Genomic DNA, 144,179 nt, shown 5'->3' with positions numbered 1-144,179 from the left:
GTAAAAAACAGTAGTTCCCCTTTAATGGTGAGAGCCAAATAATGTTTGATCTCGTTTGTCATGAAATACACATTCAGAATAAAGTTTGTTAATTTAAAAGATCATTTTGAAAGTCAAGAAAGTTGTAGGAGGCATAAGCCTGTTGAAGCATACGACTGAAAATATTTACGTAATTAGACCACACATCAAAACCTTCTCATTCCACAAGCTACCCAGAGCCACTGAAGATTCACAACAGAAAAATACAGATTAATAGTAGATAGATAATAGTGATTTTTACCTGTTCCAATACTCCCCCCGAGTTCTTGATAAACTAGATGAAATGTGTCCAGGAGATGGCCCTGTGGATGGCACATATTGCCCTAGATAGTTTTACTTCACTGTGTATCTTTACAACAAACTGCTGCTTTATTACGTTGGGAAATCTTTAAAGGTGACATTTATCATATGGTTGCATTTCGGCACAATTTAAACCTAATCAAAAAAATTATTTGACTACCGTACAGATCTCTTCTTTCCAAAATAAGGTTCCCACAGTATCCACTGAAAGGGCCAGGACTTTGCTGCTCTATAATATTGAGTATCACTGATTCCACATTCATTGCATAAATCACATGATGTCCTCAAAAGTACTCAGATAACATCTGTAAATCTATAATAGTGAAATGAGGCTATTATTTTATCTCAACCAACAGGAAGTCAGCGAAGAGAGCCTCTGAGGTGCATTCAGTCAAGTGGTCCAGGGTAAACAAGCTCCATGGCCCCAAAATCATAAAAACAGTGGTGACGCATGTGCAGGCTTTTTTAATGTTTGCGCTCCGAGAGCAAGGCTGTTTGGTCACGAGTCTTGTACATTGCACTGGAACAGAAGGACTGAGGCTTGCTCACTTGTTTCATGCTTGTTGAAAAATCTCCTGAGTCAATGTTTGTAGCGTGTACAATATGACACGTCCCAGTCATAAAGCTCCCCACTGATGTTCACAGTTTGTCTCTTAGCAGCGTAGGCTTTCAAACGTCAGTCAAAGCCTGCCATGGGAGAGAAGAAAGAGAAGCCTTTCACAAAAGTCCAAAAAGGTTTGTCGTGCAGCTGTAGTATTATTACTTCAACACTATGAGCAATGCTTTGTATTCATACACGGCTGCCTCAGAAACTCTGTAACTGACGGTGGGCGGCACAGTGGTGTAGTGTGGTTAGTACTGATGCCTCAGAGGAAGAACTTTCTTGGTTCAGGCACATCTTTCTGTGGCCTTTCTGTTCCAAGTTTGCATGTTCTCTCTGTGCCGGATTTTCTCTGGGTGCTTCGGCTTTCTCCCACAGTCCAAGGTTAACTAGTGAATGGTCCTGTAAACGTTTTTTTGCCTTTCTGTGATACACTGTTGACCTATCCAGGGTGTAGCTCGCCTCACACCCAACGATAACTGGGATATACTACTACCACCACACAACCTTCTAGTCTAGATGATAAGCCGATCTGTATGACACTAAAAAGTCCTAGTGTCCAAAGCATGAGGAAATCAGAGGCAGAAGGAAAGTTGCAAGAAAGTGACAGGACTGGTTTTCAGTGGAGATGGATTGTCTTCTGACAGACAGAGGCCGGCCCTCCACCTCTCTCTTCACAGATTAATAATAGGACAGAGCAACAAGCAAAGACAGCCAGGAGGGATTGAGTTTCTGCGAGCCCGCTGCTCAAAGACCAACGCCATTTATCAGTGTCACAGAAGACAATTTGTGTCAGCCAAACACACAAAAGGTGCACACGGACACATAATAACTGAATACAACAAGGCAAGGACATGCAGAAAACGATCAAAATGCTTTTTGCCACGATTATTTATAAAACCGTGATTGACTTGCGAGAAGTACACCTCAGACAAAACTTCTGGCACAAGAGAGGGAGAAGAAAAGTGTGAAGAAAATATAAATGAGATGCTGATTTGCAGCCCTGGAGTTAAAAAAAAAAAAAAAAAAAAAAGTAAAACTTTAAATCATTGATTAAAAAAAACTAAAAAACATTAGCACTGTCCACAAAACTGCACATAAATATCGAACAAACTGAAACACAATTCAGATATGAGACAGCAAACACAAACAACATCCCACGCATGCAAACTCATAGCAATAGAACAGAATATCACTCATGCTTATAATGGAATACTTCGCTCTGTTCACCGGGTATGACCTCTTGTATATTATGCACAGCCTGATGACGGAAGTCTTTCCTCAATGTGTGTGACAGCTCAATTCTGTGTGACACTCCTGTCTCGTTGTCTTTGTGCGTCTACCTCCCCAGGCGACCGGCTGACAGCTTCGCAGCAGCTACAAGAAAAAAAAATAAAAAAAAGCACAGCAACCCCACCACTCTGTCACGCCAATACAGCAGCCACTCCTTCCTATGACAGCCAAAACAGAGGGGAGGACTGAGAGACAGTGAGCAGAGATGGGAGGGAAGGAATATAGAGACGTGGTGTGCAGGGAGCGGGAAAGAAAAAAATATATAGAAGATTTTCAAGTAAGGGTCACCATTTGTTTTTACAACAGTCCCTTTGCTTCCTCAGCAGTGTGTGGCGGCTATTGGACATTACTTCAAGCCTCCAGCTCTTAGAGGTGTAAAGAATGTAGAAATCTCAGTTGCAATCAAGGGATTGCTGACAGCGGATTTTATGTAGAGGGCTGGAAAACAGCACTTGGAATGTAGGAGCACCATGGGAGAGCTGTTTGCACTTTAGGGTGTCAGCGCTTGAGTGAAGTTGCTCTCAGTATGTTTACATGCACGCTAACGTTCCACTGCTATTAGATTTTAATCACATAAAGAGCATATTCCAAGTAGATATTCTGAACGAACTTTGGTATCGACTTCTGCAAAAGATCTAAGGCCTAAGCTGCTGTGAGCATTAATATAATTTTTGCTAGTGTGTCAGCATCACTCTGTAATTATGATATTAAAACACTAGTAGTGAACTGTGATAAAAATGTTACTAATATCAATGCAACACAGGAAAAGAACACAAAAAACAGAAAAGACTTCTGAGTAGACCACTTGTGGGAGGCAGAAGGAGGATGAAAGAGGTTGTCAGGCCCCTGAGAGACGTGGAAAGACAAGGAAATACATTTTGGACAAATAGCAACTGTTGCGGCCTGCACCGCATAGTATCGTTTACTAAAACGAAACTTATCTAAAAAAATTGACACTTGAACATGCATCAACATTATATTAACCACCTAGAATTATAGGAACCATCCTTGAAAAAAAAATTATTTGACGTGTATTTTAGTGTTTTAGTTTGGCCAAAGTCCCATCCACTAACATGGAGGAGGTGGAGCTTATGACCTATACTGCAGCCAGACACCAGGGGGAGCTCTACTTGCTTTCGCTTCACTTTTGAGGAGTCGTTCCACGCTTATGCCTTGATCTAATGCAGGAGTATAAATCTAGCTTTGGCTTTTATTCCAAATTTATGAGTTTCCTTTTAAGACTTGAGTTATTCTCATATTATATTTTCATAGCATTCTTTGGACATGCACAGAATCCTGGACATTCAAGATATGCATACGCAGTTGGTGTTCTTACTGCAGTTCTCAGCCTCCTGCTGTTTACTGTTAGCTCTGTCCATAGCACACCTACACAACATTTTGCTCGCATTTATGTTCAAAGGGAGGAAAACAGTTATCTGTGAGTATCATGAAAGGCTTTGCCATCAACAGGTTTTTTTTTAGACCTGTGCAAATATGAGCAACCTCTTCCAGGAGGTGGCTGACAGAATAAAAGAAGAAGAAGAAGAGGGCAGGGCTGAAAAAGATTGAAAGTATTTCAAAGTTCAAAGTATCCAAAAGTATCCACAGAATGTCAGTTGGAGTTTTAATTGAATATTATTTTCCATCCCTTATTAGGAATACCATCTACAAACAGGCCAGGTTTTGAATCTCATGGTGAATAGCAAAGCTCTGCCGGCCTTCGACCTGAAGTCCAATTAGACAGAATGCCAGAGAGTGTCCATGTGGATGTGCCCAGCCTAAAAACTGAAATTAAAGGAATCAATATCCTCTTCGTTTGTTCTGACTTGGGTATTTATTTACTCAACATTCTAATTACCACAAACAAGAAATTACAGTTTAATTAATTTTTTTTTGGTAAGAGTTCCCCAGTAATGGTATTCTTCACGGGACATTAATTTCTAAAGCGCCATTTGACTGTCGCTGTGTCTTTTGGGATGGAATATAATTTCGGCTCCAATTGCTCCGTCCCTGCATTACCGCCTGACTAAATACATTGCATCATGATTCGGATAATTGTGAAACAAATGTGGTACAGGAGTAAATTTTGCTGTGAGCTGAAAGGCCAATCTTCCATAACTACAACTGGATTCATAAAAGAATGGAGGATAACTCTTCAGATAATCTTTTAATGCTGTAAATCAAACACAGATGTTGAAATAATGGGAATCAGTGGATTACACCCTCTGATGGAATGTGAGGGAAATGTGTCATTGATCATAGCCTATAATTACTACAGTTACTCAAATCAGAAGCACACCACCTAAACTGGCAGCAGAAACCCGATTCTTAGCTTCTGCCTCAACTTGTGCGTCCAAAATTGCTTTTATCCTCTCCCCCAAAAGGGAAAAATATTGCCCTTCAAATTAGGTTGCTTTCGTGCAAACAGAATGCTTGGCGCTCAATTGGTGCCATCAGTTGTGATGGTGACATGACAACACTGCTGTTTGGCAAATCTGTGGCTTCTAAAAGCCTCAGAGTTAAACAGTTAAACAAGACAACGGGTGGCGAAGACATAATGAGTAAATGAGGCTGTTGGAATACAGTGTAAAATGAAGAAAATGCATCTATCAACTACAATCGACAGAAAAATAATCTTCCATTTTTGAGCCAGCTCCGTGCTTTCAGAAAGTTTTCCATTACCCAGTGTTCAGGGTTCATTAACGGTGGCTGTGTTCTAGTCAATTGTCCCACTAGTTAAACAACTTGAGCTTTTCCTGCAGTCACATGTCAAAATGTGTTTGTTTTTTGTGTAAAACAGCTCTGACTGAAGCACTGAGTTCATATTTTAAACTCTATTTTACAACTGGTGCACATTGATTTCCTGTGAAATTGCTGTGCTTGAATCGCACAGTTTAAATTAAATGCTCTATATATCTACTGGACATAACTAAAACAAAATGTCACTCTAATCATGTGTAGTATGTGGCAAATGTTCTTGTCCCTGTTATAAGATTAACCTTTAAACGTGCTGTGTTTTATAACTTCAATGATCATCATTTCTGCAGAATTCCTTGGATGGAAAATGGCTTCTGTGAATCAAAAGTGAACTAGATTCCCCCGCCAGCAGCACCAGCATGTAGTGGCTTTGATTGACCAGCAAGGGAGAACAAAGGTTCGCTGACACTTCTGTATGAGACTAATAGGAACCCAAGGTTCAGAGGGGCATCGTAGGGATCGTCTCCCCTTCAAACACTAAATGGGTTTTATTGGCAGGTTGCTGTCGTTTAGCAGCAGGGAGAGCGGTTTAGACACACTGCTGGAGGGACACTGGAGTGTCACAGTCATTCACAATCTGATTTCAGGGTCCCAGTTCAGGAAAGCGGCCAATTGGGAATCACTTATGAAGTGTCTGGTGATAACAAGCGAGGCTGAAGCTTCTATCAGGAGTAGACACTTGGAGCTGCAGTCCAAATGCGGACTCTTTTCTGCTCAGAGGAAAGACTGAATCCAAGCCACTAGGAGTATAAAAGAGCTGGCCTGGGGTTTTTACAACACACTTGTGGGTGGCCTTAAATAAAAGGGTAAAGCCAAAGGAAAGAAGAAGGGAGAGAGAATGCAAATCTCACTAATAAAGCTAGGATTGTCTGTATGCGAGGGCTGACTATCCTTCGCTTTTCTCGAAAACCATTCATCTGATCTATTTCACCCTTGGTGGGTGTATTGCTGGGAGGACAAGTTGGAAGTTGTCATGTAAAGTTTTGTCTCCCTCCTATACACACTATCCTTATCCCTAACAATCAGTGTACTAATGGTCATCAGGGGTCATTAGAAAAAGAAGAATCTTAGAAGAAGAAGAATCTTTATTGTCCTTGTTTGTGCAGTCGGAAATTTGACCTCTGCGAAATACCCATCCATTTGTACACAAACACACACACACACAGTGGTATGGAGCACTTTAGGGGCTTAAGTGTCTTGATAAAGGCCACTTCACCTTTCCACACTAACCTAAGCCCTTGACACTAATGGCACACCTCAGCAGATGCCAGAAAATCTCATCAGTAGTTGATGTTGGTGTTTGAAGGAGCAGATGGACATCATGTTCATAATGGCTTTCTAATACTGCACTAAAAAAAAAAAAAAAACAAACAAACAAAAAAGCTATAATCAGCCCATCCCAAACAAGCTCGGTATGAATGGGTACTGCACCATTTGTTAGCCCTGTGATGAACTGTACCCCGTTCTCGCCCTATGACAGAGGACAAGCGGTTACAGAAAATGAATGAATGAATGAAACCCAAATTAAGGTCCACTGAGTAGCTTCTCTTGGGACCATCAATCGTGCCTCATGGTCTGGTTTGATGTTTAAGTGATGTTTCAAGTTGAGCTTTGAAACAGATCAAATACTTTTCTTCTCCTACAACTACTTGCACCAGCAGGATTCATGAATGCGTTGACTGAAATGAGACTGAGATTTGTCGACTTCCAAGATGACTAGTTGAAACATCAGTTGTTCATTGACACCAGTAAAGTTCTGGTAACTGCCAGTTCCAGTTCGAAGCAACAGACTTCTGCTGTCACCGTTTCACATTAAAAGCTAGGTTCTGGCAAATCACAAGGATGCTTCTTGTTCCGTCCATCCATCCATTTTCATTCATTTATCTGAGATCAGGTCCAGGTGGCAACAGGTTAAGCAAGGAATTACAGTTCCTGTTGAGGTACTGCAAGGTGTTCCAAGTCCAGACGAGATATATAATCCCTCCAGCGAATCCCCGGCTGGCCTTGCCAGGTTAACCTCAGCAGATGCCCAAATTACCTCAACTGGCACCTTTCCATGCGAAGGAGCGGTGGCTCTACTCTGAGCTCACTCCGGAAGCTTCTTTATGAATCCATAAATGCATTGTATTTACACCTGAGGCTGTGATTAGTACATCCTTGAGCTTCCCTTCTGTGTAATAAGTCAAGTAAAAGAAGAAGCGAGTACTGCAAATTCACAAAATCTGACTATAGTTGCTCATGGCATGGCACAAGTGCCCTATTACTATTTTATGCTATTTGATCCGATAGAATAAATTGCTTTCTAGTTAGATGCATTGCACAAATCAAACTGAATTAGTACTGAACACGCATAAGTCACAACATTTAAAAATCTGCTCTAACCAGCAACAGTTCAAGTGTAGTAGTCAAAGTAATCATTAGCAGCAGATCTATCATAGACATGCCATATTACAGACACACTCCTTTCATTCACAGCTCTCATAAAAGCCATGTTTGATGGCCGCCCGCCTGCGTGCCAGCCTGCCTGCCTGCCTGACCTGAATTTGCCATTTGGGGGCCCCAGCTGAGCCTTAGGAGAAACAAGACAAAGAATTGTGAATAAAGTGATGGCTAGGAGACAGAAAGCGAGGGGTAGATGTGACTGAATTGTTGATTTGTGCACATCACGAGGCGTTTGGGTGGACCGAGATGCGAATGCGGGAGAGGGAGGGGCGATGCAAAAAAAACATGCCAGGGTTGGAAACTCTTGCATCACATCTGGATGTCCATCAGAGCGAAAGAGATGGAAAGGCATTTTTGAAACGAACTCGGGGGAATCGGAAAGGGGAGAAAGTCAAAGGAGCAAGAACAGCTGGAAGATGAGGCGAGGTCAAGGAGATGAGCATCCCTGGAATGCATAACTACAAAAGGCAGTTTCAAAAAAGCAGCTTTCACTGAGACGTTTATGCCACTCAGGTGAAGATGCTTAAAGAAGAACAACAACACCTTTTTCCAAAGTGAAGGTGAAGTGCAAAATTTTGAGTCCTTCACCTCACCCTGAAAAGAAATCCAAGCAGCAACGTGTTCTCGTCCTTACTGAACATTCCTTATCCTGACTTAACGCAATGTTGAGCCTTGTCAAGCACCTCTAGTCCTCGTCTGAGTGTCTTTGTGACTGGAGCGTCAGGCCGTAGCACAGCGCAGCACTCTCTAAGTGGCTACTATCTGGTGCTCCATTTGGGAACACTTAAGAATCTCCCTCTGCTAATTACGTAGCTCTAATTAGCTTGCGGGTGGAATCCAGTAAATGCCTAATTGTCTATTGACATTATGCAATGAGCTGCAACAGAACCCTCTATCTCTGTTACCGGATCGCCTCGGCAGCAAAAAAAACATAGGCCGCTGCATGTGTCAGCCTTTGGGGTTTGAAGTGGATTCGCAAACACGGGCGCAGAATGGAAAGTGAATACGAATATTTATATTCAGTATTCCAGTCGTGGCTTTTCAAAGCTGACAGAGATGTGAAGGACTTGTGTCTGTCAGCGCTGGGCATGAATATTGTCCCTGTCCCTTTTTCCCCCCCCCCGATTCTGTCTGTTGGTCTTTCTTTCTGTCTTTCGCTTGTTTATCTAATCCAAATTAAATGAGCAATATAAAGTTAATGAACAAGACTATATTCTGTTGTAGCAGATCCCACGAGCATTACCAAGATCCTCAAATACATAAAATATATTATATGCTGTAGATGTATGCATATGAAGAGTCTGCTTTCCTGGGTTTGCAAGGACACATTCAGTACCTGTGAGCGGATTTATTCTCAAGTCTTTAAGGTATAAAAATAATTAGTTATTTATGCTTTCACGGTGGAACATTTGAAGCATCATCATCAGCGCAATGAATGGTCAGCCTTTCAAGGTAAACATCCACCAGTCCTCTTTTGATGTCGCATGCGAGGCGAGGATCCAGCAGATGCATCAAGGTGGCTTAATGCGCAGCACTCGAAGTGTTTAGTGCGTTTACGGGAAACAACAACCGGCACATTTAAGAGACTTTCCCGGTTGTCTTGTTTTGGTTCCGTATAGGATGGTATAATTGGCGTTTGTTCAAAGTTTGTTCAGAATCATTGAGGGAATACAATCTGTTCAGACGGGCTCCCACGAGATTACATCCTCAGAACAATAAGCCAAGAGCACTCAATCATAACTCGAGACATTTCTGCTCAAGATAAATCTTTTATATTTCCTCTACTTATGACAGACATGTGAATATTGCATGTTCATGTCTGGCTTAAGCGTACCTTAGCTGGTGAAAAAAGAAAAACATGCTCTGTCGTGTTAAAACTTAATGCTTCCTGTAGGCTCTCGTGATGATGAAATGTTACTGAAATATTTAAGCGCATCAAGCTAACTAGCCGGTGATTAGCATTCATACAGGACATTGGGGGCAATATGTTATTTATGGGGATTTTTCTTCTTCTTCTTTTCAAAATGAGGATAGCAGCTCGAAATCAAATTCAGCGAGAGCAACACTGGAGCCGATTCCGGCGATAATGCGCTGAGTGTTAGCTGACAGGGGCTAACATTGGCTCACATGCTTGTATTTCCTCCCACTTGGTGTATTCTGTCAGACAGGATGAAGCGTGTTGCCGTCGCTCATGACACACATGAAGACTGTCTGAAAGATCTGCAGCGTACTGAGCAAACTAGATGAAGCGCTGCTTTCAAAAGAGATCACGATAACTGTGTTCATGAGAAAAGTGATGTACTCACAGCCTTGTACGTGGTCCAACTTGTTAACATTCTCAAAAATGGCGAAGTTCAATGGTTAGTTAATATTTTGTAATTTAGTCATATAGTATTATCTTGGGGTTAGCATTGATTCCTCACAGCAAGAAGGTTCCAGGTTTGAATCCAGGCCGACTGGAGCCTTTCTGTGTGGAGTTTGGTTCTCTCCAGGTTCTCCAGCTTCCTCCCACCATCCAAAGACATGCTCATTAGGTTAACTGGTGATTCTAAATTGGTCGTAGGTGTGAGTGTGAGTGTGAATGGTTGTCTGTCTCTCTGTGTTAGCCCTGCGATAGACTGGTGACCTGTCCAGGTTGTACCCCGCCTCTCGCCTGATGACGGCTGGGATAGGCTCCAGCCCTGCAGCAACCCTTCACCGGACAAGCGGATACAGAAGATGAATGAATGAATGAATGAGCATTATCTTGATCCTTTCATTGCATTTCCTAGATAAAGTTACTCTGTCATTAGCTTGCTAACTGTTAGCTTCTGTAGCTTAAAGACGGCAACAATTGCGTATGCTGCTCACCATTTAAGGCTGTTACACAACTTCCCATGTTAAAACAAGTTCCATTTAAGGCAGCAAAAGTCAAGACCACTGCTGTACTTTGTGCCTGAAGCTTATCTGCAGAAGTTAGTGTGCTAACACAAAGCGCAGATAAACAGATAAACTGTGCTATCATGGAAACCAAGAACATACACATTTTTAAGTAGTTTGTCCATAAATGTCGTAAAGATGATATTTGTTAAATAATCCCTTTAGTTGTAACTTGCTAAAAACCTTTACTCTGACCCCACTCTATGGTCCATAACAGTGGATATTAAAAGTCTACACAGCCCATATGTAATATATAAGACTTATTGCACCATTAATTTAAAAATTACGATCTATACAATGGTGCTGAAAAACAATGCGACACATTTCCATAAATTAAATAAAATTGTTATAACCGGCTACGTGACTGTTTTCAGTATCGACCACTCATAAAGCTCTTGTGAAATAGTACACAGCTGTCTTTACCTGAAGTGACTCTGGTTAACTTTAAATAAATCTCATCTGCTGTTGTAGTTTTTTTTTTTCCTCTTCTTGGTTGCGTAATGTAACAACAGCCACGGGTCACAAAGGACTCAAAAAGCTATAAACAGGATCTCATTGTTTAAAGGTATGGCTCAGGTGAGGGCGACAACAATTTCCAAAGCACAACTATACCATGGAACACAGTTGAACAAGTTTGGATTTTAACTTTTCCCGATCAAACTGCTTTCATTATAATGAGCAGTGCAGCCTCATATAGCCTCTGGAGTGTCTGTAGACTCCCACATTTGCATGTCAAAGCCAGCTATCCACCATAAAAGCAGCTCTATGTCACAAACAAGCATTTTTTTCCCCCCCCACTTGTGAAATCTCTGATGTTTAAAATAATTTCTTGAAAATCATAAATCTGTTTTGCATCTTCCATCAGAGATCATTTATACTGTAAGAGAAGATGTAAATCTATAAGTTCAGACGCACCAACACGTATATTTGTCACCTAATGTGACAAAGAATCATCCGTAATTTGTACCACGTAAATACTCTCCACACCTGTTCATGTTACCGTCCTGTCCAACCCTAAGAATAATTGAGTGTTTTAATGGTGTGCACACGGCAAACAGACAATTCTCATTCATTCTGCTCTCAGTGGAGTTTCAGGACTTAGATCATTCACGATAAAAAACGATACTGACAGGAATTATTGATGTCACCTGGTTTGCTGGAGGGCATTTAAAAGATTTAAAGAAAAAAAAAAGAACTTGTTACTTTGCGTGTCCACCTGCATCCCAAACCCCTGCGTGACGAGAGTGAGTGACAAGACGGTTTCACGAGAGGAGAGATTTGCACAGATACAGCTGCATGAGCGGAGAGAGCGGCATTATTAATTCATTGATGTTTATGAATGTTATTGCAGCTTTTTTTTTTTTTATTCCAATGCTCAAAAGTATCCTTTTAGGTTAGCATGTGTGTGAACAGGCGAATATATGTGTGTGTGTGTGTGTGTGTTGCTGGTATCTCTTGGGGTCAAAACAACACTTCTACTAAAATACAAACACAGCAGCTCTGTAAAACCCAAAGGAGAGTTACATTGCTGCAGGTGTTTTTGCAAAGGTGTTGAGGGCCCGGCGAGAGCGCTCCTGTCTGTCTCTCTGTGCGCGTGTGCGTCAGCGGGCACGCGCGCGTATTGATGTGTGCAGGTAGAAGCTGTGCGCGCGATACATCTCTATCACGGCAAAGTTGGCTGCTTAACATGCAGCGCTGTGTGTGCAGTGGTGTCCGAAGCCGCAGGTGTTTTGTCACAGTTTGTTCGGCGGTACGGATGTCACCCACCCTCGGGCAGTTGCCACTGGTCATTCTGCAACGGCTCAGAACTGACAGCCCCCTCTTTGATAGCAAGCATTAACTCCTCAGCGCAGGGCGCCGCCACACAGAGAGAATTTCTGGTGAAACGAGAACTGTATTAAGTTCAGGCGATCTGCCCCGAAGCCTTGGCTTTTCATTGTACAACAAAAACTTCACAAGCCCTCGTAGGAGCACACGTACAGTAGGCGTCCTTCAGTGTAAAGTGTGATAATAATTTAAAGTAATTACCCAAGGAGAGGTGCCTAAAAAAGTCCCTTTTAAGCAGCTTTTGCCGCCAAACATCAGCTCTCAGACATAATTACTACAAGCACTCAAGGTACATTAACACTGACAGGATAAGTGGGGGGGAAAACTCACACATACAGTATATGAACAGTATATAAATAACATCACCATACTCATCCCATCACATATGTATACGTGATGGGGTGTGTACAAGCAAATGGGTTCAGTAAAGCTCTGATATTGGCAGCAGGTATGGCAGCTGCATGTCAAAGGGGTTGCCATGGTGACTGGGCACAGTCGGCTCAGCCATTGCCTCCCTCCCTCCCTCCCTCCGTCGCTCACTTCGCCTCTTTCACTCACTTTTTTTTTCGCTCCTAGTTGTTTCGTCGCATACCAGTGGGCAGCTTTATATCGCTGTGGTGGGCTTGTGGTTGTAACAGACAAAAGCATCGCTGCAGATCATCCTTAGACCTTTAAGGAGCATCAGGACGCTCATCATTAGCGCGTGACGACAGAAGCCCTCTCCCCCATTCCCACAGAGGGGACACATCTACAGGAAAGCCACGCTGGCTCTGGTATCATGCCTTCATATCCTGATAGCACTTTTCCCCTCAGAGCACCATAATTGGTCGAGGGAAAAAAAAAAAATAGACTGAGCGGCCCAGAGATGATAATAACATCCTGACAAGAGAAATTATTGTGTTCAGTAGCAGAGCAGGGCAGTTACGTCTCAGACACAAATGTCACACTCCTTTATGCTTCCTTGGGTTACATGCTGGGGCCATCGTGTGTCTCTGTGTTAATTGCTTTGCCATGGACTTTGCGAATCTTACAGGGTGCAGCAGCCCTTTAAGACCTTCGGAGATCATGGCCAGCACAGCTCTATATTTTCTCAATTCTTACAAAGCCCCCGGTTTCCTGGCTAGGACCCTGAGTCTGAGCCTGCCTTGCACCTCACATAGTAGACAAACGCGCCCTTCGCTGTATTCACTGGCTGGTCATTAATGCAGTTCATCATGGCCTTTAACGCGCTCATTAACATAGTCGATACATGTAAACGAGCTAAGACAAGATAGGGCAGAGGCAGAGCATAATTGTTAATAGTCACCGATATTCTGTCTGCAGCGTGAGCCCGTAATGAGAGCGAGGCAGCTCTGAAAATAGGAGCTATTGCTTGTGATGGGAGTCTCTTGCAATGACTCAATGGGTTCTTTGTCTTTCTGCGCTCGCATACAGGAGGACGGTGTCACGAACGCGCGCGCACACACACAGACACACACTCACGGTGCAACACTGACACACACGCACGATTATGTGCTTTCATTTCTGAGTGGTGGGGAGCGCACACAGTGGCTCAGAAAGTCGCACACAAAAAGAAAATGACACACACTTTCATGTAGTGAGCACACTCAGAAATGCTATAATGCGCAACGCACGTGCACAGGACACAATAAGAACCATAACATGTACAGCTTCCTCTCAATGTCAAATTACCCAGCTCACATAATCTCTCCATTTTCTTTCCTTTCGTAAGAAAAAAAAAGGGGGGCACAGTGTGCTAAGAGAGATCTTTCTTCTCTTACAAATGAGGCTGTGGCTTGCAGAAGACAGTGAGGAAGAAGAGAAAGGTACGGCGGACCGCCACAGAGAGTCATTTGGAGCGGGATTTGCGGTACAGGCGGTCGCCGTTCGCTGTCACTCCCATGTTGGTAGTGTTTACAGACAGCTCAGTGTGTGCCGAAACAGTCCTCCGTGCCTCCGAGACATAATTTGTGCCTTGAGGACCCACTACATGTAATGTTTGGAAATCAGATGTGATGTTTAAGAGCACCACCAAAAATCAGCGCTTTGAAAGGACGCCCAGGGGATTAGCGTCAGATGTATCGTCAGAGTATGGTCTCATGGTGGGTGACTTTATCGAAATAACACCCCACAGTATTTTTAGCATTGGTGGCCCCAGTGAGACTGAAAACCCCCAACTGGATTACGGACACAGTGTAGAATGGTTGCACAAATTTCTATCCGCCCTGCTTGTATCTGCTTGTATCTGCAAGCGTTTTCTCACCTTCATACTAACTGGCAGAAGAGTTGCTGTGCAGATAGACAACCTAGCATTGAACTTCATTGTTGATGGTTTCTTTGGTTGTCTGTGAAGACAATAAAGCCAATAATAGGCTGGACTGACTCATGTAAATAGATTAAATAGGTAGGTAGGTAAATAAGTTCTGTTTTATCCGTACAGCCAAACATTTCTCAGTCAAAAGGGAAGGTTAAAGACTTGCAAGAATTCCACTGTTTTGTCTAAAACCTGAAATAGTTTACATATAATGAACAATGGTCATACTGTGCAATGAAGCCCTTCTCCAAAGATGCATTTTACATGCATTGCTATTGGCTGAATTGCCAGGAATTATGAAGGGAGCAACCTAGTAATGGAGTAGCCGACAGTGAGTAGTTACGGATATAACCTGGGTTCAATGTAGATGAGTTTCTGATGCTACCAATGTAAAAGAAATACGGCATTCAGAGGAAGGATTACTGTCTTTAAAAGAAACCGATTGACCATTACTACACCCATTACTCTTTGTAGTAGCGTTTAACATTTTGTATATCGCTCATGAACTGACAGAAATCCCTGCTGCCAGAAATAAATGTCCTGTACCATGCTGTGTAAGATGAGGGCACCACTGGGGACTGTGTTGCACCCGCTACTTGGCTGTAACTCTTCAGTCGACAGAGCACACCTTAAAACCCTTCCTGCCGCCGTCTGGAAAATCACCAGCCCTGGATGCTTGTCCAGGAAAACCATCCACACAAAAGGACGAGCTTGCCAAATCCCCCCCCCCCCCCCCCCCCCCCCGCTCGGCCGTGGACAGCGATGGCAGGTAGGGCGGACAACGGGGAAATTGGGAGGACGAAGGAGAAAAGAGGAGTTGCAGCAACTCTAACGTCAACCGATTAATTTGTAAATGAATTAATAGAGATGATTTCCGGGGTTGTGATCAGATTTCTTGGCCACAACCTCTTTGCTCAGCCCCATTTATACTCAGTGGGGCATCATTTCAAGGTGCAGCTAACCATATACTTGGACAGATGCCATGCTGGGAAAATATGAGGCAGGTTTTTCTGTCTTGATGGCCTCCACATTAGTCAAGGACCCATACTGAGACTCCATGGGTTGTCCTCTTCCATCTCTGAGCCACTTGGACATAATTCACACAACACTGCATCCATCAAGTTGGTCACATGCCACTCATAGTGTGTGCAAGCATTCGTGAGCATCCTTCGGTTAAAAAGGGGTTAAAGTCGCCCATTAAACTCCACGATATCTTTCCCTTCCAGGTTCGGGGCCTATTTCCTGTGCAAGGCGGGTGTTGCTACTTTAAGCAGGCTTTGATTGTCAGATGGGCTGATAACCTTTCTGCCTCCCTTCACGGCATCTGTCAATCACCACGGAGCCTGGGCGCCACAAGGAGCATAAGAAGCTACACAGCCAGAAGGGAACAGAGCGACACGCACACAAAGAATTGGAAAACGCACCAACACACACACACACATACATACATACACAGAGTAGAGAAAGAGTAGTGCAAATCTACTCCGCACCCATTAGAGGTCCAGCATGCAAGGCACTGGCTAAACTAAATCAAAGCCTGTTTCAGCATTTTTGATCATTAAACTAATGCCCAGAATTAGGGATGCGCCCCTCCTCCCCCGTTGTCTCCATTAATCTATTAGTGTTTATTGACTGGTCTAGTTTCTAGCTTGGAGATAATCATGTTTCCACAGTATACCCCATTTGCTTTGCATCCTTTGCTGATCTGACAGAGCCGCTAGTTGCTGAGAAAGGCTAACATCCACAAACTGTCACATACTGTGTGTTCATGCTCCGCTGGGGCCAGTGCTGCGTCCTCTACACATCAGGCTCCTAATAATGTTGATGAGCCCTGTCTGAGTTGCTTAGCGAAGAGGATTTAACCAGTTCAGCAATTCATAATGGGGTGTTATCAACAGATTTGATCAAACAAAGCAGCAAATATTTCTTTTAATTGCTTCTTCTAGGAAAATGCAGTTTATTTCATCGACCTGTCTCATTTGAAGTGTTTGATTTATATTATATTTATACCCTTTAAGCCGCGGTGCTAATGTGAAACGAAGATTTGACTAATTTCAACACTTTCAATTATATTAACTGGGTAGAGTTTTGCTTCAATTTAAGCAATGCTGAAGGAAATGAATTTTTAAATACACACCCTAAAGGCTCAGCCACACTGGCATAAGTGAAAGTTTCAATTTCAGACCGAAATAAGTGAAAGCCACGCCGTTTTATTAGCATTTCAGCATATTTTAGCTCCACGGCCGATGAATTTACTGTTTTGCTTCACTCTCGCTGCTCATCAGTGTCGGTTCCCAGCAGGCAGCTGTTTTTCCAGCAAGAAGCTCTAATAAACCCACTACCTGCCCCAGCGCCGAGCAGCAGACAGACAACGTTAGTGTCTAGCTGGTAAACACGGGGAGAGCATTTAGCAGCTAAATGAGCAGAAAGTGGAAAGGAAAGCCAAGCTAAAAGGCGCTTAAATATTTCATTTACATTTGTCTGGTGGCCTGAATCATTGCTGCAGGTGAATGCTAATGTTGCTGCATGTCTTTTTATATATGTAAATGGCCAGCAGACGTCATAAAAATTAAAATGATTACACATCACTGTTTTTCTTTGTGTGCATAAAGTAAAAGTTGCAAGCTGAGTGGTAAGTTTATAAATTAAGATCTTGTTGTTATGAGAATGCTGATATTTCCAGCCGCATCCTCTTTTCATTGCACCTTTGCATTTCTTACATGATGTTACCTGCTTCTGTTTACCTCTGTGTCTACTTGAGCCCGGCAGTAACACTCATATAAGTTAATCTTAACCATGTTGCCTAGCAGCGGAGTTCTCACGACGTACACTCGATGTCACCACCTTTCATATACACATCAGGCATAACATTATGACCACCTTCCCAATATTGTGTACGTCTCCCTTGCGCCTCCAAAACAGTTGGGACTCATCAGAGAATGGACATGGGTCTTCTGAGGGTGTCCCGTGGTGTCTGGCAACAGAATGTTGTTAGTGGGGGGCCTTTGGGTCCTATGGCTGTTAGGCTGCATCCTGCTGGGGATGGCTGCTGCCATCAAGGAGTGTCATTGCTATGGGGTGGGGGTGTCTGGTCTGGTCTAGGTGGGTGGTACATGTCTAAGTTACATCCACATGAATGAATGCCAGGTCCAAAAGTTTCCCAGCAGAACACTGTATTGTCACAAGATGGTCAATGTTATTCACTTCTCCTGTCAGTGGTTTTAATGTTATGCCTGATCGGTGTATATCCCATCCGTTATATACTGTAATTAACTCTTGTGAAACCACAACTTTTAGTGGATCTTAATTATTAACCTTATTGGTGGCGCAGGTACGGAGAGTTTATTTAACTATGTTTCCTCTAACAGAACCTGGCTTGCTGTTTTCTAGATTTTATGGTAAGCCATTGACATTAATACATTTTGTAATTTAGTCATATTGAGTTTTCTTTGTACATCTTGGATATCTTATGTATGTCTGAGGAAAACATTAAAGATATCCCCATCCTTTCAGTATGCCTTTGCATAACCAGTCGTTAGCTTGCCACAGTGTTAGCATTCAACAGTTGCCAAGCAGCGCTGCTCTCACCACATACAGCCTGCGTTACCACTTCAACTGCAGGGATTGCACATCCACGACTAAACACGTCGGAGTCGTGGGCTCACATATTTCACTAAAAGCCCAGAGTTCAGGTACTGCCGTGGAAAACCCATCTTTTGGCGAATGGTAAAGCAAAACCATGCAACACTACGCACGGTGCATTTGTTAGAATGGTGGACCTTTCAGTGCGTCAAACTGTCTCACCTCCGCTCACCTCACATGGAACAAAGAGTCAATCAGGGAGGGTGCGGCCGCATTACTCAGAGCAACAGGCAATGCCAAAATAGCTTTCCATTCATACTGATTTAGCTATTCACGAAACAAGCAGAAATGGCAGCCACCGGAAAATAAAAAGCATGATTCAACAATCTCCTTAAAACAGGCTACATGGTAAGATAATTTGATAAAAGTCTAGGGCTGAAATCTTTTTTGTACTCGTATTGATTGCAGTCGCCAACTTTCTTGAGAACAGAGTAATGAAAACCTTCAGCGTGCACAGGCATGATATTTTTTTTCTCCACCTCCCATTAGCAGCAGAAGGTGATTTCAAATTAATGGTTTCATGCTGCCTTCATGACGCCTGCCCCTTCATCAAACCCCAGCGACGGCACTGTGAAAAATTCAAACAGCGGAGGTGTGATGAGATGCCGGAGCGAAAAAGAAATAATTGTCAACATGTGTCAGACGCCCACCAGTAATTATGCTACAGTACGCGTGTGCGCCTATAAACTGAAGTAGATTAAACTCGTGTATGTGCTTACTTATGCATGCATTTGTGTTTTATTGATGTGTTGCGTCTGTTTTGAAGAGCAAGCGAGGGCATCTGTAAGCGTGTGTGTGACAGTAATAAATGTGGCGAGAGGGAGGTGGCAGAGGAGAGTGATGGATCGTCTCTGTGCTGCAGGCTGAGTCTCCGGGGAGGGACGCTGCTACATCCTACCAGGGAGGGATAACTTAGAGTAATTGGGTCACTGGTACTGGGAGGAGAGTTTCCGCCCAGCCACGTTTTTAAGTGAAAGAGTGGCACGGGAAGGTATAGGAGACACAAGAAGAGAGCAGGGATAAGCAGCAGAGGTAGAGAGAGTGCTAAATAATGAGAATGTAGTCTGTGTGAAGACAAGCAGAAGCAGGAAAAAAAAAAAAAAAACAAGGAGCTGCAGTGATTACAGGAAGTTGCTGCTTCTAGTTGTTTTTTTTCTTCCCAGTACGGACTGGAGTGTGAATAAATTTAAGCGTACGTGGTGTTCTATCAAGAGGCAAGCAGTATGCAAATAAAAAAAAAAAAAAAACGACTAAGCACCCTTGTCTTCTGTTCTTCCTCCAGTGGAGCTCAGCGGTTAAATCAGATCAAACTCTTCTTTAATGAACACAAAGAGGTGCAAAAGACCCGCCTGGGAGTCTTCGGCCGGCTCCCGAGTTCTGAAAAGGGAGACTGAAGAGGATGAGAAGAGAGAGGCTGAGATGGAAGGTGGGAGACAGAGAAAGATGTGGGCGTCCTCTGCTTCTTTGGCACGAATGAAAGGTCAGAGATTGAGTATTGTGTAAATCTATCACTACAACGCCAGAAGGCTAATACGTACACCAGAGCTGGCTGCGTCCCTGCTGTTTCTGGTCTCAGTCGACCGTCTCCTCCTCTTTAAATTTATTAAGATTTGCAGCATATGTAAATTACTCGTTTCGTTGAATTTGCATCTTTTTTTTTTTGTCGTGTCAGCCCCCTCCCACAGGACTGAAACATGCAGGACAGGTGAGTCCTCACTGAACTTTCAATAACAGATGTGGATCCCCCTTTCCAGTTAAATGCTGCTGACTGTCTGCCATGGGCTGGTACTGAGAATTTTCTGCTGATCACGCAGATATATTCTTATTCGAACAACGGATTTACGTTAGATAACAAAAACCAACACTCACTTCAGGGTTTATAATTGATTTTCTGCATTAAAATTCACATTCATGGACATGAGCCATTGTTGCTTTAAAAAATGTCTCTTTTCTGCCAGACAAAAAACAAAGTATTTCCACCAGGCACATCATGTAAACGTAATAGCCACACACAGACAAACAGAAGTGGTTTCTGTTAAAGGAGAATTACCGTTTTTTACAACCTGGACCTTATTTCTGGCATAAAACAACATTGTTTACTCACCCATATAACTTTGGTGTCATTTGGAGTCGGTTGGATGATATTTAGAACCGTGTATATCCATATAGTGGGAGTGACTGGGGCACCGAAACGCAGCCTCTAAATAACACATTATCTGCCGCGAAACTCGTTCATTTCACCAATATTTTGTTATGATACGCTGGTGCTATTCCCTGTTGAATCCAGAGTTACCTGGTATCATCATTCAGGGGCTGTAGATTGACCTACTAACCTCTGACCTGGATGATGTCATCTCTAAGCGCCACGTGCACCCGCAACGGTCGGCTTGTTTACCTGTAATTTGCTACTGCTATTTTTTTGCAACATGGCTGAATATTTTTCCGATAATGAGGTTATGGACGACAACTTTGTTTATGATGGACGTCCTTACCGTTTTGAGCCAGAGTATACAGATGAGGAGCTCGTTGAAAGGAGGATGCAGAGGAAGAGAGAGGAACAGCTGGTCAAGAACAACAAACTGCTGCACGTCCGTGAACAGATAACAGGTGACTCTGGACTCAACGGAGAATAGCACTAGCGTATCATAAAAATGAAAAAATTAAATGAGTTTCGCAGCAGATAATGCGTTATTTAGAGGCTGCGTTTCGGTGCCCCAGTCACTCCCACTATATGGATACACGCTGATCTAAATATCTGACAAACGACTCCAAATAACACCAAAGTTATATGGGTGAGTAAACGATCGTATTTTATGACAGAAATAAGGTCCAGGTTGTAAAAAACGGTAATTCCCCTTTAAGTGGAAAAAATATCTGTGCAGCAAATATGGGACCGAATGACAAAGAATAATCAGACATTAATTCAACGTCGCATTACAAACGGTGAATCTATAATTTTGGAACACAAAGTTTTGTTTTCATTTTATGTGTTTTTACACCAGAAGACTATATGGTGAAAAAAGGGAAAGAGAGTACAGACGTGACATAAAGGTCAAAACCTTGATTCAAACCGCTGCTGAAGCAAATGTGACAAGGAATCCCCGACAAAAGAAAAGCACTGCTTTACTCCCACACTGATGTTCTCTATCTCCCCCTTGTTCCTTTTTGTGTCTTATCTTTCTCTTCTGTCCTTTCCCTCCTCTTCTGACTTTATCTACCCCTCACATCTTTGCTCCCATTCTTACCATCTTCTAATTATCTCATTGCCTCGTCCTCCTACGCCACCATCCATCATCTGTTCAAGCAGCCCTACAACCTTATGAACTTTTTAACAGCTTCCCCCGCTTTTGCAAGTCTGCATACAGACGTTCATTTACTGAACCCTTTTTTTTTTTTTGGAATCTGTTCCAGTTATTGAATTTGCAAAAAAAACATAATGCTCCGATTAGCCGTTGTGGTTGAAACATGCGAGTAAGCGAATTTTAAACCACAAATTAGACTGAGCACAACCAAAAAGCATTCATGTTCCAGGTTTTAATTGGGCTGTGGACCAGGGTTTCTAAACATTTAGTTATTTCAAATTGACCTCATTACCATGATGTCTTGAAAACACAATTCTAACGCAACAACAAGCTTTATTTTATTCAACTTCTATTTATGTTTTTCCTGCTAGGGAACAGATTTATGATCAGCCAAGCAAAAGTAAGTAATGGAGTCAATAACATTCATTAACTCACGACTTCTGGACATGAATTGACTTTCTGTCAAAAAGTCAAAACAGGCCATCAAACGTAAAAATGCCTAGAGTTTAGAAAATTCACAAATTAAGAGAGAGATTCAATAAAATATACCTTTATTGGGTTGTAATACTTCCAGAGAAGACAGTTAGTCAGTCAGTGCTGATCTGTGAGGCTAATTCAGGAGTCAGAAGCATCCTAAGTGGATGTCAATTCGGATGTAATTCCTCACAGAAAGCGTTCATTATTTAAGAATCAGCTGTACGGCTTCTCTTAGTGATTAATATGTAAGTTTTAAACGGGAATAATAAATAATAAACTCGCTTCACTTTAATTCAATTGAGCTCCAGGAAGCAATGCAGTGATGCAAATGAGGGTCGGCGTGTCACCTAAGAATCATTCTGAGGGAACAGTTCACCTTAAAATAATCATTTGCGGCAAAATGGCTGCACTGTGAATAGCTGTTTGCATCGCTCCCTGTTGTGCTGTACTTGCCGACAGCTTTTCTGCAAAGTGCTCAACTTATCAAAGCCTTCGGGGAAGTTTTAACCTTACTCTAAGACAGATAGACAGACAGATAGATAGACAGATAGATAGATAGATAGATAGATAGATACCACCAGCATCACTCCAAAAAACAACTACATCACCCATGTGAACCATTTTGTTCTGACATAAATATCTTGAATACACTGATGTCTGTGGTGCTGCACCACTGGATGGATGATTATACACCGATCAGCCACAATATTAAAACCACTACCAGGAGACGTAAACAACATTGACCATCTTGTGACAATTAACTGTTCTGTTGGGAAACTTTTGGACCTGGCATTCATTCATGTGGATGTTACTTAGACATGTAGCACCCACCTAGACCAGACCAGGCACCCCCACCCCATAGCAATGACACTCCTTGATGGCAGCAGCCATCCACAGCAGGATGCAGACAGACACAGGCACACACACACAAACGGTTTAGGAACAACTCAAAAAACATGAAGAACAGCACAAGGTGTTGACCTGGCCTCCAAATTCACTAGATCCCAAACTGATCAAGTATATGTGGGATGATCCACAGAGGCCCCTCTCCTCAACCCATAGGATTGCCCCCACTAAAAACATCCTGTTGCCAGACACCACAGGACACCCTCAGAAGGACCATGTCCATTCTCTGATGAGTCACAACTGTTTTGGCGGTGCAAGGTAGACCTATACGGTATTAGGAAGGTGGTCAAAATGTTATGCTTGATTGGTGTATACTTTAAGTTTGACATGCATTATGATGATTCCATCAGCCTTTAGCTCACAGCACCACTTCTCAGCTGTAACACAAAGGGTGACGAACGAAACGCTCTATACGTGGATGGGGCTTTCATCTCGTAGGTCACCTGTTATGCACTTGTTGAACAACTTGCACTGTGCTCAAGAGCCCTACAGCAGTCATGGCAGACACCTCGCTAATTACATCCAGACCAGAGTTATTAATCAGCCTTCCAACCTCCGAGCAAACCTGCGACCCAAGAGTGTCAATCTAAAGAAACAGCATCAATCCAGGTGGAATGAAAGCCCGGTGGAAAAGCTAATTAGTATTAGTAATGGTGAGGGAACTGTGCATTTGAGCCCTCTTACACAACATTTCATCACGGTCTGCTCGGGAAGGGAGAGTCATACCAGGTCTCTGCCCGCCCTCTGCTCAGTCTGGCCTCAGTTGGCTGCACCTTCACGCCACTGGAGGCTGATCAAACAGGTGGCCTGGGAACTGTGTGTGAAGCTCCAGAGAATATAAAGTAAAGCAATCCTATTAGAGACCGGCCAAAACGTCTGGACAGACCTCGCCGTGCGGCTACGATTAATGTTGTTCTGTTTCTGCCGCTACGTCATCCCATTTCTAACTAGAGAATTCAATTAAATTCTGAGCCTTTGAGATGCTCTCATCGGGTGTCAATAAGTGCTCAATTCAGACGAGGCGAAAATTGATCTCTCTTGCTCACAATATGTGTGTACTCATGTAGGAAAATACTCATTGCATGGACAGTATTCTGCCAGAGGGCGGCACAGTGGTGGTTAGCACTGATTGGATTGATTCGGGCATTTACATGTTCTCCCTGTGTCTGCGTGGGTTCTCTCCAGGTACTCCAGCTTCCTCCCACCATCCAAAGACATGCTCATTAGGTTCATTGGTGATTCTAAATTGGCCGTAGGTGTGAGTGTGAATGGTTGTCCGTCTCTCTGTGTTAGCCCTCCAATAGACTAGCGACCTCTAGCGCAATGAAGGCTGGGAAAGGCTCCAGCTCCCCCCGTGACCCACCAGAGGACAAGCGGTTACAGAAAATGAATGAATGAAAGGATACCTGCCAGTCAGCTGAATTTGCACGAGTCCAACAACAAGGTCCTACCGACATGCTAAGAACATGCACCTTCTAGCTACACTGATGGCTTGCTAGCTTTCAAAAGCTCCCCAGTCTGGTAGTTCATCCAATCTCCTGCCAAATCTCTTGAAAGTGCCTAGGTTCAGGATTCTGTTCTACAATAATAATAAAAAAAATGTATTTTCAAAGCAGCATACAAGAGGTAAAATATCTGTGACAGATTGCAGGTGCATTGCTAAAACTGATTAATCATTTAGCATCCAAGGCCAACCAAAGACAAATGAAGTGCACTTAGAAAGAGGAACAATGACTGCAGGTTCAAACAAACCTGAGTGATTGAAAGTTGAGGTATGTACTGCAGCTGTGTTCGCAGTAGGGATTTAATTCCTTCAAAGCTCAAAGGACGAGCTAGTCCTGTTGTTGTTGCAAAAGACAGCAACAATTACTATCAAGTGCAGGTCAGCCTACAGTATATCGACAACAAGCTCTATCCAACACCGACATCAGACACACTAGTTGCAGTTTTTATTTTTCCTCAATACACCTTCCTGCTGCTGTAAATATCCCCCTCCAACTATCTCATTTACGGTTATTTCCTAATGTTTTTTTTATTAAAATAAAGCATATCTGTGTCACTCAACAATATGTTTTGCTCGTTGGTGTATGACCTTCAAACTAGATGCACATTAATCTCCTGAAGGGGGAAAACGTTTCTCTGGGTTCATCTTAAATCCTGTGTAAACACAGTACAGCACAAGTTTAGATGCTAATGGTTTTCCTCAGATGCCGCTAACACAAGCGTGATGTGTCCCTGGAGGGGGCGGGGTTTAAAGATTTACTACTCAGGCAATAGACTTGGGGCTAATATTAAGAGATGGGCTGATGCAGTGAGTTTCTGTTGTGGGGTTTATTGACAAAAGTCAGTTTTTAGAAGTTTGGCTTTGTTCAGTTTCTGTGCATAATGTTGCTGCTATATTAAAATAGCTTAGATTTACTTGATAACATATTAGAGGCTTTGACTGAAAACAAAGCGGGAGGGTTGTGAGTGCTCCTTTCAGCTTGAAAGGTTTTTGCAACCTCACATTTTTAGACTAGAATTACACCTGACCTCCATCTTTTATGCTTGTACAGCTGCACAAGATTTTTATTTATTTTTTTTACCAAGCTCAACCTCTCTCTCTTTTCATCTGCCCTTCTTCTCTCAATCAGACCTCCCCGTCCGGCTCCTCGGCCCTTCCGTCAACATCCATCAACGTCTCTTCAATCAGCCCGCTGCCCTCTCTCCTCAGCAACTTGTTTCAGAACACGCTGATCCGAGAACAGGTAATGAGGCGCAAACGAACACTGGGTCACTGTGGCGATCGAGCTGCGGGAGGTGGAAAAAGTCTCCCGTTTTCCAGCAGCGCGTCCCCCTGATTGACCCGCGGCCAGCCTGTTATAATCTCTGAAAGCTTTCGCTCACCTCGCCACTCACCTGGCAGAGCAATACGCTTTCTCTTTCACTCCCTCTCTCCTCCACTAATCCCTCTCTCTCCCACCCCTGCATTCACTTGTTCTAATCTCAGCCCCTCACAGCCCCTCGCCCCGTGTTTCTCACTCTCGACCGAAAAGTCCATTCAATTCATCCCCGCAACTCAATTTCATTTTGCTATATTAGCCCAAGACAAGAAATGCTTATCTTGCCAAAACATGTATAGAAGAAATAAATGGAAAAAACATAAAACAACAGGTCATAAATATGAATAAGGATTAAAGTTGGTAAGCCGTCAAATTTACCCGCAGCCAAAGTTAGTTTTGAAACAAAGGATTCATATTAATGAAGCCATATGTGCAGTCGGAGCTAAATATTAGTGCCTTGACAGTGATGAACAGCGTTACTTTTTATATTCAGCTTTATCAGAGGCACAATCAATATGCAAATGATTATTATTTTTTTTTTCGGAAGCTAATTCTGCCAGAAACTCAACATGCTGATCTAAGTCTAGTTTTTTTTTTTTTATCTTGGAACGGGGCCCCCCCTGTCTCTCCTCGGAGGGTGCCAGGCAGGCTTTTAATGCACCTCCACTCACATATCAGTGCACACACTCAGAATGATGCACACAATATGCTTCAAAGCCCCCTAGCCGGCTTCCAAATGCCAAATGCTCGCCTAGTAAACACACACAGAAACGCACTAACACACACATAATGACATGCAGTCACTTCTTTCACGCATTTCACTTAAATTCTGCCACGTTTACGCATTTGTGGACTATAAACGAGGCGAGGCTACATGTGTCAGACCTCATTGTTAACCAGCTGTGCTATACGGCGTGTAATGCTTTCTACCCGACATGCAATTCCTCTTACTTTTCAGCCTGCCTCTGCGCTCTACCCTGACTCACACACACGCTTTCACACCCCTGGCCAAATCGCGCCACCTGTGCACCCGGTCCGATCAGGCCCGTACGTGCAGTGTGCGCCACTGCCCTTGTCCCTCCCAGCGCTGCCTGGCCCGACACCGCCGCAGATGGGAGGCAACAGAGAGGAGGCATTTGTGAAGTACGACCTTTGAAATGGTAAGAAGATCTGTTTATAGTGCAGCGCAGATGAAAGCGAGCCGCGAGGAGATGCACAAGGCCAAAGGGGTGAGGGGGAAGCGGGTGGCGGTGGCGGTGGTGGTGGCGTCAGGATGAGGTATGTATGGAAGGGGGGAAGCGAGGACACCAGCGATTTTGTTTCAGCTGCACGCACCTAACCTGTTGTCACTGGTACCTGGAGGGATTTACTCTCTTCCTCTGTTTGTCTTCTTATCTCTTGTCCTTGAGTCACTCCTTTGATACTGCAAAGGATAAAAAAAACAAAACATGAAACGGGTTCGGTTAGTGGTGAAAATGAGAAGCACAAAATGCACGGACATCAGAAATGTCTATGTTCTGCACAAACCTCATATTCTAAATGTTTTACACCTTCATTATTATGCGTATATGCGACCGTGAGAAGTACAAAGCAGCACACTGAGGCCTCCTTCTCTTTACTCACACTGCATTGCTACATTTTGTCAGACCGCATTGCCCGTTCTCCCCCTGGGGATCATTAAAGTTTCATCTTTCGGTACCTTATTAGATCGCCTCAGTCACATGGGTTCTGTTGTGGAATTGTTCCGCTGTAATGTTTGGCGTGCATGTTGATTTTAATGAGCCAGAAGGTAAAGGACGGGTACACTTGAAAAGTTTTAAAGGAGGGTTTCAAGGTTTGTCTGCTCTGCATTTGGTCTTTTATGCATTTGTTTTATGAAATACTTCACTACATTAAATAGCGTTTAAGCCGAAATGAGTTTAAACTACTTAAAAGAGTCAGCTCAGAATAAATCCCAACTCACCTGGTCCAGACAGCTGTGCTGGGCCGGCACCGTGACATCAAAGCAGCGCTCAGAGCAAACACAGGAGGGAAGCTGGGGGGGAAAGAACAACTTATCATGAGAAAAAGCCTCAAAGCGCGAGAAAAAAAAGGAAAAAAAAGCAAGCTGTGTGTGGAGAAAACATGAATAATGGATAGCAAGCAGAAGTCATGCAGATGAGAACAAATAGCAGAGCTCCAATAAGTGTGGCATTAAAATAGACAATGCGGGAAAAGATTATTTTTTTTGTCGATGTGGTGGCGCGCGCACACGCACGCCAGCGCCACCGCTCTGAACAGAGGAACCATCTCCTGATGTGTTTGACTGTAATGAGGCAGAGGCAGAGTGCCGGATTTGAGGAGGAGAGCCTGCAAGCAACAGACAGGCAAGCGGAGCATGTCAAATCACCCTTATGTGGGACAAAATCATTATGTCACCACAGTCTAATCTGGCAGCCACAATTGGTCTTTTGGCAAAACAAGGGTCAGTGGCAGATGGGGGAGAGGCTGGAACCGTGGGACTAGCTGCTGGCCACACAGCAGCACAAAACACAGTGACTGAAACTATAACCTCATTTACACCAGCGTCTGCCTGGCTCCTGGGGGCTCAACCTCGGCTCTAAGACCAAGCGATTTTAGGCCAGGCCAGAGGAGACCGTGGCTTCACTGGACGGCTGTTTGCAGCTGTCTCGGTACGCACATCGAGCGCCGTAAAGCTCAAGAAGGGAAATAACATAACCTGAGGGGATGAGACTCTTTTATTTTGTCCCTCTAGTGAAGCTGTCATAATCGCGCCTTTGTTCAGAGTGAATTTAACGATTCTTCAAAGACTAAAATACTTTACTGGCTTCTTTCTAACTGTGAATTGAAGATGACAAGTACATTGTCACAACAATAAAAGAAACAAAAATAACAAATTATTAGGAGACTTCTCAAGTTCTGCGATGAAGTTTAGTTAGAAGAAAACTTAAAGCTCAATTAGCCTAAAAGAACCATTCAGTTTAATGTAATAATAATGTAATTGTATGTGCATTTGAATTATTAAACATCTAATTTGGCAGCAAAATAAATGGATGACTTAAATGGATGGATGTGTTGAGAACTGGGTCTTCATGACTGGGCTCCATTCGCTGTCTTAAAGAAAGAAATTTGGATTCAAAGTTATTTCCAGGTGCAAAACACGAAGCATGTTTAAAGAAACTTATGATACAGATACTTTGTCATGCGGTACGTGCACAGCCCGAGTACGGGCAACAGAAACTACATTAAACGATAAATCATTGAGGCTGAGGTCAAACTTACGCTACGCTGGAATACAAAGGTGTTTTTTTAATTTACATTCAGTCCAGCAATGGCAATTTTTTTTAAAAGATTAATGGCAAAGACTTTTTATTAATATCTTAACTCCCCATTGTATGATCTTGATTATGCTGACGACCTTGCTGTTCTTTCCACCAATCACACCCACCTTCGAGAGAAGACTGACAGGACTGACAGATTTGCAGATTTGGTCTGAACATGAACGTCTCCGAAACCCAAGTGGTGTGAATAAACTCAACACCGCATGCTACGATCACTGTGGATGGTATAATCCTCTCGATTATGTCGAGGAGTTTACAGACCTGGGAAGTCTCCTCAGCAAGGATAATTCATGCAGCAGGGACATCAGTATGACGCACATTTGAAAGCCTTCAGACCATCTGGAAATCCAACCAGTACAGCCTCAAACCCAAGATCCAGCTGTATAACGGCAATGTTAAGTCAGTCCTGCTGCGGTATGTGCGCCGGCGAGTGCTTGAGAGCGACATGAGAAAGATCAACGCATTCCACAATGGGTGTCTCTGGAAAATATGTCGCATACTTCGGCCAGAAAAAATATCTCCAATGAAGCCCTGAGATAGACTGGTGACCTGTCCAGGGTGTACCCCGCCTCTCGCCCGATGACAGCTGGGATGGACTCCAGCCCAGGACGAGCGGTTACCGAAGAAGAGTGAATGAATGAAGATCTCCAATGAAGATAAATTAAACGTCGACGGCCCAGATGGCTCGGACATGTCCCCCGAATGGACCAAGACTGCATTCCCAAACTAGCCCTGAGATGGACCCCACCTGGAAAGAGGAAACGAGTGAGGCCAAAAACCAGCTGGCGGAGAACTGTGACCTCAGAACTGAAGACGGCAAACCTATTGTTGGGCGAGGCACGGCATGCTGCACACGATAGTCACAGCCTTATGTTCCACGGGAACAAAGAGGATTAACTAACTTAACTAACGTATGATAATATGGACAAACCCGCTTGTGGTTTTAAAGCTCAGTGTGGCTTAGACAACCTGTAACTCAAAGTCAAAATGTATGCACAGCTTTACGCCTTTATTTAATTTAAGCAAATGTCATCAACGGCAAAATTAGCTGTGAAGTTTGACAATAAAATGTGGAGGTCAGTGGGGATTGACTCGGTTTTGTAGCTAGCCTCAAGTGGCCATTTGAGGAACTGCGGTTTCCGATTATATCAAATCGAATACTTCGGATACTAGTTACTTCTACAGTTTTTAAATTGACTATATAAGACATAACATGTTTATTTGTATGGCATTCATAACCAAAGCTACGACACAACACTCTAAGAGCATTATGATTCCTTTACAGTTCATAATGATGCCCGCATGGATTATTCTAAAGTATTTTGCACAACGGTTTGTAAAGCCGTTAAATTATCTCTTTCTACCAATGTAATATGTTTTTTTTTCTCCACAGGTTACAATTTTCTGAATTTGATACATTATTATTTCATTTTTTCCTTCAGGAGATAATTTTCTGCATCGGACCAGGTAATTGTACGCTATCCTTGTCGTCGTAAATATACAGATTTTGAAGATTCACTTGTAATGGAGTGTTTTTTTTTTTTTAATAAATACATCTTCCCCCCATTAGTCAGAGGTTCTGTGCTGCATTTGGCTGCATTAATAGGAAGAATTATCAGGGTCAATGCCTTTCTTTTTAGATTTATGTAATCTAATCACTGGCTTAAGTGATTTAATCTCAGCAACTAACGCACCATTATCTGCTTTAACTCATATCAAGCATAAGGAGATATAATCTGTGCTGACCTTTTACACCCACTGGTGCATTTTGATTTTGTTAATGCCCATCACCTTAGCAGCACACTGTATGCCCATTAAGCTTGGCTCTCTACAGTCTTTATATCCATCATTAACCTCCCATGTATCGCGCATCATGTACTCTTGTTTGCATCAAGTATATTTGCTGCACGCATTATCCACATGTGCAGTATGTGTGCATTTACTTGCCTCCTTCTGTTTCTTGCTTTTCTAACTGATCTCTGCTCAAGGTTTCTTCCTGCTGAAAGGGTTTTTTTTTTTCTCCCTTGTTACTGATGCTATATAAATACATTTGTATTGAATCTGAAGGTGGTATAAGTACGTAGATGTGGTAATCTCGTTGGCGCTACCGTGAAGCTGGAGCGTATAACGTAACGTACGTACAACGCCACGCTTCTTTGCAGTTTTGTGTCTTTAAATAAAAATGTTTCAGATTTTCTGTTAAATCGTTCTCCAGGATGGCCCAGTATCAGTCCATGCTGACTAATTGATACCAATTGATACCACAGATAAGCTCCCTAATAGGATCTTCCAGTATATGACTCAGCTGATCTGCATATCAGAGTGAATAGAAAATGTATTTGTGAAGCAGAACCTGTACCGAAATACAACTAAGAGCAGACATTTTGTATCCAGTGGTTTTCCGGGGCTCTTAAAATTCTGCTGGAGTCACACAGGTAGCTACAGCGGGCTGTAATGCCTCACCCCTGTATGATGAAAGCACACATCACACACTCGACTTCCCCTCCTCGGCATCCCGAGGACAATCTTTCCCACTCCCCTAAAAACATGACAAAAAGTGTTACATAACGCTGGAGCCGGCGATCGACCGGGAAAGGAGGGGCGAATCCTCAATATCTAACACCTCTCATCCCACATTCGCTTTGACACGGAGCGAGGAATAACCTTTCTGATCTGCCCTATCAAAGCTCGCTCAGCCAGTCACCTCACATCTCCATCTATACCCGAGTCTAATCGGCGCTGATTGGCTTATGAAAACCCTAATCACTGAAAATGACTTTTAATGTGATGCCAGTATGTGTGGGTTCTGAATGACCTTAAACAGACGAGCCAGTGCAGGAGGGGGGGTTTCTGTGTCTGTGCTTGATTTTGAGCGTCCGCGTGCAGTCACTCAGTGTGGATGTGGTTTTAAAAGCTGATAAGACACAGCTCTACACTACGGAGACGGTCGAAACCCCGGACAAGAAAACACTGTGGTGTTCCTGTTATAACCCTACAGGGATAGAGTTTGCATATAGACTGTGTATAGTCCTTCTACCTTGACTTTATACTGAGCTTTTTTCATCAATATGTAATATGCCCATATACTGACACATACTGTGACCGTGTTAGCTGATACAGACTCAGTGACCTTATCTTTTTTCTTTTTACAGTTGTACCTTCAAGTCCTACTTCAGTATTACTATTATCTATAGGACTGCTGCTTATAGTGCATTCAAGGCTCTCAGCTCTTAGCTTGTGACCTTATCATACAAGAATGTATTTTAATATTTATGCCATAATGTAATATAGATAATATCTGTCCTGACTCTTCCCCCTGCTATTCAAAGGTAAAGATTTCACTGCTAAACTGCCTTTTTTTTTTTTTTTTTGGAATAACTGTGTTCCACAATGAGATTTAGATTAGATTCAAGGTCTACTATTAGATTCATGGTCTCCAGAGGATATATCCACATGATGTTCTATGTAGTACCACCCTGAGGTTGACATTTGTGGTTGTGAGTTAATTTTCCATTCAACTTTGGGTGGAATACCATGATTCTTTTGTAGAGATGTCCAAGGCTCGGTTGTTGGTGAATATGGCAATTTTCCTCTGGTAAATCCAAAAAGAAAAGATAATGCAAGGGCAACTGGACATTTTGCCACTCATCCAAGTAGCTTCATTAGTTCAGACCTGTCCCTAAAAGCCCTCCATACTGGCAGAAGAGGTGAATGTCAAAAGTTCACCTCCAACTTGCGCATTGTTTGTCACTTCAGAGGAGAAATGAAGCATCTGCATTCTGCAGGGCCATGACACAACAACCCGCTTGCCAGTGTCGGGCTGGCAGTGAGCGCCTGTGACCCTAATGCGTCGCTGGCACTAGTCGGCAGCTGTTCAGACAATTCAGGATTTTGAATGAGCGTCAGCGAGAGAGATCGATCTGAATGGGTGATGAGCTTAGAGAACCAGAAAACAACAAAGTTCATAGGGCACACGCAGAAGGCTCCTCTTGTCTCCACGTCTCCGTCTCGTCTGAACATTCAGATACATGAATGTTTTTACAATGGGATGGTCAGCGAGACCAACAGGAAAGCAGGATTCAAGGGAGGCCAGCATTTGAACGACGGTGTGTAGCTCTTCCTAGCTTCTTAGCCTCTTGGCTAATAGTAGCTGGTCCAATTTCCATTTTTGAATGACGAATACTGATTGCAGGTGGCACAGTGGTGTGGTGGTTAGCACTGATGCCTCACAGCAAGAAGGTTCTGGGTTCACATCCATCGATCGGGCCTTTCTGTGCGGAGTTTTCATGTTCTCCCAGTGTCTGCGTGGGTTCTCTCCGGTTACTCCGGCTTCCTCCCACCATCCAAGGTTAGGTTAATTGGTGATTCTAAATTGGTCTTAGGTGTAAGTGTGGTTGTCTGTCTCTCTGTGTTAGCCTTGCGATGGACTGGCGACCTGTCCTGCATCTCGCCCAATGACAGCTGGGATACGCTCCAGCCACCCCGCGACCCTCCAGAGGACAAGCAGTTACAGAAAATGAATAAACGAATGAAGACTGATACTTAGTTTAACAAAGGTGTAGGTAGTATGTGCCACCTGCCACCTGCCCTTTTAAATTCTTGGCCCAGACACAAGTAATGTTAGGAGACGTCACAGTCGGACTTCGTTGCCAGTAGTTCTTTGACATCGGTTCGGTGTGTCCAGGAAGTACGGAGATAGGAAGTGGAATATTTGACAACATTCATAATATCAGTTAGAGCCTGAGGCGGCTGTTGTTAACTGGTGTGTGGTTAACCACTGTCGACCCGTCAACCATTGATGGAGGGAAACAAGCCCAGTGATATTGTTGTGTTGTAATATGTTTATATGTTCATTAAAATGTGTGCCGTGTATATATCAAAATAAAGTAGTTTGGGCCTCATACTCTGCATATGTATGGTTATTATTTACCTCATCCTGCATGAATACAAATTATATTCTCGATCTTCAACAGTGGGTTTTATCATCATGCGTTATACCGCATTTAATAAACCAGTGACTTGATGAGTATCTCTGAGACAGCGGCGTCTGTGCTTTTTTTTTTTTGGTGTTATCATAAATAGACTGGGTAAGTTTACAGTGACTCAGCCTCTCTTTATACTACTTTGATCACAATTATTCATTATAATACTGCACCACGCAGGTCCTGTTGTGTGATATTTGAATGGCACCCAACCAAATTAATTATCAGATTAGTCCTTTTGTTTTTGAGAATAATCCCTCCTCCATTATCGCTGTCATTTGCCACAGTAATATTCTGCAGGAAAACTGTTGTTGTGGTGGTTAAAAAAAAAAAAGAAAAAAAAGAAAAAGAAAGACATATTAAATGATGGAGGGGGCCGGAGGAGCGGGGGGGGCTGAAACAGATGGCTGTTCCCGCTACATAAGTAAATTGACCATAAATTTAATTCATTTCTCCCTTGGGTGTGTGTATGTGTGTGTACATTAAAGAGAGCTTCATATAGCAGGGAGGGGAGGACATTTTTCTTTTTTCTTTTCTTTTTTTTTTTTGCACAATCGTATTGAATTAAATCAAATTGAATGTTTCTTTATCACGTCATTGCCAATAAGGCTAATGCCAAATGATTTCTGTTTAAGTACTGACAGTAATAGAAGGCTATAGGCTGCTGGCTTGCTTCTTGTCGCTACTACACTCCTACACATTTGAATTGAACAGTGATTGATAGAGCGAGGAGGGGAGAGAGAGAGAGAGAGAGAGAGAGAGAGAGAGAGAGAGAGAGAGAGAGAGAGAGAGAGAGAGAGAGAGAGAGATTTTTTTTTTTTGATTTTTTAAAAAACCTTTATTAAAATCTTATTTACAGACAATCATTGTGCAACAATAAGTAACAACGTTCATCATTTCATGAGCAGAATCTACGTGAACACAGTATTAAAGATCAGAACGTCTCCAGACACAGAGCAGATCACATCATTATAGCACCACCTCTGGATAAAATCAGTCATGTTATTTGCTGCTTTAAAGAACCTAAAATCAATCCATACTCTGGTTTTCACTAATGACATAAAAATAGGAAGTATTTCCTGCCCAGTTCTGTCCTCCACTTTATTTCTCCTGCTACAATAAATAGACATTTTTGCCACTCCTATCAAAAAGTTTAACAGTTCCCACTTCGAGGCATCAGACTTTTTAAAACCAGCTCCTATAATGAAAGCAGTTTTTGACCATGGCACATTAAAACAGTTAAAAACCATTTCTAAAGTGTTAAAAATGTCTTTGAGTCTGTTGCAGTCATAAAAACAGTGAATCACAGTCTCTGTTTGTCCACAGAAAGGACATTCGCTGGACACTGATGGGTTGATCTTGGAGATAAAAGCATTGACTGCAACAGCTCCATGTAAAATCCGCCACTGTAAATCTGCAGATCTCTTGTTTAGAGGTGGTTTATATAAAACTTTCCATGCTGGTTTCACTCCTCTGTCCATTTCCAGTTTCTTCCTCCACACTGTGTCGTCTCGACCGGACAATTTACATCCATTTAATACTTTTACAAAGCAGTTGTACACTGCCTTCCCTTTAGCAGTGTACAACTCTAATGCACATGAGACTGAAGCGTCGTCCTCCTTCTGTGTGAAGCCCAGCTCAGGAAATGGGTCGTCCTCGTCAGGAGTTTCACCCCCATCCTTATACTCCTCTAGCATCCCCAGTTCTTCCTCTGTTAGCCTTCTTCTCCATATTTTTAAGAAGTTGCTGGTCTGTCGGATAGATTTCTGTCCCAGGTGTAGAGCCAGCGCTGGCGCTTCCCTCAGACCGGGTCCAGCTACATCCACTAGTTTTCTTAGTGTCAAGACTCCACAGGAACTCAGCATCCTGGACAGACCCGGTGTTGTGGAGTCCTCTATGTCCAGCCTGGCTCCTTTAATGAGAGGCTCTACTAGGAGCCAGTGAAGAGAACTTGTCTGTTCAATTTTTCCCCAGGGTAAAATACTCCATGTTTTAAAAAGTGCTTGATAAAAAGGAGGTAAAAAAGACACATTTAAAACCTTTGGATCCATTAAAAACAGTGCTCTGTCCAGCCCCAGTCCTTCTGTCTTTTTTAAAATGCAGTTTGCCGCGTCTCTCCAGACCAGATCTTTTGGGCCTAAAAGGTATTTCTGTACAAACTGCAATCTGAATGCTGTTAGCCTGCTCTGTATGTGTACAAGACCATGTCCTCCTTCAAATTTTGGTAAAAATAAAACACTCTGAGGCACCCAGTGCAACTTATCCCAGAAAAAATCAACGAGAACAGCTTGTAGTTTTGCTGTCAGACCTTTAGGTGGCTCTAAAACAGCTAGCCTGTGCCAGAGGGCCGACGCAACCAGGTTATTAACAATTAACACTCTGCCTCTAAAAGAAAGTTTTGGTTTTAACCAATTCCATTTATTTAATTTGGTTTTCATATTTTCTATAGCACCGTCCCAATTTTTCTGTACTGTGTTCTCATCTCCCAAATATACTCCAAGATATTTGAAACCATCTTTTTTCCATTTTAGTTTTCCTGGTAGACTCGGTAGTCCTCCCTTCCAGTTTCCAATTATCAGTGCTTCGCTTTTCTCCCAATTTACTTTTGCAGCTGATATCACACCAAAATTTTTAACAATCTTTTCTAGTTTACTAATCTCTTCCTGATTCTGAGTAAAAATAATAAGATCATCAGCATATGCAGATAAAACATGTCTCTCATTAAAACCTTTTAAAAACAACCCTCCCATGGTGGCTCTTATTTTGCACAGCAAAGGTTCAATAGACAATGTGTATAACATGCCTGAGAGCGAGCAGCCCTGTCTCACCCCCCTACCCACTCTAAAGGGGGCGCTTAGACCTCCATTAATCTTCAGTACACTTTCAATGTCTTGGTACAACACCTTGATCATAGCTATGAGACCAGGGCTGAGGCCAAACCTCTCTAGGATCTTCCAGAGGTAATGGTGCTCAACCCGGTCAAAAGCCTTTTCCTGGTCCAAAGAAATAAGACCAGTCTTGATGCCCAAAGACCCAGAGATGTCCAAAAGGTCCCGAATTAAAGAAACATTATCAATAATAGACCTACCAGGCACACAGTACGTCTGATCCCTCTGGATGATGAGATCCATTACCTCTTTTAATCTGTTGGCTAGCGCTTTGGACAAGATCTTATAATCCGAACAAAGGAGAGAGACGGGACGCCAGTTCTTTATCTCATGCAGATCTCCTTTCTTTGGCAGGAGAGTTATTACTGCCCTCCTGCAGCTCAGTGGTAGCAGCATGTCGTTGAAACTCTCGTTGAAAACAGTCAGGAGATCCTCACCCATCTCTCTCCAGAAGACCTTGTAAAACTCCACAGGTATCCCGTCGATCCCGGGGGCCTTTCCTCCCTCCATGCTCTGCAGGGCTGTGAAGAGTTCCTCCGGTGTTATTGGGCTCCCCAGCTCAGCACTGACGTCCTCAGGAACCTGGGGAAGCCCTTCACTGAACGAACTAAACAGTTCTTCATCGTCTCTATATTCAGAGCTAAACAACTCTGAATAAAATGCTGTAGCTCGTCTCCTGATGTCGTTTGAGTCTCTCAGTTCCTGTCCTGAGGGAGAACGCAGAGCATGGATGAGTCGACTCTGTCCGTTCTTCTTCTCTAAACCAAAGAAATATTTGGTTGGCGCGTCCATCAGTGTGGTGCTCTGGTAACGTGAGCGAACCAGTGCTCCTTGGGCTTTCGTGCCCAGTAGGTCTCTAAGAGCTAACTTTTTAGACTTGAGGTCTTCAATACGACCTCGATTTCCAGTGGAATCTATTAAACATTGTAATTCCACAACTTCAGTCTCCAGGTCATTCATAGATCTGGTGATGTCCCGTGTGACATTGAATGTGTACTGTTGACAGAGCTGCTTTATTTCCACCTTCCCACAATCCCACCACTGCCTCAGAGATTTAAAATCAGATTTTCTGTTCTTAAAATAATTCCAAAAGAATCTAAAAACATCTTTAAAATGGAAATCTTCCAACAGAGCAGTGTTAAAATGCCAATAAGCACTCCTGGACTTCAGATTAGAAATTAAAACATGGCTAGTAACTAAAAAGTGATCAGTAAAACCAACAGGCATCATTCTGCAGTCTTTAAAAACATTAAAATGATGTTTAAAACAATAAAACCGATCAAGTCTAGCTAGCGAAATGACATTATCTCTTGCGTGAGTCCATGTGTACTGTCTTTTGTCTCCATTTCTTCTTCTCCACACATCCACCATTTCATGTGTTTTCAGTACATTTTGTAAAGCAACCTGTGATGCAGCATGTGGTTCTGGATGGTTCCTGTCTAGTAAGTGGTTTTCTGTGCAGTTAAAATCTCCTCCCAAAAATAAAAAATCCTCAACATTGACTTTATCTAAAACTGAACTTAAAACCTTTAAAAATAAAACTCTATCAGGTCCTGCTGTCGGAGCATAAACATTTATAAAAACTACATTTAAAAGGTCCACCTTTCGTCTGACCACCAGTAGTCTGCCCTCCACCACCTGCTCCACCTCCATAGACATACCTGAGAGACTTTTAGAAAATAAGATAGCCACCCCCCCACTAGTGGAGGTCTTATGGCTCAGCACTGTGTCCCCCTCCCATTCTCTTTTCCAGTCTGACTCGTTGGAAATGTCACTATGAGTCTCCTGAACAAACATCACATCTGACTTTTTAAGTTTTATCAGCTCGTATAGCAGAGATCTTTTTTCAGCCTCTCTTGCTCCGTTTATATTTAAAGTGCAAAGTGCAAAGTGACTCATAATAAAAAATAATAAAAGTAGACAGAAGAGTTCTAATCTACTAGCTCTATTCATCATCATTATCATAATCAGGGATTAGTTCTTGTCTGATCTTCTGAACTATCTTCTTCATCCTGTATATGTCTTGGTCAGTTAACCCTCCTCTTCCTTTACTGCTCAGGTGCAGTCGATATGAGTTACAGAGCAGCTCCTTGTCTGAGAAATAATCCTCTATCTTCACCCCTTTCATATTTTTAGTTCTCTGTAGAAAATTTTTAATTTTGCCAGCGCTGTAAACTCTCCTGTTTCCTCGACTCCCGACCACTTTTTCCTCAGTGTTACTATCACTGTCCATCTCACAGTCCTCTGCAGACACCTCCCTGTTCACTGCTCCTTTCTTAGCTTGAGAACTTCCACTACTGCTCTTGGTTTTTCTTTTTAACCGAGGAACCTTCATGTCCTCTTCATCTCCTTCCATCTCTACTTCACTTTCAAACAACATTTCACTCTTTCTATCCTCTTTGTTACCTTTTTGTTGTATTCCTCTCTGTCCATTAACTGTCTTCTCCTGATTCTCATCTGTTGTCTTACCTGTTCTACTTTGATTTCCTTCACTCACCTGGCTGTTCTGTTGAATCTCACTTGTCTCTTCCTGTCCTTCCTCACTCTTCTGACTGTCCCGTTGACTTCCTTCTGACTCCTTCTGTCCTCCCTCATTCACCTGGCTGTTTTGTTGACCCTCACTTGTGTCTACCTGTCCTCTCTCGCTTACCTGGCTATTCAGTTGACCTTCACCTGGGTCTGCCTGTCCCCCCTCACTCACCTGGCTGTCCTGCTGTCCCTCACCTGCCTCCTCTCCTTCTACACTATCCTGACTGCCTTCAGGACTCTTGTCAGCTGTTTCAGTTCCTACATTTTGTCCTGTTATGGACGATGTCTCTGGACATGCTCTGATTAAATGTCCTTCCTTCCCACAGCTGAAACATTTCATGTTATCTGATGATACAAATATGACATAGTCAAAGTCATCTACCCTGATTCTGAAAGCTAAATTCAGTTCTTCTTTCTTGTGAAGGATCATAAAGAGCTGTCTCCTGTGAGACACCACGTGCTTCAGAAGAGGAGACTTACAGCCAGAGTGAACTTTTTTCATCTGTGAGACTATCTTTCCATGCCGAGATAGTTCTCTGATTAATGTCTCGTCTCTTATGAATGGGGGAACATTAGACAGCGTCACTTTTCTCGCTGGTGATGCGAGAGGTGAGACAGGAACGAACGTGTCCTTAATAACGATCCCGTTCTCCACCACCGTATCTGCTTTTTCCACGGTGTCCACAAAAATCACCACTGCACTATTCATTCTAGCAGCGGACTTCACGCTGTCATACCCGACAACTTTCCCCACTGCCAGACTGCAGTCCTCCACAGAACAAAGGAAAGCCGGCGCTACCTTGATGCCGTGCTTCCTGGTTAGTTTAACTAACTCCATGCTGACCAGCAAGATGCTGGCCAGCCACCAACAACACACACAAACCCCTAAAACCCTAAATATACACCACTGTGATACAAAAAAAAAAATACACTAATATATATAACAATAACCTGAAAAGATTCAGATAATCGCTCGATACGCTCTCCGCTCAGCGACCTCACTCCTTCCACTCAGAGAGAGAGAGAGAGAGAGAGAGAGAGAGAGAGAGAGAGAGAGAGAGAGAGAGAGAGAGAGAGAGAGAGAGAGAGAGAGAGAGAGGGGTGGTTGAGTCTATCCGGAGGAAGAAGCAACTAGCGAAGAAGCCTCAGCAGTTACACTTGCCAAAGCGGCTCCTGTTAGCCAGCAGGGTTACACTTTCACTATCCAACGCTCCTTTTTTCCCCCCCCAGAGCCCCAGTCGCTCTGTCTCTCGCGTTGATAATGGGATTTTCTTGAACGTAACTTAACAGCGGGCAGCAGTTGTTGTTGGACCGGCGTTTCTGTCTTTCTTTCTTTCTTTTCTTTTCTTTTTTTTTTTTTTTGTGTCTGCGCCTCCTCGCAGCGGATTTACAAAGCAGCCTCTCCGGAGCCTGCGATGATATCCAGCACCCCGGACAGCGACTAAAGCATTTCAGCACCCCGGACAGCGACCAAAGCATTTCAGCACCCCGGACAGCGACTCGCCGTCCTCTGGAGGTAAGCCAGCAGAGTTGAAGCTTTTTGGGGTTTTTTTTGGTTTGTTTGTTTGGTCATAGCTTCACATTAGTGGCACAGAGAAGCTCAGCCTCCCACTATACGTTGAACGCTACGACTTCAACGAAGGGCTGCTTCAGAGGCGCACACACTGGCCAGACATTACAAATCTGAATCGTCTAGATTGTGGGGTGAATCGCAAATCTAAGTTTAAATTACATTTTTTTTAAATCACTTTCTATCCGTCTTCTTCTCACTCTTCTTGGAGCATGTACATATATGATTTTTTTATTTTATTTTATTTTATTTTTTTATTGCAGTTATTATTAAGTGATGATTATCTGCGCGAGCTTCCGTTTGCTCTCGTCCAAAGGCAGCTGCTTCTTTAGAAGAGTCAGCGCGTGCCCCGGCAGCAGCAGCAGCAGCAGCAGCAGCAGCGGCCGCGGCAGCGGCTCGTGCCTCCGGTCTGCCCATCCATGTTCTCACACACACACACACACACACGCGCTCACATACACGCACACACACGTTCACGCCACCCCCACAGGCACGCGGCCGTATATAATCCTCGCGACCCCCCCAGTGCATTCTCACTCCGCCGATATTTCAGACTGAGCACGAGACAGGCGCTCCTCCCTTTTAGCCCGCATTTACTTTATTAATTAATTGATTGATTAATTAATAGATTTTTTGCTTGTTTCTCAGTTTATGTTATTTACTATGTTTTTTAAAATTGTCAGAAATAGAGAATCAGTTCATTAATCAACTAGTCCATCAATAGAAAATGACTCTGCAGCTATTATTTGTGTAATAATTAAAATAAAATAATTTAAATGTAAACTGGATATTTTGGAATTTATTGACTGTCACGGTCAATTTTTTATTATTTTCTTTTTCATACATTACATTAATCAAGAAACTAATTAAAAATGATCACTCCTTGATCACGCCATAGCTGTGAAGCGCCAGCACAAACTGTCACCTTCGCCAGATTTATTTGGGCTGCACTTTTCTATAATACCAGCTACACATTAGCCGTCGCTGGGATTAAAGCATGTGACCTTTCGGTGCTCCGTATTGATGTGGCCACCCGGCTTACGGTTTCTCCTCTCTCGGTTCATGCCTCAACTTGAAGTGTCTGCCGCTGCTCTTTTGCACAAATAAATGAATTCGCAAGATGTAAAGGGAGAAAAATGCCTGTGTCAGGCCTGCTTTGAATAAGACGTGAACCCCCCCTCCTCGTAGCGTTCTTGCCCTCGGCACTCCAACGGGCTCTGATAGCCCTTCACACGCACCCTGACTGGGTGAAACCCACGGCGATGTAAGCCTCAGCTTTTAAAGCCTTGATTTTAATGATGTTCATTAGGATTTTGATTACGCCGAATGCGTGATAGCTCGGCGCTGTGTTAAGTGTGTCTGATATGTTGGCTCAGACTCTGAGTGACAAGAATTAAGTGGGAGGAAGCAAGAAGTGTGAATCATAGTGGAGATGTTGCCACAGGGCTCCACTCCAGTGTCCTTGAAAGAAAGACGGAAAGAAAGAAAGAAAGAAAGAAAGAAAGAAAGCACATATTGATATGACAGTTTTGCCCCTGGCTTATTAAGCTCTGGGCGCTACTGTATAGAAATTGCTGCTCTCTGTCATTGGGACGACGAACTGAGCGCGAATTAATCTTTCATGCTCAATTTATTATCCAATAAACAGACCATGAATTAGAATTTGAATAGGGGCCCTACGGAGGGCAGGCCCCACAATTGCCTGTTACCTTTCTGTACGACTACTTTAGTCTTGTAAAAAATGAAGGTTGGAGGGCAAATGAGACGCTCGGTTTTGGGGCATTCATCTTGTTTCTTGTACCATAAAAGCGGGGCCACGTTTTAACGGTTATTTGCTACCTAGAAGGTTACCTCAAACTGCGCCTCGTTGAGAAAAATGGCACGGCACACGGCTTCAGGTCCGGCAGCTATACAAGCTCACACGGGCGTCCAGGACGCAGCAGGTTGATGGACTTTGCTTTAGACACATGCCTTGCACGGACTTGAGTCGCATTTCATGAGTGTGCACTTTACATGCTCATTGCACCGCGGATCGTGTTCCTGCATGCCAGGATTTCCATTTATGGGCCTCTTAAAATTCAGGGCCCTGCTAGAAACGCAATTAAATCCAATATTGCTATAAATACACGTCAGGCCGATCTGAAAGAGCAGGCAGAGGCAGTGAACGCCCACTCTCACCCTCCTCTCGCCACATCCCCCCCTTTCCCAATCATCCCTGGCCACGGAAAATCCCCCTCCTCCCCGCCCCGCTGCTGCTGCTGCATAGTGAATTGTGGTCAATTTGAATGATCAACACAAGACAGTCTGGGAGGCAATGGCTGTCAGAGAGAATATTAGTCCACAATGAGGCACACCAATAAAAGATCTGTGCGTCTGTGGTAGTCAGAGTGATTATTCTCTCCCCTGTGTGTCTCTGTAGCTCCCTTTGGCACAGACAGAAACCGGAGAAATGAGAGTGCTCGGTCTTTGCTGTGCTAGGCTCTACTGGGCCAGGTTGTGGCATGCTACGCTAAGCTGCGCGGTCCTGCGCTGTGCTCTGCTCTATGTCATTAGCTGAAACACAGCGGCTGTTGCATCTGATGCAGTAAGCACTCAGCTCATCTCATCGGTTCTCAGACGCTGGTTTTCCACTTCAGAGTCAGCGTGCTTCGGAGGGCTATAATCTCTCTGACATAATGGCATCCACTCCAATCAATAGCCAAACGGCACGGCGAATCAATAGCTACCATACTGTACAATAACCTGGCCTGGGAGTGGTCGGAGGGAAAAGCAGCCTGCGGCAATCACATGTTTAACCCCGAGGAGCCGTCGACAATGTGTACTCCTTAATTATGAATCAGAAAATACAAACCTCGTTAACGAGCCATGTATTATGGATTGCTGCATGAGCTATGCTAATGTAAGCACAGCATTTGGGGAAAAATAAAAAAAATAAAAAAAAATACCGACACCACTCTCCAAGCTTGCCTGCCTCACTCTCTAATAACCACACAGCCCACGCAGCCATTCACAGAGCACAGAGAGAGTAAAGCCAAAACCGAGCTATAAAAGTTTGCATGCAGAACAAAGTATACACCCATGACAGGTCAACATTTGTCTTTTCTGGGCAACTTCTCCTTGACACACTTTTGCAGAAACCAGTGGTTTTCAAAATCAGGCGAGGATGTAGCGTTCCCACATTCAGCCCATTCAGTTAACCGGTTTGTTGGCTTTCCCCCGGGGAGCCTGGTTTTTAAGTGTTAATCAAGCTTTTAACCAAGCCTCGCTGAAAGGGATGAAACAGACATTTTAAATTTAACAAGGCAGCGGGAAAAAAAACCAAAACATTTTGCGTGACAGTAAACAGCCGACGTGTTTCAGATTCCTTTAAATTATCCAGCTGTTTCAGAGATTCTCAGAGATGGTATTATGCACAGCAAAGAGAGGACATAATGGCTTTGGCGAGAATACAAATTGCAAAGGTAACTAGGTAAGGGTCGCAGCTAGGGCTCAGCAGCCGCTGTTATTCCAACAGAGCGGCAAATTGCCTTGAATGGAAGATAAGAAGTTTATCTTTCTGTCTGTACCACACTTTAACATGGTAAGAACAAATCTAGGATTCGGATCAGCTTTAAAGAGAAAGAAAGAAAAGAAAATCACTGCCACTCTAAATGACACTTTTTCAGTTTGAGGGCAATTTGGCAATCTGCTCAGCATCTCATCAAGCAGCTCCACTGGACATTCATAAATCAAAAGACTCCAAATCTGAGAGAGCTACTGGAGGGGAAAACAAATGTGCCTTACGTGGATTTTGACCAATCACAGAACAGTCCGTGGGTGTTGGGGGATCATCAAATTCTGCACCATCTGCTAGTGGTTAAAGGTGCTTTTCTTATCTCCGCTTTGTCTGTGGTTACTTTCTTGCCTTCACTCGGTTAAATCTGCACACAAACAAGGGACTTGGAGCGGGGAAAGAATGAAGAGCTCCCTCTTGTCCTGTAGGCATGCAGAAATGTTGGCCATGTTGTTACCACACACACGTCTCCACAGCCACCCATACACCCACCCACACCCTCCGCACTCGCACGCTAGTGCGCGCTTTAAAGCCGAGCGTGGTTGCGCGGGTATATGGCGGTGAAATATTGGAGACACTGCTGCCCTCCAGGCATGCAGTTATCAGGGATACAGAACTGATGGGAAATCAATCAGCTCAAGTGGAGTGACCTGGCCTCTGGTGAAGAGAGCCTTGTCTTTTCCAGATGCATGCCCGGATGTCTGCAGCTCGCCGTTCAGACCGCTGAACGTTTACTGTATCTACATGTAAGCGTGTACGGATTTATCTATATCGCTCTCGTTAAAAGATCTGTAGTCAGAATTTTTCGCGTGGAGGTCAGTTTACTCAAATTACATGCTCGTCTTGGAGTCTATCCATCCGTCCATTAAACGTCAATAAATAGCTGAGGACAGCTGTGGTCAAGGGAAGGTTTGGGTTAATCATGTTTACAGGGATAATGTGGTTGTCCAAATAAATCCTGGCCTCTCTCAGAAGATGGGAATTAGTATAGTTGTTTGCTCCTGCAGATCCTCTGGAGATTGGGGTGTCTGAAACTACAGTTATATGCCGTCCAACTAGGGTCTAGAAAACATTATAATTAGTTGAATTTTCCCATATTCTTTTTTACCATATTCCCACTACTCTGCAAACATATCATTTCCAGTGTCCGTAAATTAGATTTTTTTTGCAGCCCTGGGATGAAAGTCTTCTTTATCTAAAACAGATGACTGTGGGTAGGTCGTGGAAAGGCTGTACTTTGGTTACACAGAAATGTGGTAGTGTGAATAATTGCTGCCTCTCCGAGAAGCTGGAAGGTGAAACTACAGCTTCCACCCCATTTTCACATTATAGTTGAGGAGGTATAAAGCATCTGCCATAAAAACTGATTCTGCAGTTTGTATCTATCTCCCTATCTATCTATCCATGTATCTATGCATACCTTCACGTTGACTCAATATGAACAATATGAAGGGGAGTGATGCAGTGAAAGCAAACAGCTCTGTTACATCTCTGTGTCAACCTCATATCTAATTCATGCACTTTATTGTTGCTCTGCAGCTGCGTATGCACTCTCTGGGGCGCGCCGGGCCGAAGTCGAATCACATACAAAAACGAACAGAAGAAGGTAATGTGGTGTAGCCGGAGGCTCTGGAGGATTTAAGTGTCCATAAACATTAATACGCCATATTATCCTACAGAGACTGTTTCCTTTATAATGATTTTAAGTAGGAGTGAAAACCCATTTTCGCGTTTTCATGCAGAGTTCTCAATGGCTTCATCTTGACAGGAGCTGGGGACAGGAAGTGAGGGGCTCTCTCTCTCTCTCCCTCTCTATATATACATATATATGTTCTATTTTTTTCATTTACTGAGGCACTTATAGGAAACGGCTTACAACAAGCACAACCACGCCGGCTTAAAACGCCTGGACTGTCAACATAACAAGGATCCACATTAATCTGTCAGCATGTGTGTTTGGCTGTGGATGCATCTGTGCGCACACATGCTTCCAAGCATAACCAGGGTGTCATACAGCGGAGCTGCTGTTTCTCGTATCCAGTTCTATTAGTGGTGCGACGTGTTTGCTTCCTCTTACAGTGCTAGGGTATCATTACTGCACGTATGCACACCTGTCCAGATGCTAGGTGTGTGCATACATCTGTGCGTATTCTTTGCATGAATGATTTCTGTAAAATACACGTGGGCTTGAGCATGTGCCCGGCAGGGAGTGTGTTAGCTTGTGTTTGTGTCGAGGTTTCGTGCAGCGACATGCGAGGTGTTTGTGTGGCAGCACGGGGAGCACCTCACCAGTGACGAGGTGTCAACTGGGGATTTCATTCAGAGAAGCGTGAACCACATTGTGCAGCTTTTACTTAAACTGAACCACTAAAGGCGAGAGAAGTCACCGGAGGGTTTTTAATTTTAATTGGCTCTGGACTTGTTCTTGTCCACTCGGGAAACGTAAAAGAAATGAGAAACACAACAAGCGCTTTTAGGGCGGCCATGTTTTCAGTTTGCGATGACACTTCGGTTTATCTGAAATTTTCCGGAGCCAAGTGAGCTGCAGGTTAGTTCAGGCCAACAGTTTAATGCTGCCTGCACACTGGCATGGCACATTCCATCTCTCTGCTGCACATATCCAATGCCCCCCTTTCAATCATAGCGATGTACTTAAGCCGTCAATGATCTGCTCCCTCTTTGCTGCACGCCGGCTGCCACGCTGCTCACCTGAAACTGTCACTTCCCGCTCCTGTTGCCGCCATCACTTCTGTTTACGAACCGATCCGTTCCATGTGAAGTTCCAAATATGAATGGTTTCCGTTTCTACAATATGCTACGGCTTTTCCAGTCAACAGATCTCAACACGAACATGCATGGGAGGCTGTCCTCCACACGTCACTTAGGCACTAAATGAGGTATTGGACCGGCAGCTTTTTAGGATTACATTATATTTTTGAATCGTAGCAATACCATTCAAAAAAAAGGATGGAGGAATCCGCGTTTTGTGATAAATTTGACGACATTCTCCATTTTAACTTTTGCTGTGGTGTGCCGTTAGCATGTGACTGACGGCTAGGTTCAGCTCAGAGTCACAGGGTGATGAGGAGGCTTGACCTCCCGGTGGCCTCGTCTGTACGCTGCCACGCCGGTTAAGAAGCAAGACGAATTGGGATCATCTGGGGAAACAAGCTGATCCAAAAAAAAAAAAAAAAAAAAAACACAGCCTGGCACAGCTCGCAGTGTAAATCAGGGGTCTGGATATGTTTGCCTATTTTTGTATTGTGTCACTAGCGGTGTGGATGTCATCAACTGGGAACCTCTGCAGCTGTTTGTGCCGGTGTGTATGCAAGCAATTACGCGCCACCATATGCTTGTCTGTGAAGCTATACGCTGCTCGCTCATTATGTTGTTGAATAGTAGGCAACGCATGCACATATGTGACAAATTTCCCCCAGCTGTGAGGACGTAAAAACATTATCATAATAGCCACAACATATTGTGTTGACAGCATGCTCCCGCTGCTGTGTTTTTCTGTTTGGACATGAGCAGAGTGAAGGTTACATCGGCTGTAGCACCGACCAGGCTGAATGCATAGAGGAGATAAATAACAGGGGGACTCCGATGGATAGTCCTCTACGCACGCTTATTATAGCAGGTGAAAACTGTTCCTGTAGAAAACAGTGTTTGGAGAACCTTTGTCAGAGCTGATTGTGTTGTGCAGGTGTGATTGTGTATAATTAGAACCGGTGTGTTTTCTCGTAATTAAGTCAGGGCCCACGGAGTCAGCGCCCAAGCTAGGGCTAGGCTCCATGTGCGGTGCTCCAAAACAGAAGCGCTTGTGATTTAATTACCGCAAACATACACACACGTGCACACACACACACACAGAGAACACTAAGCCATGTCTTGTGCAGCCCTCTGTATTCCTCTCTCGTTTGTCACCTTTGCCAGCCCTGCACAAATTCACTTGGCTTGGTGAGGTGCAGGAGGGTGGCCGCCATGGCAGGGAATTAACCCTCCTGTACGGGGCCGCCTGACCAGTCTGCAGGACATTATTGCCTGCGTGTTGCACGTTTCAGCCCAGCGAGCACGGTAACTATTGTGTATATCATCATCGATACAGATCAGGCCTGACGAGGGGAAAAGTCAGACTCCCTCAGTGTGGCTGAAGCCAGAACTGGTGGACTGATTAGTCCATGGCGGCTTGCTGGTAGTTGTTGCTGTGGGGATAAATTCTGCTTCGTATGACTGTGACTGTGGCTGTGAAAAGCAGAAGCAGCTGCTGCTGTGTCACCGCCTCTGGGCTGTGGAAGGGGACTCTGGAGATACAGGGCTTCTACTTCTATCCCTCTCCCCCCCCAACCGCACATTTTCTCCCCCTTCTCCTGTTACTCTTTCCCATCTCTCCTCACTTCACCTCTCTCTTTCTCTCTCTCTCTCTCACTTGCTTCCGTCTTCCTCAGCGGCACTTAAACACCAGCACCGACAGGCAGCAGATAATGCAAGGACACGCACACACGCCCGGCAGTGGTGTACTCTCACGTGTACCGCTTCGTTTTCCGTGTGTGTGGGCTCGAAAGACAAAAGACGAGTCCGTCTTATCTTCGCCTGTTGTCTTATTGTCCCCGTGTGTGCCTGGCTCATAGAAGAAAGCAGAAGAGAAACTCTCTCAAACGTGCAAGCGAGTGCGAGTGCTTGTGGATTTTTCTTGTGTTCGGTGATGAGCATTTTTTGAACTGGCCTGTCTCTCAGCAGCACAGCACTCTAATAGGCATTCTTCAAGACACTCCGCTCTGCAATTAGCTGCAAAACCCAGAGAAAAACCCAGATAAACAAAGGAGAAGCAATTCAAGCCTTGACCGTCACAGAGCCCTCAGTCGAATTCAAATGTTATTATCAACCAAGCAATGCATTTCGCCAGGTGGAGGCCCGCTCTGCCAAACAAGACACTACAACGCCCCTGAAACACACCAAACAAAAGCAGAAGCAAGCGTCTGTTTGTTCAGCCACTTATTAAAAGACCCATATAGGCCATTTATGTGGGTGTTGTTGCTGGAACTGGAGCTAAAGCAGCAGCGTGTGCTTCATCCCCATCCACACACAGAGCTCTGGCAGCGCATCCCAGGAGCTACTGCCCATGGTTTCATGTCAGAGCCAGAGACAGGGACTGCAGCCACCACCGTCGTTGAAATGCTCCATCATCCGGCAAACGCGCTCATCTATCCTGAGCTGGCTGCAGAGGAAAAGAGATGGCTCGAGGAGTGACAAAAAGAGGAACATGAATTGTTTGCTCTCTCTTTGTCTCGCTCGTTCTCTCCGTGTCTTATCTGCCGCCGCCTGGGTTTCTCTAATTTCGGGCTATTGCTTCCTTGAAAATGTTTACACTTAATGAAAGCCGACCAGCCTCCCCCCAGAAGCCCGATGCCTTTGAACATTATTCTCAGACTTCAGCAGATCAGTAACAGCCACGTCCCCCGTCCGTCTGCTCGCAGTCAGCAGTGGGATACGTATTCAGATATCGCAATGTAAAAATACTAAATATCACAATATCACAAGAGAAAGAATAAGAGATAGAAGATATTAAAGTAAAAGTGCAAGTCTCGCTATGCCAGATATTACATAATAGCATCAAAAGATTTTTAATACAGAAGCAGCAGTGTGCAAGCAGCATGTTGCAGTTTCATCTGCTGGATGTGGCGCTAGCTTGAACCATTACTAAAATATATTTTCAGTTGTTGAACTTTTTCTTTCAGATTTTTGAGACTCTGGATCAGTTGAACATTTATTTAAACTAAACCGTCTACTGCTTCAAACGGCACATCAACATTATTGATAAGGCCAATTAAGTAAATATTTTGTTTTGAGTGGGATACCCTGATGGGTGCAACCCGTGCCCGACTGTGGAGGCTCACAGCTGCCAGTACTTGATCTACAAAGCAAAAAAAAATAGAATAAAAAACCTTTAAACAGAGACCCAATGAAATAGACCAGGGGTGTCAAACTCATTTTGGTTCAGGGGCCACCCCACATACAGCCCAATTTCATCTCAAGGGGGCCGGACTAGTAACACAACAGTGTATTAACCTATAAACAACGACAACTCCAAATGTTTCTCTTTGTTTTAATGCAAAGAAGAACATTATGAAAGTGTTTACATTTAACGAACTGCACTATTACAAAACATGTAATGAACCAGACATTTCTTAAGAAAAAGAAACGCAATTTCTGTACAGTTCTAGATAGTTCTAGGTCTCAGTCCACAACTCTTACTAAAACTGTGAAACCTAGGAATAGCAGTTACTTTTATTGGAAAAATTTCAGTGTAACTTTTGCCCTTTGCAAAGTCATCCCAGATGAGGCCAGATTAGACCCTCTGGTGGGCCGCTTTTGGCCCGCGGGCCGTATGTTTGACACCTGCGAAATAGACGCTTGGTAAAAATGAAACGAAACAGCACAACTGCCCTGCTGGAGCATCTGAACAGAAAAGATCATTTTGCAGCATATACACCTATAAAACAAAACTAAGCAGACTTTCCAGTGTTCCACTCTAAATCGGCGCGAGCAACCTTTCGCAGATAAATAATGCAGCTACATTTCCAATTACAATCAGCACAAGACATTAAAGTTCAGTCACGTCCATCACTATCTTTGCTAATCAATGGCAGAAGATAGCAAACGTCTTTCTTAATTAGGCCGTCACTGGATAAAATCATTACACCCGTCTATAAAAGGTTGAATTAACCAAAGGAATACGAGTGGTTAATTAATTAAAGAAATGCATGTATGAAGAAGCATTAAAACAATGTAACAAAGCTCATGCTAAACTCATGTTAAAAGGTTGGAAACCACTGGTTCAGTCTTTAACGAAGTGTTGTATTTTCAAAGCTTCTTATATTACCCATAGTTTAAAATCAAAGTAGAGTAAGTACGGTAAGTAATCAGGAGCTAAAGCCTAAAGCAGTAACAGTTATCTGACAGCCAATGTAGCAGAGTAGCTCTCAGAATATTTCCATCTGAAATGTAGTGAAAAGTGGCATAAAATAGAAATAATCAGATACTTGGACATTAAACTTAAGCACCATATTTGAGTAAATGTACTTTCCACCACTGTTCGCGAGCGCCAACATTTTCTCGTAGCGCTTTCTTCTTTCCCTACCAGAAAAACTCTCTGTGTTAAGTATGATGAAACCAGAAGCGCCTGCGTCGTCCAGCGTGCTCCTGAATGCTGTCAAGCCAAATAATATCTCTTGTATCTCATACAGCTCTTAATCTCTCGCCAATAATTGAAGCGTGGCGGCAACGAAATGCTCACACTCCCAATCACGGCCGTCACTCACAGCGATCGTTGCAAAGCGCGAAAGCACGGGCTGGAAATTGAACGAGGGGGCCGGGTTGCATCACGGCGGCAGACGGACAGCATACTGTATTGGTGAAACAAGCGCTCTGCCGCCACAGTTTACATCTGAACGGGTCAACGCGAGTCAAGGAGGTGAATCGGAGGTTGACTGGCGCCTTGCATCACTGGACTCACTGAGGTTTACAAGGTCTCTGTCAATAGCCGTGACAAGCTACAAGCGACATTTCTGCACTCTTGACTGCACCATGGAACAACCTGTGGGTCTGTATACTGAAGCTCAAAGGTTTGAGCACAACACTAACAATTCCCACTGGGCCCACACAGGAGTATGTATTTACACAGTAGATAAAATACTGAAGGGAGGAAAGAAAAAAAGGGAATAAAGTGCAGGTGGAGGAGAAAATGCACCGACCGGGATGGGTAACGGCAATAAAGAAATCAAGAGGCAGGAAACACCTAAAAAATAAGGAAACTCGAAACCCAAAGCTGCACTAAAAATAGCCCAAACATCTATCAAATGGGGTTTTACGAGGCTCACACAACACAATGCACGTCAGAGATACTGAAAAGAACAGCGGCATTTCTTTAAAAAGGAGAAAGAGGGAGAGAGAGAAGACGGGATATCTTACTCTAAACCATCCATATATATGCGTTAGAACTAAACAGTTTCCTCGTCAATCAACAGAATAAAAGACGGCAAGACATGTTTCCATTATTGATTACTCTCTGATGTGATGCTTCTTAACTTTGACTGGATTTGTTTCGTTTTGTGTAAGACACGATTTGTAGTCCTTGCTCTAGTTAGTAGATATTTTATTCCACTGTCACAAAGAAATCACAATCTAATATCAATTAAACAACAAGATAACAATAACACAATAGAAACAAGAGTCACAGCACTAACACATAAAAACTATAGCGTTTGCATTTGAGTGTTAAACAATGGACTTAATAAAGAATATTTACGTTCACGCCGTAATCTTTTGGTTAAGATTGTAGCTGTGTGTGTGTGCTTCTGTTGCGTTTTTATTTTATTGGTAGTGTATTCATTAAAAATAGTTAAAGCTACAGTATATTTGGACAATAAAATAATGATATTGATTTGACAATCTCATCCGAAGTATTACGAACGCCACAATGAGGCAGATAAAGGGTCCAGCGTAGGAACCTACGACTTGTTGAGGAAGAGCAACTGTGCAGAAGAACTCTACACACTGGATGTGATGAGTTGTTAGTTAATGGGGTCACGCGGAGATAAATGTATTCATTTTGTATTCTCTGCATATATTTCACAATCCTGGTTGACCATACGTTTTTACCACGACCCTGGAAACTGTTCAGTAAAGGGCAAGCAATTCTAACAAAAAACACTTGAATCTGTCTATCATGGGGGCTAAACACAATGATCTGCAGACTGAGGGGCTTCACAGCCAGCAAGTAATCAGTCAAGTCAGCATGTTGGTAGATGGTTCCTGCTATTCGACAGTCCTCTATCGTCAAAACTGAAACACACCAATAGCAACTGGTAGTTCGTCAAATGGTGATTGGTCTGCATGTCTCTAAACCTGGCAAGATGGATTGTTTTCAATTTCTCAAACTGGTGTGGTGGTTAGCACTGATGCCTCACAGCAAGAAGGTTCTTGGTTCTAATCTATGGGCCGACTGGGGCCTTTCTGTGTGGAGTTTGCATGTTCTCCCTGTGTCTCCGGCTTCCTCCCACTGTCCAAAGACACGCTCGTTAGGTCATCATAGGACATCAACAAAAATAAATAGAATCAAATGATATTCTGTGATGTAGAAAGCGACCGTTCTCATCCTGTAGTCTTCGAGCGCTGTGTCTGTATTAAAAACTAGTTTGCACACACGGCCACCCCATTCCTCATTGCAGAGCAGACATTACATGATTCATGATTATTGTCCAACAACAGCCCTACACTGCCCCCCCCCCCCCCCCCCCCCCCCCCAACCCCGTGGAGAGCTGTGGTTTCTGCCTGATCAATGTGTGTTCTTAGCAACTCCATCTCTTTCTAATTAAGATATTCCGCTGTATTCTCCTGAAGGATTTCACAGAAAGGTCAAGCTGACTGGCCTCCCATTAAGGTCTCAGAGCGTCCGCGAAGGTCTTGTTCACCGCGCAGAATTTTCCACGTGTCAAAAAAATGTCAGCGACTGATGACATTGGGGGTTTTGGGGAGCGCGAGATGTTGGCCCGCTCCTCGCTCATCCCGCTCCAACTCCATCAGACTCACTTACTGGCATAATCACCTCATGTTTCATCAGAGAGCTCTCCGATGGGACAAATGATCGCTATAAAACACAAGGAAACAAATTAACCACTGGTGTCAAGATTTTAATGGTTCCAATTAGTCAACACTTTGGGGAATGCGTATTATTAAGAATGATTGCGAGCCTCTTCCAATCTGAAAACTCCACCTAGTTTGTGGCACTCAGAACTAATCTGTCCGACCGTTTTCACACTTGTCTTACAGGACTTACATTACAGTAACTAGTGTTCATTAGGCGCGGTGAACACGTACTCCGTCAGACTGACACCACCACCCCAAAACCCAGACACACAAATCTCCACACGCCAATGGAAAAAAAAAAATAATAATTAAATATTCAAGTGCATATTTTAGGTAAACATAATTTCCCCAGTTTTGTTTGCGGCATCTTTCCTTGTGGCCATGTGAGTCAACCAACTCACAGAAACCAAGCCAAGTGAATAACAAACATTTACACTTCAATTTTTTATTACTCCTGGTTTCCTGTAACTTTCTATCAAGAACCCAGAGATGTGATTTGAATGCACATCTGCCAGCAGCTCCTGACTGATTTGTTCCCAGGCTGCATCCTTTAGAACGTTATTCTTCTGGCGGTGACTCATTTTTCCTCCCAATGTTCTGCTTCCAGACAGAAGCAGTAACCAATTCACTTGGCCTTAGTGTGCTTTGCAGAGGTAGCAGAGCACGAGCAGCTCACGTTTTCTATTATTGTCTGGATAAGTCTATTGCTCCCCTTAAAATATGTTCCATTGCAAGTGTAAGAGGTCTTTGTCAGGAGCATAACGCCATGCTAGGAGCTCTGTGAAGCTGTAATCCTAAATGAAAGAAGGATAAACCGAAGTATTGAATAAACTGAAATCCTGACCTAAAAAATGGATTCAATAAAAAGTTATTAGATCACCAAAAGTTTATTAAAAAAAGCTGGATTTCATGGAAAGATCAAGCTGATCTGTGCTGGAAGGACACATCCTGATAATGCCGGTGGCGCTGGAGAGAAACCAAAACCATTCATGATTACCAGAGATCTTGAAGATGCAAAAGTCATCCTGTTGTTAAGAGTTTGCGGGAAATTCACGGGGTTAGCAAAGCGGGATGCGAAAACAGTCCGTGGTATTTTTTGAGGAGACTTTCACTCTGATCCACCAAACTGTTTCAGTGAAATCCACAAATATCAGCCTCAAAGTAGAGCGAAAGAAAGTCAAGGGATCCCCAAAGTCGCTAGGATTCATTCTCCGGGTTCCAGATGTCACAATCGGGGCCGAAGTGATCGACTTATCAAACAACCGACACTGCCACTAGCTGCAGAGCGGTACATTATACACAAATATTACACCCTGTTCTAAGCAAAGAAAGAAATGAAAATGATAACTTAAAGATAAAATAAGCACCTGGAGTTAAACAACAATATATGCAACAAAAGCAATGATAAGCACACAGTAAATGAGAGTAGGGCAAAAAAAAAAAAAAGAAAAAAGAAAAAGAATAAATGTATTATATTTGCAGAGCTTCATCTCTTACATTTATCTCTCAGGCTTTGCCTTCACTTCAATCTGCCGTGCTCTTTGGCAAAGCACCAGCACACTTGCCTAAGACATGCTGGACCTGTGTTAGCAGAATATGAGGAGTAATAGCCACTGTTTACGGCAGATATTACACACTGCAGGACCATTTACCAAATGGCACCAGAATAAATGCCCGTGCTGGAAAGAGTCAGCTGACCTTGGAGGTCTGGAAATGGCTTCACTGCAGAGAGTCTGATTGAGCCTGCCTATTGATTGTCATGAATTATGTTCACCCGCATCGGGTTTTAAGGCTAAACCCTGGCTGCGACCCTCACCTTGTGTGCTCCTAACCACTAATGGCTCCTCCAACTTATTCTCTCCCATCCCACCCTAGCTTATAGGGCTCTACGCTGCCGGCAGTAGAGGGCAGATGAGGGCTCTGCCTCCCCCGCCCTCAGCTCGTCTCCCTCTGCTCATACTGATGAACAGGCTTGCCAACTTGCTCTGTCACGGAGGGATCTTAGAGGGCGAGGTTTTTATTCTTACCCCCTTATCCTGCCCCTCTCCGGCCCCACCTACCTCTGCATCCTCAGCTAAAAGGCCTTGAGGGAACAGAGGAAGGGCAGGGCAGACGCTCAGTAAGCAGCTGTGTGTGTATGTGTGCGCACGATAAGGGGGGATGTGTGCGTGAACTCGCGTTTACGGCTCAGACTGTTGGCATGTTTGCATGCAAGCGAGAGACATGATATGTCAGATTGCGAAAAAAAAAACATAGAGAAATGGAAGCAGAGGACTTAAAAGCACGGCGCCGCTGAAGGTGTGCGGCTGTCTGTGAATGATAGAGCGCTTGCGTCGCTCATCGTCTTTCTGCTCACGGCTGCGGTTAATTATTCACCGGGGTTGTGCTGCAGAGATGAACTGAGGGGCTCTGGGATAAAGGCACTGGAGGAGGAAGATGAAATTATAAAATCCTAATGACGGAACTCTGGCTGAATGGTAATTTCTTAAATTGATTTTGAAGAGGTGCCCAGACAGAACCGGCAGGGAGAGACATCGAGATGGGGAGAGGGAGAGGATTCCTTCTCTGCCTTCTCCGTTTCACTTCCTCTCTCGTTCTCTGGACATGTTCCAGCCCTCTTCACCCCTGGCCTGGTCTGCCTTTTTATCCCTTACTTAAGTTTCAGAGCCACACGTCTGTCCTTTTGTTTCAATCTCTTCTACTTAACCTCAACTTCTCACCTCCCTCTACCCACGGTTTCTGCTCACACGCCTCTGCGATGTGATCATCTTATCGGCCGTTATCTCATTTCCCCCCTCAATTATATATGAGCTAATATATGAGACCTCTAACTGCAGGTCTTAGCCCTCTTTGAGGTGAACTGCCGTCTGATTTGTTTGGACTGACAATGTAATCCAAACCAGAGGGGAAAAAAAAGAAATCTGTGGTAATGTGATGCCTACTGGATTAAAAGCAAGGACAAAGCTGTACTGTTTAGTCTGTTCTTTAAAGATTATCGTACAATACACGGCAGAGTTCAGAGAGGTAGTGCATATTGTATTCAAGTATCACATCCACCATTTCTACACCTTTCCAGTTGGGTGGGGAGGCACATGACATCCCTGATAAGTAGCTGCAAACAACTACACAACTTAGAAACACTAGTAATAGTTAAAGTAATGCTTAATCGCCCTCATTAATGCATTTAATTGCGATCTTATACAGCGCTTGATAAGAGGATTGATATATATCTGGATATATAAACTGCTGTTCTCCAAGAAAAAGCTCCAACATGCAACTCTCTCTAAAACTCCAGACGTTCACTTATGTGTTTCTTTGCAGATGAATTAAACCAAATCAGCCGGTGGGTGTATAGTTGAGCTTTGCAAAAGCTGTTTCATCATACGTCCAATCTTTATGCTAAGCTAAGCTAAAGCGCACCACAGCACAGGCACAGCACATCTCAGGCCTCGCTCATATCGAACCAACACAGTGTTGTGGCAGGTCCTGAAATAGTGACAACATTTTTATCAGCTGATTTGTGCCCACGGGAATGAATTATTCATTTTCAAGAGCCCAAGTCTGAAAGTAATGCATTTCAGCCGGCGGTATCTTTTAATGCGTGCAACACAACTTTGACAAAAAGACGGTGCAGTCCGTGGAAAAAAAAAAGTCCGGAGATTTCATCAGCCGATTCGTGCACTTGGACATGAATTTCTCCCATTTTCCTTTTTCGTGACACCGACCACAAATTGTGTGAAGGTGAAGTGGCGCCAGGTAGGAAGACAATTACAAGTCCTCACTGACTTCACGAAAGAGCAATAAAGCTGCAATTAATTTTCAGCAGAGGCCCGGGAAATGAAGAAACACTTGTCGGGCCAAAGACTGAGCTGGCTTCAACTGTTTCCAATTCTGAAATTAATTGTATTGATTTGATACGCCGGCTGACTTTTGAACAAACTTGTGTCGCTCGGGTGGTGGTAGTGATTCCGGGATGTTGAATTTTTTTTTGTTTCAGTTTTACCCTTTAAATTTAATTTTCACTTTTTGTGTCTCTCTTTTCTGACATTGGTTAGGTTTAGGCAACACTTGGGGAGGGATAGGAAGAGATAACAGTTTGGACTAAAGTACACAATTAATATGTGTTGAAAGGACAAAAGCTAATGCCAACTGAAATACAGTAAACGCCTAGGTAGTGATATCCGTCTTTTCATCCTGCTCTCTGAACAAACCAGCACACAATTTATTTCAAAGGTAAATTTTTCATGTTGAGAAATCCAATGTCAAATGATGCCTTTGACTTTTATTTTTTACAAAAAAAGGATTCCTATTTAAACATGAAACACTGTTAAATCTTTTAATACACGTCTCTTTGAGGTCTACAATGTTTTTGTAAATTTTTTGAACACATAATCTTCTCACAGTCCTCTCGGACGGCGCGGTGTAACGGCGGCGCACCAAAGCCAACGCGTTCACTCTGTTTGAATACACCCCAACCTTTTGAGAATTACTAAACGCGCCTCCGTTCAAAATTTGAATAATGTGAAAGTTTGCGTTTTCTGGTCAGCGGATGAAACTTGCTCTGGAGACCCGAGTGGACTTGTCTGAATGCGCTTCAACACTTTGTGAGCTGAGTTGAATCATGATAGCGGAGGACAGCAACATCATTAGCATGTTTGCTGATCCGGATGTTTGTCTCTAATGCTTGTGTGTGTTTTCGTGCATACCAAGTTCCCCAGTTTCTATCTGTTTAACCCATATAAATATATACATATGCTGCAGTCTAATATCTGAAAACCAGGAATAGAAGCAGCAAAAATATGGCGAGGGGAAGGTGAATGCACGCCACTCTGCTCTCACTCAAATGCAGTTGCCAATGAGCAAAGCACTTAACCTCCAATTGCTCCAGTGGAGTAGCTCAGTGGATCTGTATAAACGGATCAGTGGATGTTATGTTTACTTGAATTAAAAAGTCCTCTTTCACTCCAACTTTATACAGTTTTTTTTCTTTTTCATCAGCCCTGCTAGCACGGCGCATTCAGACGCACACCTCTGGTCCTCACTCTCCAAATCTCCCTCTCCTTCTGTCGGCTCCCTAAAGCATTTCTCCCTCTCCTTCCCGTCTCTATTCTTCCTCGTCCTCTGTGACACCGCGCCATCCTGGCCGGGGCTGTTACCCTGTTATCCATGCAGCGGACCGCAGAGAGGAACGAAAGGCACAGTGATTGACAGAGATAAGGCCTCTAATTAAGGCAGTGATTGGGGGCTCTGGAGGGGGCTTAGCTTCCTGGCAGGCAGAGACAGAAAAGACAGAGACGTATCCAGGGCGCCCAACCCCTCTGCAATTAGACACACATCTGCTATCAGCAATCAGCTCACTGTCCCCGGAACGGGGAGACGTTCTGCATCACGTTGCCTGTCAATGTCATTCATTGTCCCTTCTCCTTCCCTCATACAACCCGCTGCCACCCCGCCCGATGGATTGGGGAGATACTGGTGGTGCCGCGCAGACGGCAAACACACACACACAGTGCAACAGAGCGCAATGAATATTCATGCAGTTTTAAGCATGCATGCAGGGAAACAGAGAGGAGGGAGGCTCAGACGCATTCATGCATATGCTGGACTGCTTATTGTGCACATACACTGTATGCTCAGTCACAGATGAATCTACTCATGCTGAGTTAAGATGCCCACGTGCATCTGCTTGCGTTAGGTGTTGTAAATCTGTAAATCCTACATATATGAATTTGTATCTCACCAGAGGATGCGTCTGAGTAAATGAGATAAATGCACATACAAATAAGAATGGACACGCCCGGGCCCTGCATATACACACACGCATTTAACATACCATTTGCATGCGCGAGCCTGCCCCGGAGCTCTTTCTGCAGGCTTTGGATTTACAGTGTGTAAGTGCGACCAGCCCGCAGAGATTTTACAGCCCGGGTGAAATGTCACATCATCTCAGCGCCAAGTTTTATGACTCTAATCTGGGTGGCTGACACAGATGCAGCACCACACTACCATGTTCAAAATGGAATAATAGCACATTATGACACACGAGAGCATACATCACGGGGAAATCTCCGCGGCTGGAGTGCGTTGTCAGATCGGGCCAATTTATGAGCCGATGTGTCTAAAGACTAATTCCAAATATGAGGGCGCCGTCATTTGAATAATCTACGCCGAGAGAGCGGAAGGCTAAGGGATATTTAACATGATGAATAAGCCCGAGCCGCGCAAATATCTGCTATCTGCTAAAGTCTTAAATCTGAACTCCTAGCCGACGGGTGGAGAGGGGCAAGACTGTAGATGGAGCACGTTTATGTCAGATCAAGGCTTTTAGAAAGAGAAAAGAATGGGAGGAAATCTGCAGCAGAGAGAGACGCAGGGGGCCAGTTACACATAGTCTCCAACTAAAGAGATTTCTCAACAGAGACATCAGCTGAAAAGGCAAATTAGTCGAGGACCATGCGTAATCCATGTCTGTGAAACAGGCCACGAGTGTTTTCTCTCCAGGGAGCTAGGTCTTCATTATAGTCCTGCTCTTTAATATCACAGCCCAGTCTCTGCCAGGAGGCCGGTCACCCCAGCAACAAAGGAATTTGGATTTAACGTGCTTTGTCAGATATGCTGGTTGGCTCCCCTGTCCATTACTGCTTTAAAGTGGAGTTTATACCTCTGCGGGACCTAGACGCCGTAATCTACGCAGGTAGCGTACATCTGTCCGAGCCATTTATACTCGTGCGCTCCTCCGTCTGGCTCGCTCTGTAACGACGCCACCCAAACGCTCGAACGTCGGAGCTGTGTCTTTTTTGCCTGTCGGGTTCTTTATTGCCATGTAAACATGAACAGCACAAGTTTAGCTTTAAATAAATGACCTTGATTAAGCTGTGCCACGAATGCTCGGAATAATAAAGAAAGGATTGTTAGCTACGTGAGGGGCAGAGTTGGAGCCACCTTAGTGCAGGTCAAACAGACTCTGTGGTACAGCAAAGAAATCAGGACAGTGAAGATGAAGAGGCAGAGTGGGAGGAATCTGTGAACTCGCTCAAGGAGAGAAATGGGAGAATTGGAGCATTTACCCCTCGTGGATACTCTACACTTATGACCAGAGAGACAGGCAAAATAAGAGGAGAAAAGACAAGAGGATGTTCAACCTGTATGCCTGCGTTTGTAGCTCACGTCGATTTTTGTCACAGATTTAGAATTTAACACCTCTCTCTTTAGCTTCATAGGCGAAAACATTTCTGTTCCGTTAACTCTCCAACCCTCATGACTAATGAGTCATCTTCAGTAAATAATAAGACCAACGCAGATTTGGAAGGACCATCTGGAAAACGTACAGCTAGCTGGCAATTAATGTCTTTTCAACTTCTCTATGCATGCTTGAATTAGCATAAAGGGCCAAATAGCACTGTGTTTAGAAGTTAGATAACGTGTGCCATTATTTCCGTCTTTTTGAAAGGGTGAACCATTACACTTGGATTCATTTTCACAAGGTAAATCTGTTTTCTATTCAGCGATCCTGTCACATCTTGGAATATGTAACACTTTTTATGTGTACACTGCCAAACATTCTTTAATTGTCACGTTGCAATCATCCCCACAGTCATCGCCAACAGGATGCAGCCTGACGCAGGCAGACACACAAAAAACGTTTAAGAACAACTCAAAAAAAACATGAAGAACAGCACAAGGTGTTGACCTGGCCTCCAAATTCACTAGATCCCAAACTGATCAAGTATCTGTGGGATGATCCCCAGATACCCCTCCCCTCAACCCATGGGACCCAAAGGCCCCCACTAACAACATCCAGTTGCCAGACACCACAGGACACCCTCAGAAGGCCCATGTCCATTCTCTAATGAGTCACAACTGTTTTGGAGGCACAAGGGAGACCTACACAATATTAGGAAGGTGGTCACAATGTTATGCCTGATCAATCTATCCTGTATGTTGTGGATGTTCCAGTGTTTTTCATTTTCCTCTGTCTGTGCTGACCCAATTAACTCCACGACACAGTGACACATATACCGTATCTCTATTGTCCGGCAAATAATCTCTCTAACAGAGGCTTCAGGACTTTCAGTATCACCGTCTGAAAGTGTCTTCCTGCTGCATGCACACCGAATACAGCAGCTCTGAATATCTCATTATTATAACTGGGTAGCTCTTGCGCGTTCTCGCTGCTAGCCGGCCGCTTTGGTGTTGCCTCCTATTCTTCTGCTCTCGCCAAGACGCATTTTGTGTTTCCATCTTTTGGGTGTCGCGCTAATTTAAAGCGTCGCTCGTGAAAATGCCGAGGCACTGGAGCCTCACAGAATGTGTGACTGTGAGGCAGTGAAGGCTGAGTATTTATGAATGGTCTTTAACAGCGGGGGAGAGATGAACTGCTGGATTTTCCCCGCTATCTCCCTCTCCCACCGTGAGTCAGTGTGTGCCACCCCACTGTACGTGACATTCGCGCTAAGTGTGGAAATCAGCAGATGGGTAATTTTGTTTGTATGGTAAGCGTGGATGTGTGTGTGCGTGTGTGCGCTTCTGTCTGTGTACAAAAAAGAGTGGGTGAGAGAGAGAGAGCTAAGGAGCGGGGAATAATTTATGACCGCTGTAGCCTATAATTAGCAAAAACTAAATTGCGTGTCAATGTAGGAGGCAGTTAAATAGGGCTCGGCTTCTGTCAGAGGACATTACAAACCTCAAAAAGAACTACAGTAGCAGGCGACAGTGTTTCCACTCACTCCATCTGAGCTGAAGAGAAAAAAAATAAAAAATGGGATTGCTAAAATAGGAGCCGGTGGCCTGAATGATTTCAGACCCAGTTTGGCGAGACCAAACCGCCAATAACTTTTTGATGAATTGCTAATTCTCATTACTTTTTGGCTTTTAATCTGTTACCAAAGGCAACAGCACAGCCCAAGGGCAGAATCAATTTAAAAAAAAACACAGAGCATAATCTGAAGAAAAGGCTGCAAATTGCTGTTTTTTCTTTTTTAATTCTTCCTCCATACACTTTGCTGCCTGTGAAGGTGCAGGCTAGCCTAGGGTGTATGCGCGTATGTGTGTGTGTGTGTGTGTGTGTTATACATCAGCAGAGCACTTCCCCAGATGGAGGCTGTTCTCATTTGAAAAGGCTGACAGCGGTCGGCTGATTGATCAGATTGACTTTTTAGCTCACAACAACCCCCCCCCAGCTTAATCTGAGACCTTGACTTAGAATGGGACGATATATTTTCCGTCCGTTTAGATCAATTCCCAATGCAGCGATCGCAATACGAGTCCGGCAGCGTAATATATAGCTGTTATATAACAACCTAAACAGAACCTTTTATAGGTATTCAAGCTCCTTCGACTTGGTGTTCAGTAAATTAAACTTCCGAAAGTTATGTGAAAAAGCAATCTGACAAAGATGTTTTACATGGTGTGCAGTTAACACATTTCTTGTTGAAGCCAGAATATGTAAGAAATACAGTTTAATCTAATCAATGTTAAAATTAAGACATCTGCAAGACAACATCCAGGCTATCTGCATCCTATGTGTACCTCAGTGTGCTACTCCTTGATGCACAACACCATTCATATCACTGTATTGTTTTAAAGGGGAACTACTGTTTTTTACAACCTGGACCTTATTTCTGGCATGAAATACGATCGTTTACTCACCCATATAACCTTTGTGTAATTTGTATTCCTTCAAAAGATAATTAGATCAGCGTATATCCATATAGTGGGAGTGACTGGGGCACCGAAACACAGCCTCTAAATAACACATTATCTGCTGAGAAACTCGTTCATTTCACCTATATTTTGTTATGATACGCTAGTACTATTCCCTGTTGAGTCCGAAGTTAGCTGTTATCATCCTCCAGGGTCTGTAGATTGACCTACAGACCCCGGATGATGCCTTCTGACCTGGATGATGTTGTCTCTGAGTGCCGTGCGCACCCGCAGCAGTCGGCTTGTTTACCTGTAATGTGCTACTGCTAGGGTTCGTCCGCAACCTCAGAATCGGAAAGCAAACTCTGGACTCAACGGGGAATAGCACTAGCGTACGACAACAAAACACTGGTGAAATGAACGATTTCGCTGCACATAATGAGTTATTTAGAGGCTGCGTTTCGGTGCCCCAGTCACTCCCACTACATGGATATACGCTGATCTAATTATCTTCTTAAGGAATACAAATTACACAAAAGTTATATGGGTGAGTAAACGATCGGATTTTATGCCAGAAATAAGGTCCAGGTTGTTAAAAACAGTAGTTCCCCTTTAAGATTTGAATGGGACAATATATTTTCCGCCAGTTTAGATCAATTCCCGAAGCACGTTTCCACGAGCACAAACCTACACAACAATCTAGCTACTTGCATCATGCGTTAGCCATTCTAATTATTATCAGAGAAATACATACCAACTGTAAGATAAGATAATGCTTTATTTATCCCTCAGTGGAATGCACATCTTGATGCACATCACCATTTATTTTCGTGTTATGTATTATGACCTATTTTCACTGCCATCCCAAAGTCTCAAACTAAAAAGGTGACTGGGCCTCTGCCAGCTGAGCCTCCGGTTGTTTCATATTCCTTCTCGATAAGCCGTTGAATTCGGCAACACGAAAACCTGCAAATCATCGCTCAGAATCCGACGTATAACACAACCTCTGCAAATTCTTGAACTGTTTCCAGTCACATAATTAATACCTCAGCTTTTAATTGCTTTTTCCCTCTGCATTGTTGACTGTTTATAAATTACCGAGTTTGAAAAGCATGACAGAGCAGACGTTTGTTAGTGTGGTCCATCTGTTGGAGGGGGGTTTTGTAGGGCTGTTTACATCACACTGACGGATGTTCATGTCACTCTTTGACGCCGGTCTCCGAAGCTCTTTAATTGATAAGAAGATGCCTGCTTCAAGAAGCGAATGTGCCGTCATCTCTAAGTGGATGGTGCACGTCGTACTCTGCGAAGCTCATTCCGTAGGAAGGTTTTGAGTGGTGCACCAGTTAAGACACACCACTGTGCAAGTTGTTAAATGAAATGCGCGCACCATTAATTGATATTAATGGTGCAAGTAATCCATTATAATGATTCCATAAAGAGACACCTTTTATAATAATCAATTTTAGATGTTACACGATTATTATTAGAGCACAGAATAAAATACCGGAGTTCTAATTGTTATTGGACACATAATGGAAGTCTTTCTTGACTCACTGGCTCACAAATAGCATCTTTACCTAATTCTGGAGTTGTCCTTACTAATTTTCAGCTATTGCCATGGATTAGTATGCTGCACAAAGACCTGCAGCTGTTTGGTAGAACACTGACACGCTCGTGGTTTTATAGTATTCAGCTGGCAGCGAAGTGTAAAGCGAAGGATAATCTGACACTGGATCTGCTCAAAAGCAAAAGAAATGTGGCTCAACAGGCCTTTTAAAGTTTATCTTCTAACCTGGTCAAGGAACACTTTCCGTCTCCACTCCACAAAACACAAAGCTAGATAGCAAGAAATTACAAAAATATTTGAATTTGTTATTTCTCTTTAAATTCAAATTTAAACTGTGTGGGTTTTCTAATATATGTGGACCCTAGCAGAGTCAAACCATGTTAGTTTTATGTCCTTTCTGAAATACACAACCTCAGTTAGTTTAGTTTTTATCTGTAACTTCAGTATTATTCTTAAAACTTGCGCTCTCACAAGTTCAAGTTACTCATCTCAGGTTGATGTTCACCAATTCACTCAACACTATAGAGCAAGTTCAGCTGCTTGGCAATCTTGAATAATCACTGATTCTGTCAGTTGTTGCACGACTGTGATCTCTGCAACAAAATGCGACGCATTTTATTTTGGGTTTCTGCACCAAGTCACCATGAACTATATGTTTCTGTTTCACTGTGAGAGTTACAGTGAATAAATTTCACACCTACTTTCTGGACAATCTGAGCAACTTGTAAACATTGTTTAAGTGTAATGTTGTCCCTCCCTTACAACTGCAACAAAGGAGATGGCAAAACAGTCAATCAACAGTTTTTTCTTCAAAAACAGGAGGTCAGGACACCATTGTCAATGATTAGTTGTATTTAAGTGTCCCCACTAATTGTACTTCCCTTTTGTGATGTGTCACAATAGTCTTTGGGCTTAAAGGGCTGCAAGTCTTTTGTTTACATGTGTTGGTGTCTATACATCTGTATTTATGGAGAAGTACGCTTTCTTTCTTCAACAATCATTTTCTGTTTAACCTGGAGTTAAACTGGAGGCTTGATATTGATTCCTCCTCTGGACGGTGATCGGAGAGACAGGTACTGAGACGTGTTACGTATCCAAGTACAGCGGCTGGCGCTACATGGAGGCCAAACAAAAAGGGGAAATGTAAATGCCTTGCATATCTCTTATGTATGTTGTACCTTGTGAGTTGGCTGGCCAGCCCCTGGTAGGGTTTTAATCAAGGCCGGTGCTGTGACTCCCACAGCTTCCAAAGATGAGATTTCTGGAGCGTTCACTCGGTCTGTAGAGTCAGTAAAATGCCTCTAAACTGCAAACTCGTTTCTTGGAAACCACAGCGTGCCGTTATGCATTTGTATGCGTTTTAAATGCAGATGCAATACGGAAAGTGGTTTATAAGCTGTCTTACTTTTAGTGTTGCTTCTGGAAACTTAAACATTGTCATATTTCTACTCTTTTTTTATCAGATCAGATACAGATCTTTTAATATCCAGTATCGCCCGATCCGAGCCCCGATCTGATCTTAAATAAACAAAATTTCCTCCACTGAAGATTCATAAAGACTTTTCTTATCTTACTTGTATTCTCCTAGATTACGGGTGCACCATGTGACTGTATTACGTCCAATAAATAGGGCTCTTAGTGTTATTATTACTGCGTCAAAAAGGTAGCTCGTATCTTGGCTGCAGAAGCTCCAACAGATGGCAAAAACCTGTGTTTTTCTACTAGCAAGAAACTCCTTCACCCTCTCTGTAATATTATTCGCCTTGACGTTTCTCTCGAGGAAACCTTTCTTTTAAAGAGCACAGTTTACGCTGACTGACTTCATTTTCCAGAGTACTTCCACAATGAAGACACGCTTAATGAGGTGATTTGGGTTCTTCTTCTTCTAAGTTTTAACGCTACAACTACAAAAGATTGCTTCAGACTAGCCAGTCATTTTAGAAATGCTTGGATCGACCCCGATACCCATCTCCTGATACCAATCGGGACATCCCTAGTGATAAGTATTAAGTTTGATTTAGTATCTTGGCTGAAACTCTTTCATATATGTGTGTGTGTGTGTGTGTGAGAAAGCTGAACAGCTACTGCCTCACAGTCACAACAAAGCCAAAAACATCACTTGGCAATCAAAACCTGCACGCCGCTGAGCAAATTCACGACAGCTTGCCAAATGCTACAATAGCCTGTTCACAATGACACAGCTGATAATTGCCAGTAAAACATTAGTGGACAACACAACAAGAAATTGAAGGAATGCCGTATATGAGCCACGTTCAGCTGACAACAGCAGCCACGGTAAAACGATCACAATTGTTCGAGCGTTTTTTTAAATTTTGTAAAGTCGTAGTGAACGCAATCCTTCATTCAGACATGCACAATCACTTCTAAATGCTGGAGTCAAACTCAAACACACCTCAGCGGGAGCAGTTGCCAAGAAATTCGACACTCCTCAGTGTGTCGCACAGCAAACAATTGTCTAATCCTGACTGAAATATTGTTTTCCATTTCATTATCATACGAAGCAGGTGTTGCCGTCAGTGAGCCCCCTGCCAGCGAAACCATTCGATTCTGCAACATTTTGTCAAACGCCCACTTTCAGTTCAGATGCAGTGGAGAGCACATGAATAGAATCTGACAAATAACTCCACTTGAAGGTAAATAATCTTGCAGACGGGTTTTTAAAAAAGCCATCATGTTTCTCTCCAACAGTAGATTTCCTTCACAAGCCTCGTGGAAAATAAGGCAGAATGTAAGATCAAGTGACTTGTTGAAAGGGGCGGCTTTTGCTTTTTTTTCTGCCCGTTTCAAACTCTCCCATCATAAATCCTAGCTGCTAATATTTAAATCTGTTTCCTCTGCAAAAGCCATACGATTTAACTCCCAGCTCATTAGCGGCACTTCAAATCCTCCCTGTATCGCATCTCTGGTGCTTTTTATCCAGTCACTTGGAAGAGCAACCCTTGCTCTCTCTTGCCTCCCCCTCTGTCTCGTCTCCTTGCTCTTCTTCTCCAGTTACACTTCCCTCTGAGGACAGTGCATCAAGGTGACTGCTATTGCCCTCTTACCTAACAGTGCACATCTGTTTTATGCAAAGTAGTGGCAACAGCGGGGTGAGTGGGTGTTTAATTGACAAAGTGAGCTTTTGTGGTTAAACACTCCCTGACAGAACTCTCCTACTTCCTACATTTCCGCCAGTATTTGCTGCATTAACGCAACACAGAAATGCTAAATACTGAGTAGGACCTGTGAGGCTTTGATGCCTTTAAGCAGTCATTTTACCCTCAAGCGGGATGAAACCAAACAAAGCAAGCATGACTGGAATGAGGTATGGATGCCACCTCCCTCAGGGTGGTCAGATTAGAAATGGCAACAGTGAACAGCGGAGGAGGGAGTGCAAGGCAGAAGAGTGAGCTCAGGACACGGTGGGGAACGGGGGAGGGGAATGGGTTATTGACACAAAGATTAAATGGATCTTTCTGTAAAACCGCTGGATGAAAATGACTTCTCTCCCCGGTTGATCAAACACCCCAAATTATCATTAGAGAAATGAATATGAGAGCTGGTATCACATGGACAAAATCAATATGCTTGTTAAACTCTTGCATCGGTACATGGGAGAATTAAAAGCTAGAGGAGTGTGTAATAGCTTGTTACCATGGTACGGCTCCGGTAGAGACGGCAGGGATGTTTGTCTGTGTGTAAAAGACGAGGGGTGATGGTAATCACTGCGGCACTTTACAGTCTGTTGTGGTCCTCAATTAAAAAAATTAAAAAAGGGGCGTCCGACGATCACTTGAAGGGACAATCTAATTATCATTGTGAGGGGTACTTTAACTGCTTAAAGGTGTGTGTGGGTTTTTTTGTTTTTAACACAGGGGATTAAAAAGAAGCAAAACTTAATTACTGGGGGATTGATAATTGTTACTGTTTGCTTTTCGGTTTCAAATCCCAAAAGCAAGAGACAAACCAACTGAGGTTTATAAATGTCCTCCTTCACTGGCTACCGTTTGGGCTTTTTGGAAAAAGGAAAGAAAATGAGGGATTATTTGTTGGAGAGAAGGTAGTGTTTTTTATTTTTATATATATATATATATATTTAATTAAAACGGACTTTATACACTGCCTGGCCAAAAAAAAGTCGCCACCAAAAAAAAAAAAAAGGCCATTGGACCGCCTTTAGCTTTGATTACAGCACTCATTTGCTGTGGCATTGTTCTGATAAGCTTCTGCAATGTCACCAGATTTATTTCCATCCAGTGTTGCATTCATTTTTCACCAAGATCTCGTATTGATGATGGGAGAGTCTGACCACTGCACAAAGCCTACCCAGGACATCCCAAAGATTCTCAGTGGGGTTAAGGTTCCGGTTAGCTTCACTGATTAGTGGTTTTCTTAAGGCTACACAGCTGTTCAGTCCCAGTCACTTGAGTTCCCTCCACATTGTACGTGTGGAAATGCTCTTGCTTTCACTATTAAACATAGCCCTGAGTTCTACTGCTGTTTTTCTTTGATTTGATTTCACCAAACGTTTAAGTGATCGCCAATCACCATCAATCAGGATTTTTTTCGTCCACATTTCTTCCTCAAAGACGATGGTTCCCCACTATCCTTCCAGTTTTTAATAATGTGTTGGACAGTTCTTAACCTAATTTCAGTAAGTTTCTTCAATCTCCTTAGACGTTTTCTCTGCTTGATGCATGCCAATGATTTGACCCTTCTCAAACAGACCAACATCTTTCAACATGGTTGTTTGGGAAATGAGAAGCTACTCATTGCATCAGTTGGGGTTAAATAACTTGTTGCCAGCTGAAAGATAATCCCTCATACAGTAAATATCCAATAGGAGGTTCCTACCTATTTGGTTAGTTAAATCCAAGTGGTGACTTTTTTTTGGCCAGGGAGTGTTCTGTTGAACTATATTTGGTCATTACATTGTGTTTTTCAGGTTATGAAATGTCTTAAACCACGAGTGTGACCAGATGTAATTCTATAACTCAGCTGTATTTCATTTTGCAGAAACACTGGCTTGCTATTTTTCCAGTTCTGCAGCTTTGGTTGTAAAAGCGGCTTCTTGTATTAAAGAAAAATTATTTCACTCCTTGCAATCACTTGAGTCACTTCGTCACGATTTGTTTTTGGTTCAGGAAGTCCACAATTGCTGCAGCAAGTCCACAATAGTACTAGGGTTGGTAATGTGCAGTTAATTAAAATCTGTGCAGTCACATAGCTCACCAAAAATACTCAGTTACCCTCGCACTCTGGTTGAATGTGGTGGGAAAAAAAACTTCTTTCTGCCCTTGGTGGACTTATCACCCCATTGACCAAATGGAAAAACTGCCCATGATCGCAAGCAAAGCAGAACCTTGGTTTCACAGATTGCCATCACTTTAACATTTTTAGAACAACGCATTTAATAAAAATCCAGCCCCAGAATTTAAACGTGCTCACTGGGATGCAACAGAAAAATCTATTCAGCAACCTTTAAAGAACACTATTTCAATCTCCCTAAGACCATCATTGGTTAAATGTCACATGTTTGATGGACTGAGGCCAGTTAGTGGCAGGCTATAAGTTTGCAAGGCTGACAGAAGGAGAACAAGCAGAAAGTCCTGAACAGTATTTCAGACAGCGAAGGTTAGAGGTAAAAAGTTAAGGGAGAAATGCATGAAAGTCACTCAGAATGGGTAGAAGTATGGAATGATCCATATTTTCTCACTTTCCCGACGTGTCTCATCGTTTCATCATTTCTTTAAAAAAATAATGCTGCATGCGCTTTGTGCCAACGCAGACGTTGTTATTTCGTCAGACTGAATGGTAATGAAAATAGCTTTCTAACAATAGGAGTACCACCCAACTCAGGTTATAAGCTGTTGTTGGAGTAAACAACATTGTGCGTGGAGCATTGCTACCACAGATACCAGCTGCCCTAATCTGGAAACAGCAATGATAACATGACATGACATTTAGGGGGGCACAGTGGCGTGGAGGTTAGCACTGATGCCTCACAGCAAGAAGGTTCTGGGTTCAAATCCATTGGCCAGCTGGGGCCTTTCTGTGTCTGCGTGGGTGCTCTCCGGGTACTCCGGCTTCCTAACACCATCCAAAGACATGCTGGTTAGGTTAACTGATGATTCTAAATTGGCCGTAGGTGTGCGTGTGAGTGTGAATGGTTGTCTGTGTCTCTGTGTTAGCCCTGAGATAGACTGGCAACCTGCCAGGATGTACCCAACCTCTCTGTGTCTGTGATTTATTATCACCATGCAGTGAAGACTTTGAAAGACTTTCTGTATGTTTTGGTTTGTTCTTGGTGCTAAAGGATAAACTAAGAGACACCAAGAGAGCTTCATGACATGGTACAACAGCAACCACCAACAATCAGCAAAACCAATGAGCTTGTGTTGGACTGTGAGGGGAATGGGAGGTACCCTGTTCTGATAGTCATCCACAGAGAGGAAGCGAAGCAAGTGGAGGTTTGGTAAAATCAATGAAGGAATTCTTGAGTTACATTAGGAACATAAAAATCTAATCAGTTCATCTTTAAGCCCAAATGGATGTTTGAAGGATGTAATGAAATTCCCTCCAGGCGTGGTCGACACAGTACACTGCATTCACAACAATGGCGTGACAGTAAGTGAAAAGGGAATTAATAAACTATTATGACCAGAAATACATCATGTTCAGTTTAAAGTTTGGCTCAACAAGAAAGTAGAATAAAAAATTAATAATGCCTACACAAATAAAAATGCAGTGAATAAATGATTAGCCTAATAAAGAGCAACGGTTAAACATTTGGTTTAATACATGTATATCACACTGACAAGGGCCACACACTCCATCTCTGAATATCTTCATGATTTCTAATTATCATGCGGTATATTAATACCTTGATACAGCCTAATGAAGAACAGTATTATGAATGCTACACAAATCAATCATTGTAAACTTGCCAGACCCTGTGAGTCACTCTTTTGAAGGCAGTCAATGAGAGAAACTAATTGAAAAGTGGATCTTGTGCCGTGTCTTTTGTCGCTCGCAATGTGAACGCAGAGTTTGTGTCGTAACTCCGCTCGCCTGCATGTGATATTGGAAATACTGTAGAAAAGGTACCTAAACAACAGGTTAAAGCTTTCACTGCTGTAGCTACTTAAACATTATCCTTGTCTCATATGTATACGTCGGGCAACTAGTTATCTCCCTGCCACCCCCCCCGTGTCAGTGACTAAATGCTGGGTGGGATGTCAGAGGGCTGCTCTTCACTTTGATGGTGACTCACTGTGGCAGGGTGCCTTTGATCCTCTCCCCAGCTTTGTGAATAAAGAATACACTTTGATTGACGCTGCGCACATTATGGCCGTTTGAGAGTTGGCAGGGGAGAAAAAGACACGTCTGTCATGTTGAAAAGCTTCTTGTCTCTGTTGCTGAGGGCCAAGTTGGAGGAAAGCACTTTTGAGCTGCTTTCAACATCTAACCTTATACAATGGCTGCTATGGGAGACTACCCTGTACGGCGGCTATCCGTCCTTTGTCGTGTGCTGCGTGTTTGATTTCAGCAGCATTTGATCAACACCCACGGCTATTTAAAATCCCAGACAGCCCAAATACAGATTGGGTTAGTTACAGTTATGGGCTGAAATGAACCTTCAGTGGTTATCACGCGCACACAATGTGACATGGCAAAGTAGAGTGAGGATCAGCCTTAATCAACCATAATGGATGATAAAATGAGCTTAGCCACTGATACAAAACACAGCCCTGTTCTCAGTTTCAGATCCTCCTCAGTATTCTAAAGCACTGCAACCTTATAAGCAATCAAAAGCACATTATGCAAGGGCAACAAGAAAGGAAGAGAATAGGAATAAGAGCAGCTACTAACATGCAAACCCCGTGTATTGTTTTCTGACTAATTGAGATGTGTGCCTTTGAATTGCACAAAATCGGTGGAAAGAAGCGAGCACCGCAGAAAAGACAACCACATGCAAAACAGACGTGTTTAGAATTTCAAATCGCCACCACAGTGATTCATTAGATACAGTAAATATACACAGTGAATAATGCATTGCAGATGACGCTAAGCCCCGTGAAGGCAGCTGAGTCTAGTGGTTTTTATACGCTAAGGAAATGTACTGAGAGCATGAGAGATGTCACAAACATTCGTCAGTGCGACTGGGGAAATCAAGAAGGCATCTTTGAATGTAGCCTGGTTAGTTACTGGTCCCGGTAGAGGACACAAGGCACGTTTTAACACATTCAGGGACCTGCAGATATAATACTTCGATGTGTTATAATCAGTACAGGATATATGCATTGCTGTGTGGTTATAGGACGTTAGCAGGCAGTGAAAGATGATATAAATATGTAACCTGCACACGGCAATCTTGTCTGCAATCTCTCAGGCAAGAAATGCTGCAACTTTCTAAAAGCTTTCACACACACACACACACACACACACACAGAGAGCATGTGTGTGTGTGTGTGTTAAGTTTCCATGTGTTCAAGCATTTGTTCCGCTGAGCTGTGCTGTGCCGTGCTGTAGTCTACGTACTGGGGAAATTCAAAGCAATCTGCCACCTCTCCCAAAACTAGCCAAGCGCTGACTGTAACACAAAGGACGGCGCAGAGCACCTGCTGAGATGATGGAGATGGCTGGCAGCCAAGGCGACATATGGGTCTCATTCTGGCCCTAATGAAGACAACCTGACATAAATATCGGACAAAACGGTCCACTCTGGAGACCTGAGCTGTCACACTGCAATGTCGCTGACATTGATGTAAACATTTGATCATTCTTGGGGCGTTGAAGCAAGAGAAAGGAGAGGAAACAGAGCTGGTAATGTACACCGATCAGGCATAACAAGTATGACCACTGGCAGGTGAAGTTGTGATAAAGCAGGGAAACTTTTGGAACTGACATTCATGTGGATGTTACTTAGACACGTAGCACCCACCTAGACCAGACCAGACACCCCCACCCCATAGCAATGACACTCCTTGATGGCAGCAGCCATCCCCAGCAGGATGCAGCCTGACACAGACACACACACAAAAACACTTTAGGAACAACTGAAAAATCCCAAACTGATCAAGTATCTGTGGGATGATCCACAGAGGCCCCTCCCCTCAACCCATAGGACCCAAAGGCCCCCACTAACAACGTCATGTTGCCAGACACAACAGGACACCCTCAGAAGACCCATGTCCATTCTCTGATGAGTCACAACTGTTTTGGAGGCACAAGGGAGACCTACACAATATTAGGAAAGTGGTCATAATGTTATGCCTGATGGACAACAATACGATTTCCAAAGAGCATAAACATCTCAGTCTTATTTGAAGCCTACAGGTAACAGAGCGTACCATCCATTTCTGCTGTAAACATGTGCTTGCTCACACGCTTCACAAGGTGTATGAAGTGTCAGAACATATCAGCGTTAAGAGAAAAGCACCTCAGAGTCTAAAGTGTTTACTATCCTTAAGTGCCGAGTCTGTCTCAAAAAAGGGAGACATCACTCCAGCAAGGACACGCCAATTAAGTTGGAAAACGACAGAAAAGGGAAATGCTCACGCTCAAAAGTAGCATCTGTAAACAGCAGCATTTAAATAACCCATAAAAAAAATAAATTAAAAATACACTAATGCCACTGGCTGCCCTGACCTTTGTCCGTGTTGAGATCCATGTGGAAGCCTGAGGCCAGTCAGAGAGGGTAACTGTTAAAATAACTGCCTGACAAGGAAGGTCTGCCTGTTTAGATAGATAATGGCCTGGACCACAGACACAATAACAGCCTCCCTCTGCGAAGAAATGCTGTCCTGCCACTTCACAGCCCTCCATGTTGCCTATTTATAGTCCACCATAATTAATACGTAGTAATTGAAGCCTGCAAGGAGAGCTGCAACATCCGCAGAGCTTTACACGCGCGGGCTCCCTGCTCTTACAGGAGAAGTCGTCGAGCAGAGATGTGAACTGATCGTTGTCGCAGCTGTCATACCCCATATCAACGAACATTTCTCCATTTCTCCCAAACTCTGCGTTAACGTCCCGAGCTAATCCTCAGCTCCGAGCGGGACGTATGAACGCATGCATATTCAGCACACGTCTGTCATTTCACAGACGACGCCGCTTCTCTGCAGTATATGACAGATAGGATTAAAAATCATCTAATAATCATCAAAGTTCATCAGTTTCCTGTTAACGCAGGGCGCGCCGAGTCACGCTGATGACATCTCGGGATCCGTGTTTCACAGCTGAAGTCATAATTCCTCGGCGGTTCAAACCATCCAATTTAGCCTCTCATATCTTCGCGGCGGCTGTAATCTGTTCATTAGGGAAACAATCTCTGCGTCTTTTTTTTTTTTGATAATTAATGGCATTTAAATGATGATGTGATGTACTGTATATGTGGGTGCAGTCTCCCTCGTAGCATGTTAATGATCCGCAGCATTCTGCTAATCAGTCAATTAATCACCATCTTATGAATTTAATCTCTTACTTAGGCCCTGTTCTACATAATGGGTTTTAAACATTCAAATTCATGCTTGGATTACAAATGAGACTCACTCTGGTGCCATGTTCTTAAACTGGGCTATCCATGATTTGAGATGTTAGATAACATGTTATTTGTCTTCTTCATGCCCCAATGACGGCGCACTGTGTATTCACTGAAATTATTCCATTAAAGCCAAACTTTTGTCAATAGTCTTAGTGGGTGTTCGTGGTACAGTTCATGTTTTTCCAAGGGTGTTTTACCCCTGATGAAAAATAACCTCTCCTCAATCTCTGGCTCTCATTCAAAAAGCTCAAAAGCCCATTTTTGCTTTAATGATTTCACACGGCGGCTCTGCAAACAAACTCATGTTTATTTATCACATACTTAAATCCCTCATATCAAGAGGAGCTCGGTTAGTCAAAATGGGAGTGAAATTGAAGTCTCTGAAATTGCTCAAAGTAAACACGGAGGTGGGGCAATTTATAATGTCACGTCGGGATTGGCTTTTTACAATCAAACCCAATCAATAGCACTAAAAGCTTTTTTCGATTGTTGCCCTAAGATATTCAGAAAATTGAGAGGGTACAAAATTAAGCGCTGACCTTCTGTTTTTGTTAGAAGCGCTGTCTGTTAATGGCAAATTTGAGGTTGTGACATTTCTTGTTCTGTTGATTGATTGTTTTAACCACCTTTGGTAGCGCTTTCTAACGAGACACGTTTAATTAACAGGTCAGTGGTGGAGTAATTGGAAGCTCGGGGTACAACTACCCACTCAGGAACGTATAGTTAATCTACATATCTTCAAGATCCTTTTTTTTTTTTTTTTTTCTCACATCGGCTATTGCTGGTTGGTGGTTGGCATGGCAACATCAGTTATTTGTAACACTCAAGAACACACGACGATGGTCAACATTTGTTTAGTAAGATTTAACAAGATTAATCTTATTGCGCAGCTAATGTTTACACAGTCCATTCATTCATTGGGGGAGGGGGGGAGGCTGTCATTGGGCGAGAGGCGGGGTACACCCTGGACAGGACGCCAGTCTATCTCAGGGCTAACACAGAGAGACAGACAACCATTCACACTCACATGCACACCCACGGCCAATTTAGAATCACCAATTAACCAAACAAGCATGTCTGTGGACAGTGGGAGGAAGCCGGAGTACCTGTAGAGAACCCACGCAGACACAGGAGAACACAGTCCACAGATCCACTTACGTTTGGATCAGTCGTCGTACATTTACGTCTGTTCTTGTGACCCAAAGTGGAATTTTTCATCATGCATGGTTTTGGGGAATAGCATCTCTGGTCTGATGTCATCTTAGCGACACCACAAGGATGACATCTGCAATTCGAAGCACGTGCTAAACCAAGACGGTGAACACAGTAAAAGTTTCTGCTTAGCATCAGCATGTTGCAGTCGTCATTATGGACATTTTAAGCGCAGAGACATTAGCTGATGGCTCACAACACCGCCGCGCCAAAGCAGAGCCTCAGAGGGTAGTTAGCGTGTCTCGTTAACTTGTCAGATTCTTTATCATGTTGAGATATGTTGAGGAGTATCGGAGTAGGCTGTGGGACTCCAACCGAGTTGCTATGCGGAGAATTAGAAAGAGAATATTACATATTATATTAGGTTTCTATCTGGGTCAGCGCATTTGCTAAAATTACTCTAATTGCGCTTCTTCTGGAACGGGAGAATATTTTTGGGATGTCTGTATTACAGAAGTTTTCAATGTGACTCCCGTTTATTTAAGCAACTTTGTTTTTAGGACCACTGCCAGGGCTTTCTGAATGATATGGTCGCATTTTGATTTGAAACGTACCTCAGCTGACAGAAACACTAATGTGATTTATACGTGTTCTGCCTGACGGGAGGAGGAGCAGACAGACAAGAAGAGAACAGAGGGACAGATAAATACTGGTTTCTGCTGAATGGGATGCTCAACAAGCGCAAACTGAGGGAGACGCTTCTGCTCAATGAACACATTTCGCTTTCTTTTATCCAGCCTTGTTTTCTCTCCATGCTAATATTTAGACATGCTGTGTTATTTATAGATGAGGCCAACATGCACAAGGTGGGCTCCTGCTGGTTAGTTAACTGCCTGGCATCTGTACAATTTCTCAATTTAGTGTTTTTTCCACAGATGCCCCCACATCCTCGCCGAACCCAACCTGTCACACGCTCCAACACACACATCAGCTCAGATACTAAACAGGTGAAAACAGAAGCACCTTGAAACATCTTTCAGCTAAAAAAAAAAAAAGAGTGTAACTGGAGGCTCTAAATGAAGCTTGAAGTGGAGGTGAAATGACATATAGACGAGGTTAGGATTCTCAATAGTCGCTTGACAAATGTTAGACGCTGAGAATAAATAAAGGAGACACATGTAGATGAAATGCAGTTTTGTTTTATGTGCCGCAGAGACGCCAAAGAAGAGAATTTAGCATGAAAATGCCTTGTAATCCCCCAGTAAAAAGCCTGCAGCATACACACTGTACTGCAATCAGGATTTCTTTTGTTTCAGTTTGGAAACTGCACCAGACTGACTCAAACTATGTGCAGGAAATGAACTCTTTGCCATCGTTCATCCCATTTGCCCCCGTCTGAGAAGCAAATGCAGTGCCAAGTAATGCAGGGAAAAAAAAAAAAAGGCGGTTCAGAGCAGTTAGTTACCAGATGAGATTTTAAAATTGGTTTCCACAAGTTTTTGTAATAAATCCTCTATTAATTTAACTCGCAGAATTAAGCTACGGGGTATTACGGCCAAAAATATGCTGAATATATTAACATTGCTATGGGAGCATATTAAGGCACGTATCCACAGGTCACGTGACACATCAAAGATAATAGAGGGTATATAATAACATCCTGAAGCAGCTGAACATGTGCAATATGCTTTGTCCCATCAATAGTGAAACTGGGTATATTTGAGCCAAGCTGACACATTACTTGGCTCCTCATATGTGGAGGGCCGCTGGCAATGAAACTGTGTTATATGGCCGAGTAGTGCTGACAGGTTTCTTTCTCCTTCTCCTCTGCCCTCCCCCTCTTCTCCTCTTTATTTCTCCCCTTCTCTAGGCTGTGGAGGGGCACGTGGCAAAAGAAGGGGGGGAAGGATGGATCTTCAGCCCTGTGTAAGAGCCTCCCCCCGGGGAAGCTGGCGTCAGACGCGAGGCCTCACGGGCCGTTGACCTGCTGTCTCCGTGATTTATGGCGGCTGGAGGCCTCTGGCCACTGCTGACTCCTCTCCTCTCTCTCCTCCATTTCCCTTCACACACACTGCAGGACTGCACGGAGCCACACACACTGCACCACCATCTACAGGAGTATCCAAAGAGGGATTCTTCGCACATGCTGAGCCGCAGCACGCACGTGCATCTATCCACTGCTTCCTACACTGTCTCGTACAAACACAAGCACCCCCATAAACATTCGTACGCCGCAGCACCGTGTCCAGCCCTACCGTCACAGGTTCATTAGACCAAGCCTGCTCTCCCTTCATTTGACTGTGTGTGGATTACAATCAGTCATGGTGTGTCAGCTGTAAAGCCCTCGGTGTAGCTGCTGCTCAGGGGCAGAGCTGGATCAATGGAAGTGCGCTGAGTAACGATGTGATGTTCCTGTTTTCACATGGTCTGAGAGTAATCAGCAACCAGCATCTCCCTACTGACCCCCCACAGGGCTTTACTTCTACACTGTAATAATCGTCCACCTCTACGGACTATTAGTGCAGTGACTTGTAGTATTATTTCAGTATTAGACATGCTGTAGCTAGACAGTTCGCCCCGTGCACAGAAAATCTATCAGAGCATCTCAACATAATAAATAAGGTTTGCAGTGTACGTAGACGTACACTTTACATCTTGGACTATTTTAGTTTTGCTTTTGAAAGACTGTAGAGTGAGAGCCAACAGGTGCCCTCACCATGGTGTTGCCGCCTCCAGACAAACGCCACGTGTGCCTGACCACCATCGTCATTATGACCAGCATGGCCTTCATGGACGCATACCTGGTGGAGCAGAACCAGGGCCCCAGGAAGATCGGTGTGTGTATTATAGTGCTGGTAGGGGATGTATGCTTCCTCATAGTGCTACGCTACGTGGCGGTGTGGGTCGGGGCTGAGGTGCGCACCGCCCGACGAGGATACGCCATGATCCTGTGGTTTCTGTACATCTTTGTACTGGAGATCAAACTCTACTTTGTTTTCCAGAATTGCAAGGCTGACAGAAAGAGTCTGGAGACAGTGGCACGTAAAGCTTTGACGTTACTATTATCTGTGTGTGTGCCGGGTCTGTACTTGGTTCTAGTGGCTCTGGATAGTATGGAATATGTGAGAACTTTCCGGAAGAAGGAGGACATGAGGAGTCGTCTGTTCTGGGTGGCTCTGGATCTGCTGGACCTGTTGGATATCCAAGCCAACCTGTGGGAGCCCCAGCGGACAGGCCTGCCCATTTGGGCCGAGGGCCTGATGTTCTTCTACTGCTACATCCTGCTGCTTATCCTGCCTTGTGTGTCGCTAAGTGAAATCAGCATGCAGGGGGAACACATGTCGCCCCAGAAGATGATGCTGTACCCAGTCCTAAGCCTGGTCACCATAAATGTGGTCACTATCCTCATACGTGGTGTAAACATGGTGTTGTTTCAGGACAGTCGCGTTTCAACCATCTTTGTTGGCAAGAACGTGGTGGCCATCGCCACCAAGGCGTCCACCTTCCTGGAGTACCGCAGGCAGGTGAAGGAGTTCCCCCACCCGCAGAACGCCATGGCACTAGAGCTACAGCAGAACTCTGTCAGCCACACGCAGCCGCTGCCCAACGCTACCAGTTTGCCACATGAACCTTCGCCAGCGCAGGACGTCATCGACACATGACCATCAGTGCTGGTCTCAGCACTGTTAGAAACTGTCTGAAAGCTCCAGGAGTGGAGGATAGCAAATAGAGAAATCAGCTGCATGACAGGATGATATTCTGCTCTTGTCAAGCCCACATGAACTGCTGTGAAACCATAAAAGAGATTTTTAGCATTACCTGCCTGTCAGAACATACTGTAAACCCACACTAGACTCTGAGTGCAGCGTGCAAACTTTAAAAGACAAAACGAAGGTTTTTATTGTGCTATTGTGTTTTTAATTGTTTCAAAAGTTTTAAAAGTTCAAACTTTATTAAGAGACAATCTCCACACTGCGCAGCCCGCTGACATTATGTTGTGTAAAATGGACAGCTGGTTCCCCCTCAGCAAATATTCTTGTATTTTTTAAAGGTCACTTTTTTGACAGTGCATCTGTGGCATTTCCTTTGAATTCCAGCACCAAAGGACACACCACTCAGCGTGGAGCACTGATGGAGAGGAGAAGCAGCGAGTGACAAGGGTCAGCCATGAGGGTCTGTCAGTGCTGTGCTGTACTAGAGCAAGGTTGGTGGCTTCTGTGTTTGGTTCTGCTGAGGAAGTAGCTCTGTGGAAGCTGCTGCCTTGGTCAGTGCACAGTCTTTACGACCAAAGGTCTGATTAAAGCACCGGCGCACAGCACTATACCATCCACTGCAGGCATCCAAGTGTGTGTTTTATTGTGTGTGTACGCACACGCACATCTATAGCGTATGCTGAATTCGTGAGTATCCGCCACAGGGGGTTTCGATTATTTCATGTTATTTTGGAACAGATGCGAGTGGTTGATGAACTGCGAATGAGATGTATACAGTGATGTCAGACACAAAACAAGATAATGGGGGGAATATGCTTTTTGTTTCTTGTACTGTACATTCCTCTAAAACTAGCTCAAGCCTTGAAAGAATGCAGAGTTGAGAGTCCCGAGGGTGCATCATAAAATACATAAATACAATAACATAGAAGAGTTCTGTTCATTATTATATTATTATTATTATGTACATTCTTTACATGTTGGAGGCCAATGATGTTTTAATAAAAGTATAAATGAAAGCGTAATAATGAACATATGGTTTCTTTTTTCCATACAGCGTTTTTTTTCTTTAAATTAGGGAGTATACGGAGCTGATGTTGTACAGCTACAGTATATATGAGCAACATTACTGCAAAGCTTATGTTGTGCATGAAAGAATCCACACAGGACATAAATATTTACCCGCAACAGCCTTTCTCCTGGAATCCAGGAGCATTCATTTTCCATCCCGCAGGCTACCACGTTTGGAAAAACCAAGCAGTGAATCTATCTTTAAAATGTGACCAAAAAAACAAAAAAGCTTTTCTCAGTTTCTCAGTCCTCATTATCACCTTCCTGCTTGGTTTTCTGTTCTGTTAAAAGCAATGCTCTCTGTACTGACCCGGTATCAGTTATCAAATAGAACTTTTTTTTGGCCAATGAATCGCCGGCATGTTTCCACTGAGCACTGCATTAACAGACCAGAGTTTTGCAGGGGGAGATGTGGAGAGGTCAGCCAGTGTCACGATATCAGGTTAACTGAGGTTAGCTGCTGACGTCGGCTCCAAGAGACACACTGCATGGCCCCACTCAATTAACAATGACTGTCAACTGCTCCAGAGAGAGACGGAGTGATTACAGAGACACTAACATTTATTTTTTTACTTTAAAATCATGATATCATACGTGAATTTGCTGCGCTGTAGCTGTTTGTAAAGTAGTAACAGGCCAAACAGTCAAAAGCTGACATCAGGTAATAAAACTACAGTAGCTGGAAAGTTTTTCTAAGTTGGTTGGCACTGCTGAATACCCAAAGTAAATGCCACCTTATGTATGTACTGCATTTCTTCATATACAGGTAAAATTGCGCTTGGTTTGCAAATCTCTACATACTGTATTTTATTTGCTTGCTTACTAAGTAACATGGTTCCTTGCAAAATATACAAAATACACAGAAAAGCAGCATCACGGTGTCCAAGAAACTAAAAATACACACCTGAATTCAGCTATAGTGTCTCTTTAAGCTCATGAAACAGCCAATCATTTAACTTAAGAGAGCAGGATCAGATTGACGCTGTCTCTTCTCCTGGACTCTCCTCTGTAGAAACATATTGATTGTTCTTTCTGGTGGAGTATTAAATATTTCTGAGGCATGGAGCACGTCTCATTAAGGCTAACTTTGACGGACTTAGTACAATATGACATTGCAGGCTGTTTCCTAGTCTCCACCATTTTCATAACTATAAAGAACTCCACTGCTACAGGAATATCCAAAATAAAAGATTTCATTTTTGACATTACTGGAGAGCCAGCAACTGAGAGCGGCAGAACACGACACACTGAACTCTTTCAGATTTCCCGATAATGCAGGTTCATTAAGACCAGGATCTTAATGTCATTGTTTTGATCATGATTCCCCATCAGTGCTAATGACATTAAACTCACCAAGGTAATTGCTGGGATCTGGGTGCATGACGATATCGCTGTAAAGAGATCAGAGCAAAACAAAAACACATGTGGTCAGACGATAAAACAGGCCATAACCAAACCCCAGGACAGACATATTTATTCACAAGAGAAAACAAAAAGCTTTCACATCATGAGTGTAAATGCATCACTCTGCAGGGTAATGAAAATATTTCCGGTGAGAAGCACAAGCCACACACTGATTTTCAGACACGTTTTGCATCAAAGCTCAGCTTAACTGAACTTTGATCCAAGAGAACGGAGAAAAAAAGTTAATTTTCTACATCTCAGGGAGTAACTTCAAGCTGCAACATGAGAAAAAACCCAAATCGCAGAGAGTCATCGAGGATATGTTTTGTTTTTTGTTTACATCGTGCTGAGGTAACAGCATCCTCTGTGGCTGCTTTGTGGGATGTTTTGCATTTCATTGTGTGGTGCAAATTATTCCCTGTTCGGTGGGAAGCCAGCATAACTAAACCTGTTGATTGTGGTAAACATTTCTCACAGTTTCCCTAGCTTAAGTTTCACCTAGTGCCCTTAACATAGTGCACGTTCCCTCTACATGGACAACATATCGTTAAACCTGACTGAAACCATTCTGGATCAGAGATTCCAGCTTTTTACACGGGCGCCAAATAAAATGATCTGAACTTTTTGGACAGGCTCAAGGTGGTTGTGCCTGCTTATTTCATTCCCCACTTTATTGACAACACTACATTTATTCAACAGAAGTAGACGACCAAGACAGACCCACGTTTTATAAAATTCCTGCCAACATCAATTCAAGCTTTGCTCATCTTTTCAAACTATTTGTTTTGCTCCCTGTTTCTTTCCCTCTCAGAAACTCCACGTAGTGCAAACATGTGCAGAAAGAATGTATTTATTTCCAGAGAGAAACGATCGAACAAAGCATTTAGATGGTTATTAGGAGCTAATATTTTCCTATTGAATGAATAATCAATAAGTTTACACCACCCCTCTCAATTCAATTGAAAATTCCTTCGGATCAGACCAGTCTCTTCCGACTGAGGTGGCTTATTCCATTTCATTCTCTCCACAACGGTTATTATTCTGTGTATTAGTGAAATGCAAGAGTCCAAGTGAACGCAGCAACAGTCACGTCATTACACACAACGCTGTGGGGCACCAGGGTGCATTTAGTCCCAGTTAATCTGTTTTCACATAAATGCACACGTCGTATTAAACTGTTTACTGTCAATCATCTGTCACCCGTAGGAACACGTATAACTCTACCCCAATAAATAATACTTCAATATTTTGTCACCGCACACACTTTATTGTCACATCCAGCCAGGTCTCTATATTTAGAGCATCCTTGTTAGCAGGGACAGCAGTTAATCTTGGTATGACACGCAAACAAGTAGATTCAATTACACAGCTCATGCGCCGCAAAACGCTGCGTTATATGTAAATAGACTATAACTCTGAATACTGAAAGGACACGGTATGTTTGTTTTTTGTTTTTTTTTATTTTAACAGACTCGAAGATGTTGTTTTGTGAGGTGACAGATAATTTGGTGCCAGTGTTGGCAGATGACGGCCTCGCTGGCTCTCTGCTGCAGCTCACATTATTAAATCTCTCTTATGCCGGCTTAACAGTAGACTCAGCAAAATGTTATTTTTTTTTTTTTCAAAGAATGGGAATTGGGAACCAAGTCATTTCATTAAAATGAACGGGTATGAGCTATAGAACTAGTCCTTAGTACCGGTTAGAAACATTAAATTTGTCATTTAGACCAAATCTTTGCTAGGATCTGATTCACTTCTCATTCTCGGGCTTACAGCGCAATGCCGCTATTGTTTGAATAAATCTTGTCAGCGCAAGTGGTTGAAGGGGGGAAAAAGTAAATGGCAAACTTGGGAATGGAATAAATTACCTGTGGCTGCCTCTACAACAGATCACCTTTCAGAGACCCTCGGAGCGAGGGACTCATCCATAAATCACCAGGGCTGCGCATCAGGAATGTAATCGTGCTCTCTCCATATGTATAAATTGGTAAAAGCGCCTTTTTTCCCTCCCTCCCCATGTGATTTACGGTGTATCTATGACTTCCTGAAGCACTTAGCCTCAGCTAATTTAAATCAGAACCAATAAGATGAAGGTGGCCTTTCCAGTATTACAGATTCCTTTGACTACCTTCATATCTGCTGACTTGCAGGAGTTTGTTCACTCAGTTTCTTCACGGGTTGCGCTGTCTGTTTCACACTTGTTAGTAAATGTCTGTGTTCTCACGCCGTAATCACTTCTGTGGCTACACAACCCTTCAACTGCACAGCCCACTGTGCACAGTAATCTATATGGAAATCGCTTTCTGGCTCCGTCATACAGCTGCAGTGCATTTATTGTCCCCAGGACGACAGGCAGACAGTCCTGCAGAAAGATGCTAAAACTATATATATATATATCTATATATATATAGATATATATATAGATATATATATAGATATTGAACAATGCAATTTCTTCAGCATTTGAAAAGAAGACATGCATGTTCACATCTCTCCACAACAATTAATAGATAAAGAGTCACGCTTCGTGTCTTTTTAATTCCATGAAGAGTCAGACTGGTTTACTGACTAACACACAGAGAGCTTTCACTCGTATTGCTTCATGTATTTATGCCTTTGCACAGCATTAAAAAGGGTTTTTGCTAGTGCATGACTTCACCCAGAGGACTAATTAGCAGACGTAATTGAAGACATCTGTGTGGCTGTCTTTGCTCATCAAGGAATAGTGACACCGGGTAATTTCCCATAAAACCGCATGTTGTTTTCTTACATATCTTCATAGAGATAATATGAACTGTGAGTTTGATCAATTACACCTAGTTTAAACAGTCAGATTTATACACGCTACAATTTTTTTTTTGAATTATTATTATTTATCATTTGTCCACAAGTAAAATAAAAAGCCTTTAAAAAGTCTTCTCTATTCCTCTTAACTGCTTTACTGAAGTAAGAAGCTAGCTAGCTAGCTAACACTGTTGGTTGACTGTTTAGGTAAAGAAAGTCAACATTTGTAAACTGTTTCACTTACTATTTAACTCTTGACTCTTCATGTGTCTATGTCCTGGGCTTTAGGGCTTGTTAAATAGCTGCTCTGCACATTTCTTACAATAACTTTTATGCTAATTACCACAAAAAAAACACCTGTAGTGCCGGAGTTGGAGCTTTAAAACCGGAAGGAACCAATCACATCAAAACAGAAAGGGGGAGGGGGGCATGTTTGTGCCAGACAAAATTAAATACGAATAGAAACATACACAGAAGCGCCTTTGGTTTCTAATTGCGTTATTAAAGATATTTAAAGCGCATTCTGTCAATATAAGATTCAGAAATATCCATAGCCGCCCAATCTGAACATTTCTTATTGAGCAATTCGCCCCCCTCATGTTGAATAGGCACAATCCATACCTGAGTCTTTTAGTAACAACAACAACAAAACGTACTGCTACAGTCTGCTGGTAGTTGCTGAACACACTGGAATGAGCTGCTAAAGAGGCAGATATTTCCCTCCGGACTTGATGGAAACCAAAACTAAGTTAAAGGGAGAGTGAATATTGGACTGCTTGACATTTGCCAAGTGGCCAGAAACACAGCTCCAAATGAATGCTGATATAGCTCAAAGGCTGCAAAACACGTTTTGTACAGCCTACCACCTTTACATAGAGAATAAGTCAGTTTTGCATTTGCAGTTTGCCGCACTTCCTTGTGTGGGCAAATAATAATGATAATAATAAATGCAGCAGAAAAACAATTAAGTGGAATCAAAGCAAACATAACAAATCAAACGCTGCTATGGAAATGGGGCATATAGGTTAAATTACAAAGGAAAAATGTGCTAGTACGCAGATCAGGACATGCAGCTGTATCATCAACGTGAAAACAGCAAAATGTGGGAGAGATAAAAAGAAATGCTCATAGCATTTGCCACAAAAATACTCCATTAGCTACCAGAAAGCACCTGAACGCCATCAGCAACTCTAACGTTGAGAAAAGCTATGTATTGGAGCTGAAATAAATTAACTGCACACACGCATGCACTGAAAACAGCATCCAATTATTGTTTAATCAGTAACCGAGTTTATCAAAATTTAATTCATCAGCATACACGCGCTGTGGTTTCCGCTGTTTTAATTCAAAATTAGGCTCAACTCTTTGTGTGAATCTATATACGAGGTCACAAATGCAAACCTTGGACTCCTTCCAGCACTAATGTGTTCTTCTAATGATGGATGTCCGTGGAATGGCGTAACAAAAGTCCAGGACGCACGGTGATCTATGGCTCACCACAAACCCTGACTCTAACCTTGATTAAAAGGGCTCAGCGCATGAGTCACCATTAGTTGATTTCTCCAGAATGTCTTATCAGAACCATCGGTCTTCACTGCACGCCGCTAGCTAACCAGGGCCGACTGCTTAATATTCATACATACATAGATAAGAAGGTATTGTGTTACCTTCAGGAACTGTACATCATGTCCTGAATGGATTAATCGCCGAGCTGCAATGCACAGGGGAACAGACTGTGGGATCTGTCATAAACAGATAAGCATAAATGGAAGCTGAGCGAGCAGCCCGGTAGAAAGTCCTGCTGTTAGTTGAGAAAATAGCTGACTGTCCTCCAAGTTTACGGCTTGATTTCTGTGCTCAAAAGTGGCTTCATTATTGTTAAACAAAAGGGACCCAAAGCCGCTGGTGACCGCGGGTTAGCTCTCTGATAATGTCACTGTCTTCATCATTATTCAGTTTATTTTAATTTTATCTAGTTATAAAGTTTGCAGACGGTTTAAATACCAGGGAAAGGTCACACAGTGGTAATGGAGCACTAGAGCAATGCGCCACTTAAGAATTGTGGACTTGTGGACGTTTTAAATGGACTCAAGAAATTGATCTTTTTTTTAAGTGTTGGAGCTGCTGAACAGGGAGAAAAACACACAAAGACACAATGGCAGTTTTGAGAGAACAGATCACGGAATTACTTTAGAAATCGAATTTATCACAAAAAAAAAACGTTAAGAAAGGGAGAGTTTGTAGAGTTTCTTTAAGATGTTTTTCCACTCATTCAAGTAGTTTTTTTCATTTCTAAGGGACTGGTGGGGAGATGGGGTTTAAATAGGAACATCCGTGGGTGTTAGCCATCAGGAACTCGCTCGACTAGTGTCTATTAACAACCAGAACCTTACCTGTTGTTGAAGGAGACTTTTATTTAAACCCCAACTCCCCATCAATCCTTTAGAACTGAAGAAGCTTCTCGGATCAGTGGCATCAACATGAAGCTCCAGCTGCCTTTCTTTAACACTTCTGGATATAACATGACCTGGATGACTGAGAACCTTCACGGACAGCCAATGAATTTCACACACACACCTAAAATAAGGTGCTGTAAGCGACCCAGAACTCTTTAGAGATCGTTTTTTTGCTGCCACTCACAATTTAAAACGTTCGCTGCATTGACAAATTCAAGTTGAGTAGCAGGTTATGATAACAAGATAATAAAAAGTACTTCCTGAGATCTTCTGTGGATTATCTTGAACAGGATATTGTTTCCTGTTAAGAGATTTATTATGTAATATATTTATTTGCTGTGAGTCACTTTCGTTCTTCTTCATTACATAGAGGCACACATCTTTGTAATGATACCTCAAACCTCATATCTCACACCTCTCTGAGTGAAGCCAAAACGATCAGCATTGATGCAAGATAACACGAAACGCTAATTTGGGAGAAGCGATTGTTTTAAAATCATACAGAAGACTCCAAACCGATTCCAGCACCGGTAGTTAAAGGACGCAGAGCTGACCCAGAACAACACCTTGCGCTCAGCAGCACAGGATGCCCTTATGGGGAACTGCAGCGAGCAGCAGCAACCCAGTTTACTCACCATCCATCACTGCAGCACGGCAATTTACCCAAACAGCAAAGTGTTGTCAAAAAATACTGGCAAGGCACAAACAAGGAAAGAAAATGTCCCCAAACTATAAGTGTGGAGGCGGTGGTTGAACAGATAAACAACTTTTCAAAGCTGGATTACGGCGCTGTACATGACAAGGCCAGGAACGGTGGGGCCCCCCGTCTCTAGATGTGGCACAACAAATGGCGGAGGGGAGCTAAGCCGTAGCGTTCACAGGAGACACGTAGTGGCTGCCCAAACAGGCTTGTTAGGGGGCAGAGAGGGAACTCATCAGTGCACAAGATCACGGCTGACAGAGAAGCTTGTTAACTGCGGCGCGGTAGCCAAGAGGGTGACTCATTAGGGAGAAACCCCAGTAGCCTGCACGGGCCATGCCGGTCTCACCAGATGGCTGCCTGTTTGGCTGATGAAGGGCACGGACATCCAGCATTAAGAAATTATGCATAATATATTTATTTATTTTATACACGGTGTCATATAGAACGCCTTCATTCCAGTCATGGTTTGACTTTGTCACGCTTTGATATTTAAAAATTCATATCATCTCGTGCCAGTGTCTAATGCACTTGGGTAAAGGAGCTCCATTTTTAGTTCATCCTGAGCTGTTAACAAAGTTTGTTGACGGACACCGAGGCACGAAACCTGTGGCAACAGTGCCCCCTACTGGCGGCGCCGAGGGTTAAAACGCAGATTTATGCAGGCGAGATGCAATCAGAACATGAGTTCCCCCATCACTCGCCCCTCAATGGACCCTTCACACGTTGACAGGCGTCACTGTAAATAACAAACTGTTTCCAGTCCCCCTGTCTGGATAAGTACAGCGCTCTCCAGCTTGATTACCACGCGAGACAAGTTTCCACTAATGACCGATAAATCATTAGTTATCATTGACTCGAGGAGGAACGCAGTTGGAGCCGCGTCTGAGTCACAAGTGGGACTCATTCATTTGGATAATCTTCGCAGGGATGCAAATAGCAGATGATTTATTTGCCATCTAATCTCGCGTGCATCCCGAAATTAAACGTATTGTTGCGTTGACTGAGTGCGCATCGATGTGATTGGAAGATGTAAGGACTTAATTATAAAAAGCTGTGAGTTCTGTCCTCGAAAAAGGCACAACCAGCAGAATGAAAGCAGCGAGGATGCAATCAAGCCGGAGCGTTATAGCCAGCATACATTAAAAGAGTTTTGTTTAAGATAAAGTATTTTTTTTTCCTGAAAAGAGTTTTAATCACTGCTCGGCGCAACAAAGCAGCCATAAGGAGTACATCAAACTCATTAACTTTACCTTTAGGGCTGTTTCACCAAGAAAGATTCATTACATATCTTCAGCTGCTTCTCATCAGAAGAGTCAGCAAGTCTGAAGTCGTCCTCCAGTGTTGACTCCTCCAGTTAATTCAATGTTACGTTAGGAATTTGGAATAAATTACAGAAAGGAAAATGCATCTGGGCAAAGATATAGCTGGAGCAGTGCAGCGTTTAAATTAATAGGCGGTTCGCTGTACACTTTCAGAAATTAAAATGTCAATTATCAGCACTAACTCAGACAAATATCTATGTAACAAAAGTTAAGAGTCAGTGAAATGAAAACTCAGTTTTATCCAGTGGAAGGACTCCAGGTTTTAACTTCAGAAAGAACAGCAATGCATCAATTAGATTCAGGTTGAATTTTATTATTAAACATTAAAACCACTGACAGGAGAAGTAAATAACATTGACCATCTTGTGACAATTCAGTGTTCTGCTGGGAAACTTTTGGACCTGGCATTCATTCATGTGGATGTTACTTAGACATGTAGCACCCACCTAGACCAGACCAGACACCCCCACCCCATAGCAATGACACTCCTTGATGGCAGCAGCCATCCCCAGCAGGATGCAGCCTGACACAGACACACACACAGAAACGGTTTAGGAACAACTCAAAAAAACATGAAGAACAGAACAAGGTGTTGACCTGGCCTCCACAGAGGTCCACTGAGGCCCCTCCCCTCAACCCATAGGACCCAAAGGCCCCCACTAACAACATTCTGTTGCCAGACACCACAGGACACCCTCAGAAGGACCATGTCCATTCTCTGATGAGTCCCAACTGTTTTGGAGGCACAAGGGAGACCTACACAATGTTAGGAAGGTGGTCATAATGTTATGCCTGATCAGTGTAAAAAAAACAACAATCAAAATTGTCACTGCTGAATATAGGAAGCATTTAGATCTTGCAAATGATCAATACGATTCAAATTGTGGCTGCTATATGCAGATGAATAGTTTACTATAGAATAGTATTACTACTGCAGGCATCAAAAATACACATTGGGGTAAGATCTACCTTTGAAACTTGAGAAAATATTTCATTGCAGTTGTTGTGTTTAAAATCTGACGCGTAGCTTTTACGCTCCAGGCAGGGTCAACGCAGTGGGAGTTTTTCCGTCTCGCTTTCCTCTCTCTCCCCCTCCACCGTTTGTTTCCAAGGCGCTATCAGCTTCCACCTGTGCAGTCCGATCATGCTGCTGTCTGAACAAACGTCAGGCCGGCCTCTCATCGAGAAACAGAGCACACCTTCAGAGTTCAGGACCTCGTTGTTTTCTTCTTTGCCCCGAGCCGTGCCGGGCTGTGGTCCGCTTGCGTTAGACCTTTTAGGCACCGCAAAGGTATGTGGTAGGAGGCTGAGGACAACAGGTGAACTTTATACCGCCCACATGTACAGCTGTGAGGATTCATCCAGGTCGTGGTGTATCTTAAACAAAGGCAAGGTGAATTTTGGAGACTCGGAACATGACCCTGCTCTGAGGCACATACATCAATCTTTATCTTTTTTTTTAATGTAGCCGGCCAATATGTTGCTAGTTTTAGTCTATTATGCTGTACATCGATCAGACACAACATTATGACCACTGACAGGAGAAATAAATTAACATTGACCATCTTGTGACAATTCAATGTTCTGATGGGAAACATTTGGACCTGGCATTCATGTGGATGTTACTTAGACATGTAGCACCCACCTAGACCAGACCAGGCACCCCCACCCCATAGCAATGACACTCCTTGATGGAAGCAGCCATCCCCAGCAGGATGCAGCCTGACACAGGCACACACACAAAAACGGTTTAGGAACAACTAAAAAAAAACATGAAGAACAGCACAAGGTGTTGACCTGGCCTCCAAATTCACTAGATCCCAAACTGATAAAGAATCTGTGTGATGATCCACATGATCCCCCCACTAACAACATTCTGTTGCCAGACACCACAGGACACCCTCAGAAGGCCCATGTCCATTCTCTGATGAGTCACAACTGTTTTGAAGGCACAAGGGAGACCTACACTATATTAGTAAGGCGTTCATAATGTTATGCCTGATCAGTGTATTCCAGTCCAGATGCCCGGTCAGGGTTATTCTGGATTACAGTAGTTGTGTTAAATAAATGTTTTAATTTTGGGGAGCGTTGGATCTTTGGGTCATAAATGTGACAAATGTTAACTGGGATTCTTTCCAGTCAGTGGCTTGACCTTTGACCCATTGTGATATTAAAAAGGGTTCATGCAATAAACAAAATGCACGAGCAACAGATACATGTACAAATGGCTTCATTTAATTTATATATATTCCACAAACAATCCAAGAATTTATGAGACAAATGTACAGGAATTATTTTGCCATTTTATTTTTTTTTTCTTCACATTATTGCTTTACAGTAAAATGCATTGGTTGGATATGTCCAGTATAGCAAGACAATACATTCATATAAGTTATACAGATGTCCTCGGTAATGTTTTATAGTAACTAACTTTACATTAAATATATATATTTATATTTTTTAAATCATTTATTATTCTCGACAAACAACTCCCACGTCACATTGAGCTCACAGTGCATCAGGTCGCGTTCGATCGAAAAGTACATACCAGTCCTCTCTCGTGTTAAACTCTTAACGTGTGTGTCCTAAAGTGTGCGCACTTGTTTTGTATGCAGGATTTCCGCAGAGCGACAACAAGTGTGGCGTCTGATTTATTTTATTTTATTTTTTCCTCCCCCCGTTCCAAAACAAAAAGTGACAGAGATGCGAGTCAGACAACCGGTGAGGACGAGTGTCAAGGCAAGGACAAATAAAAGAAAAAAGGAGCGGTGTCTCACCACCCTCTCTGCTGTGGTGTTACCACTTAAACCTGGCAACGGGGACATGACCACACAGTGCAAGGACAAAAAAAATAAATGTACACAGAAAAACCTCCAAGCTGCACATTCTGAATCAACTTGAAAAAAGCTTAAAAAATAAATAAATAAAGTGTATGTACAGAAGTCCCACTGAAAATATTGAAGGGGAGGAGGGGAGTTGTACAATGGTGTTAGCCCAAGTCTGTAGGCCCTGTGTGGTCACCTCCACCCACAGCAGTTTAAACCCAGATAGAGTAGCAGCTTAAGGAGGTCCAATTTTTTATTTTTTCAAATTCCTTAAAGTCTGCTCTCATCCGGGTTGATTTGGAAAACGCCCTCAAAGTCTGGAGGGCAGCAATCTGTTCATCCATCCGGCATTCCCTGCTGCCCCTCTGCTCCTTCAGCCAGGGTTGGTGGAGAGTTAATGCCCTTGTGCAAGAGTGGAGACAGACGATTAGGAGCGCGGTTGTGTAAACCGGACTTCCCGCAAATCCCCACAGCTCCAGACCCGTCCTGTCCTCTGCACCCGGCTCCTCGGCTGTCCGACACACACCTGTGAGCTCACACATCAAGAACCACTAGACAAACTGACGTCACATCTCCACGGGATCCCCCGTCTTTATATGGCAAACCTCGGGTGGGGGGGGGCCTTCTGTCACATCAATTCTTTACACTGAGATTGCATATACAAGCTGCCAACGGCGTGGCAGAGGACTTGTTTTCGACACTTAAAACACTCCCCACACACTTTTTTCTTTTCTTTCTTTTTTTTTTTTTTTTTAAAGTCTCACGTGTGGACTCCTTGCAGGCCCTTTTGCATGATGTCAAAATGTCTGGATTGCAGTGTAGCTCGTAGCTGCCGATTTTTGTAAAAGTGGGCGGGGCGGCGCCTGAAGAGACGCCCGGACGCCCTCAGCCTTTTTGCTGTGCTGTGGAGGAGCTGCGTTCAAACGTCCCAGCATGCACTGCAGACAGAGGCGGGTGTGCTCATGTTGGTATCAAGGTTCCAGTCGGTTTGAGAGTCCAGAGCCCGGTGTGAGAAACGTAGCGTGGGCACGCGCACACACACACACACACACACACACTCACACCCCCACACACACACACACACAGTGTTCTCTTGCACACGTACAGTCGCACGGACACATATACACTGAAAATACACACGCACAGAAGGAAGCACTAGTTGATTCAGAATGAGAGGACGGCTGTTAAAGTGCAATATCTACATTTAACTCAAAATCAATAGACCACCATCACCACCTCCGCTCCTGGAGTTGTCCATCTCCGAGTTTCCCTGATAACCGACGGTTGTGGTTGCCACTCTGAGTAAGAGGGGCTGCAATGGCCCACACCGGTCAGAGGGTGTTATTTGTAGCAGACAGTGTTGAGAACCGTCTGGTTTCTTTGCATTTATTATTTTTTTAATTGAACAACTACCTTCATGCTGCTGCTGCTGCTGCTGCTTTCTCAAAATGAGAACAAGTCACCTGATGATGAAAAAGATTAGATGCATCCCGCAGACGTGGAGACAGTTATTTTTTTGTTTGTTTGTTTTGTTCTGATCTTGTGCAGAGGGGAAAAAATGGAACGACCCATCGTCGAATGAGAACGCCCCTCTGAGCGGTCAAATCTCCTTACAGCACAAAGCAAGAAAAAGCGTTTCCGTGTGCAATTTGTTCCAGTGAAAAACAAGCGATGTCCGACATCTGCGACAAGCTCTCCTCCGTATCTCGTACTAGACAAAACCTTGTTTTGAAAAAGGAAATACAAAAAAAAGTGTTTACAAATTTACATTGTGCAGTGCCGCGTATGCATAACACCCTCACAGTCAGCCGATTTGGACTGTGACACGTCCCGAGGAGTGTCCTGACAAAAGGTCTTTTTTTTTTTCTTCTTCTTCTTCTTACGAAATCAAAAGCAGATGAGGGTTGAGAGAAGTGAAGCACTAACAGTATCTGCTCCCTGATGCCAAAGGCCATGCCAGGAGAGTCAGGTCCAAGCTGGAGGAGGGGAGCTGCCAAGGACAAGACCCTTCTCCAGGGGGAAGGAAGGGGGTGGGCTCTTTGGGTCCTAGGGTAACTTGGTAAATCTTTTGGGAACGATTTTAAGGAGCGTTTCATTAGAATCAGGGTTTATGGCAAGATTTCTTTTCTTCTTGACAGACTCGTAGTTTGGTTTGGAAAGGCTTTGGATATGGCGTGTGGAAATCTACAATGTGAACAGCGAAAACACACCAACACTCGACAGGGGCACTTATGATTGTGGAGGTCCCCGACATCTAAAAGGCATGCTAGATGGGCAGAAAGGTAACAGGCGCACAGAGAAAAGTAAAGACTTAACTGCAGTTAACAGGCAAATAATGGGCATTTAAGGAGCGGCACTCTGTGACAAGGGGACAAATCAGAGACAAAAGAATGGCGTCCACTCGTACGGACGGTGCACCGCCTCGTAAGGAAATTCATATTACAAAGAGCAGAGTGCGAGGGAGGAGAAAAACAGTCTGCAGATAGAGATAGGTCCAGTGTTACTAAAGAGAGAGAAAGAAAAAAAAAAAAAGAGAACTGAGGGTCTGTGATGGGGGGTGTCGAGGTTTTGGTATTCGAGCCATGCTTCTGTGCTCTAGTCCTCCATGCACATGGGCAGGTTGACGAAGGTGAACACGTTGTATTCGATCATGATGGAGAAGCAGAGGAAGACGGCGTACAGGACGAGGACGTACACGCCGAGCTTGAAGTCCAGCCGCCACTTGTTGAAGTGGATCCCCAGCACCTGTGAGAAAAAGACTCGTCAATGTGAAATGTTCAAACTGCCCCAACCGCTTATTTACAGAGAGGGTTTATAACTTTTCTGAAAACTGTCTTTTTAAAGAGTTTCAGGCAAATCCAGCCCATCTCCATCTTTACGCTGCTGCAGCATTTCAGGGTTAGCGCTGTTAAAGCTTAGGCAAGAGCTCAATAAGGCGGATATGTTCACTCACTCTGTGCTCCATCTGCTTCACTTTCATCAATCGCCTCGTTCCCAATTTCAACATCCTTGAATCTTGAACCCCTGATCTGTCTGTCTGTTCTCTCCGAGCAAATCAGCCTCGAGTCCCTGTTCTTTAACTTCATTGCACTTCTGTGTCTCTGCCTTTCAGACTGTCAGCAGAAGACTCCATCCGCCCCAGAGACTTCTTGGACCCATCTACCACGTTCATCTGGGACTCCGCTCCGCGATGTCGCTTCTCATTAGAGTCAAACCCCTAAAATATTTATTAGCGCAAGCGCTCGTTAATTCAATAGATTTTCTTTACTGCCAAATGAATCTCCCCTCGTTGAAATGAAACGCCCGCAGTTGGCACTATTGTCCGTTTACTCACTGCGATTATTGCCACTCATACTCATGCGTTTGTTTACGGCTGGATGTGGGGATCAGACGTGGGAAATGTGTCACTACCGAGTTGCCGGTGTGGGGAAACGTAGACTTGTAGGGTGAAGCGTTTGCCTGCAGATGAGCTCACATTCAACTGACTGGTGATCTGGCACGAAAAAACATTCTGTAGTATCTGTTGCTGTACGTGTCTGAATTTCGCACTTGATCGAGCTGCAGTACAGCATCATTTTGGTTTATTTTCTCATGCAAGTGTTTCTTATTTCGGCTTATTAGTGAATGCAGCAGGAGGATTTTAACATTTTAATGAACCAATTACATAACCCGGTTCAGTTGCTATTGTGTAACAGCGATGTGAGGAGAAGCCGAAGAGGGGTGCCGTTTGTTTATGCAAATCTGCTGTGAATATTCAATCGTGCACGGTGCACAGCAGCAGTAAACCTGGTTATGTGGCACCGGTGGAGCATAAATATCACCGACTAGCGTCTGCTCACCGTGAGGGCCACAGAGCCCAGCAGAAGCACCACAGAGTACACCAGCCCCCGACTGTTAATCATCACCTGAAAGACAGGAAACCGAGAGATAAGCGTTTAATCTGCAGCTCGGAGATGAGTCGTAACTGGAAGACAATGAGGTCTGACTGTATGTTGAGAAGTCCTCACCTCTGATCCGTAGCTGACACACATGGTCTGTATCGCCCAGGGAACCCCGAGGCCCACCAGAATATCGAACACATTACTGCCAATAGTATTTGACACCGCCATGTCTCCCAACCCTGCAACAAAAGATCAAGTTCTTAAAAACTTAAAGAATTTAAAGTTGTTCTTATACACTTTAAGGTCAAATAAAACACTTTATTTCCAGCTATTCTGTTGTTGTGTACCTTCTGATATTCACAGGGGCCCTAACCTTATTCAGAGGGGAAGCAGTGACGCAAGCCTGCACTGTAGTATCTATAAACAGCTCTGCACCATTTTCTCTTGTTCCTGTGATCTGGAATACTTTGTACATCCCTACCTGCACCATTCGCTTCCGTGCAGGGGGAGACGGCAGACACATCTCTGAATGTATGCTGCACTAGATTTGCTAAAGCCTAAAAAGCACAAAAACTTTGCGTTTCTGAATTCAACTCTGTCTGGATATTATATTTTCCACCTGTACTTTTTACAAAATAGAGCTCATGTTGGCTGCGTTTGCATATAAATAGACTAGAATGCAACAATGACGGTCAAAAGAATAAATTAGGGATGTCTCCTCCGTGACCCCAGCATCCAGGTCTACTTCTCCGCTGAATCACAAATCCCCCAAAGTTGCAATGTAAAAATGTTCCAGAGGGAGAGGTGTACCTTGTCGAGCCACAATGAGACTAGCTATGCAGTCTGGGACACTGGTGCCAGCAGCCAAGAAAGTGATGCCCATAATGACATCAGGGATTCCCAGAGTGTAGCCGATTATAGTCACCTGAAAGTATACAGGGAGTGTCAGAGCTCAAGAATAGCACAGCGACTTTCTTAGCACATGTGTTTAAAATATTCACCCTAAGAAAAATAGCTTGAACATGTGAGTTTTTAGGGTCCTTGAATGTTTCTTCCCCAATTAACCTCGGATACTAGTTGAGTCCTCTGATGCTAACAGCAAGGCTAACATTGTTAGCTACATAAACCACTTAACCATGTCTAATCTAATGTAATCCAGCTCCCAAAATGTCATAACAAAATGATCTGTAATTTAATTTGTTTTATGGTTTAATAAAATTAACCAAAATTAATCGATTTTTATTTTTATTTTTTTTTAAACTTTGGTGTGTTCGTTTTTTGTCGTGAGCACATTGATATCCACTTCCTATATGTGTGTAACAGCAAAGAGCAAAAAAAATAGATCAGAGGAGCAAAGACATGGTTCATTTCAAACTTTTATGTGAATCATAAATGTGCTACTTTAGCGTTTGCTCGAAATTGATCATCTTGATATTTCTGTGTATGTGACGTCATCAACTTCGACCTCGAGTTGTTGTTCCAACTTGAGGAAGCGTTAAATTTCCTTGTCAGGACCTTATCTTTGTTAGTATTCCAGCGTTGCGTGAACGCACCATTAGCTATCACCAACTAGCTTGCTGCTAACCAAGCTAGCTGCAGCATTAGCCGTCTGAAAAACCAAACCATATAGCATCGTAGACTTTTCTGATCACTGTATCACTGAATGTGCTGCCGAGCCCCATTTTCTGAAAAGGAGATAAACTTTAAAGATGTCTTTAAATAGATTAAAATTGGATTGATACATTGCCACGAAAGAACAAATGATTCATTGTAATTCTCTAGAAGCCTTGAAGATGTCTTCAAATTGCTTTTTTCCCCCTCAACCAGGAGCCCAAAAGCAAATGTTATTCAGTTTTTAAGGGCATAAAGCCAAGAAAAACTGCAAAACCTCCCATTTTAAAAACACTTATTCTAAAAAATGATAAGTGTTTGAACTCTTTAGAAGTTATTTCAGTGATTTAAAAATTGGCTAGTGATCTTAGCACTCAAGTAAAACTGGTCTGATCCAAATGTTTTGGTGCAAAACAAACGGCAGCGTTACTCATGAAAGTAAAGCAGAATCTCCGGCATACAAATATCACACTCACCATCCAGACCATAAAGTAGGAGAAGACGGCAATCCAGACGGTGGACAGGACGAAGGAGGCCATGAAGAATTTCTCCCAGCGAGGCTTGGCACAGTTCGGGACGGTGAAGAACAGCAACAGGAGCAGAGGCCACGAGATCAGCCACTTGAACTTGCTGCCAAGGTTTCCTGCAGGAGAAATACTCATTAGCAAAATCAATATTGGCAGATTTTTGTGGCGAATCTTTTTTTTTTTTATTACTCAGATTTTCAGCACTGAACGTGATTCAAACATTACATGTCAAATTAAGTTTGACTTCAGTATCAGCAGCAGCCTCTGTTTAGTGACCTTGCCGTATTTCACACTCAAAAAATTCATTGATTACATATTTTTTTTCCAGTAACTGTACAGCTAATATGATTCTGAAGCAGACATATCGACTCATTTCTATTTCAAGTTCCAACAACATCACTTAAATTCTCCCTGACACTGCAAATATGAATGAAAGTCCCCCGAGCTGTGTAATATAACAGGTTGTTCTGAAGCTGTCGATTGCACCGTTAGTACTGTTTTGCTGAAAATAGGATGAATGAATAAATAAAGTGTCCAAAAATGGTTTTAACTACAGGTCACACAGAGGATAACTCCATTTGCACTGACTTCCTCTTTGGCTTCATTCAAAAGGATAAACATGTCGCCCCATCTGTCATTTAACACTGAAAGCTTGCCAAAGCTTTTATATCGACAGCCCTCTCTCCCTATTTTGAGGTTTAAGACTGTACATTAAGAAGCACCTCCAAAACTTCTGTTTCATTTATAGCCTGAATTTGATCGGTTTCATGATAAATCAGATGAAACAGATTCAGAGTGTTTTCACATCAGCAGCCACCGACTGATAAAAGGGGAGCCTTGCTCAGAGCTGTCAAAGAAGATGATCATTAGTTGGCATATAAGAAGGCACTGACTAATTTGAGCAAGGACATCAATAACTACCGAAGCAGAAAGAAATTCTCAATCGGATCGAGCAGAGCTGTCCAACTAAAAAAGCACTAATAACCCCTCCGGATCTTAAAACTACACTAGTTTGTGCAACAGATTTTGAAATGTCAAGATCAGATCTTTTTACCAGTCAAAGGATTCATCCATGTATGGCAAATTGCACGCATTCAATGAGCAAATACATGAATCACGTACTTGGAATGTGAAACGGCGAGATGGTGTCACTTTCCTCTGACTCGGTGGGTTTGTCCTCTGGCACGTTTCCATTCTCGATTTCCACCTTCCCGTCAATCACTTGCGTCTCCACGCCATTAGCAGCTTGCACCAACTTCTGGCGCTTTCAGAAAAAAGAAACTAAGTCAAAGAGCACATGAGCAGATGTGCTGCTCCTTTGATGAGTCTCTGCTACCACATGTGTGAAAACTACAAAACTCAAAAAGCTTAAAATGGCAACATATAACAGTGACAGCTAAATATAATTATTTGAGCAACCACGGCCTGCTGTACCTCTGTAATGATGAGGCGACTGGCCATGCGCAGACGGGTCTTGGGTCCAAAATGGCTGGTGACCATGACGCGGAGACCAGCCTCTGGAAACCTATATTTCGAAGGGCTGGCATTTATGATCTCGTCCACCATCACCACCGAACCACGGCTGTAAGCCTTGCTGGGCTTGACTGAAGGGGCCGGAGAGATTCATTACAGAGATAAATACAAGCTACAGAATATATGCAACATTTAATTATCAATTACACCGCCCATTAGAGCATCTAAAAGTGCAAACTGAAACGTTAAGAGACCAAAATGTGACTCAAGCTATCAAAAGACATGGACTTCATAATGAATAGCTGTAATATTTTGTACTCCGTTTGATTGCAGTCTCTCATGCCAAAAATAAGCATATTAATGAACGTTAAAGAGACATTTTTTTCCTACCGTGTCAGAGTAAAAGCTGCACCAGGCCCCTTTTTATGTCAACTTCACTATTACCCACTGTAAATCTAATGGAGGGCTGGATGTGGACAGTTCAATGCCCACACAAATCAAGACATAAGAGCAGAAATGTCCCCTAAACAACCTTATTACTCCTGAATGTCTCATCTCAACATATGCCGTTTGCCAACACTCATCCTTTCTCTACGCTCCCTCGTCTTTTCCCTTTAGGATGTCCACATTTATATCGGGGTCTTTATCATTTGTTGTCTCAGAGGCGAGGGAAGTGATTCTTGGTAGCATTCTTTGATGGAGGACACACCAGTCTAATCTTACCAGGAACCAAACTGGTCATAATGTGTTGGTTTGGACCATTTTAATTCCAATACCTTGGTTTTAGTCCAAACCAGTCATTTCCCTTCTAAGCCTCCAGAGTAACACAGGTACAGTTGGTTGCTAGAACCAGTTGCTCCTGGTTATTTAAACACAGCTAGGACTGAGTACTCTTTACAACGAGAGACTAACGCGTCAAGTATTTCCACCATGCCTACTGCCAAGCATTGATTTAATATATTTGCATTTGTGGCAAATCTCAAAATAAAATTCTATGAGCCTTTCTGTTAGATGTGGGCTTGCCAACGTTGATTTGCCCATGGTGTCAAACTGACCTGGAAGTTTGGGGGCTGGGGGAGGGGTCTTGCAAAGTTTCTTTTTTTTTTTATTGCCCCTCCCCCTCCTCTTCCAAGACTCGTAGTTTTCAAGGCAACCCATAAAAAAAATGTTTGGACTATGTGAAAATGCATAATCAGAGCAGGAAACTGGACAGTGGCAATTTAGGTTTTGATTTGTTCCTCGTAGATGTGTTGGACGTGCAGAAGAATCCCGAGCTAGCTGCAGAGATTTGTTTGACTGTAATTATTTTTTGATTCAATTTTTTGTTGTTGTTAACAGTGCTTTTACATTACTGGGTTTCATAAGGCGCTGCCACCACCTGTTGGAAGGTATGCCACCGTATGCTCCATGGCCCTACCATTGATCAATAACTCCACAGGGTACCAGTTAGGCCTCTCCAACAGTCATTTACCTTTAATGGTAAATAAACAGTCCCAAATGATCCCTCTATTGAACTTCATTCTATCTTCCAAGTTTCTTTTAGCAGAAGGCGAAAGTACATCGAGGAAAGGAGGGGCGAAAGAAACCCTTTGACTCCCCAGTATGGGATGCTGTGCTCCCCTCATCCCTTTGGTTAAAGAAAATAAAAAATAAAAAACAACCATCACCAGCTGGGTTGGTTAATATGAGAGTGTTGTGCACAGTTCACATGATTTCCTGGTACTGAACTTCAAATAGCTTTTCTAAATTGCCTGGTGCAGCTTTGAAGTTTGCCTACAGGTTGTGAATATTTATGGCCTGACCAAGATTGATTTCCAAATCTGCGACACGGCAGATGAAACCTCTGGCACCTTTGAGCAGATGGCCTCAAACTGTAATGTAGGCGGCCGTTACACAACGGTCAGTCCACTTCAGACGCGTCTTAAAATGCAAAAGTCCACATTTACTCTTTGCTCACAATTAGCTATAAGACGCAGTGTGTGGGGATTAAAGAAATTCCTATGGTACACTTATTAGTTTAACTCAGCCTTAATTTGACTCATTATGCATGCACGAATGCACATAAATTAACAGTGTAAACAGAGTCGGCATAAACATTTCCTCTTGTGAAATTCATTACCACTTCAGGAGTGAGTGGGTCTACGCCCCAGAGACCGGCAGCCAGAAAAGTAGTATGCAAGCAGAAAGAACTGGCACACACCAGCACAACACTGTTGACAATAAGCAAGAGTAAGTTTAGTAAGGCTAAACAGACAGGCATGTTAACGCTGAAGCAGCCAAAGTGGGAAGAGTTAATTTCTCAGAAGGGTTAAAGGTCACTGATTAGAAGTTTTAGAAAAGTCAAAGGGAAGAAAAGGAAGAAGAGGAAGAACTGTGGCTATTATGAATTAAAGATGTTATTTAAAAGACTGTTATTTAAAAGACTTCCAGAAGTTTTAACAACTTTAAGGCCCAAGACAACAAAGTCCCCTGACATTAAGCTGCATTGCAGAAAAGATTAAGATCTTCATTATGCTGCTCCTATTTTAAATAGAACATTCTGTGCCCCCCCTGTATGCGCAGATAAGCTTCGGTTGCTTATCGCCCACAGAAGGACGTTGAGCTAGAAAATTGGAGGAACATGAGTTTTAAAATAACCGTGAGAAAAAATTAAAGGGAGAAATGGGACAAATTGTCTTCAGGTAATGCAGTTGACTGAGATCAGAGGACTGTTTACTTGATCTTTGGGCTTCTGATGGAAAAAGAACAGTCTGACATTCTGGGAAATTCGCTTTCTTGCCAAGAATAAGATGAGAAGATCGATACTGCTCTCACGCTAATGCTGCCTTCAAATGGAACTCATGAGTTTGTTACGACCTTGGAAGCCGTACGTTGCGAAAACACCGCTGCTAGGCAACTGCTAACACGGAGAAGCCGCTGAGGCCGACAGTTTAGCAAGATAACAAGCAGGTAACAATGTAGGAAACACCAACGTGTAATGAAAGGACAAGGCTGTTGGGAATGTTTCCTCAGAAATATTAAGTTACACCACACAATTAAATAACTATATATTAACTTGGCAGGGACCTGCACAATTTCTGGAAAGGTCAGCAAGCGTGTTACGAGTGAACTTTCAGATTTTCAATTACGAGACTGCGAATACCACTGCTAAAGTGGCCTTCATATGGACTCACATCATGGACATGGCAAACACGACCCATATGTATGGAGTCCAACAGATGGCGAGTTCAGTTAGCTTAGCATAATGTAGCTTAAAGACATAGATCAGTAGTTTTGAAATAGGATTGTACATTGATTACAGTAGATGGGAAGATCACTCTTGCATGTCTTTTTAAATATGGAGCTAAAATCAGCATTTGCTTAGCTTAGCATACAGACTCAAGCTAGCGAAAGGTACTGAAGCCAGGCTAGGTATGTTACATTTAGATCCTCATCTGTGCCTTTACCCTGCAATCACACAGCCATTTCTAACAGAGAACCAACGCCCTTAAATCACCATCTTAGAAACAACCAAGATTCATTGACAAAAAACAGAACAGTAACTCTACCTGGCAGGACACTGGAGTTGCTAGTCTGCTACTTTGTGACTTTGGTGCATTAGCATATTAATTCTGATCCAAACCGACATGTTAATGCACCAAAGTCACACAATAACGCAAACAGACTAACTGATCATGGCAGTACACCTGTGTGTTCTGTGAGGTAAAATAAGGGGTTTTGTCAATGGAGTCTGGTTGCTTTATAGAAAGCAATTCTCCATTGGAGCTGGTAGTCAGACGATGACAGTGTTGCATAATCTAATACTGATGTTCATTTTTTTTTTTTTGTTTAGATATGCCTTGTTTTATTTAGCTAAAATTACGCCTTGTTGCTAATACCGTCCATAGCAGTTTATTACTTCCAGGGTGGTTCTTAGCCTGCACCTCCAAAGTGAGGCCGTGCTGACCACCATCTACTGAAAGTAATAGACTGGCCAAGTACCTTATACAAGCCCCACTTCACAGAAACCGAGCTGTTCCTGTGAGAAACAGAGCGATGTGGTTAGCCTGGGTTGGTTAGCGTTGGCTAGCTGCAGTCTGCATGCTAAACTAAGCTAGGTAGCAACTGGCTGTAGTTGCAGATTCAAAAGGTACACACATAAGAGAGGAATTGATTCTCTCAAGAAATCCATAGCGAGAAAGGAAATGTTTCCCAAAATGTCCAACAGACGTTTCATGTAAATTTTCAGCAGAATACAGTAAAGCTGAAGCAGTTCTACTAAGTTCAGCAGAAAGCAGTAAAGATTAAAGCCACAGAGCTTTTAAGGAGGAAATATCCACAGTCTTCCAGAGAGTCAAATTCAAATCATCCATCCAAAAGTCAGGACCCCTTTCAACATATAATAATATCTCACTAATCTCCCGGCAGGGAGCAGTCATGGGTACCCAGCCTGTCTGATTAACCTTACCTGTTGAGAGTAAAGGCGATGACGGGTCGTCATCCCAAACATAGTCAAAACTATTATTACCGTCCTCCATCTCGCTGCTGGCGGCAGCGTTACCATTGGCCACGTTTTTCTTCGACTTCCCCCCCATGAAAAATCTCTGCATGCTGGAGTTGAATCTAGTAAAACAGATGGAACATAATCCCTCAATTACAAATACTGAAATAGTTCAGCTTAAGAATCCAAATATGGAAAAATACAAAGATAGGACATTCAGTGTCATGACTCATATTCGCTAATAGAGTTCACCAGCTTTAGATGAAAAGGCTCCAACTTGTTTGAAATATATGGATGTATTAATGAGCCAAAATAAAGTGTTTACTAGTGATACATCTATAAAACTGTACAGCTAAAGTGGCCTACTTTATAAAAAACAACATCAGCATTAAGCTATGCACACAAAAAAATGGCTGAGATATGCTGTTCTGTAGTGGAGCAGAAAAAAATGAAAGAAAAGTAAGAAAAATGTTCCCAGAAGGTGATCATGAGCCTTTCATCGGCCACACAGACCTTGAGCGAGACCACTTCTCAAACGCTGAAAACACTAGTGCTGCGTTTGAACAGTGTGTGCATAAGTAACAGTGGTATGCCCTTCAGAAATTAAATGTCTTTGATTGTAAAATACAGTTTTCCAAGGCAGATTCAGTGCCAATATTTTAGTCGTAATTATTTTGCATTTTTTTCTGTGTAGAAGTATGTATGCAAGTTTGAAGGTTGTTTTATTTATAAAAATGTGAATCTGAAAATTACACGACAGTGAAAGATTACCCAGCTAATAAACAGTATAGTTATTTATTTTTTTAATGACATGAATGAATAGTTTCCATTAAAGGCAAATACAAAATGTTTCCTTCAATCTTTAATGAGTGTCTAAAAAAATCCTAACTTAAGTGTAAAAATACATCTTTTCAGCTAGCAACCTGAAGCCCTCCTGTACACAGAATTTACCCTTGCTGCTAATGTAGCACTACTAATTGTTTTAGCCAATATAGTATAAGCTAATATGGTTACTCAGAAGTTGATTCCGTTTGATATTATCCAAACAGACATTAAATCATTTACTTATTTCCATGCATTATTTAAAAAAAGACAACATGAAAATAGAGATAATGTTAAGGTTAACTCCATAGTAAGTCCCTCTGTATATTTATGATACACAGTTGTACACTTGACTAATTACATCTATGCATTTTATGCCTTCACATGTTGTCTGTGCGGTTATTTGGCAGCGTTCGTGCGATTTGCTGTGAGGAAAAAAATTAATATTACAGCCAAGCCCTTGAGGTCACCTTAGTGCAGAGATCGTGCTATATAAAACCCACTCTACTCCATTTTGACTGGAACGGCCCAAAATGGACAGCGGATATTTTGGGAAAAGGGAGACATATGACAGCATATCCTACAGTAAGCACTTCTTCCCTCCAAATGAGAAAGGAGAGGAGTGATCCGGTTAAGCCTGTGCTCTTAGCCACTGCAGAGGGAGAAAGATTAAACTCTTATGGCAGGGAGAGAGCAGGCTGCTGCTGCTGAGTGTAACGCAGATTACCAGCTGGACAGAGAGAGCAGCGCAGGACAGGAGTGCGGTCGGCATTATTCGGTTTGAACTGTACAGACACAAATATGGCCTAACGGAGTGAGGGTTATGCTAAAAACATCGTTTTATAAAATACATCTGAATTTAAAGCATTTGTTGAAGCCAAAGCACAAAAGCGTCATTATTAACCCCATATCAAAACCCTCAAACTGTAAAATTCCACCCCATTTGTGTTTAATTACATAATTAAACACTGCACTGCTCCAGAAAGCTCCTGGGCTGAATCCGCCGCCAACATCTGGGCAGGGGACGTGAGTGGGACACTCCCCTGCAGCTAGAAACCCACTGTTCTATTGCGAGTGCCCTCATCAGCTCACAGGTGTTGGTGTTTAAGAGTGTAAAGGAGCAGAGTGGAGTGTGTCATCATGCCGGTTGGTTGATTAAATTAGAATATGCAGAACTCACTTCATGACGAGGATGTAGCCTGCATACATGACTACCAGCACCAAGCTCTCCCACCTGAGAAAGATACAAGATGAAGTTCAGGTTCCCTTAGACTCAGCTTACGTGTGGTCGCATCTGTCTGCAAAATGTGTTACTTAGAAGCACTAATTGGAAATGACATTTGCATTTTACCCCAAAACAAAGCACTAATTTAATTTTTTCAACGACCAAGTCTGTTAAGAGAACAACCGTGCAGTTGTTCAATAGTCTTTCAATAAAAAAAAAGGGGTAAAATGTGAAAATTTAGGGACAGATCTGCAGCTTAACTGAACTAACTAACTTACCAAACTATCTTCCCATCATAGATGAACTGAAAAAAGAAAGCAAAACATTTATTTCAGGTCAGAAAAACATGGCATCCATAGAAGAAATTCACATCTGGCGCTCATTAATAAATGCATACGGCAATTTACCGCAATCAAAGCCAGGACAGACAGGATGTAGTAGAAGGAGTCCCTGAAAACAGCCCACCAGGTCAGCATCACCACCTAAACATTCACAGATAAATCACATTTGAGATACATCTGTGCATATTAGAGAAGTTGGTTTTGTTTAGTACATGTGATTGAAAGCGCTTGTTTAAATGTGCTCGACGGTAACAGATTAGACAATAAAAAATGGATGATCCGTCTACGCCTCCAGAGTTTTGTTCTCCGTTTCCACTTAAAGCCATCTGCTGCAGTTAGTTTTCTCTGAACTGGTTTGTTTTCCCCCTCAGCAAAAAAGTTCTGCCACACATGTGCCGCTGCTCTGCAGTCTATAAATAAACAGAAGGATGCATCCGCAGCAGTAAGTCACTCCTCCTCTCTCTATCTCTCACACACACACACCTGTCCAGCGAAGATCCCACAAACACCAATGATGCATAGGATGTTGAAGACCGCTGAGCCGACGATGGTCCCCACCCCCACATCACCGTGGGTGATGAAGACACCTGCACACAAGGAGGCAGCCAGTCACAATCAGCGGTGACACCCACCATCTGGGAGCTTGCATGTGTGTTTGTGTCGTACCAATGACGGATGCAAAAAGCTCTGGAGCAGAACTGCCAGCTGCCATGAAGGTGGCCCCTGCAACATCTTCACTCAGATCTAGTTTCTACAGAAGTAAAAAGCAGCAGAGATGTTTTGTTTACAGAGACGACATTGTGAAAGTGTAACTGAGACAGATGGAAAGAGTGAAACTCTCCAGTACCTCGCAGATCTTCTCCAGCGATGTCACAAAGTATTCGTCACACGTGATGGCGAGGGCCAGGAACATGTAGAGCGTCTACACACAGAAGTTTGAGAGTGCATATGGGACAAGGGCGAGATAGATATGACAAATGTGTGCACGCTTGCATAGATACATCTTTAATCAGCAGAAATTAAGCGAGCAGGGTAAAATATGCTCCCGCTAGAGGACGGGTGGAGGGGAATCTCAAAGCACCACAGCAGCCAATTAAAACCGAAACCTGCCTTAAATTCAAATGTCAGTTCAGTGACGAGCCGTTTCCCCCCCTCACAATGTGAAATATCAACGGGATCTGTGTGCTCCGAGAGAAAAGGAGGCGGCCCATTTCGACAGCTAAGGCGAGATCTATAAATTATAGATCAGGTGTGACGACATAAAGGCCCAGCAGCTCTGGTAGACGTGCTCTGCTCTATGCTATCCACAGGGGGCAGTACAGGACTGCAGTAAAATGTGAACAGTCCCCCCCCCCCATATATTTTATTCTCTTCTCGGCAGCTGGAGACAGCGAACAAGGTGTAAATGTAGTTTACTGGATTGATTGCAACTAATTGCTCAGTTTTATTCATTTTTAAACTGAGACTGTCTCCATCTGGATTTTGAAATAAATCTTGAGGAGATCCTAGCACACTATAGTGATCATGTGTTTTCATTAGGGTCAAGGAAACCATCAACACACTGCTCTATGTGGAAGTGTGCTCCACTATTTTGACAAAGTGTGTTCATTTATCATACCTGTAATCTAAAAGTAAAATACTTTATATGTACGTTTATAAAGTAAAGCTAAAACGTGACACTAAGGTTCATTGCGTCATTTTATTAATTTGTAACCTGCAGCATTTAACTTTCTTAACTTTTAAAAGGAAAGTCTTTTATATCAAGCATAAAACTTCATTCACATGTTTATTAAGTTACTCCTAGAAACCCACAGGTTGTGTCTTCAATGGAGCTCAACACGACTGACTTTAGAGCAGGGGTCTTCAGCGTTTTCCAGGCCAAGAACCCCCAAACTGATGGAGAGACGGAGTGGAGACCCCCTACTTGTGTATATATGTATTTAAAGACATTTAAATTTGTGGAAAACATTGCAGGGGGAATATAAAAAAAAAAGATGTCTAAACAACCAAAACTTTCGCGGCCCCCCTGCAGTACCTCAACGGACCCCCTAGGGGTCGCAGACCCCCTGTTGAAGACCTCTGCTTTAGAGTATAATAGCTTAATATGTAGCAGAAGCTCAAACCCACAAAAAAAAAAATGCAAGCCTTTATTCTTATGAATCATCTTAACATTTAATCAAATCTCATTTTAGAGACGTAGCAGTACGACGCCGAACTGTAAAATGAAAGAACGACTTCCTGTTCTTGCATTCAACGCATTGCAGATGTAGAGAGGCAGAGCTTTGGATTCTTTAATGATTTATATTATGCCCCATTTAACCAGCAAGCCTTTTTGTTAACTATATCAGAAGCCCTATTAAATGTGAATGAGACGCATTGTGACGTTGCCATTTTCTGCTCTTGTAATTAAAAGTCATACAACCCAACACTGGTGCTAAAACTTTTCCAGGTCTTTCAGTGGAGTTTTAATTTATTTCCCTTAATTGCCGATTTCCTTTCACTTATTAACTGAGGGAACTTAAAGAGGAAATTTGCTGTTTTATAACATTTGTCGGCTCGTATTGATTTGTGTTCTGGCTCCTCGTGGACAGACACTAAGGGTATTGGGAAGTATTGCTTTTTGCGCTTGGGAAGAGCAAAACACATTTTGTTTTATGAAGCAAGATAAAAATAATTTTGCCTCTCTTCTCCTTTATTCTGTCCCGAGTAAATACACGTTCAGTTGTGCCTCAGTCTGAATTTATCCAAATTTGTTTGCACAAAAATGGGAGCATGCTGATTTTAATGTGATCATGTGTCCCATCACTAGAGCTGAAAAGCCCCACTGCCACACTTTTATAACCTTGCAAAGCGTGACACCACCTCACCTTCCAGGCATCAAGAGCTGGAAATAAATAGTTATGTGTGGTTGACTGGAGAATGAGGCGATCGGATGCAGGTGCGTCTCTTTGAGAGAGGAAAAAAAAAAAGTCCTCTTACCGCCACGATGTGCAGCAGAACGGCTCCAGACTTTCTTTCGTTGTTGGTGAAAATGTCATTGGGGAACTCGTGTATTGCTGAGGAGAGAGGAAATGTCACGGTCACCACACATCAGCAGCATGACTGCGAGGTACACATGTCCCCGCCCCACCCTGAGAGAGGACCGTGTGACTTTGTGATGGGTACTGGACTCTGAGGCCCAGGCCTGGGGTGCCATGTCAGTTGAGTAGGCACACACTGAATCAGTGCGGTTGTGTTGTTCCTTCTCATCCATTTCTTTAGATTGCACATGCGCAAACAAGGAATCGCAGCAGCCTGCGACTGTCACCCAAGAAAAGCTGGAAAGTCAAATGAAATTTTTAAATACTTCATTTCTATTCAAAGAACAACACCAGTCAACCATCACGTCTCCTCAGAAGTGATGTAAAAAGCTTGTGCTATATTAAGAGCCTAAAGTCATACAGAATTAACGCGAACAAGCGTTAATTCTAGCCGAGGACTCTTCATCCATCATCCAGAGCTCCAGCTGGGACACAGTGAGATCATGGTACCGCCATACGGCTCAGATCTCTGGGAGCACGGCCGCTCCACGGTGCACCTGGCTGGAAACAGAAGCTGGCCGTCTCCCTGACAAGAACCGGCATCTGTGGGGAATGGCCTCTGTCCGACCCGTTCCTGTTGGGCCCGAGCTGCCGGCTCACATCTCTTCTCTGGTTGTAATAAGGCTTGCCACGTTACTACCATATTAGTTGTACAGGCTACAACTATCTGAGCTACATTAATCCATGTGGTGCAGGCACAGAAATAGAAATAAAATGCTAGCAGCTGTTCAAACGTCAGTTGTGCTTTAGGCTAAAAGCTAACGTCAGTATGCTAACATGCTTACAATAACATTTGATGCTTTTAGGATTAGTGTATTAGCTAGACTGATAACAGTCCACCCTGAAGGACGTGAATGTATTTTGCAAATTTCAAAGCAATGCAACAGTTGTCAAGACGTTTTCCTCAAACCCACAAATATGAATTAAAGCTATTACTACTGTAGATGGAGGAACGGAAGCTTTAGTTGCTTGTGGCACTAATTGAACGTCATTCCATTAGGATTCATAAAAACAGTTCTCGTACTGTACTTATACTTCTTGTACTGCAGGCAGGATAAACCATCCAACTGAAATAAACACTAAATGCTAACAGCTAGTGGCTGTACCGACATAGAGCTGTGATTTGGCCTAAATGCTAACAAAGAGATGCTAACATGCTCAATACTAACATGTAAAAGGTGGTTTTGCTCACCCTTTTCAGTTTAGCATGTTAGCAAACTAACTAGCCATTACACTACGGCTAATCTTCTTGAAGGAAGCGTGAATGCATTTAGCAAATTTCTTCACTACCCATTAAATAATTGCCAGGATAAACCAAATGATAAATGAAAGCATTTTGACACCATAAAGGTCATTGTCATCATCATGAGTCTTTTCACCTTGCCATCCCTCCATAGTCCAAGTCTGCAGACCTACCCTAGACCCTAGACTTCTACGTACATCTGTCCCAACCTCACCAGTGTCTGCTGATTTAGTTGTGTACATAAAAACAGAGCATTTAAAAAATAAAAAATAAATAAAATCCTGCACAGGCAAACCAAATAGTCCACAGGATTTAGTCCAAGTCCACTTAGTCAACGGCACTCTTCCTGGATTTCATTCAGCTACATCACATGAATGAAATGTGGTACATTCAGTATCCCCATATGTCCAACACGTTATCTTTGTAACTAAATTGTGTTCTTTGTTCATGGCACAAAGAAACTACAAGGCTTTAAAGCTGCTGGATATAAACAAATCCAACTTGAATTTTTAAGATATTTAACGTCTCACTTGCAACTCTCACTGCACCAGATCAGATTAGAGGACAGAATAATAAAACTGTGTATATATGATTAGTATAGAATATGACCTTAATATATAATAAGAAACTGAGCAACACCTTGCCCACACTGAAATCTTACAGCAGCATCAACTGTGGCTGCCGGCTTTAGCTCATTTCATTTCTGACAGGTTTATGTGCTGAATGAAAGGTTTCATTCTGCCTACAGCGAAGGTGCAATCAATTACAGGATTTGCCAGTTGTGCCCTCAGAGGTGATTGAAAACAAACAGATGCCAACACAGAAGGCTAAACTCCTACTGATACCTCATGGCCAAGCACCAAACATACATTATCCTAGCTGCAGAAGGTTACCTGTAAAGCTTTTGAAAACGTGTGAATTTCCTGCAGTTTGAGCCTTTACACCTCCTGCCTCCACGTTCAGGTAACAGCCCTGCAGGTCTTCCACTAATCAATAATTAAATGCCACAGCCATCCAGGTTCTTTAGTTACTTGGTTTGTCCCTTTCCACTGTATGGAACCTACTCCGGCTGATGGAGGGTTAAACATAGGTGATCAGAAATGTGTTCAAAGGGTGCCAGCACAGGGACGGCATAGTGATGACAGGCAGCCAGGCAGCGGTCACCTCCCAGTCCCCGTAAACATTCAACCACACGGCGTCTGCGGGGTTCGTCTGCGTCTCCTCGGCGCTAGAGGTCAAAGCGGACATCAACATGCTTCCACAGCCAATTCCCACACAAGGACAGGACAGGATGTACACACAACAGACAGATTGCTTAAGTGATGCATCTCAAATGAGGCTCTTAAACAGAATGACGAATCATGTGTCATTTCTACAGAGACTAAAGAAATATGATTCATTGCGGACGTATGCTGTAGAAATAAACGGCCTATATTATATTTACTTTCAAGTCATAGTCATTTATCAAGGAAAAATAAAGTGTTTGCAGTTTACAGGTTGCGACTAATGAATATTAATAGACCTTTGTTTAATCTGACACTTGCATTGATTAATCATCTGGTCTGTGGAAGTGTCAAAGGAAAAATAAATAAATAAATAAAATACACCACCCTGATACACAGCTGTACCAATATCTAAATATGCTGCATCTTCAACATTCGTCAGTCGATTTCTAATTAGGACAGAATTTCTAAATCTTCAGGTAAATGTGTTTATGCAAATCAAGCTGCTTCCAGAATAAAATCTATTGCACTGAAGAAGTTTTTTGCGATCATACAAGATATCTCAAACCATTATTGTCCTCCTGTTTGGGAATGCCATCTTTTAAAAAAACAAAAAAAAACAAAAAAAGCAGTCAGGGAGTAAGACGTAGAAGCCAAGCTACAAATCTATAAATAAACCCCATTTGGACACCTGGCTCAGTGTTGCTTAAGAAATTACTGGCAACACTTTTACTCAGCCGTCTCTGCAGCCGCGTCTTATCAACCCCCAGAAGTAATTAGAAGTCCACGCACAGTCGCCGCTAGGAGCGCTGGGAGGATTTTAGGACTGCTGCCACAGTCCACATTAATGCTTTGAGGCCACCATTGCATAAACTGGGGTCAGTAAGGGACAGTATGAAAAAAAGAAAGAAATGTGCACAGGACAGCGTTTTAGCGTGTTGGCCACATCGTGCTCCACCATCACGCCATTTCTACATTTACGATAAAAGTTGAGCATGACTCACCGAGCCTCCAGCAGTCATGTAGTGACAAATATGACGCATTTATTCACCTTTTCTCCCCCTCCATAAATGCTGCATTTGTACATTTTTTTTTTTTTCCTGTAATATTGGCAGTTATGTAAAAATGATTTCACAAAAAACAGAATGGCTTATTTGCTTTTACTTTGCCTCTTTTAGTTATTTATGACTAAATAAGCTTAAATAATTCAGCAGTGTTTAATTATTTTCAGACATTTGGAGAGAAGAGGGTTTTAAATGAAAATATGAAACATACCCCGACTACATTTCACCAATTTCCGGATTTTATTCTAGATAAACATTGTCAGATTTGAACCTGATCAACTTAAAAGTACTTCGTGTACACATACGGGCCACTTTCTGCAGTTTTGATACACTAAAGTCACCTTATTCGTCCTTCATTTATTGATGTATTAAACCCGGCTCATGGTACGCTTTCTTTACATTTCTGCAATTACTATTCTATAATCTGGTAATATTCTAGATATTATGAAGCTGTTGCGTAATGGTGATTAGTATCTTGTGCCTTCTGTTGTCCCAGGGAAATGGTGAGGGGCAGGACGGTGCAGAGAGCAGGCCGATTTATACCGAACACTCCTTTACCATAGATATACAGAGAGAGAGAGTCATGCAAAGGTCTTCTAATCCCATCTGTCGTCTACAACTGATAAAGCTAAACGGATAATTCTGGTAGGGAATTCTACCAAGTATTACAAATAAAAATGTGAGGCGTGCGAGATGTTTTCGGCACAGAGCCTGCTGCTACCTTCTGTCACAGCCCGTGCACCGACCCAAACACCAGCCAGGTCATTAACTGAATACAAGCGATTGCACTCCAGTGCAGCAGTCAAGAGGCTCTTCAGAGGAGGATGATGATGATTCCTCTGGGTCATTATTAGCCCATTAGATAATTAGCTTGCTCCAGCAAACCTCGGAGAGCGGCGTGACTCGGCTGCGACAGACGGCATTTATTGTAAACATGAGGACGGCGTCACGAGCAGAGTTGTGGGGAAATCTCCACGCCAAAAAGAAAGTTATGGAAGAGAGTGAGGCCTTTTTTTTTTTTTTTTTAAGCTAAAACATGCGTGATTATCCTCTTGGTAGGTCAGTAGTTCTACATGCTTAAACATCACATGTACAAGTGCTCTCACATGGTCATGTAAGCGCTTAAAACACATGCAATTTCACCTGCATGAACACTCTCGCATTCCTATTACAGTACTGCTCCAAGCATGAACTCCCCACTGGGCTTTATGTGATCGTGTGAAAGTGTTGGTGGACCAGAACACTCCTGGTTCAATAACCTAAAGCGAGCGCTGCTGTGAAGCATATGCATTCAGCTGTGCGCAAGAGAAATCTCCCATAGGGTGAGGCATGGCTCTGCAACGACACAGAACTGAGCTACCGTGCTGCTTTGAAACCTGACGAAAAAGTTATTTCCAGCCTCAGTTTTAACAAAAAACTAACCGCACCCCGGAAAAAGGAGGACGGGGTGAGAATTTATGAGTAACAAAAAGGCAAATCTGAAGCGGAACACGATGTGAATAAATGCATAAAGGGGTCAGGCGTGTTTTAAACTGCACAGCTCAGGGAAAGTGCTCTGCGCAGGTGCTCGTGCCTGTGCTCCCCTCTCCGCTGCATTGTTCCGGCGTTGGCATGCAAGCGAGAAGCAAAGCGAGGTCAGTTTCCATTATGCACAGCGGCATAATCTCCCCGCTTGTGTAATTCCCCTTTAAAAAAAGCCTCCTTCTGGTGTTTCCCTCGAGTTGATGAACGTGCAGTCCAGCTGTACCCGCTGGCAGCTTTACCCTAGTGTTGGCAATAAATTCCCTGCCTGGTCGCCCCCCACGAACTCTGCTCTCTAAAAAACGTTTACACCAAACCAGCAAGGTGATGTGGCACAGTTTCTCCTCACCTACAGTGCTTCTCATGAGCAGATTAGTGCCATATCTGAAACAACTATAATCAAATCCCGGCGGATTAATTCATAGTACAATCCAAGCCATTCTAAACCCTTTGCTTTGTTGCTCACTTCTACTTTGTGTGCCGCCCATCTGCTTCTACTGGGACAATTATGCCACTCAAGTGGGAGTTTTCAATGTATGGTATTCGCAGTATGTTATTTTAAAAGGCAAATTATTCCTCCTACAGCACATTAGCAATGGTGCTCTCCCCCCTCTCTCCAGCTTCATGTGCTCCACAGTCGGCATAAGTCTTTCCTACATAGAAAGACAACACCTGAGATCTAAAAATGTGTAAAAGTCGTTTCCCGGCTGATCTCTGATCATGTTCTCACGCAGCCTGAGAGGACTCACAAAAACATCTGAATCCTGAAATAAAACAGTCATTATTTCAGGCCCAAATAAACCGCCAAGTTTAGGTGAGAAATAAAAGTGCATTTGTTCCCTTTGCCATGGGATTGCTGCAGGGAAATACATCTCATGCAGTAGCGTGACTCAAGTGCTGCACGTGATGGTGAACTCAAGAGAATTCAGTGGTGATTTCAGCCACTTGGATTCCAATTTAGCCCGCTGTAGACTGGAAGCATGCTTTGTAATCGAGCCTGAATGCAAAAAGAAAAAAAAAGCAGTTTGGACAGCACCTTGTGTTTTCCAAGAGTTGTTACTGAAAGGCCAATAAAAGAGGCACTTATGATGAATGGCCGCCTGAGCAGCACACGACTCGGGACAAGCAAAACAACATTAGCACCCCATGAATGCAGAAAAGAGCTCCCTCGCTGATCACAGGAATAATGATGAGGAAGAGACAGAGAGGCCGAAGCTGGCTGAGTGTAATCTATGCAGCCCACAAATAGGCGCCTAATTAAACGGAGCTTCAGATGTTGCGCACACTCAGCATAAAGCAAAAGCCTCCCATAATAATTCTCGTCCAGTCTTGCCTTGTTCCGTCCTCAGTTAGCGCTTTACCCTTGAGGGCTGCAGGAGCGCCGCCACCGCCGGGCTGCTGCTGGATCATCAGCGCTGGACAAACAACCGCGCGGGGAATCAAGACAAATGCACCGACCTGTGACGTAAACACGTGTCTCCATGTGAGAACAGTCATTATCCTCAAGTCATCTGAAAGATTAGGTTCCTCACTTGGGAAAAGTGAAGCTTGTAAACAAGATTGGATTTTTTTCCCCCCCCTTCTAGTCTGATTCACATTTCCTCATTTCGCTGATAGGATTTGGTTTCATTAACAATAATTCCAGTATTTCCTACAGTAGCAAGTATCTCTATTTGAAACAGTCCAGTTGTATCTACTGCTAGAAAGCAATCTCACTAATCAACAGGTTTGCCCTGAATATGAAAAGGTCATTCAGTTTGTTAGAGATCTCTATTAACTGGTCGCCCTTAAAGGTTTCACTTTTCATTGTAGTTGAATAATCTGTACGTAAAATTTTCAGATTTATTCAAGCAGAACTGTGTGTGGACTGGAGGATCACCTACAGTTACACACCTTTATAAAGTTTTCATTTGTGAATCTTGCATAGACTGTATATAAATATGGACGATGCACCCCCACTCCCTTGTATTGGCCAAACTGATGCCATTTTCCTTGGGATACGGGCGGCGCCATCTTGCGAGTTTGGAACCAAAGTCTGCGCAGTGTAGAGCCACGTTATCGATGACACGCCCACACGTCCTCCGGACTCGCTCACATTTTCGTTTAATACTGCACTCTGCTCTGCCTCCACCAGTTACAAAGAAATGTTGGATTACACACTATTATTTATTTTTTCCTACTCCCACGCTCACACAGGACCGCTTTATGGAGAGGGTGGAGCTGGAAGTTGTCATGATGTCACATCCTGTTTCTAACAGGGGGTGGAGCTTATGAGCTATACTGCAGCAAGACACCAGGGGGAGCTTTAGTTGCTTTGGCTTCACCTTTGAAGAGCATCTCGTCCTCATCATCATGTAATAGACACTTGTGACCATTTTGGGACTCATGTCACTTCATACAGGACAGCTTTTACGTCAAACGACTATAATCAAGAACTGTTGATGTGCAAAAAGCTGGAAATGCTCAGTAACTCAATTGTCTTTAGCACTGTGGCTACTCTCCCTGTAAGTATGAGCCCAGCTAAGATGACAACACACAGCACTAAAAACAAACAAACAAGCCCTCAGTAACAGCAAAGGCTTGAAGGAAGCATTGGAGCTTGTTAACATTTCTGTTCATGGGTCTACCACAAGCAGATTAGGATGCAGCGTTGCATGGTGAGACACCGCAGAGCATCCCGACACTACACAAAACTAGTGGGGAAACATTTTGTGGACCAAGGTCGTAAAAATAATTTCTGCATACCAATAAAGAATATTATTCTTTTGTTAAACTGACGTACAAGTCTAGCCGAGGACAATAACTCCTGCTCCAGCCAGAACCACACATACTACACATTACTGTCCAAATCGGAGCAACCTGTCAGCTGAAGTCTGCAACTATGAAAAGGCTTATTCACGAGACCGAGACTCGAGAACAAAGAAGTCATATGATTAGCTTTGCTCTGACGAGGCTGAGCAGTGGTGGGATAACAGCAGGGAGGACTACAGCCAGTGAGAAATGTGAGGAATGTCAAGCCCGGTCTGGTGAGTCCAGTGCAGAAACAAAAAAGGCAGTCTTAAAGGATTAGCTCTCATCATTTGACACTTCAGACCTTAATGTGCCCTTTTGTTTCTTCTTTTTACAGTTTACAGTTTGGTGTCAGTGGTGTAAAATGTTTACCTGTAAAATAGCAGGTTACCGTGCAGATGATTTCACTAATCCCTCAGAGATTGTGCCTGCTGTGACCAGTAATGAAGTAATAGCCTGCTGGTCCTCACTGAGTCACTCGTGATGCAGTGAGTAAAGCGTGTATTTAACACTTGAAATTACTTTCACATTGTCCATGCATAGTGTCGTGTTCTGCGTGCGATTATTGAGATAATATTGAGATGCGTCAGATTTAACAACCTAACAATGTCCTTCACTGACTTTCTTTCAATGTACTTGTAAACATTGTGACTTTTAAGGGAGGTAGACCCCAAATTTCTTCACAGGCAGACATTATGGCACGACCTACCACTAAGTATATACACACACACATTTATATAAATGATAAAAAGTGGCCAAATGGAACTAATCTTCCAACCCTGGCAGCTTTAATACCATTCTTTTCCCACTGAGTCACGCAGGATTCACAGAAAGCTCCTGTGAGTCAGTGTTGAAAAACAAAAACTAGTCAGACTGGGACCATTCAAATGACATGGAAATGAAAAACAAATGACTAAAGAAGCACGTCTTGTCATTGTTACCTCTGCTTGTGCAATGTAATGCAATCATTTTATGCATGTCAGTGAAGATGTCAGCCCAGTATATCTAGAGAGAATAGTACTTCCAAAGACGCTGTAACATAATCAATAGCTGACACTTTTAATAGCCCTTTGTTTGCTTATTACAGCACAAGTGATCCAAACTGAGTAGGACCAACATACACTACCAGTCAAGTACCTTCAGATTCAGTGTTTTTCTTTGTTTTTATTATTTTCTACATTGTAGATTAACCTCGAAGACATCCGGACTGCGAAGGAACACATATGGCATTATGTAGTAAACAATAAAGGAATAGAAGCCAAGTTCCAAGTAGCCACCTTTTGTTTTGATACCAGCTGTGCACACTCTTGGACTGTGTCTCAAATGGCGTACTTTCGTCAGTACACTTTGATATCATGCACTATGAGCACTATGCACTTACGTCCGTAGAGCGTAATTTTCAAAAAGGTAGTATCGTCTCAAATCCGGTGCTACGCCTATACTTACCGGAAATGACGAACGCCGTATTTTGATTTTGACCGCGAGCGTATATCGAGCAGCAATTTAATAGTACTACGTGTAAAACAGCAATATAGATCATTTTCATTAAATGTCATATTATAACTTACATCTGTATGGACCTGTAAGTTCCTGCTCCACCACCGCTTCCAAATCACTGCTGCCGATATCAGCCGCCATTATCGCAAGTTTGAATTGGGTTGATAGTCCCTCCCCTTCCGCTTCATAGCCAAGATGGCTACCGTTTAGGGTGAAAAGTGTCCAGCGTTCCACACTCAGCTTTTTGACCGTTATGAGTACACCATCCGGGTACTTGCAGCGCGCTTCGTCTCGTTGGAATTTTCAGTGTGAACGCCCTCATGTACTCAAATTAGGTATTGTAAGTGCAGAAGTACGCGATTTGAGACAGACCCTTGGACTTCTCTCAGTCAGCTTCATGAAGTGGTCACCTGGAATGATTGTGGATTTTCTTAGTGTGTTTGACACCATCAGTTGCATCGTTCAGAGGGAGGGTTTCTCTACACCGAATAGACCTATTCGAGAACCACTCGACGAACAAACGGCGGTCCGTCATTACCGTCAATCTGTAAAATTTCATGAAATTTAAATGTACTCGCAAATCCTATGAAAAGCTTTGATGCGACTGGTGTGGTTCATTAGCGTTACCAGCCTCAGAAACAGCAAATTAACACCTCAGGTGATTAGAGCCCACATAAACGCTTCACAGAGTTCAAGTGGCAGAAACATCTACATCAGTTGTTCAGAGGAGACTGCGTGAATCAGGCCTCCGTGGTTGAATTACTGCACAGAAGCTACTAGAGAGGAAGAACAAGAAGAAGAGAATTGCTTGGGCTAAGAAACAATGATTTGGACTTTAGCCAGATGAGATTTTGGTTGCAACCGCCATGTCTTTGTGAGATGCAAAGGGTGATCAGATATGTAGTTCCCAACGTGAAGGTGTGATGATGCGGGGGCGCTTTGCTGCCGGTGATTTACTCAAAATTTAAGGCACACTTAACAAGCATGGCTACCACAGCATTCTAGGGCAACATGCTATCCCATTTGGGTTTTGCACTTCAACAGGACAATGACCCCAAACACAACTCCGGGCTTAGTAAGGGCTATTTGACCAAGAAGAAGAAGATGAGAGATGGAGTGCTGTGTCAGATCACTCGGCTTCCCCAGTCACCCGACCTGAAACCAAGTGAGACGGTTTGGGATGAGCTGGACCGCGGAGTGAAGGCGACACAGCAGCCAACGAGTGCACAGTGCCTCAAAGAGCTCCTGAGTGTTGAAAAACCATTCCAGGTGACGACCTCATGAAGCTGATTTCAAAGACTGTGCGAAGATGTCCGAAGCTAACAGGGGGCTAACACTCTTGTTTAGGAGATAAGTGTTCCTTCATAGCTTTGATGACTTGAGGATTTATCTACAGTGTAGAAAATAACAAAATAAAGAAAAACCCTTGAATGAAAAGGTGTGTCCAAACTTTTCACTGGGACTGCACATCCAACAAAGCAGCAACACAGAAACTCTAAAAGGATATGTCCATTTTAAACAATATTCATCGTTTGATAAGGTATAATTTCTCAGTTCTGAGCTGATGCACAAAAGTCACACTAATCAACCTCTTGAGAATCTAAATCTTATATCAAGAAGTAATTAAAGGCTTGTTGGGCATGATTCAGTCTCTATACAATGAGGAGATCTTGATACAACTGGCACTGTTTGGTCATTTGGGACCAGCACAAGAGGGTTAAACATGTTAAACAGCAGTTTATTTATACACCCGGCACACATGGAGTAATATTAAGATTTATGTGCAATTTGTTTTTCGTGTTCAGCCACTCCTGAGGGAAATATCTGGTTAAATATCTGCTTAATGCTGAACTACATTCACCTGCTAATTTAAAAAGTATACTTATCAGGGCTTTGTAGCTGGAAAAAAAATAACTGCCCAGAGCTGTGACTGATGAGAGCGAGGAGATAAACCTCTGTCAACCTAACAATCTTGATTAGAAGAGGCATTCATTTCAGAACAGCGTACCTGGCTCTGAACAGTTCTTCGGCTCCGTTTCGTTTTCTGGCACTGAAGCCATAAGCCGCCTCCCCCAGTGTTCAAGGTCTGGATGCGTCTCCACCGTCATCCCGTGGCCTGCAACAGAACATAAACAGATTTGACTATCAAACAAGACCATAAATACAGCATGTTGGAGTTTATTTCTGAAACCTTGAAGCTCCATTTTGCATATTTTAGAAATGCATTCAAAACTTAACATGGCCGCTGCAAGCGCACAGTATGTTCCGCGATCACGCTCAATAATCCCAACAAGGTTGCTTTTCTTTAATCCTTTAAAAGTTTTCATTTATGTGGAGATGACGTTTTCATCCAGCGGCGGCGGTGGCGGCAGCAGCGATAGCACATCAAAATACAGCTGTGCCATTATGTTTTTGGGGTGGGAGTCTCATTTTTCATTAAACTGCTCTTAAGCCTCTGTAATGAGGACGGGAGAAGAAAAAAAAAAAAAAAAAGGAGTCCCAATTCTATTATGTAAAAAATCATACCAATGAGCTGAGATGCGCTCTAAACATGCAGTTTTCATAAAATGTTGCCATCCGAAGGCGATGTTGAATTGAGGGCGCAGTAACTTAAGACAGGATGATTAAACACATGCTGCTGTGTGCCAATTATGAGCGGATCATTAGAGAATACCCTTGAGTGATGGTCTGAGTTTTAATTCATGTACGCTACAGGTTCTTAATCAATAACCCTTCTCTCTCGCTCTATGACCATGTCATGGATTATACAGTACAATGACCGTGAAACACTTTCTAAGAAGCAGTCAACTCCCATTATGTCAGTAAATGTCTAGATCATGTGAAATGTCTCCTTATCGTTACTACAAGGCCATTTCCCTTGACATTCACATACCTCATAGTGAAGATGTGACCGTTAAGATAAAAGAGACAAATACTACTTAAAGTGAAGAACAACAGCTGCTTGAATACTTAAATATTATAGACTGTAGTAATGCGATACCCGTAAAATATAGCAAGATATATTATCTTAGTGTTGTCTGGTAGGTACAAACAGGAGCACATAAATACAAAATGTCTAAAGTAGTGCCAAAATTATATTTTTAATTCATCCGAAAAACATTTTGAAGCCACACAGTCCATGCAAGGAGGGAGGAGGTCTGGGTGGATGGATGGGTTGACAAAACATTGGGCTGCAACACCCAGAGTCCACGTTGTTTTTCTTAATCATGACGCTCCCTTGCACATCTTGATCATTGTTGCCATGCCAACAAAGGTCATTTAGCCTCAGCAAGTGTATTTATTTTAACCCAAACCCTGATCTTCTACCCTGTTTGATCATTTGTAATCTAAAAAGTTAACCCATGTCTCCAAGTTGCCTGTTTTGACCAACCAGCATTAACCATGTAAATACTTGACTTGATCAGAAACAAAAACATGAAAAAACTAAGCTAGAATCTGTGTCTTGAATGACTTCAGGGTTGTAAAAGAGAGTTCAGGAAGAACCACTTTGTCAATTTTATTCCGACTGACGCTTTGGGGCAGTTAAACACTTCCTCTTATCAGACCATCGTGCAATCTCTAATCAAAATTGATCAAGTGGACTGAGGAAGTCTTGTCAATGTAAACGCAGCCACTGAGGTATTATCGGCCCTCGAGAGTTGTTTGGTAAATCTGTGGTATTGGTTCATTTACACAGCGTACACAGAACATCAGCATGCATTCGGGGATGTGTTTTTTGCGACCTAGCAAATGTACGTCTAAGAATTACTCCCATTTAGCTTTTGTGTACAACAAAGGGTACATAGTAAAGTCTGTTTATCAGTGTTGCCTGCTGCGTATGAGAAAGATGAAACATTCAGAGCCGACGGTAAAATCGAGGAAAGAAAGGATCTGAAAGACACTGCGTCAGCAGGTGATAATAATCCAGGATCACTCAGTTAGAGAAAGTTAAATCCGTGTTTTTTTTCTTTTTTTTTGAATGCATCATCACTCATGTTCTACTCTGCAGGCTTGCAATTGTCTCTAAAATTTCCTATCTAAACCCAAGTTGTATTATCAGTGTCCCGACAGACCACTATTTTCACTCATAGCTTTCAGTCCAGTGTAGTTAGGACAGCCTGAAGATCAGCAGGCACTGGCTAAACAGATTGTACACAAGGCGACTGCAGCTGCCTCCTCAAAGACCCAACCCTCCAGTCATCGCTCCAACCTGTTTCTTACTAACCAGCTCAGTTTCACACATCCACCATATCTGGTCTTTCCTTTATGTTTAGTTTTGCTCCAGCAGTTCTCATTAACAATAATTCTGTCCAATTTGATGTCAGCGGAAGGACATAAAGGCCAGGAAGTGAACACCAAACACGTGAATGTTGTTGTTGCTTTTGATACAACAATAAAAGGACAGTGTTTAAAAGGCCCTGGGGCTGAACTTTCACATTTAGAGAATAAACTGGATGAAACATTAGGGATTATTTAAGGTTTATAAAACATTGTGCAGAACAGTCCATCTAAAAGCAATTTGTATTGGTATTTATGTGTGGAATCACTTGACCACAAATATGAAAACTATTAAGAACACCGAAAGGCAGGGTGACTGCATGTGTGTGCTCATGTGCTGTTGCCATCATGCCGCACTCTCGCTGCCAAGCAAAACCCAAAGACGTGGTTCTGTCAGTACTTCTAGGCAGACTGCAGGTAAAGTAATAGGCGGTAAATGGAGGTGCAACTCCCCAGAAATGTAACTGCGTGTCACGGCGATGCAGGCCGCAAGAGTTGCGATTGGTAGTGTGTTTCCACCTTAATATTTCCGGCTGCTTCTCCATCTCCGAATTTTCAAATTGATTGTCTTGGATCAATAAAGATGGACCACATCGAGGAAAGGTTAACTGAGGAGGTTTGGAGATACAAAGACTTGTATGATTCGTCTTCTGCAAAATTTCAGCGAACTCTTTAGTCGCCATTGTTGAAAGTGAAGCAGGAAGTAGCAACAAAAATTAACCCGCCTGGCAAAAAAGTGACAGCGCCGACTAGTGTTTGGGTGGTGTTTTTACAGAACGAGCCAGACCAACGATCGCACAAGTACATAGCTCACACCGGCGTTGGCTACGTGCGTAGGTCACAACGCAGAGTCCCACAGAGGCATAAACCGCATTTAAGGACTCCTGCAGTCTGTTGTGGGAATGAGCTCAAGGTACGACTTCTCCCCGTTGATCGTCTTGACAAATCGTCTGATTCTTCGCGCCGTTTGTCCCCATTTTGGCTCTCAAAAGGCTGCTACTATCCCTGATTAATCCTCGTTAGTTTTTGGCAGGAAATCTCACAGATTTCAAAGATTTTCACTGGAGTTTGGTGGACAGGGAAATGAGACAACAATTACTGGATTTGTCTTTGTGGTGAGCTGGATCCGGTCATTTTATATTGTCTCCCTAAACCCAACCACGATGCACTGTGCCTAAAGAAAACTTTTACTGTAGCATTTTCACTTCATACTGTAAAGGGTCATCTTAATACAACGTAAACCCCTATTGAGTTGGTGAAATTGGCCATTGAGAAAGCTATTATTGCATTTGCACAATGTGGGCAATGATGCGTTTGCTGCATCTTTCATCCTCATCGGTTGCCACTTGGGTTAGAGGGCTTGCTGGGATAAGCCTCTCTCATTTTTTGTGAGTTACATAGTTTTTAATACTGTAAAAGGCTAAATGTGCAAAGTAAAAACAGCCCTAACAGCCATTCAAACGGATATAAAACTCTAAAATGGATTAAAAAAACGCTGTAACTACACCTCTACATTTCTGTACTATACAATATATGCAGCAGAGCGACATAGCGGACAAGCAATAATAGCACACGGGTAATGTCATCCTCCAGCTCTGTTCAATCAGCTCAGGAGGGAAATGGACCAAGGACGACCATCCATCAATCTCCTGAAGCCGTGTACAAGCTCACAAGTATTCACCTTCCTTTCGTCTAAAACATCTCGAGCTACGACACACACACACACACACTCAGTCATCATAGTCGGGCTGCTGCGGCTACCTGTCAGAGCTCGGCCCTGCCCAGCCTCTCCAAACACCTGTTCCGGTCTCCCATGTGGAGCGTCGTCACACATAAATACACGCAGCCCGATCAGCATGCGTGACACCATGTTGCGCCCCACCCCTCTCCATGGAGATGTAACCCGGGAGTAGTACATCAAATCCCATCCATCTGGACCTTTCAGCACATCTTCACTCCCCCCCATGCTACTGTCAATCAAACGCACGGCGAGTTGACTGTGACATGACAAACGCTCGTTCCTGTTGCGATGCTTGCTTGAACGATGAGCCACGGCTCACCAGTTAGATTTGATTATGCTTTGGGTCTCGCGGTACAGAGGGGATTTTTCGCTTTTCCTCTCCTATATTATGTCACCTTGAAAAACCACCACTGCAGCAGCTGCTGGTCAAATTCACTGTCAAATGTCCTCACATGACAATCATTGTGTAGGTCAGGCAAACTTGATTAAACCAAAAAAAAAAGAGGCCATTAGTGACCAAGGGGGCTTACTTTGGAGATAAGAGATTTGTACTCGTCTGTATGATATCATTCCAGAATAATCTTTTAAGCCTCTTGTTGTTTTTAATGTAATTAATAAAACTCCCGATATGGCCATTGGAGACCTACAGTCAGGCGGTAGTTGTGGTGAATTTACAGCTGCTTTAAGCCTTGGGGGGCCTTAGTGGATGCAAATGGGCAGATCCAACAACCGGGCCCGGGCACTGAAGCTTATAGGTTTAGAAGGGGTTTTAAAAAGGGAAACACATAATCAAACCGCCCTTTTTTCCCCCTTTCTTTCTCCTGCGAAGAAAAACTTATTTAAAATTCAAAATGAAGTCCCTTCTCTGCAAATGTTGATATGATTCACGCTGGCAGTGCACACCCTCATCTTGTCCCTTTCATGTGAACAGAACAATCCTTGGGGTGTGTTTTGTACAGTTAACCTATGATCCCAGCGGTATGTCAGATATCATTCTTCACCAGTGAAATGTCAAGGTTGGCCCATGGATTACATAACTCCGTGTGGGGTTGTGTGGGATGCTCGGGCCCGCGGTGAGAGTTTTTTTTTTTTTTTTTTTTTTGACATGTGTGCAGCATGAGGATGGGTACGTGGTTTTTTTGGGGGGGGGGGCATCGCACGCCTCACGCATGATCAACCATTTGAAATGTTTGCTCGGCGCACACCTCGGGACACCACGCTATGAATATTGCAACAACCGGAAAAGAAAAAGAAAAAGAAAAATCAACCCCCGCTTTCTTTTTGAATCACAATCGGTGGCCTCTGCGTAAAAATCGGCATGCCTCGATCGCCATCCTGGGAACCTGGGAGCGCGCGATATTGCTCGTGATCCAGTGTGCAATGGTGTGTGAAGCCCCGGGCCAGACGCGGTGATGCCAGCACGATCCTGAGCTCTCGTGTAGTGTGACTGACTAGGCGCCAAAAAGACAGATTTGGTAGATATGGGTGGTGGAGCGGGGAGAAGAAAAAAAAAAACACTAAAAAGAGAAGAAAAACGCGTTCGTTCCGGGGTCCGTCTCTTACATGATCGCTGCGTGCATGCGGTGTCCTGTAATTACGGGGCTGGCTCTCAATTTAAAAAACGTGCCGCTGCCACAGCGCGCACACTGCGGCATACGGTCTAACAGACGCATATATACTCCAACGTTGAGATTGTAAAACCTTGACAACAACATGTGCAGTTGACTTCCTCTAAAAAGGTGCACGATGGCCCTGAAACACCAAAAGCACAATTCAATATTTAATGCAAACTACACACTTTACCTAAACGGAGAGGGGAAAACCACAATGAGAAGCGTCGCATACGCATTTTTGGAGCTGCTCCCGTTTGAAAAATGCAATGCCTTGATGCTATGCCCTTGACATTAAAGCCTCGTGTTCGGTTTGTGTGATCGGTGTCTCGGTAATCGCATTTAATACGTGGTGGTGGTGGTGCATGTGGGTGCATGATTACACTGCAGATTTCCGAGGCGCCTTGCTCCGTCCTCGGATCTCCATCTCACCCTACACCCCCGGCGGATGTCTCTCCCCGCACTCACCTGTCTTGGTCAACAGCGCCGACATGCTCCACGCCACGAAGAGGACACTGCAGATGAAGCACACCTGAACGAATAGCATCTCCCTCCTTTTGCGAACTTTAAATATCTTCGCAATTATTGTCTTTTTGGACGGGCTCACGGCGTCTGTGTCGTCCCGCTCCATGATTCGCAGCTCGGCCGGCGGCCACTTTTTTTTTTTTTTTTTTTTTTTGCGTCCTTGAGAGATCCGAAGAAACTGCCGCCCCGTTTGCTTCTTCTTCACACGGAACAGAGCCGGGATGTGGTCCTCATTTCAAGCCGTCCAGGGCGCAGATGGAGAGTAGTGAAGCGGACAGCTTTTTCCCCCCCTCGTCTCGTCTCCGCCGCTGAGAGGATGCCTTTCAGCTGCTGGGACTGGTAGACTCGGCAATGACACGGCGGTCAAATTCCGATATAGCTCCCCAAATCAATTCAGCGATGCTCCTGAATTGGGATTTTCCAAGATGATGTGTGTCGGACGGGCTGCCATTGCAACATGCATCCTGTCCCGTGGAAGAAAAAAAAAAAAATAATAACAATAATACTACCAGCTGCAATATTCTCTGTAGTTGCTGTGTTTAGCATAAAATGCGTCAGGCGTAAACGCGGAATCGCTCAGCTGCGCCGTTTCGCAAACCCTGCGCACCTGCGTCCGCTTAAGTGAAATCTATGTTCATCAAGGTTAATTGTTAAATTCGGGCAGCAGTCGTGCCGCTCGCCTCGCTCGGGCACCTCCCCCTCCACATGAATTCCTGCTCAGTGCAGAGAAAGCCGTGCTGATGATGAGAGCGGACCATCAGCTGCTTCCAGCTGCCCTCCTACTGTGTGCCCTTCATCCCCTCCAATGAGACGGGGCTCCTTTAACTTTCCCCGAGTGCCGCATGTGCAAGCAGCCAGTGAAAAGTCTTCTGTCTCCCTCCCGTGTCTACCTTCAAACCGCCGGACAGCTGCTCATCGATCACTCCAGACCCCGGAGTCCTGCGATCTTTCGCATTATTTCTCGCCTTGAGCTTAAACGTTGACCACCGGCGACCCCAATCACGCAACTTGGAGGAGTCAGAGCACCCGTGTCCGCACCGCTCTATGAAACCAAATCTCATATCTGTCTGGGTCCAGAGCACAGCCCCTTTAATAACTGGCCCACAAGTCACCTGTCCTCCACATTTTGACATCATCTTGAATAATTGAGGTTATAGATCTTTCGGCTCACGGGCATCAGTGCCCACGTCCCCCCCCCCCCCCCCTCAAATCTTCCACCATGAAATAATTTCTCATTGCCTAAAGGTTCTTTGTGCCAGCAATATAATGGCTTGTGCATTTTGCTCTTCGGAAAATTGCTTCACACAAACAGAGCTGTTGGTCCTGCAGAAATGAATAATGTATTGGGGACCTTTGAGTCTGTAGTAAATTAAATGTGGGTAAAATATGTCCAGCAGTCGGTGATCACTATAAAGCAAACAGTTAAAGAAAAATCAATTGTACATTCAGTAATGTGAAAGAACATTGCTCATAATTTCTGACATGTCAGCCTATAATGCTGACTGGAACTGGATTTGGCCTCAGTTACACCCGCAATTAGTGTTTGATAGTTGGCAGCAAGTGTGTCACCCATATAAGCCGACTGAGGGCCCTGCAGGCTCAGTGGCATGTGTTTGGTGAAGGTCAGGTGTCACTGAGCACCTATTATTTTGTGTCAGCTGTCCTCAACTGGAGCTGTCACTTGGCTACATCTTACAGCAAATGATTGGAAATTAATATTCCCCAGACTCAGATCTGTACATCTGTATCTGAAGATCAGTATTAATGTTCTGTTGTGGTTCAAGGACCATACACCAAACATTACAGTTCCATTGTTCTCAAACTCAATGCAAAGAACTCTGAGATTCAGAGTTGTTTGTTGCAAAGTTGAACTCTCATTACTTCATTAAATTCAGCAGCAGTGTTGGGGAGAAAAACCCCGCTGCCCTGCTGTTTGTTCTAATTCGGATCCCCTCTGTTTTTAAGCAGCTGTATTTATAGACTGCTCCTGGAATAATTGAGTTACTTCCCACTGTTGAACTTTTAATAGACTTAAGAGCTGATGATGTTTCCACTTGCAAAAAACGTTAAAGAAACAGTTGCACGCTTTGGAAAATGCGCTTTCTTGCCAAGGGTTAGCTGAGAAGATCAGCTTAGCTTAGCATAAAATCTGGAAGCGGGGGAAAACAGCGCGCCAGGTTCTGCACAAAGGTACCACACAGTAAAATAAACTTCACCTACAATCACAAATTAAGTTCAATAATTAAAAGGTTGAGGTCTTTAAGATTCATTTAATGAAATAAATGGTTGTTGCTTCACATAAGTTATGTTGTTGGATAGCTCAATGCTAAGCTAAGTTAAGTCGCTACTGGTTGCAGCTGCATATTTACTGTTTATTGTCCTCAAATGGAGTATTAAGTATTAAGCTTGGTCTCAATATGGGAAGTCACATGCACAACATGCTTGACGTTAAAAGTCTTGTGAACACTGCTGCAAGGCAACTGTTAGCATCTAGAAGCCACTGAGCTAACAGTTTAACAAGCTAATGACTGAGTAACCAAATGTAGGAAATACAATGGCACAATTGAAGAGTGAGGTTGTAGAGAAAATCAACAATTTCCTGAGATATGTTAAAAGATTATGAAGACGACTGTACACAACAAAACTACAATAAGTCAACTTACCATACACCTTCCACATTTCTGTAAACGTTAGCAGATTAGCATAAAATCTGGAAGACAGGAAAAACAGTGAGTCAGATTTATGTCCAAGAGAGACTCAGTTAAATGAAAAGCACCTACCTGCAATAATTACGTTTATAGTTGACAAGTTATATTTTTTAAGACAGTAAAAGCAACAAGTTGTTGTTTCACAGGAGCTAATATTAAAAATTTGGGATATAACATTAAGCTAAGCTAACCCACTAGTTGTAGCTCCATATTTAATGTTAGCTGACTGTAAATGGAACTCATGAACTCAAAGTTATGACATGGGAAGTCATGTAGGCTACACAAAATATTTGGTGTTTAGGTGGTAACGTCTGCCAGAAGTCGTGCATCGTCCATCAAGGCGAACAGTTTAGCATGTTAACAACTAAGTCGCCATTTCGTTATGCCATTGTATTTCCTACAACGAAAGGATGAGGCCGTTGGGAATATCGACTATTTGCTGAGACATGTTAAGAAAAAAAATATGAAAAAAACTCAAATACTATATTTCAACTTACCATCCACCTCCGCCATTTCTGAAAATGTCAGCAGATTAGCATAAAAAACAGCTAGCCAGTTTCTATCCAAATGTAGCAGAGTTACTTGACTCCATCTACCTCCACCATTTACATTTACTAGTGGATAAGTTAAGGTTTTTAAGAATGTAAAAGCAAAACGTTGTTGTTTCACGGGAGTTTATGCATAAAATTTGGGCTATAAAGCTACGCTAAGCTAACCTGCAGGTTACGACATGGGAAGTCTACAGCAAAGCTACTTAATAACAGTATAACTTAATGTAGTACAAGTATGATGAAAGGATGAGGCCATTTGGAATATCAGCATTTTCCTCGGACCACATGAACTTTTCTTGTGAACCCAGTAAACATAAATATATGATAAGGGAAACTTATCTTCTCTATGCAAGAAAACAAAATGTCAAACTATTCCTTGAATGCAACGTTGTCTTCCGATTACAAAGACGCCCCTGTTGATTTGTGAGGCTGCAGAGCACCGGCTGCTCTTGCTGACTCCAGACCTGCAGCAGGTCACCTTAGCTGCCAAGATAACAGACAGGAAAGCTTCTGCACCCTCGCAGCATCTACACGCACAGGTTGACAGCCTGAAACAGCATGTCAACTTTTTACCATCACCACTTAAGCAAAAACCGAGCAGCATGTAAGGGTCAGAGGCCTCACACTCCAGCTCAATCTCCTGCAGACTGAGGTTATGTAAGACCAGGACTGTCCCTGTCTGTGCAGTATGAGGCAGTCGTCCAAAAACATCTGCCCATCGTCTCTAAGAAGCATCCAAGACGCTGTCTGAAGGGTGCTAGTTAAGCATGGAAGGCGTTGCTCCTCATTAGTTGGGGCTTTTTTAAATCTGCGGCCAGGTCTTGTCTTTATCCTGCAGCTTGGGTCTTCTGCATGCACAGACACACACATACACATCAACATGTGTGACTCGTGCCCATGCCAGGGGATTAGTCCCCTCCAGGCCCCTGCCCACACAGTAGGCAGGCAATCACGGAGCATTGCCAGGGCCTGCTTACAGAGATTTAGCCACTGCTTTACACTCCCTGCCGCAGTCAAACATACGCACGGCCTCCTTTGCCTTCTGCAGGACGCAGTGAGTGGCCGCTGATCTGCAGCAGTGATAATAATGTGTGTGAACTGTGGTTTTAGCTGCAGGGAGAGAGAGAGAGAGAAAGAGATTGGCTTTGTAGGAGTGTTTTAATGTGGGCAGATGTCAAAAGGAGCAGTCGGAGTAAAGTAAACGTGTTGTTTGATATAAATGCCACGCATTTGTCACGTCTTTGCACGGCAGATCACTAATGACTCGATGCCGAGCGTGTTAACAATGAACTGTAGGATTGTTGCACAACAACTGCCGTTTGACTCAGCGGTGATCATTTCAGCTTTTCTGCTGCAGTGATTCATGTGGTTTGTTCCCTGGATTAATTCAGTGATTAAGATCCAGGCTTTAAGGGCAGTACAACGGAGCCGTGACACCATCAACATAGTGGTTTTGTGGCTGTTTTGTATAAATTACTAACAGTACAACAAGCAGAGCATTAGATATGTATTTATTTATTTTTTTTGTAAATTATATATTTAAGTGTCTGCACCAACTATCTTGGTAACAAATAATAAAAGTGACGTATTAGACATGTGGGTATACATGCTAAATGCTAAAATTGATGATGCTGAAGATATCTCCTACATCTGCAGCGTCACATTTAAAGCTTTTAACTAGCAAAGTTTGTAATATTATAGGGAGCAATGGAGCAAGAAGGAGCCACAGTGAGCTGTTAAAAGTGTTGCAGGCGAGATGCTGTACATCTCCAACTTCTCAGCCCAGGTAGCCAACTACTTTCTCCGTGCCCTGCTCTTCACAGACTCATGATGCGTGCAACATAAAATAATAACATGGTTGCTCACAGAATGATGGGAATCGTCCAATTATTGCCTCGTTAAAATAACAATAGTTTGTTTTCCTGCTTCCTGATTCCAACCACAGAGAGTACCACTGTTTTTTTAGGTTCACAGTTGCCTTGACCATATCACGCTGATCTTCATTAACAGATTCCTTTCCCCAGACAAGGTCATGCTTGAAAGAAAGAAATAAGGCAATCTTCATCTTACAAATAAGAAATTCTTAAATAATGAAACAGGCTTTTGTGAAAGTCAATATACCAAAAGACGACAACTCCTCTTTGTTTGTCTAACATGAGATTTTGTGAACACTACTGTCCATAGATCACAAAAACACGGTCCCTTTCAGACTCTGCCATGCTTCCACTAAGATGACTTGAAATGGAAACTTTGCCATCTACAATTCCTCGACAGCTATTCAAACTCCCATCTGCTGACGAGGCTCAGGTAACGCGAACAAAAAAACTCATTGATTCAGATTTAAATAAAAAAAAGATTGGGCACCACCAGAATCACAATCAGGAAGTTCTCATACCTTTGAATTTCACGTGTTTCGTTGTTCATACATTACAAAGGGAGAAAAGGGCAGCTGGAGTACAGTGTGTCCTCTTACAGTGTTTGCACAATGGCTACACTGTGCTGGGATATCCCATTTAATAGTGATGTGTGTGGGGGTAGAGCTGTCCAGATGACACTGAGCCAAATAAAAACACCTTACATTAATGCAATGTTGGCACTCTAACTAATATTTGACTCATTTTCTGAAGCTAGTAGACAGATGGAGAGAGAAATATGTGCAGCTCTGAACCCTTTTTCCCTCAACCTGCCAACTATTGTCGAGCCCGGTTTAGCCAACGGCTGGTACTAACAGTACAGTGCGAGCTCAGTGTGCCTGCACACATGCGCGCGCTCTCTTGAAATGTCTCTGGAGACGTGCTGATTTTACTCCTTGCAAGAGCTTCTGAGCGAACTGCAGGAAAAAATAAAATATTCATCATGAGTGTTGAGCATTCTGTGGCAGCGCCGCAGGTTTATTTGTATGCCTGCTCAGGTGTGAAGAGTACACCGGGCAGAGAGGAGCAACGGAGAAGCTAATCTATGTGTTCTGGAGGCAGAAATCGTCTACTGCTCTCGTCGTCCTCCAGGACATGAAAACTCCCTGGTACAGCTGTCGACAACAAGTGAGTCGACCCCACACGGACCACATCGGTACCAAACTTAACCGCTCGTATTCTGCTTTTTAACGTATGAAATCGGACGTTACATGCTCCAAAAAACAGCAAATTGATCATTTATGTGTGTTTCATGCCTGCTGGGTTCAATTTGTATGTTTATATCTCGAAAAGTCAGTTACATAACACACAATAGGTGCCAAAGGGATGTACAGTAGGAGGCCTCTGGCTTACTTTTACCAGAGAGGAAAATCCCGGCCTTAAGTGTCCGCAGTATTGAATCAGTGTAGCTACATGGGGGTGAACAGAAGGTCTCATTGACACTTACACCGACCAAAATCAATGTTCTTCTGGGAAACTTTTGGACCTGGCATTCTTGTGGATGTTACTTAGACATGTAGCACCCACCTAGACCAGACCAGGCACCCCCACCCCATAGCAATGACACTCCTTGATGGCAGCAGCCATCCCCAGCAGGATGCAGCCTGACACAGACACACACACAAAAACAATTTAGGAACAACTCTAAAAAACATGAAGAACAGCAAAAGTTGTTGACCTGGCCTCCAAATTCACTAGATCCCAAACTGATCAAGTATCTGTGGGATGATCTACAGAGACCCTCAACCCATGGGACCCAAAGGACCAACATTGTGTTGCCAGACCCCCAGAAGGCCCATGTCCATCCTCTGATGAATCACAACTGTTTTGGAGGCACAAGGGAGATCAACACAATATGAGGAAGGTGGTCATAATGTTTTGTTTGCGGAAAAGTGGAAGGGATATCCTCGGAAAAGCTAAACAATAGTTTTGAGCAAAAATCTCAATACTGCAGAGTTGAACTAGAAGTACTTCTCTTGTACTGTGTTCGCTTTATTTTATCCACTGTGTTATATAACATTAAACATTCTATCAGAAGAAATGTCTCATGAGTTCTTCTGATTTAATATTAATATACTGTGCCACTTTTCATTATTCTGGTGACAAACTTGTCATTTCTCACATTTCTTTCCTACATTTTGTTTTTCACTGACAAACAGTGGCCTGAGAAAAAAGACCGACTATCTCTGAGAGAGACCTCTTAACCTTTTATAATGGGCTGCACATACAGTAAAAAACTTCATTATCTCCCTCGTCTGCAGAGCGGGAGAAGGATGCAGGCAAAGAGCAACCTTTTCCTCTCGCGGAGAGGAGTGTATAGTCCCATTCAGACTGACCACAGAGGTTATGCCAGGAAGAAGCATGCAGCCTATTCATTCTGGGGAGATAGCATCAGAGTTGCAGAGACTGTATTAATGCAGGCAGCAGAGGACAAGTGGGGGTGAGCTCTCTCTCTTTTCATTCACTTGGAGCCGGGGGTGGAGTGGGGCTGCAATAAAGTCAATGAGCCAGTAGATTTCCCTGCTGTGTGATTTCATCACCCTGCACACCTCCATACTGGACACAAAAGTTATAGGCACTGTGTGGGAGGCCGATGAGTAGGAGTTGTTAATGTCATAGTGTTATTATTCATAAGCGGGCACGAGCAGCGGAATGTGCTTTTTAATGAAAAACTTTTTTTAAAGGGGCACTATGCTGATTTATTTTAGAAAGCATGAGCATTCTTCACAAACATCGACTGTATATAAAGATGGACAAACCCTTCATTACATCATCTATAGCATTTCTCGAGAGCGGTTTTGAAACTCAGTGAGGGCGGCACATAACTATCACCTACAGGGCAAAATGGTGGAGCTTGAATGGAACCATAGGCTGTATATAAAGATGCAAGATGCGTCTCCACTTCCTCTCATTGGCAAAGTGATGCTAAAGCGTTGGGTATACGTGTGGCGCCATCTTGTTCGTTTGGAGCCTGAGCATTCGTGTTCGTTAGTGGAGTCGTGGTAACTACTTTCACCAGACTAGCGCACACCCCCGTGAACTTTTGACGTTGCCGCCCGGCAGCTGCTCGGCTGTAGGAGGTCTTCGAGGCTGGTCCTACTGCTAAATTTAACTTTGTTTGCAAATTTAATTTACTGAAAAACGGCAACAATCCTTCAGACTCATGGGTCGGTTGGTACAATTAAGTTAAGACTAATTTTGCTGGTTTGAAAAAGGCCGTTTAAGTGATTTAAAGTTAAAGTTAAAATCTCTGAGAACAGTTATCAATCACAGCGGTCATGTGCTGTTTTTATAGCATTAAATTACTCAAATAACTACTTAAATCATAAAAATGAACACATAAACATGCAACAACATGATAAGAACCACATAAAACAACAGAAAAACATGCTTGGGAATAATTTCTTTGGTGCGTACATGTATGTTTTAGTGCTTTGGTTTCACTGAAGCCTCAAGTGGCCATTCGAGGAACTGCAGTTTTTGGCACTTTTACTGTATGTTGGCTGCTGTTTTGTCAGGACATAGCCTTTGAAGGGAACTTTTTAAAGTCTGAGCACATGACTTTAATAATGCCATTAGGGGCAACAAACCTAGGCATGGAAGACACTGGCTGTAACAAAACACTCTGTATGATTAAGTGTTTTTTAAGCATAAGCTCAAAAATCTCTAATCAATAAACAATATACAATCTGAAATGAGTCAAGCACAGGTCAAATGTGCTCATGTCTTTCAAGAGAAATTTCGAAACAAGCCACAAAGGCTACCACTAAAATGATGCAATAGCTGAACGTGTTACCATCACAGTTTTGTTTTTAGCACGTGCATCTAAGATTTTAATCACATCTCATGGCCTTAATCACTGGGTTTCTCTAAAGCCCTATTTGCACGGGACTGGTGTTACCTGGAGACCTCTGGTAATTTGTAATAACTGCGGAGGTCATCTGTGATCTTAATCCTGTGCGAATCGGCCATGTCCGTAATTTGTAAAGTAAAAATTACACTGTAAATTACCTATTTCTCATAACACAGAGGTCTTGTGGTTTGATTTGTGGCTTTTTTCTGCCTCTTGTCACTTAAGAATTATGAAGGATGTGCTACGAATCAAAGTCTGGACAGATGCTTGGCTGCAAAGTAGAGATGTCGCTGACCCACTCATCCATTTACATACAGATATATTTTTTATTATCAATCAGAATTTTTTGACCACTTTAGTTACTAAAGGTGTCAAAAAATGTAAAATATCCTCTGATATGCAGTGGAGTGAAGCGGAAAGTAGCAGAGACGCGACTATCGATAGTAAATCTGAGTAACACAGACATAAGGGGGTCACTTCTAAATCATATGACGCCCCCAGGTAAAACTAATCCCGTGCAAATAGGGCTTAAATTGACCTGAAGGCAGAACCAAGGCTGGCTTACAAAACAAGCTGGGGAACTAGAAACTCTAAAGGCCGTCCACATGTGGCGTTTGAGGAAGTTTGATTGAGTGCCTCACACCCTCAGCATTGAACCTTTCTGGGTTTTTGCATGACGTGACTTAAAGAGAATGTGGATGACAGTAAGCTTTAGGCTGCTTAAAAGCAAATTAAGCATTCTTTCCCATGATTGGACAATAATCTGAATTTCGCCTGATGCTGCGAAACCTCACTTATGTTGTGATATCAGTTAAAGCGAGCAGAATAATTTGTTTTTTTTCCCCCCCTGTTTGACCGAGGTCTGCAGGCCACCACTCACAGCGCTGGCACCTAAACCGAACAGCTCAAAGATAAACGTTTGTAGTGCTGAGTCACTTCTCTGGATTCACACTCCTCGTTCTGGCCTCCGCTCGTTTTCACGTCTGCATCATTCACCGCAGATGATTCAGTCGTATTACACGGCACCGTGGCGTGCCAGCGAGCTTTGGGAGAGACGTCTGCAGGGGTAAACACAGGGTGCTAATCTTCGTCGTGTTTTCTGAGCTTGAATTAATCAGCGGTAGGGTCTCCTCGCAGCTCTCAAGGTGGTGTCAGCCGTGTCACATCAGATAAGGCCGGTTCGCTCTGATGTGCTGAGTGGAAAGAGCAGGCCAGCCAGGTTGCATTGTGCTGACTGGCTGCAACCACATGTCAGGGTGAATGCAGTTTGCTAAGAGGCCGATAAACCCCTCATGCAAGAGTGTGTTTCCTGATCTCATCCTGCATCGCTTCAAGTTACGGACAACCACATGGTCGGGTTTGTTTTGCTTCCACGGGAGAGAAGAATGTGCTGTTTGTACTCAAGCCAAGCAAAACAATCTCATGTGATCTGTCCTAAATATCCAGCCACACACACATGATGATTAAGTCATCCATATGTCCACGCCAGCGATTCAGCCAGGATCAGTCCCGGCTATGAATGCGTCAAACAAAACGCATTGTTTCAGGGGAAAAAGGCAGCGCGGCAGCTGCAGTATTGGGGACTGTGGATAATCTGGCAGCAAGTGCCTTTCGTGGATTTGTGCTCGTGAGCATTCCCGCTTTGTGGACGAGTGTGAAGAGCAGGTTGCATAAGAGGATCACCTCCGTAATGGTGTAATTCAGGATTCCTGCTCAACGCTGTCTTTCTATGTGTATCTTAAATAGTGGGTGGGCATGAGTGGTTCCTTTGCTGACGGACCATTACCGCGGGAAGACGCGCAGGGATTGTCCACATAGGGAGGAAATAGGGAAGACACAGAATAAAAACAGCAAGAAAGAGTCGGGAAGGGAATAAAAGACGAGTGGAGCCTGAGTGAGATTAAGTAAGAGGAGAAACAATGAAAAGACAAAAAAAGAAAGGGAATTAGGACTTTTATATTTCCCCCTAGTATATCCAAAAACCTTTTAAAACTACTTTTAGGTCCTAAATCTTTGAGTTTACATACATTTTTTAGTTTAAAGGAGTAGTTTAAACATTTTGGAAACTCTTGGAAAAGCTTTCTAATTAACACATTTCCAGCTCTCTTAACACGGTCTGAACAGTTGTGATCAATTTTATTCATTCATATACAGTAACTACTTGTAAAATGCATGGATTGTATGTATGTGAAGCTGGATGAACCCTTCTTGACATCAGGCACTGGTTTCCTAAAGAGTCATTTGATGCTCAGTGTGGTCTCTGGCCATCTCCATTTTGGCAGTGACTTCACCTAACTCCCAGATAATTGAAAAGAGTGAGAGTGGAGCTGAGGCAGGCAGGTGACATCTTGGCACACAGCTAGCAACCTGTGACCCAACCCTTAATTGTACATACTGTGACTTCAAGCCTTAATTAATTTAGGCTGTAAAGTTGGGACATTTTAACACAGAAGTTCATGAGGATGGACTCCCTTTTGATCCAGCCTTGAGTGGCTGTTTGAGGAATTACAGTTTTGGCAATTCCACACTAGTTTAATTTTTTCTCTGTGATTAAACTCGATAAGATGAAATGATTGGACGGAGGAGATCTTTAAAAATGCTTCCGTGCGTGCGTTCACAAAATAGCATTTGCTAGCTCCCACTAGAAAGTTAGCTAACATTAGAAACACTAGGCTGCACTGATACTTAGATAGCAAGCTTCAATTACTTCATATTTCGCTAAACATATCACAGTTTAGCTTTACATTAGCCTCTTGGCCATTAGCCTACATAACTATTGCATATATAACGCATACGTAGTTAACTTTATGGTTGAGAAATACAAGATATAGGTTTCCTATTCAACTATGCTGGTGCAGGTCGCTGTCAAGATGTAGCCGTTGGTTGCTGTTAGCTAGGCCGAACTTCGAACTTCCTCTTTTTAATCTTTTTAATCTTTTTACATTACGTTTTGTCCATTGCCATTCAGGACATAGTTATAGGCTTATAAAGATTTATATACAGTCCTTTTCTCTTTAGTGTACAGACTTGGTTTCTCTATGATGTCAGTAGCTAATCCTGTCAGATCCATTGTTATGTGTTATTGGGCATGGGTCGGCCAATCTGGTCCTGTCGATTAATGTTAACTTTTTCAACTAACACTCGTGGTCCTGGGGAGTGAGTGACCGTAACTACTACTAAAAAATAAATAAAAAAAATCACGTTTTCTTCCACTATTGTCAAAAACAAGCCTACACAAACTGCTAGTCAGAGTTAGCTAACATATTCCTGTGGATTGTTTTGCCTCCAGATAGGCCATGCCCACTAAAAACGTCATCATGTTTACTTACATGAAAGAGGTCTATAGAGAACTGTTTTAACAAGTGAAACCAGATACAAATAAAAAGTATTTAGCTTCAGATTAATCATTTGTACCAGTCTTTATGTAGGAAATTATTTAGTTGTAACTGCCAGTAAGCTTTGTTGACTCTCTTGTGGTCAGTAACTTCCTTTACCAAGAGATTACTGTGCAAAAGTTGTTCTGCAAATTATTGCAAGTTATTATTACATATTCCTTTTTAATTAATTATTTTTAGAGGTTTTATTTATTTATTTAATATCGAGCAGTTGTCATGCTACCAAGAGACTGTCCTTGATTTACACCCCCTTCCCCTCCCCCCCAAAAAACTGTAAAAACAGTAACATCAACATGATGTCCATTTGCACAGAGTGACAGTTCCATTTTTAGATCAGGGATTTTAGTGCCTGAATATTTTGTAGTTTCATAGAAATTCGTCCTCTTTCCACATTATGACACTGATGTCATGGACATTAAGTAGTCTGCTTAGTGAGGGGACCAGGAATTCAAAAGGGATTAAATTCATTCATCCTCCTGTCCACACAGATGAATGGATATGCACAACCAAGATGCTCCCTCTTTCGGAGTGCAGCTCCGTGCCAATGAGTACAGTATGAAAGACGGAGGGGTGGCTCGTCCTGGAGCCAGGTTGTGGATTTATGATGTTATTGACGTAGCCTGACAGATTGGCAGTGCACTTGTTGAGCAGAAAGCAGATCTCCTTGCCGGCCTCCAGGGGGCAGAGCGGCCATTCTGCCCCGCTCTCCGGGCTTAGCTGCTCGTTACATTAAAACAGGGGCTTCTGTGACAGAGTCAGCATTATGAAAGCTAAGAGGATTAGCTGATGGACATTTCTGGCGTTGCCGGTCAATTATCAAAATGAAAAGCAGTGGACTGGGCAGGGCTGGCATGCTCTGTGGCACAGAACAGCTCCTCTCCACTCCCTCCTCATCTCCACTCTAGCTCTCTCACTCAGCTTCTGTCTGTCACAGGTTACTGAGGTTCAGATGGAAGATAAATAAATAAACAAATAAAGGCATCACTGGTTTCTGAAAGTTTGTGTGTGTGTGAGCCACGGATTAAAGAAAAGCATTTAAATTTTAATGTTTCTAAAGTGCAAAACTGTATGTTACGCAACTGTACAAAAACAGGCCTGCAATCAGCCAGCCAGCCGTCCATCCATCCGTGCTCAAGTCTAACTCCTCCAACCACGTGAATGATCACTTACCCGCTCACACACCGCTCGCTGTTCACTGTCCTACTTGAGGGTGTGTGGGTATGTGCTCCCCCGTATGACTGCTTAACAAGCTACCCTAGTAGGAGGAGTGTCCACGGCCATGATGTGTGATGGAGGAGAGTCGATTGGGGGGGTCGGTGAGGAGGAGCTGCAGGGGAGGGTGGGTGCAATAGGTTTGTTTTGATGTATCCGTAAAAAGTGGCATTCCACAGCTGCATCTACCCCGGGGGATTCACAGAACGCTGCAAACGTAATCATCCCAGTCAATGTGCCACCACGGCTGCAGCGGACACATCACTCCGGCTATGACACCCCTTCCTCCTCCATCCTCACTCTTATCACCCAACTTTCTAATCCAGCAGTCACACCTCACTGAGGCACAGCGGAAGTGAGGCTGTACATCCATGTGTGCCGGAAAAAGATAAGAAAACAAAACTGCCCAACCGTTTCATTATTATTATTTTTTTTTTTTTAACCTAGTCACAGCCAGAGAGGTAAACTATTTATTTTTTATATATTTATTTTTTTTTTTTTGCTGTGAGAGACAGTTGCTCGAAATATAAAGAGCGCAGTAATCCCGGCTGAATTACATCCAATCCCAGTTATCACGTCGGGAACGGTGTCATCCCACTGCTGTGTTGCAGATGGTCCTGCTGCATGGTCAGATCTGATATTCAGAGGCGGGTTGGGTGCAGCTGAAAAATGTCTCCATCTGGTGTTACTGCAGTAACTAGTTGAGCTGAAGAATGAATGGTGGTAGAATGTGAAACCTTCCCATGCAACATGGACAGTGCAGGGGCAGAAGTTATCTATTGTTTTGTCTGCAGAATCAAACTTGAATTGGACTTCCGCCAATTTTAAACTTGATTTGTTTAGTTGTCGCAAGGGATGCTTAAGTACTTACCCTACTTAAAACCTATGTTTTATCTCCTTTCAGTTTTGCTTGTTTCCTCACTTTCTCCATTGCGCTGCTTTGATTTCTCTTTCTTGGATGCAAGGGTGCATTCAGGGACTTTCCTGAAAAGCAGCTGATGCGTCTCAAGGGTGTCATTCATCCGTAACTGATTTGGATGTATGTAAACAGTCGTTCCCCCGTGGATCCGGAGAACACTGTGGAGGATTTTCCCCTTCTTCCTGTCCATATCTTGCATTACTACTAGTATTATTTAGGATAAATTGCATCCAAATGTACAAGTCTGCCAGCCCTTTCTCCGTCCTTTGCAAACAAGGATGTGCAGAACTAAAGATGAATGTATAAAAGCACACAATTACAGCGGCGGTACCGATCATGTCTTCCTGAGAATCGTTCGGCACAAGTTAATGCGGTCACAAGACTATTTTATAATGAATACTTTGAATGGTGGCTCTAGTCATCCTTTTTTTTTAATCCATTTTCAACCTCATATGTATCATGCATTACCCGTACTCTTCCATCACCATCATGTACTCTTCACGTATCATGTTTATTATTGCATGTACGCTTTATCTAGTTGTAAATAAGTTATTCTCCTTGCTTGTAATTCTCTCTCCTCCGTATTTTTCAGGCTCTCTACTGGCCTCAAAACTAGAGGGTTTCCCCCGTATGACCCATGTTCTGCTCAAGGTTTTTCCCTCTTAAAAAGGGAATTTTTAATAGTGAGTGCTCTGGGAGTTTCAGGCTTCGGGTTATGTAAGGTGTCTTGAGACAGTATGGGTTGTTAGTGATGCTATATTATACCGTGAAATTTCACAGGAAATGGAATTATTTTCCCACAATGCAATGCTCTAAGGAAATTTAGAAGAAACATCGGCATATCTGTAGAGCACGGCTACAAAGTGTCTTCATATTGTCTAATTTTCTGTCCGTATGAAATAGTTACATGAATATTGTTCTGTATATTGGTAAACAAAGCATATGACAAAAAGCCATTTAAATTTTTTCCTAAACTGTATTAAGTCAAGCCTTAAAGAGGAATTACCGTTTTTTACAACCTGGACCTTATATCTGGCATAAAATACGATCGTTTACTCACCCATATAACTTTGGAGTCATTCGGACAATATTTTGATTCCAGGGAGCAAAGCGTATATCCATATAGTGGGAGTGACTGGGGCACCGAAACACAGCCTCTAAATAACGCATTATCTGCTGCGAAACTCGTTCATTTCACCAATATTTTGTTATGATAAGCTAGTGCTATTCCCCGTTGAGTCCAGAGTTACCTGTTATCATTATCTGGGGTCTGTAGATTAATTACTATTCATATAAATTACAGGTAAACAAGCTGACCGTCTCGGTCAGAGGTTAGTAGGTCAATCCACAGACCCCGGATGA

At 43.1% G+C, this 144,179-nt stretch overlaps 2 protein-coding genes across 6 annotated transcripts; one reads left to right on the top strand and one right to left on the bottom strand.

The window, feature by feature from the left end:
• Positions 1-79,776: 79,776 nt before the first annotated feature.
• On the top strand, positions 79,777-80,721 carry tmem121ab (transmembrane protein 121Ab; the record flags this gene model as incomplete). The annotated part of the gene is made up of 1 exon (XM_084559647.1): positions 79,777-80,721. One exon carries the CDS (start codon positions 79,777-79,779, stop codon positions 80,719-80,721), a length of 945 nt encoding a protein of 314 aa, XP_084415773.1.
• Positions 80,722-92,797: 12,076 nt separating this feature from the next.
• Positions 92,798-128,766, bottom strand: slc24a4b (solute carrier family 24 member 4b). Of its 5 annotated transcripts, none has more exons than XM_084560088.1 (17): positions 128,210-128,766; positions 122,121-122,228; positions 110,674-110,750; positions 108,542-108,616; positions 108,361-108,445; positions 108,178-108,281; positions 107,761-107,835; positions 107,632-107,657; positions 107,309-107,362; positions 105,274-105,428; positions 100,788-100,957; positions 100,476-100,617; positions 99,303-99,469; positions 98,026-98,140; positions 97,342-97,454; positions 97,174-97,239; positions 92,798-96,079 (listed from the first exon to the last, which is right to left on the bottom strand). In XM_084560088.1, exons 1-17 carry the CDS (start codon positions 128,370-128,372, stop codon positions 95,930-95,932), a joined length of 1,845 nt encoding a protein of 614 aa, XP_084416214.1. In that variant the 5' UTR covers positions 128,373-128,766; the 3' UTR covers positions 92,798-95,929. The 5 variants fall into 5 exon arrangements, with proteins under 5 accessions (XP_084416214.1, XP_084416216.1, XP_084416212.1 ...); XM_084560090.1 differs by having other exon boundaries at positions 105,334-105,428; XM_084560086.1 differs by lacking the exon at positions 128,210-128,766 and having other exon boundaries at positions 122,121-122,569.
• Between the last annotated feature and the right edge of the window lie 15,413 nt (positions 128,767-144,179).

The sequence above is a fragment of the Chelon labrosus genome, assembly GCF_963514085.1.
Source record: "Chelon labrosus genome assembly, chromosome: 14".
In the NCBI taxonomy this organism is placed as follows: domain Eukaryota; kingdom Metazoa; phylum Chordata; class Actinopteri; order Mugiliformes; family Mugilidae; genus Chelon; species Chelon labrosus.
The sequence above is the reverse complement of the archived record's forward strand: the minus strand, read 5'-3'. Positions and strand labels throughout refer to the sequence as shown.

Coding starts and splice junctions, on each gene's coding strand:
- slc24a4b (XM_084560086.1), bottom strand. CDS start 122,439: ATGAAAACTTTTAAAGGATTAAAGAAAAGCAACCTTGTTGGGATTATT. Junction 110,751..122,120: donor GAAGAACTGTTCAGAGCCAG/GTACGCTGTTCT, acceptor CTCTCTCCTCAG/CAATACACGAGTTCCCCAAT. Junction 107,658..107,760: donor CTGTCCTGGCTTTGATTGCG/GTAAATTGCCGT, acceptor TTCTTTTTTCAG/TTCATCTATGATGGGAAGAT.